Source organism: Rhinoraja longicauda, chromosome 13 (assembly GCF_053455715.1).
Source record: "Rhinoraja longicauda isolate Sanriku21f chromosome 13, sRhiLon1.1, whole genome shotgun sequence".
Taxonomy (NCBI): domain Eukaryota; kingdom Metazoa; phylum Chordata; class Chondrichthyes; order Rajiformes; family Arhynchobatidae; genus Rhinoraja; species Rhinoraja longicauda.
The window spans coordinates 46,810,337-46,913,883 of NC_135965.1; the positions used below are offsets into that span (position 1 = coordinate 46,810,337).

General features: G+C 46.5%; 2 protein-coding genes across 5 annotated transcripts in view; both read right to left on the reverse strand.

Annotated features, from left to right (window-relative positions):
- The window catches only part of LOC144599093 (uncharacterized), a 29,011-nt gene extending 3,058 nt beyond the window's left edge, over positions 1-25,953 (reverse strand). Inside the window, exons 1-4 of the mRNA XM_078409813.1 lie at positions 25,244-25,953; positions 23,564-23,624; positions 20,003-23,063; positions 40-211 (exon numbers count right to left, since the gene is read on the reverse strand). Coding sequence (XP_078265939.1) covers positions 40-211; positions 20,003-23,063; positions 23,564-23,624; positions 25,244-25,286 — 3,337 coding nt within the window. The 5' untranslated portion in view covers positions 25,287-25,953. The remainder of the gene's footprint in view (positions 1-39; positions 212-20,002; positions 23,064-23,563; positions 23,625-25,243) is intronic.
- Positions 25,954-37,407: 11,454 nt separating this feature from the next.
- Positions 37,408-97,901, reverse strand: LOC144599692 (polyamine-transporting ATPase 13A3-like). Of its 4 annotated transcripts, none has more exons than XM_078410903.1 (33): positions 97,823-97,901; positions 91,583-91,668; positions 87,098-87,271; positions 86,312-86,503; positions 84,697-84,767; positions 84,113-84,193; positions 81,639-81,708; positions 78,493-78,627; positions 77,278-77,350; positions 74,870-75,001; positions 73,890-74,072; positions 71,336-71,493; positions 70,656-70,844; positions 68,957-69,018; positions 68,290-68,440; positions 64,788-64,904; positions 61,771-61,788; positions 61,530-61,683; positions 60,218-60,338; positions 57,487-57,611; positions 56,046-56,221; positions 52,822-52,950; positions 52,652-52,731; positions 51,523-51,565; positions 51,327-51,436; positions 49,981-50,077; positions 49,805-49,877; positions 47,972-48,149; positions 43,581-43,762; positions 42,432-42,520; positions 40,820-40,900; positions 39,216-39,302; positions 37,408-37,909 (listed from the first exon to the last, which is right to left on the reverse strand). In XM_078410903.1, the coding sequence occupies exons 2-33, from the start codon at positions 91,631-91,633 to the stop codon at positions 37,706-37,708; spliced, it is 3,786 nt and encodes a 1,261-aa protein (XP_078267029.1). In that variant the 5' UTR covers positions 91,634-91,668; positions 97,823-97,901; the 3' UTR covers positions 37,408-37,705. The 4 variants fall into 4 exon arrangements, with proteins under 4 accessions (XP_078267029.1, XP_078267030.1, XP_078267031.1 ...); XM_078410904.1 differs by having other exon boundaries at positions 91,583-91,671; positions 97,823-97,898; XM_078410905.1 differs by lacking the exon at positions 97,823-97,901 and adding an exon at positions 92,252-92,314.
- Positions 97,902-103,547: the final 5,646 nt, after the last annotated feature.

The following is a 103,547-nucleotide window of genomic DNA, read 5'->3' on the forward strand; positions in this document are numbered from 1 at the left end:
GATTTGTCAATGCATCCAAGGCTCCAACTTCTATCGTACTTAACAGATTGTTATCGAAGTCCATCCTGTTAAGTGACATTGGATAATCCTTCAATACGCCAGCCCCCAGTGTGGAAACGTTGGTTTTTAGGATATGCATTTCAGTTGTGTTAAACGGGATGTGTGCTGGCATCTCTGTCATGGATTCTCCGCTGCACACGAAGGCCTTAGACTTGAACACACAATCCCGAGAGCAAATTGCGCAAACACAGAGCTGTGTTAAAACAACACACAGGGACATAGTTTGGAAGACATTATCCTGTAAAGTTAAATAAAACAACAAAACTTTAAAAATCATAAATACTTCACATTTATACACTGGACAGCTAATAGAATAAAAATTCACAATTTAATTTTTAATCAGATTTTAAAAATCCAGATAAAGATTAAATATATTAGCCTCGCATGTAGGGAATGGATGCAGAAGTGTGATAACATAGAACTAGTGTGAATGGGTGATCGATGGTTGGCATGGACTCGATGGGCCGAAAGGCCTGTTTCCATGATGTAACTCTCAAACTAAAGCTTAAAGCTAAAACAAAAAAAGCTGCACACAATACAGTAAACGTGGCCTCGCCAAAGATTTATAAAGCTACAAACATGATTCTTATACTCAATGCCCCGACTTGATGAAAGCCCGGCTGCCGTTTGCCTTGTTAGACCACTCTATCTACTTGTGTTGCCAGTTTTCACAGAGTTATAGACTTGGTCCCTGAGATCCCACTGTACATCAATGGCTGTTCAAGATCTTGCTGTTAACACACCTTGGACTTCTTGTCCTCTCTGTCTGACAGCTCTTATCAAAGCCCGCACAGGTAGCTCCCCCTGTATGAAGTATACATAAGGATAAGTCGTTTTAACTTCATACAGAGTTCTTTATTAGCCATAAGAATCGGAGACTGCGAACATAGCCTCTCTCACACCTTCCAGCATCCTTATCCATACTGTCCCAACCACGTACGCGCTAGAATACAAGCGCTAGATCACATTCCATAGGTCAGTACAAAAACCTGACAGTGGATCAGGAATATAGTGAGTGATCTACACCCCCTCCCAAGTCCCTGCACATGTCCTCTTGGCTCTTACGCTGCACTCATTCCCCGGGCAAATGTTCTTTCAACCCAACGGCTTTGTGCTTCATCAGATGCAGAATAGAAGAAAGAGAGAGATCTCCATGATCAATCGGACACAGGGGAGCCATTAGTGCACCATTGGCATCTTCCCCAGTGTCATTTCAAAGTGTTCCAACTGGTAGATTTGTAAAGGTTGTCAGTGTGGGCAAGTGTAGACTGGGATGAGGAAGTGTGAGTACTTTCAGGCACATTACTGGACGTACCCATTCACCCATCACTTTCCACACTAACAACATCTAAAAGGGCAATTTGTCATTTTCTTGGTAACAATAACTATGCATAAAATAAATGCTGAAGTTACAAACCACGGGAATTAATATTCATGTAGCCTACATTTATAAATAGTATTAAATGTACAATTCAATGAGATTTAAAGTTAACACCTTAGGATCCTTTTCAATTCAAAACCCACATTTATCCTACATTCAAGCTGAAGCTCAAAAGTCGGCGATTTATAATTGTTTTAAACAACAATTGGTACATTATAGACAATAGGTGCAGGAGTAGGCTCAGTCGGCCCTTCGAGCCAGCACCGCCATTCAATGTGATCATGGCTGATCATTCACAATCAGTAGCCCGTTACCGCCTTCTCCCCATACCCCCTGACTCCGCTATCCTTCAGAGCTCTATCTAGTCTCTCCTCTTGAATGCATTCAGAGAATTGGCCTCCACTGCCTTCTGAAGCAGAGAATTCCATTGAATTTCAACTCTCTGACTGAAAAGGTTTTTCCTCATCTCCGTTCTAAAATGGCCTACCCCTTATTCTTAAACTGTGGCCCCTTGTTCTGGACTCCCCCAACATTGGGAACATGTTTCCTCCCTCTAACGTGTCCAACCCCTTAATAATCATATTGTTTCGATAACATCCCCTCTCATCCTTCTAAATTTCAGTGTATTACAAGCCTGGTCGCTCCAGTCTTTCAACATATGACAGTCCCGCCATTCCGGGAATTAACCTAGTAAACCTACGCTACACGCCCTCAATAGCAAGAATATCCTTCCTCAAATTTGGAGACCAAAACTGCACACAGTACTCCAGGTGCTGGGTCTCACTAGGGCCCTGTACAACTGCAGAAGGACCTCTTTGCTCCTATACTCAACTCCTCCTTGTTATGAAGTCCAACATTCCATTGGCTTTCTTCACTGCCTGCTGTACCTGCATGCTTCCTTTCAGTGACTGATGCACTAGGACACCCAGATCTCGTTGTACGTCCCCTGTTCATAAAATGACACCATTCAGATAATAATCTGCCTTCCTATTCTTACCACCAAAGCTGGATAACCTCACACTTATCCACATTAAAGTGCATCTGCCATGCATCCGCCCACTCACACAAACCTGTCCAAGTCACCCTGCAACCTCATAGCATCTTCCTCACAGTTCACACTGCCATCCAGCTTTGTATCATCTGCAAATTTGCTAATGGTACTTTTAATCCCTTCATCCAAGTCATTAATGTATATTGTAAATAGCTGCGGTCCCAGCACCGAGCCTTGCGGTACCCCACTAGTCACTGCTTGCCATTCTGAAAAGGGACCCATTTATCCCCCACTCTTTGCTTTCTGATGTCAACCAATTTTCTATCCATGTCAGTACCCTACCCCCAATACCATGTGCTCTAATTTTGCCCACTAATCTCCTATGTGGGACCTTGTCGAAGGCTTTCCACCGGCTCTCCCCTGTCAATTTTCCTAGTTACATCCTCAAAAAAATTACAGAAGATAAGTCAAGCATGATTTCCCCCTTGTAAATCCATGCTGACTCGGACGATCCCTATTACTGCTATCCAAATGCTCCGCAATTTCGTCTTTTATAATTGACTCCAACATCTTCCCCACCACTGATGTCAGACTGACTGGTCTATAATTTCCCGTTTTCTCTCTTCCCTCCTTTCTTAAAAAGTGGGATAATACATTGACTGTACTTGCCTTGTTGGTGAAGTGTGTACAGCAGGGAGATTGAAAGTGACCATGTCACATTGAGCTTCCACATGACTGTGAAAGGAGAGACAGTGCCTCTGAACACTCCTGATAATGGTGTTTACCCCAGCACCGTACGTGCTGCCACTCTGCACTGGATAAGCACCATGACAACTGAAGATCTTGTCTCGCCGTGTTAATCACAGAGGGGCCAGAATATGGGCGTCTCTCGTCCTGAGACGTTGATGTTTCTCAGTTGAGAGTAGAGTTTAGTACTTGTACCAAGGTAGTGGGGGGGGGGGGAGAGTAGAGAGTTGGGGTAGAGAGAGAGTGGGAAGAGAGTGGGGGAGAGAGAATGGGGGAGTAGAGAGTCGGGGTAGAGAGAGAGGGGGGAAGAGAGAGAGTGGAGGGTGAGAGAGAGAGAGTGGGGGGGGGGAGAGTGGGGGGGAGAGAGTGAGGGGGGAGAGAGAGTGAGTGGGGGGAGAGAGTGAGTGGGGGGAGAGAGTGAATGGGCGGGGAGAGAGTGAGTGGGGGGAGAGAGTGAGTGGGGGGAGAGAGTGAGTGGAGGGGGGGAGAGTGAGTGGGGGGAGAGAGTGAGTGGGGGGAGAGAGTGTGAATGGGCGGGGAGAGAGTGAGTGGGGGGGAGAGAGTGAGTGGGGGGAGAGTGTGAATGGGCGGGGAGAGAGTGAGTGTGGGGGGAGAGGAGTGAGTGGGGGGGAGAGAGTGAGTGGGGGGAGAGTGAGTGGGGGGAGAGAGTGTGGGGGGGAGAGAGTGAGTGGGGGAGAGTGACGTGGGGGGGGAGAGGTGAGAGTGAGTGGGGGGGGAGAGTGAGTGGGGGGGGAGAGTGAGTGGGGGGGAGAGAGAGAGTGAGTGGGGGGGAGAGTGACGAGTGAGTGGGGGGGGAGAGAGTGAGAGAGTGGGGGGGAGAGTGAGAGAGTGGGGGGGAGAGTGAGTGGGAGTAAGAGTGAGTGGGGGGGGAGAGTGAGAGTGAGTGGGGGGGAGAGAGAGAGTGAGTGGGGGGGTAGGGCGTCAGAGGGTCCGGTGAAGGAGCGCCGGAACCGCGGCTTGATCTGTGGCGGCATCTGCTGGGCTTTTTATTTGGGTGATTATATTAAAGCACGAATATTATCTCGAGTTGAGGTAACTGAGAGCCGTGCAATGACATTGTGACTGATCATCGAATCCACGCCCCCTCTCCCCCCCCCCCTCTATTTTTTTTCCCTTTCTAGAATTTTCTATCGGGGCCTGAAGGGGGATTTTTGGCGCGCGAGCGCCGCCACTTCTCCTGCGACTGGTCTTATGCGTTTTCTTCACAAACCCGTCAGCTCCGGCCAAATACCAGCATGGCCTCGCGTGTTTGTTTCTCTCTCTCCGCTGCGTGTGCGGACGGTACAACATTGACTGTACCCCAGAACCATCCCTGCTTGGAATCCTTGGAATATAAAATCTCATGCTGATAGTAAATCTATTAAACTGTTGCTTGCAAACACAACATTTTAAATCTGCAACTGCATGCATGAGGAACTGCACGTTTATAACCCAACGGCGGTGGTTGGTGCAGCATCGACAAGACTAGGTTGAGCCAGGGGCCATGTTTGGGCTCCATGTATGTGGCTTCGCTGATGGCGGCGGCCTGGACTGCAGCGGCCGGAGGGAGGGACAGATACCACTCCCCACCTCCTCTCTCTGCCATTGAATCCTCACCACTGAAAATAAATAACTTGCAGCCACGGCTCCTCTGCTTCAAACTGCACATGTTTGAAATTTTAGGTGGATTGCATTGCATGCAGTCTCGCAAACATTTTCTTCCCAGTGAGTGTAGGTTTGATAACGATGTACTTTGCGACCGTTTGGTGGCAGGATACACGAATCAATAGAATTTTTTCCCCACATTAACAACGTAACTTTTTCTAAAACGCGTTTGCTCAGATGTTTGTAACCTTTATGGCTTCGTGCGAGGTTGGTAAAACCTGCATTGCAGCGAGCCCAAGGTGGTGGTTTTCGTGTAAACCGAACTTGTCGTGCGGTCCTGCGATTGACGGGCCAATGGATCATCCAGTGGCTTGGTCGGAGCTTCGGTGTCGCCATTCAGCTCCTGGGAGGCAGGAATTCAATTAGTAAGTTAGGCTGAGGGAAAAGGTGAGTATAGGAGCAAAGATGTCCTTCTACAGTTGTACAGGGCCCTCATGAGACCGCACCTGGAGTACTGTGCAGTTTTGGTCTCCAAATTTGAGGAAGGATATTCTTGTTATTGAGGGCATGCAGCGTAGGTTTACTAGGTTAATTCCCGGAATGGCGGGACTATCATATGTTTTGACCCAGAAGCGGTTGGAGGCAGTTGGAGCAGCGTCCGGGCAGTAGGTTTAAAAACCCAGCGCGGGGCTTTGTTCACCCAGAGGCCCAGAAGCGGTTGGAGGCGGTTGGAGCTGCGTCCGGGCGGTAGGTTTAAAAACCCAGCGCGGGGCTTGTTCACACAGAGGCCCAGGAGCGGTTGGAGCGTTGGTGTAAAAACATTCCCACACACTTTAAAAGAAGTGTTCTGGAGGAAGCCGCTGATTGGTGGAAGCGGACTAGAGGAAGCAGCTGATTGGGCGTAACCCCGGGGTTGTATTTCTGCTTTTTGTTCGTACTTTTAGTTAAGGGTTCGGTGAGTTCAGGGTTCAGTGAGTTCAGGGTTCAGTGAGTTAAAGGTTCAGTGAGTTAAGGGTTCGGTGAGTTCAGGGTTCAGTGAGTTCAGGGTTCGGTGAGTTCAGGGTTCGGTGAGTTAAGGGTTCGGTGAGTTCAGGGTTCAGTGAGTTCAGGGTTCAGTGAGTTAAGGGTTCAGTGCTTCTTAGTAAAGGTACAGCTTAAAGGATTAAGAAGGATTTGATTTAATTTGGGGGTAAGACATGTCAGATGAGATCGGCCCCGTGGAATGCTCATCCTGCAACATGTGGGAGATCAGGGATATTGTCGGTGTCCCTGATGACTACGTGTGCAGGAAGTGTGTCCAGCTGCAGCTCCTGGCAAACCGCATTGAACGGTTGGAGCTGCGGTTGGACTCATTCTGGAGCATCCACGATGCTGAGAAGGTCGTGGATAGCACGTATAGTGAGTTGGCCACACCACAGGTAAAAGATAAGCGGACAGAAAGGAAACGGGTGGCCACTAGCCAGTGTAGCAGTAGGCAGGTAGTGCAGGAGTCCCCTGCGGTCATCTCCCTCCTAAACAGATATGCCATTTTGGAAGGCAGCAGCAGCCAAGTTCATGGCACCGTGGGTGGCTCTGCGGCAAAAGAGGGGAGGAAAGAGAGTGGAAGGGTTATAGTGATAGGGGATTCAATTGTAAGGGGAATAGATAGGCGTTTCTGCGGCCGCAAACGAGACTCCAGGATGGTATGTTGCCTCCCTTGTGCAAGGGTCAGGGATATCTCTGAGCGGCTGCAGGACATTCTGAAGGGGGAGGGTGAGCAGCCAGTTGTCGTGGTGCACGTTGGCACCAACGATTTAGGTAAAAAACGGGATGAGGTCCTACAAGGTGAATTTAGAGAGCTAGGAGATAAACTAAAAAGTAGGACCTCAAAGGTAATAATCTCTGGATTACTACCAGTGCCACGTGCTAGTCAGAGTAGGAATAGGAGGATATTTCAGATGAATACATGGCTTGAAAAATGGTGCAAGGGGGAGGGATTCAAATTTTTAGGACATTGGAACCAGTTCTGGGAGAGGTGGGACCAGTACAAACAGGACGGTCTGCACCTGAGCTGGAATGGAACCAATGTCCTAGGGGGAGTGTTTGCTAGTGCTGTCGGGGAGAATTTAAACTAATGTGGCAGGGGGATGGGAGCAGGAGCAGAGAGACAGAGGGGTGTAAAATGAGGGTAGAAGCAACAGGTTGCAAGGTGAAAAGTAAAAGTGGCAGGCAGACAAATCCAGGGCAAAAATCAAAAAGGGCCACTTTTCAACATAATCGTATAAGGGGTAAGAGAGTTGTAAAAACAAGCCTGAAGGCTTTGTGTCTCAATGCAAGTCAAGTCAAGTCAATTTTATTTGTATAGCACATTTAAAAACAACCCACGTTGACCAAAGTGCTGTACATTTAATTAGGTTCCAATAGAAAAAAAATGAAAACATACAGTAGCACGCAAACAGTTCACAGCGCCTCCTCAATGAGCCTCAAACGCTAGGGAGTAGAAATATGTTTTGAGCCTGGACTTAAAGGAGTCGATGGAGGGGACAGTTCTGATGGGGAGAGGGATGCTGTTCCACAGTCTAGGAGCTGCAACCACAAAAGCGCGGTCACCCCTGAGTTTAAGCCTAGACCGCGGGATAGTGAATAGCCCCAAGTCGGCCGATCTGAGGGACCTGGAGTTAGAGAGGGGGGTTAGAAGATTTTTGATGTAGGGGGGGGAGTGTCCATTTAGGGCTTTATACGTGAATAGGAGGAGCTTGAAGTTGATTCTGTACCGTACAGGGAGCCAGTGGAGAGAGGCCAGAATCGGGGTGATGTGGTCCCTTTTACGGGTACCCGTCAGGAGTCTTGCTGCGGCGTTTTGGACCAGTTGCAGGCGGGACAGGGAAGATTGGCTGATCCCAGTGTATAGGGAGTTGCAGTAGTTTAGGCGGGAGGAAATGAAAGCGTGAATGATTTTTTCTGTGTCGTCGAATTGGAGGAAAGGTTTGATTTTAGCTATGGTTCGAAGTTGGAAGAAGCTGGCTTTTACCACAGCGTTGACTTGCTTATCAAATTTTAATGCAGAGTCAAATATCATGCCGAGGTTTTTGACATGCGGTTTGACTAGGCAGGATAGGCTTCCAAGACTGCCTATTATCAATTTGATGGAGTCGGGGGGGCCGAATAGGATGACCTCAGACTTGCTCTCATTTAATTGGAGGAAGTTCTGTGCCATCCAACATTTTATGTCCTCAAGGCAGTGTGAGAGGCTGTTTAAATTTGACTGGTTGTTGGGTTTCAGGGGGAGGTAAAGCTGAGTGTCATCGGCATAGCAGTGGAAAGAAATGCCGTGCCTTTGAATGATTTGGCCAAGGGGGAGCATGTATAGAGAGAAGAGAATGGGGCCTAGGATGGAGCCTTGTGGAACTCCGCAGGAGAGGCTAGCTGGAGCAGAGGAATAACTGCCTATGTTGATGGCGAAACTCCTATCTTTGAGGTACGAAGCGAACCAGCTCAGGGCAGTGCCATCAATGCCAACCGCGTACCGGAGACGGTCAATAAGGATGGTGTGGTCCACTGTATCGAACGCTGCGCTGAGGTCGAGAAGGAGCAGGATTGCACAGTCGCCGGTGTCGATGGCGAGAAGCAGGTCGTTGTGTACCTTCAACAAGGCAGACTCTGTGCTGTGGTGGGCTCTGAAACCTGACTGGAAACTTTCCAGGATGGTGTTTTGGTGCAGGTAGGGCACTAATTGGTTTAGGATTGCCTTTTCAAGGACTTTTGACAGGAATGGCAGTTTGGAAATGGGTCTGTAGTTGCTAGGCAAGGTGGGGTCTAGGTTAGGTTTTTTCAGTAGGGGCTGGACCACCGCGTGCTTGAAACTGGTTGGAACAGTGCCAGTGGCCAGAGAACTGTTGATAATAGAGAGGATGCTGGGACCGGCTATTGCAATGACATCCTTCAGAAGGGCAGTGGGGGCAGGATCAAGGGGGCAGGTTGCAGGTTTCATAGCGGAGACAAGCTTTGCAAGGGAGGATAGAGTGACGGGTTGGAAGCAGTCCAATTTAGATGAACAGACTAGTGAGACAGCTAGGTCACGGGTGGGAGGGGAAATGTTCATTCTAATATTCTCAACTTTGTTGGTGAAAAATTTAGCGAATTCTTCGCACTTAGCAGGGGACCCAACTAAGCTGGTACTGGGGGCGGGACATATGACAGAGGTAATTGTTCTAAATAGGACCTTGGAGTTATGAGAGTTTTTGGAAATAAGGTCGGAGAAGTATTGTGCTCTAGCAGACTTTACTGCTTCCTGGTATTTGAGAAGATTGTTTCTCAGAATTTCGAAGGAAATTTGAAGCTTGTCACATTTCCACCTCCTTTCTGATTTTCTGCACTCCCTTCTTAGGGCTTTGGTGGTGTCATTGAGCCACGGCCGACCTTTGGGCTTAGGCTTTTTCATTTTAAGGGGAGCGATGGAATCCAGGATGGAAGAGCAAGTGATATTAAATAAAGAGGTGAGATCCTCAGTGCTGAGATGGGGGGGAGAAGCCTCAATAGTGCAGATGTTGGGGGCAGCTGTGAGAGCCTCGGAGAATTTACTGGCAGTCAATGAATTTATGTCGCGGGAGTAGCGAACAGGGAGATGAGATTTTGCGGGAGATAAAGGCAGAGATGCGTCAAAAATGATAGCGCTGTGGTCCGATAGACAGGCTTCAGTAGTTTCAATGTTGTTGATTGGGAATCCGAACGATAACACTAGGTCGAGAGTATGGCCTAACTTGTGAGTGGGTCTCGTGGTGTGAAGAGTCAGATTGAAGGACTCAACCAGGTGCATACATTCACTCACAAGAGGCTTAGTGGGACAGCAAACATGAATATTAAAGTCACCAAGAATCATGATCCGGTCAAATTTGGGCAAAATGCTAGAAATCAGATCAGCAAATTGGGTGATGAAGTCCTTATGCATTTTTGGTGGGCGATACACAAGAACAATTAAGAGGGGATAGGCTAGGCCTACTTTAATTAGTTGCACCTCGAAACTGGAGAAATGATCAGCGTTCAGGAGGCGGCAGTTGAAATGTTTCTTAAACACAGTGGCTAAGCCCCCACCGCGTCCGGAGAGCCTAGGCGAGGTGAAGAAGTGACAGTTATCAGGACAGAGTTCCACGAGTGGAGCAAGCTCACCAGGGTTAAGCCAGGATTCTGTGAGCAGTAAGAAGTCCAATCCACGGGTGATGAAGAAGTCGTTGAGGATGAAGGTCTTGTTCTGTAGGGATCTTACGTTGATCAGGGCCACTTTAGCAGGGACAGCAGGTGAGCTTCGGTCCGGTAGCGGCTCCCACGCCAGCGGGCGGAGGTTCAGGGAGACCATGCCGCTGCGCTTCACAGATGGCCTTGCTGGGAGCCCAAGGGCCGGCAGTCCAGGGACCGGGATGATCGGTCGAAGAGCGGCATACCTGAGCTCGAGGGAGCGCCGGTGGATGGAGCTGTAAGGTCGACCAGGTCCGACTTCGCAGCGCTGGGCGAGGTAGGCCGCTGTTGGATGAGCGCGGGCGAGGTTTTTTTAATTTTCGAATGTTCCCGTGCGTTTACCCCGCCTCCTAGCGCGGTGCGTGCGGCGGTGGATGTAAGGCTGGGCCCGCACATCTACCGGGAGTTGATCGAGGAGCGATCGCTGGAAGAAACTTTGTCCGGGACCTGGACTGAAGAAGTCGACGACGGAGGGTCAGATCAACAGGAAGGTTCGGCGGTCGTAAACCAAAGTGGCTCGAAGAACACTACGATCTCCAGGTGAGCGACGACAGGCAGCCAAACACAATGGCGCGGCCATCTTGAAGGTGAAGGAGTATCCAATGCAAGGAGTATACGTAATAAGGTGGATGAATTAAATGTGGAGATAGTTATTAATGATTATGATATAGTTGGGATTACGGAGACATGGCTCCAGGGTGACCAAGGCTGGGAGCTCAACATCCAGGGATATTCTATATTCAGGCGGGATAGACAGAAAGGAAAAGGGGGTGGGGTAGCGTTACTGGTTAGAGAGGAGATTAAAGCAGTGGAAAGGAAGGACATTAGCTTGGAGGAAGTGGAATCGATATGGGTAGAGCTACGAAACACTAAGGGGCAGAAAACGCTAGTGGGAGTTGTGTACAGGCCACCTAACAGCAGTAGGGAGGTTGGGGATGGCATCAAGCAGGAAATTAGAAATGCATGCACTAAAGGTGCAGCAGTTATAATGGGTGACTTCAATCTACATATAGATTGGGTGAACCAAACTGGCAGGGGTGCTGAGGAAGAGGATTTCTTGGAATGTTTGAGAGATGGTTTTCTAAACCAACATGTCGAGGAACCAACGAGAAATGGCGGCGCTGCCATAGCAGCTGCGGCTTACCTGCGGTCCATTTGTCTTTGTGTTTTTGTTGTTTTTTTGTCTTAATTGTAGTTGTGATGTGGTGTTTTTGTGTTTGTGTACTATGTGTGTATGTGGAGGGGAGGGGGGAACTGTAAAATTGTAAATAGGTGTCCCTTCCGAACGGAGACCCGACCTTTGTTTTCTGGGTGTTGTCTCCATTCCTGCTGCGGCCTACCATCGGCCCAACTCCTGGAGCTGGCGGCCTCCAGGGCTCTGGTTCGCAGAGCCCGCGGATCGGACTTACCATCACCGGAGCTGGCCGTCCTCGGAGGCTGCGGGAGCGGCTGCGACTCGCCTTAGGCTCGGGCCGCGTGGATGCCGACATCGGGAGCTCCGGCAGCGGCAGCGTGTTCGCCCGCTGGGGCTTGGGTCGCGGACATTTCACCGTCCGGCGCGGCCTAAAATATGCCGCGGGATTTTTCTCTGCTGGGTGGGGGCTTCAATGTCGGGAGCCATGACCGCCCCGACGTGCAGCAACAGCGGCAGCGTGTTCGCCCGCCCGGATCGGACTTATCATCGGCGGAGCCGGCCGTCTTCGGAGGCTGCGGGAGCGGCTGCGACTCGCCTTAGGCTCCGGCTGCTGCGGACCGTCCGGCGCGGCCTGCAACCACAACAACCTGACCGTGGGAGAAGACGGCAGGAGAAGGGAAAGACATTGTGGCCTTCCATCGCAGTGAGGAGAGGACTGGAGGAGACTCACTGTGATGGATGTTTCTTTGATGGATGTTTCTTTTCTTGTGTGTTTTTGGGGTTGTGTAATTTTAATGCCTATTTAATGCTTTTATTGTTGGACTGTGGGTGACTGAATTTCGTCCAATATTGGATGACAAATAAAGCTATCTTGAATCTTGAATCTTGAATCTTGAACAGGCCATTCTAGACTGGGTATTGAGTAATGAGGAAGGGTTAGTTAGCAGTCTTGTTGTGCGAGGCCCCTTGGGCAAGAGTGATCATAATATGGTAGAGTTCTTCATTAGGATGGAGAGTGACAAAGTCGATACAGAAACAAGTGTTCTGAACTTAAAGAAAGGTAACTTTGAGGGTATGAGGCGTGAATTGTCCAAGGTAGACTGGCGATTGATGCTGAAAGGGTTGACGGTGGACATGCAATGGAAGGCATTTAAATGTCGCATGGATGAACTACAACAAGTGTTCATCCCACTTTGGCAAAAGAACAAACCAGGAAAGGTAGTGCATCCGTGGCTAACAAGGGAAATCAAGGATAGTATTAAAACAAAAGATGAAGCATACAGATTAGCCAGAAAAAGTAGCATACCAGAGGACTGGGAGAAATTCAGAGTCCAGCAGAGGAGGACAAAGGGCTTAATTAGGAAAGGGAAAATAGATTATGAGGGAATAAATGAATAAATGAATATTATTATTAACTGGCAAGGAACATAAAAACAGACTGCAAAAGCTTTTATAGATATGTCAAGAGAAAAAGATTAGTTAAGGCAAATGTAGGTCCCTTGCAGTCGGAAACAGGTGAATTGATCATAGGGAACAAGGAGATGGCAGACCGATTGAACAAATACTTTGGTTCTGTCTTCATTAAGGAAGACATAAACCGTCTGCCGGAAATAGCGGGGGACCGGGGGTCTAATGAGATGGAGGAACTGAGGGAAATCCAGGTTAGTCGGGAAATGGTGTTAGGTAAATTAAATGGATTAAAGGCAGATAAATCCCCAGGGCCAGATAGGCTGCATCCCAGAGTGCTTAAGGAAGTAGCCTCAGAAATAGTGGATGCATTAGTGATAATTTTTCAAAACTCTTTAGATTCTGGAGTAGTTCCTGAGGACTGGAGGGTAGCTAATGTAACCCCACTTTTTAAAAAGGTAGGGAAAGAGAAAACGGGGAATTATAGACCAGTTAGCCTAACATCGGTAGTGGGGAAAATGCTAGAGTCAGTTATTAAAGATGTGATAGCAACACATTTGGAAAGTGGTGAAATCATCGGACAAAGTCAGCATGGATTTACCAAAGGCAAATCATGTCTGACGAATCTTATAGAATTTTTCGAGGATGTAACTAGTAGAGTGGATAAGGGAGAACCAGTCGATGTGTTATATCTGGACTTTCAGAAGGCCTTCGACAAGGTCCCACATAGGAGATTGGTGTACAAACTTAAAGCACACGGTATTGAGGTGGATAGATAGGAGGTTGGCGGACAGGAAGCAAAGAGTAGGAATAAACAGATCCTTTTCGGAATGGCAGGCAGTGATTAGTGGGGTACCGCAAGGCTCAGTGCTGGGACCCCAGTTATTTACAGTGTATATTAATGATTTGGACGAGGGAATTGAATGCAACATCTCTAAGTTTGCGGATGACACGAAGCTGGGTGGCAGTGTTAGCTGCGAGGAGGATGCTAGGAGGCTGCAGAGTGACTTGGATAGATTAGGCGAGTGGGCAAATGCATGGCAGATGCAATATAATGTGGATAAATGTGAGGTTATCCACTTTGGCGGCAAGAACAGGAAAGCAGAGTATTACCTGAATGGTGACCGATTGGGAGAAGGGGAGATGCAACGTGACCTGGGTGTCATGGTGCACCAGTCATTGAAAGCAAGCATGCAGGTGCAGCAGGCAGTGAAGAAAGCGAATGGTATGTTGGCATTCATAGCAAGAGGATTCGAGTTTAGGAGCAGGGAGGTTCTGCTGCAGTTGTACAGGGCCTTGGTGAGACCGCACCTGGAGTATTGTGTGCAGTTTTGGTCTCCTAACCTGAGGAAAGTCGTTCTTGCCTTAGAGGGAGTACAGAGAAGGTTCACCAGATTGATCCCTGGGATGGCGGGACTTACATATGAGGAAAGACTGGATAGACTGGGCTTGTACTCGCTGGAATTTAGAAGACTGAGGGGGGATCTTATAGAAACATATAAAATTCTTAAGGGGTTGGAGAGGCTAGATGCGGGAAGATTGTTCCCGATGTTGGGGGAGTCCAGAACCAGGGGCCACAGCTTAAGGATAAGGGGGAAGTCTTTTAGGACCGAGATGAGAAAACATTTCTTCACACAGAGAGTGGTGAGTCTGTGGAATTCTCTGCCACAGAAGGTAGTTGAGGCCAGTTCATTGGCTATATTTAAGAGGGAGTTAGATGTGGCCCTTTTTGCTAAAGGGATCAGGGGGTATGGAGAGAAGGCAGGTACAGGCTACTGAGCTGGATGATCAGCCATGATCATATTGAATGGCGGTGCAGGCTCGAAGGGCCGAATGGCCTACTCCTGCACCTATTTTCTATGTTTCTATGTTGAAAGACTGGAGCGACTAGGCTTGTATACACTGGAATTTAGAAGGGTGAGAGGGGATCTTATCGAAACGTATAAGATTATTAAGGGGTTGGACACGTTAGAGGCAGGAAACATGTTTCCAATGTTGGGGGAGTCCAAAACCAGGGGCCACAGTTTAAGAATAAGGGGTAGGCCATTTAGAACTGAGATGAGGAAATGCTTTTTCAGTCAGAGAGTTGTAAATCTGTGGAATTCTCTGCCTCAGAAGGCAGTGGAGGCCAATTCTCTGAATGCATTCAAGAGAGAGCTAGATAGAGCTCTTAAGGATAGCGGAGTCAGGGGGTATGGGGAGAAGGCAGGAACGGGGTACTGATTGAGAATGATCAGCCATGATCACATTGAATGGCGGTGCTGGCTCAAAGGGCCGAATGGCCTCCTCCTGCACCTATTGTCTATTGAATTACATAACGCGGTCAATTAATTACGGAATGCGCTTTGTATTATGCAGGTTGCATCGGTTGTAAAGGATGCTGCTTGTGAACTGTGCTGCAAAGATGATAAGAATGTGTAGGAAGCGATGTACTAAAGATGCTGATAGAAAAAGAAAGGCCTTACTCTTAATCAAAAACTAGAACTGATCAAATGCTATGAAAGAAACTAAAATGTGCAGAAACATTTCTTCTGTTCAAACTATCCAGTCCCTTATTTTGAGATAGGACATACAGCCAGGGAAAGTATGTACATCTTCCCTATCAAGCCTTGAGAATTTTGTAACATATTTGGTCCTTCCCATTAGCAGGACAACATAGCATTCAGTCTATTTTGTCTTGGCATGCATCTTTTTGAAGGCTCGTCTCGGGTAAAGGCACCACTGGGAGGATTTCCAGTACATGTGAATAATGGTGTTGCTTGTGTCAAATGATTAATGTTGTGTTGTCCTGAGGCCTCTGGTTTGTTGAAGAGCACTGGATTTCTAATCTTTACAATGGATTCAGAGGTTTTAGTTACCACTAATGTTTGCGCATTAACACTATTCATATTGTCTCGGAAAGGATAGATCTTTAGTTTTTGGTTTATTGGATTTTGTTAAGAGTTTGGTTTAGTTTAGGGCCACTGAGGCATAATTAGTACAAGTGCAGTTGGTTGCAACTTTTTTGTCAGTACAAGTTTTCTTCTCAAAGCAGCACGGTCGCAAACAACCAAATCCCTGAAGTGAAAAAGACTATGACTACTACTATTACTCCAACTGTTGCAGATAAACAGAAGGATCTGGCCCTTAACTCCATATTGTGTGAAATGCCCTTTTCACCTGAAATGTTTGTTCTCACAATTTTGTTCTGTACAGGTCCTCCCCACCTTACAAGCGCCTCTACTTGTGTAAAGTCTGTACATATAATTGCGTGCTTAGGAGACTTTTAGGGAATATCAATCATCCAAAGTGGGTTTCTCAGTCATAAAATGGTTACGATACAGAAACATTTCACATGGTCCATAGTATCTGTGCTGCCTTGCTACCAGATCGGTCGTTTACCTGTTGCTTGCAATTTTTCTTCTACACAGTATATTTATTTAGTTCCTTTCTGAAGGTTGCAACTGAACCTATCTCCACAATGCTTGCTGGACATGTGCTTCAGATTCCAGCCACACTGCAATTTTTGAAAAAGATTTTGTGTCATGACCCAATTAATTCTCTTCCCCTTTTATTTTATATCTCTGGTTCTTGATCTCCTCCAGTTGGCACTGTGGCTAATTATTCACTTTATCCAGATCTCTCACCAATTTACTTGGCTCTACAGAAACTTCTCTTGGCCTTCTCCGAAGAAAACATTTCCAGCATCTCCAATTTATCCTTGTAACTGTGGGCTCTCAACTGAGGAACCATTCTTATAAATCTCTTGTGGCCCTCTCAACCGCATCCACATCATAAGATGACTAGAATTGAACACAATATTCAAACTGAGTCCAGAGCTTTACAAAGGTTTAGTTTAGTTTAGAGATACACCACGGAAACAGTTCCTTCAGCCCACCGAGTCCGTGCCGACGAGCGATCCCCGCACATTAACACTATTCTACACACACTAGGGACAATTTACACTTATACCAAGTATACAAACCCAAGTCAATTAACCTACAAACCTGTACGTCTTTGGAGTGTGGGAGGAAACCGAAGATCTCGGAGAAAACCCACACGGTCACGGGGAGAACGTACAAACTCCGTACAGACGGCGCCCGTAGTCAGGATGGAACCCGTGTCTCTTTCAGAAGGAGAAAATGAAAAAGTGTCCAAGGTGGAAAAAGCTAGACAGCTGAGAGAACAAGTAAATGACCTGTTCAGCAAGAAATTTGGTGATGTTTTGATATAAATGCTTAAACGTTAGTACCGTTGCTCACACCATAATTGAATTAGATGCTGTTTTTTTTCAGAAGACATGAAAGCAGATAGTTAGAAGTGATCTTTTTTGCAGGTGAAGATCTCACTAGCGCTTGGAGAGAGAGAGAGAGGAGCAGCCCCCACAAGGGGCGGCACTCCTTCACTGGACCCTCTTAACACCCTCCCCCTCCCCGTGCTCTCGCTCTCACCCGCTGCTCCCTCTACCCCAACTCTCTCCCCCCTCTCTCTCTCCCCCCTCTTTCTCTCTCCCCAGTCTCCCGCCTCACTCTCTCCCTCTCCCTCTCTCTACCCATCCCTCTCTCTACCCCTCCCTCTCTCTACCCCTCCCTCTCTCTACCCCTCCCTCTCTCTACCCCTCCCTCTCTCTACCCCTCCCTCTCTCTACCCCTCCCTCTCTCTCCCCCCTCTTTCTCTCTCCCCCCTCTTTCTCTCTCCCCCCTCTTTCTCTCTCCCCCCTCTCTCTCCCCCCTCTTTCTCTCTCCCCAGTCTCCCGCCTCACTATCTCCCCCTCTCTCTACCCCTCCCTCTCTCTACCCCTCCCTCTCTCTCTCTCTCTCTCTCCCCTCTCTCTCTCTCCCCTCTCTCTCTCTCCCAGCGCCAGTGCGATCTGCGTCGCTCCATTCTCTTCCCCGGCCCCATCTCCCTCTAGCGCAGCAAAATAAGAACAAACACAAGTGTTGTGGTTGTTGTTCAGAAGCCCAGCATCCCCGGGGTGAGCTGCGGCAGCGAGGAGGGAACTTTCCTTGGGTTTGTTGTTTGCGAGGGGACGCTGTGATCTCTCGCCTTGTCCCGGCTCTGGTTTGGTGGCGATCCGCTCTCCGGTGAACCTTCGCCAGCAGCTTCTGGCTCCAGTCACCGCCGCTGCTGCCGCGGTTCCATGTCTCCGGGACAAGTTAAGGGGTTGGACACGTTAGAGGCAGGAAACATGTTCCCAATGTTGGGGGAGTCCAGAACAAGGGGCCACAGTTTAAGAATAAGGGGTAGGCCATTTAGAACTGAGATGAGGAAAAACTTTTTTAGTCAGAGAGTTGTGAATCTGTGGAATTCTCTGCCTCAGAGGGCAGTGGAGGCCAATTCTCTGAATACATTCAAGAGAGAGCTGTATAGAGCTCTTAAGGATAGCGGAGTCAGGGGGTATGGGGAGAAGGCAGGAACGGGGTACTGATTGGGAATGATCAGCCATGATCATATTGAATGGCGGTGCTGGCTCGAAGGGCCTAATGGCCTCCTCCTGCACCTATTGTCTATTGTTAAAGAGTCGGGGAGAGTTGAGGGTGAACTTGCCGCATAAAGCACAAAAAACTACAAAATCATCGTAGTTTTTACTAATTAACCATATATACACCAAATTAACAGTTTTGACAACAGTATTTTCTTACCTATAGAGAAAAACTGAAAAAAGAAACATCAATGTTTGCTGGATTTTGGTCCTTGAAATAGGATTTTTGGACCTTGCAAGTCATTGATTTTTTTTGCTGTTCCATGTGTACGAACCCTGCAAAAAGCTGGAGTAACTCAGCGGGACAAGCAGCATCTCTGGAGAGAAGGAATGGGTAGCGTTTTGGGTCAAGACCCTTCTTCAGACCGGTTAGGGATAAGGCAAACGAGAGATATAGATGGTGATGTGGAGAGATATCGAACAATGAATGAAAGATGTGCAAAAAAGTAACAATGATAAAGTGGTACAGAAAACAATTAAGGTACAGTGAAACTCGATTTACCATACAGTCATACTTGAAAAAGCAACAAGACGCACAACTACATAAAAGTCAACATAAACATCCACCACAGTGGATTCCCCACATTCCTCACTGTGATGGAAGGCAATAAAGACAAATCTTCACTCTTTATTCTCCCGCAGTCGGGGCAGTTGAACCATCCACAGACGGGGCGATCGAAGCCCCCACATCAGGGCGATCGAAGCTCCTGCGATTGGGCGGTCAAAGCTCCAGCGGCTTGGAGCTCCCGAAGTCGATGCCCGACAGGGACCGCCAGCTCCACGATGTTAAGTCCGCAGGCCCCCGCGGTGGGAGCTCGCAAGGTTGATCCCCAGCAAGACACCGCCAGCTCCACAATGTTCGGCCGCAGTGCAGACGGACACACGACACAGAAAAAAATCGCATCTCCGTCGAGGTAGGAGATGCTAAAGAGTTTCCCCCACCCCCCACATAATACAAAGCTAAAGAACACTAAAACATACATTTAACAACAAACTAAAAAAAACACCAGAAGAAAAAGGATGAGACAGTCTGTTGGCAAGGCTGCCATTGTAGCACCACCCGGTGACTGCAATGATATCTGTACACTGTGAATGGCTCGATTGTAATCATGTATTGCCTTTCCGCTAACTTATTAGCACGCAACAAAAGCTTTTCACTGAACCTCGGTACACGTGACAATAAAAGAAACTCAAATAAACTAACGTGGCAACGTTTCCAGGATTTCTGTATCCTCTTCTGTAGCTTCCTCTGGCAGCTCATTTCAGATACTGACTACCCTCTGAGTAAAGAGGTTGCCCAGGTTGCCCCTGATCTCCCTCTTAAACCTCTTCCCTCTCACCTTAATCCTGTGCCCTCTAGTTTTAGAATCCTCTATCCTGGGGAAAAGACTGTGAGTGTTCACTTTATCCATGCTCCTCATGATCTTGTACACCTCAATAAGGTCACCCCTCAGCCTCCTACACTCCAAAGATAAATGTCCCAGCCTGCCCACCCTCTCCCTGCAACTCGAGCCCACAAGCCCAGGTAACATCCTGGTGAATCTCTTCTGCATCCTTTTCAACTTAACAACATCCTTCCTGTAATTGGGCGACCTGATCTGCCCGTGGTGCTCCAGGTGTGGTCTCACTCATCTCCTCCAACTGATTCTGATCATGTTTTAAACCATGTAGTATGTGATGTTACTCCCTAAGATAGTATTAAAATTACTTGTTAATTCCTGCATTTCTTTCCCCCTCCCCTCTCCACATCCTAGTCGTTCTACTGGTTCCACTGTTCGCATCCTTGTATCCCTCTCATTAGCACATCTTCCCCAGCCAACATTGGAGCATTGTGGGCTCCACCCTTCTGGGGGTCATCTGTTTGCCAGCCCTGTTTTGTTCTAAACATCCCTGTCTCTCAGTCTGAAGGTCTCTCAGACCCGAGACGTCGCCCATTGTTTCTCTCCAGAGATGCTGCCTGTCCCGCTGAGTTACTCCAGCATTTTGTGTCTATCTTCAAAATGATTTGTTATTTTCTTGAAAACTGATCAGTTTAATCGAAACCTGCTTTTTCTTTCCATAAAAGAGTGATTTGTAAAGTCTCCATTCATGCCACAGTAGAGTGGATGTAAAGATTATTTGAAATAGTAGAATTATTAGATAAAATATAGCAAAGAACTTGCAGGGTTCCTTGCGATGGAAAGCCATGGATTCTGTTTGAGAAAGTGGTGGGATGACATTGTCTACACTTGATGTCTGGACAGAGGTGGAGATGAATTCTGGATTAGGGGTCTGTCCACATGCTGTTTTAGAGGCGTATTGAGTAAGATTCACTGAAGCAAAGGCCAGGCAGAGATTCTGCGTTGTGCTAGTAAGGGGCTTCACTCCCTGGGTTGTGGTCAGAGACGTGGACCAAGCCGCTGTGGACCAAGCTGCAGGGTTCCCAGTTGTCACATTGGCAGTTGTAAAGATCCTTGTTGTGGCTGCACCTGTAGAGCCTCTGGTTGGTGAAACTTCAGGTGTGCTCGTTGGTTCAGGAGTAGTTGGGGTGGTTAGTACAGTGGTCACAGGTGTGGTGGTGGGTTGTGTGGTAGTTAGTACAGTGGTCACAGGTGTGGTGGTGGGTTGTGTGGTGGTTAGTACAGTGGTCACAGGTGTGGTGGTGGGTTGTGTGGTGGTTAGTACAGTGGTCACTGCAGGTGTGGTGGGTTGTGTGGTAGTTAGTACAGTGGTCACAGGTGTGGTGGTGGGTTGTGTGGTAGTTAGTACAGTGGTCACAGGTGTGGTGGGTTGTGTGGTAGTTAGTACAGAGATCACAGGTGTGGTGGTGGGTTCTGTGGTAGTTAGTACAGTGGTCACAGGTGTGGTGGTGGGTTCTGTGGTAGTTAGTACAGTGGTCACAGGTGTGGTGGTGGGTTCTGTGGTAGTTAGTACAGTCGTCACTACAGGTGTGGTGGTGGGTTGTGTGGTGGTTAGTACAGTAGTCACAGGTGTGGTGGTGGGTTCTGTGGTAGTTAGTACAGTGGTCACAGGTGTGGTGGTGGGTTGTGTGGTAGTTAGTACAGTGGTCACAGGTGTGGTGGTGGGTTCTGTGGTAGTTAGTACAGTGGTCACAGGTATGGCGGTGGGTTGTGTGGTAGTTAGTTCAGTGGTCACAGGTGTGGTGGTGGGTTCTGTGGTAGTTAGTACAGTGGTCACAGGTGTGGTGGTGGGTTCTGTGGTAGTTAGTACAGTGGTCACAGGTGTGGTGGTGGGATCTGTGTTAGTTAGTACAGTCGTCACAGGTGTGGTGGTGGGTTCTGTGGTAGTTAGTACAGTGGTCACAGGTGTGGTGGTGGGTTCTGTGGTAGTTAGTACAGTCGTCACTACAGGTGTGGTGGTGGGTTCTGTGGTAGTTAGTACAGTGGTCACAGGTGTGGTGGTGGGTTCTGTGGTAGTTAGTACAGTCGTCACTACAGGTGTGGTGGTTGGTTCTGTGGTAGTTAGTACAGTGGTCACAGGTATTGTGGTGGGTTGTGTGGTAGTTAGTACAGTGGTCACAGGTGTGGTGGTGGGTTCTGTGGTAGTTAGTACAGTGATCACTACAGGTGTGGTGGTGGATGGTGTGCTGGTGCTGGTAGTTAGTACAGTGGTCACTACAGGCGTTGAGACGTGTGTGATGGTGGGTTGTCGCAGTGGTTCTGTTGACAGTTTTGTTGTGTGTGTGGGAACGTGTGGAGCGGTGGTTGGGGCTGTTGTGCTCACACAGATCAGGTCATCATCGCTTGCTTCAATAATAGTCGTGTGGACATTAGCAGCACTGAGACACGGCAACTCGCTGGCTGACCTCACTTTGCGAGTGTTCCGTTTGATCCAATCTCTGAGATATTTCAGCTGACAGTCACAAACAAAATGATTATACCACAGATTGAGTCCAGAGGAAGATAGCGAGGTCAAATTGTCAAAGGCTCCATTAGGTATATTAGACAAAAGGTTATTAGCAAGATTCAGCTTCCTCAATTGAGATAAATCTTTAAAAGCATCCTTGTGCAGTACACTGATATTGTTTTCTTGGAGATGAAGTTCCCTCAACTGTGAGAGGCCACTGAAAGTTTTTTTTCCAATAAACGTGATCTGGTTCTTGTTCAGGAGCAGCTTCAACAGGCCGGACGCTTTACTGAAGATGTCATCAGGAAGAGCAAGGAATTGGTTTTCAGCCAAAGAAAGTTCTTTGAGGGCTGGCATTGATGCAAATAAATTGCCAGGAAGATGTGAGAGCATGTTGGAGTCTAGTTTCAGGCGAGTTAACTTTGTCAAATTGATCAACAGCTCCTCAGGAACTTCTGCGATCAAGTTCTTTCCCACGTACAACTTTTCCAACTTATTAAGTTTTGAAAAAATGTCAAATGGGAGCTGTGAAATTTTATTATTTGCCAAAGACAGCTCAGTTAATTCTGGGAGATTGTCAAAAATACCAACTGGGAGATGAGTGATCTGATTTTCGTAAAGTTTGAGACTTTTGAGTTGAGCGAGCTTGTGAAATGTTTGTGGTGATAGATGGTGTATCTTGTTTGTCGCCATGTGCAGTTTCTGCAGCCGTGAAAGCTGGTCAAAGATTCCATCTGGCAACTCCCTGATTCTGTTTCCAAACAACCGTAATTCCTCTAAATTGAAAAGTTTATCAAATAACCCCTTTTCTAGTTTCTTGATCTTGTTTGTCGAGAGGTAAAGATACATCAGCTGTGGAAGGTGGTCAAAGACCCCAACATCCAGTGTTTCCAGTGGGCTGCTTGCAATGTCAAGGGTTGTCAGATTTGTCAATGCATCCAAGGCTCCAACTTCTATCGTACTTAACAGATTGTTATCGAAGTCCATCCTGTTAAGTGACATTGGATAATCCTTCAATACGCCAGCCCCCAGTGTGGAAACGTTGGTTTTTATGATGTGCATTTCAGTTGTGTTAAACGGGATGTGTGCTGGCATCTCTGTCATGGATTCTCCGCTGCACACGAAGGCCTTAGACTTGAACACACAATCCCGAGAGCAAATTGCGCAAACACAGAGCTGTGTTAAAACAACACACAGGACATAGTTGGAAGACATTATCCTGTAAAGTTAAATAAAACAACAAAACTTTAAAAATCATAAATACTTCACATTTATACACTGGACAGCTAATAGAATAAAAATTCACAATTTAATTTTTAATCAGATTTTAAAAATCCAGATAAAGATTAAATATATTAGCCTCGCATGTAGGGAATGGATGCAGAAGTGTGATAACATAGAACTAGTGTGAATGGGTGATCGATGGTTGGCATGGACTCGATGGGCCGAAAGGCCTGTTTCCATGATGTAACTCTCAAACTAAAGCTTAAAGCTAAAACAAAAAAAGCTGCACACAATACAGTAAACGTGGCCTCGCCAAAGATTTATAAAGCTACAACATGATTCTTATACTCAATGCCCCGACTGATGAAAGCCCGGCTGCCGTTTGCCTTGTTGACCACTCTATCTACTTGTGTTGCCAGTTTCACAGAGTTATAGACTTGGTCCCTGAGATCCCACTGTACATCAATGGTGTTCAAGATCTTGCTGTTAACCCACCTTGGACTTCTTGTCCTCTCTGTCTGACAGTTCTTATCAAAGCCCGCACAGGTAGCTCCCCCTGTATGAAGTATAATAAGGATAAGTCGTTTAACTTCATACAGAGTTCTTTATTAGCCATAAGAATCGGAGACTGCGAACATAGCCTCTCTCACACCTTCCAGCATCCTTATCATACTGTCCCAACCACGTACGCGCTAGAATACAAGCGCTAGAACACATTCCATAGGTCAGTACAAAAACCTGACGTGGATCAGGAATATAGTGAGTGATCTACACCCCCTCCCAAGTCCCTGCACATGTCCTCTTGGCTCTTACGCTGCACTCATTCCCCGGGCAAATGTCTTTCAACCCAACGGCTTTGTGCTTCATCAGATGCAGAATAGAAGAAAGAGAGAGATCTCCATGATCAATGGGACACAGGGCACCAATGGCATCTTCCCCAGTGTCGTTTCAAAGTGTTCCAACTGGTAGATTTGTAAAGGTTGTCAGTTCTGAGGCAGAGAATTCCACAGATTTACAACTCTGACTGAAAACGTTTTTCCTCATCTCCGTTCGAAATGGACTCCCCCAACATTGAGAACATGTTTCCTGCCTCTAACGTGTCCAACTCCTTAATAATCTTATGTTTCGATAAGATCCCCTCTCATCCTTCTAAATTACAGTGTAGACAAGCATAGTCGCTCCAGTCTTTCAACATATGACAGTCCCGCCATTCCGGGCATTAACCTAGTAAACCTACGCTGCACGCCCTCAATAGCAAGAATATCCCTCCTCAAATTTGGAGACCAAAACTGCACACAGTACTCCAGGTGCGGTCTCACTAGGGCCCTGTACAACTGCAGAAGGACCTCTTTGCTCCTATACTCAACTTCTCTTGTTATGAAAGCCAACATTTCATTGGCTTTCTTTATGGCCTGCTGTACCTGCATGCTTCCTTTCAGTGACTGATGCACTGGGACACCCAGATCTCGTTGTACGTCCCCTTTTCCTAACTTGATACCATTCAGATAATAATCTGCCTTCCTATTCTTACCACCAAAGTGGATAACCTCACATTTATCCACATTAAACTGCATCTGCCATGCATCCGCCCACTGCAAGTCACCCTGCAGCCTCATAGCATCTTCCTCACAGTTCACACTACCACCCAGCTTTGTATCATCTGCAAATTTGCTAATGGTACTTTTAATCCCTTCATCCAAGTCATTAATGTATATTGTAAATAGCTGCGGTCCCAGCACCGAGCCTTGCGGTACCCCACTAGTCACTGCTTGCCATTCTGAAAGGGACCCATTTATCCCCACTCTTTGCTTTCTGATGTCAACCAATTTTCTATCCATGTCAGTACCCTACCCCCAATACCATGTGCTCTAATTTTGCCCACTAATCTCCTATGTGGGACCTTGTCGAAGGCTTTCCACCGGCTCTCCCCTGTCAATTTTCCTAGTTACATCCTCAAAAAATTACAGAAGATTAGTCAAGCATGATTTCCCCTTGTAAATCCATGCTGACTCGGACCGATCCTATTGCTGCTATCCAAATGCTCCGCAATTTCGTCTTTTATAATTGACTCCAACATCTTCCCCACCACTGATGTCAGACTGACTGGTCTATAATTTCCCGTTTTCTCTCTCCCTCCTTTCTTAAAAAGTGGGATAATACATTGACTGTACTTGCCTTGTTGGTGAAGTGTGTACAGCAGGGAGATTGAAGTGACCATGTCACATTGAGCTTCCACATGACTGTGAAGGAGAGACAGTGCCTCTGAACACTCCTGATAATGGTGTTTACCCCAGCACCGTACGTGCTGCCACTCTGCACTGGATAAGCACCATGACAACTGAAGATCTTGTCTCGCCGTGTTAATCACAGAGGGGCCAGAATATGGGCGTCTCTCGTCCTGAGACGTTGATGTTTCTCAGTTGAGAGTCGAGATTAGCGCAAGATCACATTCCGTAGGTCAGTACAAAAACCTGACGTGGATCAGGAATATAGTGACTGATCTACACCCCCTCCCAAGTTCCTGCACATGTTCTCTTGGCTCTTACGCTGCACTCCATCGGCCATGTGCTTCATCAGAAGCAGAATAGAAGAGAGAGAGAGATCTCCATGATCAATAGGACACAGGGGAGCCATTAGTGCACCAATGGCATCTTCCCCAGTGTCATTTCAAAGTGTTCCAACTGGTAGATTTGTAAAGGTTGTCAGTGTGGGCAAGTGTAGACTGGGATGAGGAAGTGTGAGTACTTTCAGGCACATTACTGGACGTACCCATTCACCCATCACTTTCCACACTAACAACATCTAAAAGGGCAATTTGTCGTTTTCTTGGTAACAATAACTATGCATAAAATAAATGCTGAAGTTACAAACCACGGGAATTAATATTCATGTAGCCTACATTTATAAATAGTATTAAATGTACAATTAATGAGATTTAAAGTTAACACCTTAGGATCCTTTTCAATTCAAAACCCACATTTATCCTACATTCAAGCTGAAGCTCAAAAGTCGGCGATTTATAATTGTTTTAAACAACAATTGGTACATTATAGACAATAGGTGCAGGAGTAGGCCAGTCGGCCCTTCGAGCCAGCACCGCCATTCAATGTGATCATGGCTGATCATTCACAATCAGTAGCCCGTTACTGCCTTCTCCCCATACCCCCTGACTCCGCTATCCTTCAGAGCTCCATCTAGCTCTCTCTTGAATGCATTCAGAGAATTGGCCTCCACTGCCTTCTGAAGCAGAGAATTCCATAGAATTTCAACTCTCTGACTGAAAAGGTTTTTCCTCATCTCCGTTCTAAATGGCCTACCCCTTATTCTTAAACTGTCGCCCCTTGTTCTGGACTCCCCCAACATTGGGAACATGTTTCCTCCCTCTAACGTGTCCAACCCCTTAATAATCATATGTTTCGATAACATCCCCTCTCATCCTTCTAAATTTCAGTGTATACAAGCCTGGTCGCTCCAGTCTTTCAACATATGACAGTCCCGCCATTCCGGGAATTAACCTAGTAAACCTACGCTACACGCCCTCAATAGCAAGAATATCCTTCCTCAAATTTGGAGACCAAAACTGCACACAGTACTCCAGGTGCGGTCTCACTAGGGCCCTGTACAACTGCAGAAGGACCTCTTTGCTCCTATACTCAACTCCTCTTGTTATGAAGTCCAACATTCCATTGGCTTTCTTCACTGCCTGCTGTACCTGCATGCTTCTTTTCAGTGACTGATGCACTAGGACACCCAGATCTCGTTGTACGTCCCCTGTTCATAAAATGACACCATTCAGATAATAATCTGCCTTCCTATTCTTACCACCAAAGTGGATAACCTCACACTTATCCACATTAAAGTGCATCTGCCATGCATCCGCCCACTCACACAACCTGTCCAAGTCACCCTGCAACCTCATAGCATCTTCCTCACAGTTCACACTGCCATCCAGCTTTGTATCAACTGCAAATTTGCTAATGGTACTTTTAATCCCTTCACCCAAGTCATTAATATATATTGTAAATAGCTGCGGTCCCAGTACCGAGCCTTGCGGTACCCCACTAGTCACTGCTTGCCATTCTGAAAGGGACCCATTTATCCCCACTCTTTGCTTTCTGTCTGTCAACCAATTTTCTATCCATGTCAGTATCCTACCCCCAATACCATGTGCTCTAATTTTGCCCACTAGTCTCCTATGTGGGACCTTGTCGAAGGCTTTCCACCGGCTCTCCCCTGTCAATTTTCCTAGTTACATCCTCAAAAAATTACAGATTAATCAAGCATGATTTCCCCTTGTAAATCCATGCTGACTCGGAACGATCCTGTTACTGCGATCCAAATGCTCCGCAATTTCGTCTTTTATAATTGACTCCAACATCTTCCCCACCACTGATGTCAGACTAACTGGTCTATAATTTCCCGTTTTCTCTCTCCCTCCTTTCTTAAAAAGTGGGATAATACATTGACTGTACTTGCCTTGTTGGTGAAGTGTGTTCAGCAGGGAGATTGAAGTGACCATGTCACATTGAGCTTCCACATGACTGTGAAGGAGAGACAGTGCCTCTGAACACTCCTGATAATGGTGTTTACCCCAGCACCGTACGTGCTGCCACTCTGCACTGGATAAGCACCATGACAACTGAAGATCTTGTCTCACCGTGTTAATCACAGAGGGGCCAGAATATGGGCGTCTCTCGTCCTGAGACGTTGATGTTTCTCAGTTGAGAGTCGAGTTTAGCGCAAGATCACATTCCGTAGGTCAGTACAAAAACCTGACGTGGATCAGGAATATAGTGACTGATCTACACCCCCTCCCAAGTTCCTGCACATGTTCTCTTGGCTCTTACGCTGCACTCATTCCCCGGGCAAATGTCTTTCAACCCATCGGCTTTGTGCTTCATCAGATGCAGAATAGAAGAGAGAGATCTCCATGATCAATAGGACTCCGGGGAGCCATTAGTGCACCAATGGCATCTTCCCCAGTGTCATTTCAAAGTGTTCCAACTGGTAGATTTGTAAAGGTTGTCAGTGTGGGCAAGTGTAGACTGGGATGAGGATGTGTGAGTACTTTCAGGCACATTACTGGACGTACCCATTCACCCATCACTTTCCACACTAACAACATCTAAAAGGGCAGTTTGTCGTTTTCTTGGTAACAATAACTTATGCATAAAATAAATGCTGAAGTTACAAACCACGGGAATTAATATTCATGTAGCCTACATTTATAAAAAGTATTAAATGTACAATTAATGAAATTTAAATTTAACACCTTAGGACACTTTTCAATTCAAAACCCACATTTATCCTACATTCAAGCTGAAGTTCAAAAGTCGGCGATTTATAATTGTTTTAAGCAACAATTGGTACATTATAGACAATAGGTGCAGGAGGAGGCCAGTCGGCCCTTCGAGCCAGCACCACCATTCAATGTGATCATGGCTGATCATTCACAATCAGTACCCCGTTCCTGCCTTCTCCCCATACCCCCTGACTCCGCTATCCTTCAGAGCTCTATCTAGCTCTCTCTTGAATGCATTCAGAGAATTGGCCTACACTGCCTTCTGAAGCAGAGAATTCCATAGATTTACAACTCTCTGACTGAAAAGGTTTTTCCTCATCTCCGTTCTAAATGGCCTACCCCTTATTCTTAAACTGTGGCCCCTTGTTCTGGACTCCCCCAACATTGGGAACATGTTTCCTCCCTCTAACGTGTCCAACCCCGTTAATAATCTTATACGTATCGATAACATCCCCTCTCATCCTTCTAAATTCCAGTGTATACAAGCCTGGTCGCTCCAGTCTTTCAACATGTGACAGTGCCGCCATTCCGGGAATTAACCTAGTAAACCTACGCTACACGCCCTCAATAGCAAGAATATCCTTCCTCAAATTTGGAGACCAAAACTGCACACATTACTCCAGGTGCGGTCTCACTAGGGCCCTGTACAACTGCAGAAGGACCTCTTTGCTCCTATACTCAACTCCTCTTGTTATGAAGGCCAACATTCCATTGGCTTTCTTCACTGCCTGCTGTACCTGCATGCTTCCATTCAGTGACTGATGCACTAGGACACCCAGATCTCGTTGTACGTCCCCTGTTCCTAAAATGACACCATTCAGATAATAATCTGCCTTCCTATTCTTACCACCAAAGTGGATAACCTCACACTTATCCACATTAAAGTGCATCTGCCACGCATCCGCCCACTCACACAACCTGTCCAAGTCACCCTGCAACCTCATAGCATCTTCCTCACAGTTCACACTGCCATCCAGCTTTGCAAATTTGCTAATGGTACTTTTAATCCCTTCATCCAAGTCATTAATGTATATTGTAAATAGCTGCGGTCCCAGCACCGAGCCTTGCGGTACCCCACTAGTCACTGCCTGCCATTCTGAAAGGGACCCATTTATCCCCACTCTTTGCTTTCTGTCTGTCAACCAATTTTCTATCCATGTCAGTACCCTACCCCCAATTTCGTCTTTTATAATTGACTCCAACATCTTCCCCACCACTGATGTCAGACTAACTGGTCTATAATTTCCCGTTTTCTCTCTCCCTCCTTTCTTAAAAAGTGGGATAACAGATTGACTGTACTTGCCTTGTTGGTGAAGTGTGTACAGCAGGGAGATTGAAGTGACCGTGTCACATTGAGCTTCCACATGACTGTGAAGGAGAGACAGTGCCTCTGAACACTCCTGATAATGGTGTTTACCCCAGCACCGTACGTGCTGCCACTCTGCACTGGATAAGCACCATGACAACTGAAGATCTTGTCTCGCCGTGTTAATCAGAGGGGCCAGAATATGGGCGTCTCTCGTCCTGAGATGTTGATGTTTCTCAGTTGAGAGTTGAGTTTAGTTTAGTGTCCCTGTACCAAGGTAGTGAGGGGGGGGGGGGGGGGGAGAGAGTGGGGGGATGAAAGAGTGGCGGGGGAGTAGAGAGTCGGGTATAGAGACGGGGTGAGGGAGAGTGTGGGGGGGAATAGAGAGTCGGGGTAGAGAGAGAGGGGAAGAGAGTGGGGGAGAGAGAATGGGGGGAAGTAGAGAGTCGGGGTAGAGAGAGAGGGGGAAGAGAGAGAGAGTGGAGGGTGAGAGAGAGTGAGTGGGGGGAAGAGAGAGTGGGGGGGAAGAGAGAGTGGGGGGAAGAGAGAGTGGGGGGAAGAGAGAGTGGGGGGAGAGAGAGTGGGGGGAGAGAGAGTGGGGGGAGAGAGAGTGGGGGGAGAGAGAGTGGGGGGAGAGAGAGTGGGGGAAGAGCGAGAGTGGGGGAAGAGCGAGAGTGGGGGAAGAGCGAGAGTGGGGGAAAGAGAGTGGGGGAAAGAGAGTGGGGGGGAAAGAGAGTGGGGGGAAAGAGAGTGGGGGGAGAGAGAGAGAGTGGGGGAAGAGAGAGAGTGGGGGAAGAGAGAGAGTGGGGGAAGAGAGAGAGTGGGGGAAGAGAGAGAGTGGGGGAAGAGAGAGTGGGGGAAGAGAGAGTGGGGGAAGAGAGAGTGGGGGAAGAGAGAGTGGGGGGAAGAGAGAGTGGGGGGGAGAGAGAGAGAGTGGGGGGGAGAGAGAGAGAGTGGGGGGGAGAGAGAGAGTGGGGGGAGAGAGAGAGAGTGGGGGAGAGAGAGAGTGGGGGGAAGAGAGAGAGTGGGGGGAAGAGAGAGAGTGGGGGGAAGAGAGAGAGTGGGGGGGAGAGAGTGGGGGGGAGAGAGAGAGTGGGGGAAGAGAGAGAGTGGGGGAGGGGAGAGAGAGAGAGAGAGTGGGGGAAGAGAGTGGGGGGTGAGAGAGAGAGGGGGGTGAGAGAGAGTGGGGGGTGAGAGAGTGGGGGGAAGAGAGAGAGTGGGGGGTGAGAGAGAGTGGGGGGTGAGAGAGAGTGGGGGGTGAGAGAGAGTGGGGGGTGAGAGAGAGTGGGGGGTGAGAGAGAGTGGGGGGTGAGAGAGAGTGGGGGGTGAGAGAGAGTGGGGGGTGAGAGAGAGTGGGGGGTGATAGAGAGAGTGGGGGGGGTGATAGAGAGAGTGGGGGGAAGAGAGAGAGTGGGGGGGGAAGAGAGAGAGAGTGGGGGGAAGAGTGGGGGGGGTGAGAGAGAGTGGGGGGGGTGAGAGAGAGTGGGGGGAAGAGTGGGGGGGGTGAGAGAGTGGGGGGGGAAGAGAGAGAGAGTGGGGGGAAGAGTGGGGGGGGTGAGAGAGAGAGTGGGGGAGGTGAGAGGGAGACGGGGCCGTGGAAGATAGTGGGGGGGAAGACATCCTTGTACAAAAATTTTGGTAAGATTGAGGGACCCCTGCCTCCCCAGTAACGGACTGTTCCAGATGCTACGGTCAGGCAAACGCCTCCGCTGTCACGCTGTGAAAACAGAGAGGATGAGACGGAGTTTCTTCCCACAGGCCATCAGGACTGTCAACTTTTATAACTCCAGAGACTAAATTTTTGTCTACACTATAGTAACTTATTAACTTTATTTATATGCTGTAACTGTAATTCTTTTTTGTGCATAATCCGCAGGCATTGTCACTTTCATTTCATTGCACATCGTGTATGTGACAAATAGACTTGACTTGGCCTAAGAGCTTGCCGCGGGCCAGATGAAATCTCGTGGCGGGCCAGACGTGGCCCGCGGGCCATAGTTTGGAGATCTCTGGTTTAGAGGGATCCCTGGTTTAGAGGGCCAAACGTAAGCAGGTGGGACTAGTGTAGATGGAACATGCTGGTTGGCACAGGCAAGTTGGGCCAAAGGGCCTGTTTCAGTGCTGTGATCAAGTAGAGTTGCTGCCTTACAGCACATAGTGCCAGGGACCCGGGTTTGATCCTGACTACGGGTGCTGTCTGTGCGGGGTTAGTACGTTCTCCCCGTGACATGCATGTTTTCTCCGAGATCTTCAGTTTCCTCCCACACTCCAGACGTACAGGTTTGTAGGTTAATTGGCTTGGTAAAATTGTAAATTGTCCCTCGTGTATAGGGTAGTGTTAAGTATGTGGGGATCGCTGGTCAGTGCGGACTCGGTGGGCCGAAGGGCCTGTTTCCGCACTGTATCTCTAAAACAAACAAAAAAGTCCTAACCTGTCGAGCTCAGACCCTCGAGTCCTGATGACATCCTTGTACATCTTGTCTGCACCCTTTCCAGCTGAATAGTACCTGCCCGAAAGCAAGGTGATCAAGACAATACTCCAAGTGCAGCCTCACCAACATCTTGTACAACTGTAACACAATGTCCTCAACACCCTATATACCTATGACACGACTTTCAGGGAATTATGGACCAGTACTCCTGGAGCCCCCTGATCTACAACACCCCACAACCTTTGCATTCACTGTGAAGCTTGTGTCTCGGTTTGACTTCCCAAAATGTAACACTTAACCATTTGCCATTCCTCTGCCCACTTGCTCAGCTGATCAAGATCTTGGTGTAATTCTTGATAACCCTCTTCACTGTCTACAATACCACCTATTTTAGTGTCACCTGTAAACTGACTAATCATGCCTTGTAGATTCTCATCCAAATCATTGATACAGACGACAAACAGCAATGTTTGAATTGTTTAAATTTAAAGAAATTCACAGATAATACTTGGTCATTCATTGGCATCTGGATAGGGGCTATATCCCATCCTTGAAAGGTCATTTAAGTTAATCATTTTTCAAAATGTTATGATCAGACCATGTGCATGGGATGATCAGTATGTACAGAAGTAAAAAGGCAACTCTTTATCTGAACAAATCCAATGCTGGTAAAGGATTTATAATTTGGAAATGTGGTCATAAAAGTTTGATTTTCAATGAAGTAGAATTTTTCACCAAATTTTCTGCTGACAATGCGAGTTCTCCCATTCCACGCACTCCCCACAATTCATAGACTGGCCAACAAATACATTTTAGATTTGTTAAAAAAAAATTTCTTACAATAAATGATAAATAGCAGAATTTACAGGCCTAATATCACAACAATGGAATTCTTAAGAGCATTCTTTTAAGTAAATTAACACTCGTTAATTAAATTACTATCAAATATCTGCATACATTCAGACATAGCTACATCCAATATTTTATACATCAACTTTTCAAGTAAATCAAAATAAGTAGTATAAATTAGATAGAAAATTTCAAGTGTATGTACAAAAATTTAGAAAAGATCACAATGTTCAAGATGTGAAGCATGTTGGAAGGGTAGAATTGTTATTATTTGACTAAGTGATTTGGGCATTATTTGTAATTTAGTTTTGAGCATGGTGGCATCCAAATTATTACCATTTTTTTTAGAAACCAAACATCTAAAATTTAAAAATCCCTGAGGGACAGGGTTTGCTTAAATATATATTACCAAAAATGTATTCTCAAAAATGTGGTAATTGATCATTTATTTATAAAATTGTTTCTTCTGTAAATTTGTGTATTATTGAATTTCTTTGCTCCAATTATCCTCCAAATAAGCCCAATAATTAATTGCCCAGGAGACACAGTATTCAATATATTCTTGTTTATCAAAAAATACCATTTTCCAAAATTCTAGTATAAAGTGAAAGAACAATTTCTTGAACAGAGCAGCTGGCATTGAACAGGTTTGTAAAAGAAAAATACGTCACTTAAAACTGAAAAACTATGTTGGAGTGTGGCACTAACATTTAATGCAAAAGGTCAAAAACATAACAAGGGGGAATAGGTTTGAATTTTAAATAACATTTCAGGAATGCTTCTGTACTATGTACAGATATCCAGTTGCATGAACAATTACATTTAAGATGCAAGCCTAAAATACACCGATCAACCAAAACATTCTGACCACTGACAGGTGAAGTGAATAACATTGGTTATCTTGTTACAATGGCACCTGCCAAGGAGTGGGATATATTAGGCAGCAAGTGAAGTCAGTTCTTGAAGTTGATGTGTTGGATGCAGTTGAAATGGGCAGGAGTTTGACAAGGGCCAAATTATTATGGCCACACGACTGGGTCAGAGCATCTCTGAAACGGCAAACCTTGTGGGGTGCTGCTGGTCAGCAGCGGTGAGTACCTACCGACAGTGGTCCGAGGAGGGACAAACCACAAACCGGGGACAGGGTGTTGGGCACCCAAGGACAACGAAGGCTATCCCGTCTGGTCTGAACCACAAAAGGTCGACTGTGGCACAAGTCACAGAAAATTTTAATGGTGGTCACGGGAGGAATGTGTCATAATGCACAGTGCATCGCACCCTGCTGCATATGGGGCTGCACACGGAGGACTAACAGCATATTCGCCAGGTGGTCATAATGTTTTGGCTCACCAGGTTATAATGTTTTGGCTCATCGGTGTATATGATCTTTCACAACAGTGCTGAAGTTATTCCATTTGCTGAGATCAAGTCTTGACGTTTATTGATGTGGGGTGGAAAAGCGAAAAAATAACCTGTTCTCATCTGCGGGTGTACTTACTTTCTCTTCCATCACCAGGTGATGAGTAATATCAGAACAATTCAACCAGCATGGGTTTCTCTGAAGCTTTACTCAATGCCACTCTTTTAATTAGTGATAACATTTCAGCAAAGAATTGTGAGTTATTCCAATTACTTAACTTCTGAACACTTAGACCTCTTCATTAAGTCCTAGCATCAAAATATCGTTTCAACAGTTTCACACGAGACGAGCAATCTCCACTAACAAAAACAGCAAACCTATCTCACCAATTTACACCATTTCTTGAACATAGGAGCCTCAGGGAAACAAAAACAATTGAACAGCAAGCCACAAGAGGTAGCAAGTCAGATCAATGAGGGCTGGCTCACAAAGTCAGTGTTAAGGAACGTCTCATGGGAGATGCACAAAATGGTATGTGGGAGAGTGCAGGCAGTTGAAGGCACAGTCGTCATTGGGGCAAGAAAAGATTCAACATAGGAGGGCAAAGTGAGATGGACAGTGTAGATTGTGCATGCTAGTTCACCTTCAATACTATGCAGTGAATGTGATGCTATATATATATATTGAAGGTGAACTAGCATGCACAATCTACAGACAGGAAATCAGTGCTGCATTTTAAGCACACAACTTACTGGCACAATGTTCCATATCAGTCATTCAGCTTGGGCGATTTAGCAGTCAGACAGCAGATGTTTGGATGTGGTTTAAATTCACACTGAAATAAAGATGGAAGTTTGGCCAGACATCAGAATAGCTAAATATGAAGGTATTCATGGTTTAGATGATAACCAGTAGAAGATGAGCTGAGGCAAAGGTGGGATATTACAGAAATGGATCTCGAGTCAAGAGTGTTTTATTGTCATGTGTCCCAGATAGAACAATGTGATTCTTACTTGCAGCAGCACAACAGAATATGTAAACTCACTGTTCCCTCTCACTGCTGGAAGGGTGTGGGTCAGTTGTTGCAGAGCCACTGGTGGTCAGCAAAGGGCAGAATGAGTGGGAGGGAACAGAACGTGTCGTGTCCCCATACACAATGGTACCAGTCTTCATTGGAGCAAGTTCACATCCTCACGCCACCACTGAAAACTTGCCATTTGGTCTGAACTCACCAACTAAATCAATTCACATTCAACCTATTAAACCACTTTAAACTTAACACTTCTCTCGTTCCTCTGGGATATGGGGAGAAGGCAGGAACGGGGTACTAATTCTGGATGATCAGCCATGATCATATTGAATGGTGGTGCTGGCTCGAAGGGCCGAATGGCCTCCTCCTACACCGATTTTCAGATAAATGCCAAAACAACAAATATTTTTGCATCTGTTAACACTGTCACAAATACTTGTGCATTTTGCTCACTTACCGTGAGCATGTCCACACACGCTGAGCCTGCCATGCCCACTGCAGGCGGCAGGGGGAATACTTTACTTTGCTGTACTAATTACCCAATCTGTCCATTTCAACACAAGACTCACTCACAGGAAGCACATTGGAAAACTGATTCTGCCCACCTTCATTTTGCACCAATTCAGGCTGATAGATGACAAAGTATGTCCGCACTGTGAAAGTTGCGTAATAGTTATCACCATTCACCGTGTGCCACTGCAACATGACAGCACAGTGCTGATGGACTGGCTCTACCTAGCTGTGGTAAAGATAATCCGGTAAACTGTGGTAAAGATTCCGGTAACTAAAAATTAGTCTCTCCTTTCTATTTGTAGAAATTGAACTGGTATTCGGAGTTTGGCCGACAGCCTGCCGCCCTGGAACTTTCAGGACTCTCGGTTACTTTTAAAGTATTCGAATCTGCTATCATTTTTCAGACTGAACACAACTGAATGGGGAAAAAAAAAAGACACAAAGTGCTGGAGTAACTTGGGCAGTATCTCTGTAGATCACGGATAGGTGAAGCTTCGGGTCAAGACACTTTTTCAGGCTGGGGAAGGGTCCTGACCCGAAATGTTACTTCTCCAAGTTCTCCAGAGATGGTGCCTCACCCGCTGCCTTACTCCAGCACTTTGTGTCTTTTTTTTGTTAACCAGCATCTGCAGTTCCATGTGTCTCCACATTAATGGAGAAATCTTGTTATGGATGTTATTCCAAACTACAGCTTATGCCTTGATTAATTTACCGCCCTCCCTAAGATATTACGCAGAGCTGTAGTATAACTATTTTGTCAGCAAATTTAGTAAGTCAAGAGAATGCAGAAAATGGCAACAGTAAGGCAGTTGCTGGATTACCGAGTGGGAGAGCAGTTTGTGTCTGTATTGTTAGCCCCCCCCCCCACCCACCCACAACCTCTTACTAGGAATCAAGCAACCCTCCATCAAGGGGAGCAATAGAAGCAGAGTCCTAAACATTTATGACCTCCAGAAAAATATTATAGATGACAGCTACAGTGTATACCCATAACCTCGCCACACTGACACCTGCTCTGGCTGCACACTACCACGCCGGGTACTTGTCTGAACCTTGCATTCCCCACTGACACCCCCCTCCCTTCCCCACTCACCCACTGACGCACTCCCAGGACACACTCCCCATTCCCACTGACACACTCCCCATTCCCCAGACACACTCCCCATTCCCCACTGACACACTCCCCATTCCCCACTGACACACTCCCCAGACACACTGACACACTCCCCAGTCCCCACTGACACACTCCCCATTCCCCACTGACACACTCCCCATTCCCCACTGACACACTCCCCATTCCCCACTGACACACTCCCCATTCCCCACTGACACTCCCCATTCCCCACTGACACACTCCCCATTCCCCACTGACACACTCCCCATTCCCCACTGACACACTCCCCATTCCCCACTGACACACTCCCCATTCCCCACTGACACACTCCCCATTCCCCACTGACACACTCCCCATTCCCCACTGACACACTCCCCATTCCCCACTGACACACTCCCCATTCCCCACTGACACACTCCCCATTCCCCACTGACACACTCCCCACTGACACAGTCCCTGTCCCCACTGCCAGTATCTCTGTCCCATTCCCCCCACTGCCACAATGCTGTGTGTGGAGAGGGTGGGCATCTCTGGTCCCATGTTGTGCGATACACACACAGAGATGGAAACACATCGTCCGTCACCCGTAGACTTTAACTGATAGATGATGATTTCTGATATATGCACTAGTGTTATCTGCACAATCCTCTTCTCACTACAACCCCTCCCCCCCCCCGAATTAATTCCAATAGCGAGTGTTGGCGGTATGAAGCGCAGGTGATTGGAAGCACTTAGTGCCAGGTTATTGTGAGGATTTGACGTGTGCTGTTGTCAGTGGAGGGCTTATTTGCTTCTGTGGTGGTCTTGGGTTTGGGAGGCCAGTTGGGGTCGACGAGCAGCTCCCGCGCCAGGCACCGATATCTGGCCTTTGGCTTTCGCCTCCCACCGCCGAGGACAGATGAGAAGCAGCTCTTGTTCCCTTGCTCCAGCCTCTCCTGCAAAACACACACAATAGGTAAACATTACGATGCTGATCTTTAGTAAAAGAGTCACATTTCAGCGAAAAGTAGACACAAGGAATTGCAGATGCTGGTTTGCAAAAGAGACAGAGTGCTGGAGTAACTCATCGGGTCAGGCAGCATCTGTGGAGAACATGGATTGGTGACATTTCAGAGTGCTGGAGTAACTCAGCGGGTCAGGCAGCATCTGTGGAGAACATGGATAGATGACGTTTCACAGAGTGCTGGAGTAACTCAGCCGGTCAGGCAGCATCTGTGGAGAACATGGATTGGTGACATTTTCAGAGAGGGCCTTATGGCAGCAGGTTTAAACTAATTTTCTGTAAGGTGATAAAATAGGTTAAAATATATTTGTAACTTAAATTAAAAGGATTAAGATTAGCAATTAAATGCAGCTGGTATAACTGTAAAGCCAATTCCTTTTGAATATGAAAAAGATTTGGTTTGATAAACCAAGTTTCCCTACATATCCATATGCCTATCTAAATACTATCGTATCCGCCTCCACCACTGCCCCTGGCAGCGCGTTCCAGGCACCCACCACCCGTGTAAAGAAAAACCTGCCCACATATTTATTTCCTTTACACTTTGCCCCTCTCACTTTAAAGCTATGCCCTCTGGTCTTTAACATTTCCACCCTGTGACTTGGTTCTGCCTGCCTGTCCCATCCATGCCTGCATTTACTCTATCCATGCCTAGTCTAGTCTGTCTACATCCAAGCTGCATTATCTTTTTCCACCAACTTCACTTCCAGGGCAAAACGGAAACCTGCCCTTTTGCACTCAGTGCCAACATACAGTATTAAACACAGATATACTGAGCTTCAGTAGATGCACACATGGAAACGATGGTAATGCTGAAGTACAGCCTGGAAAAGGTGAAAGCTGGTCATTTCCTTGCTTTAGCCTCGCACCTGGCAACCACGATCAAACAGAACTCACATTCCCATGGAGTGAAAATTGCAGACGCTGGCATAAATTGAAGGTAGACACGAAATGCTGGAGTAACTCAGCTGGTCAGGAAGCATCGCTGGAGAGAAGGAATGGTTGACGTTTCGGGTCGAAACCCTTGGTCTCAACCCGAAACGTCACCCATTCCTTCCCTCCAGAGATGCTGCCTGGCCGGCTGAGTTACTCCAGCATTTTGCGTCTACCTTCACATTCCGTGGGGCTGTTTAATGAGGGGGCCATCACCAATGCACAGTAGGGGAAATAATCTTTTGTTTGCACAACGACAATTTAACAAATGAAAGCAAACCATGAGGAAAAAGGAGGAGAGCAACCTGCTGGTTATTGGCCGCGTGCTGATTCACTCCCAGCTTGTTTCTCTTGAACAGAGGCTTCCATGGGGCCAGATCCAGCACGATAACCTGAGTGGTGCAAACGGGAAACAGAACGGAGAATAAAAACATGAACTCATGTCAGTAGTCCAACAGCTTATTACAGTAAGTGCGGCACATTTGGCAAATGCCTGCAGTCATTTTATGGTGAAATTCTGCATTTTGATCCACACAAGTGGATCTCCCTGTTCCATCATTTTGTACGGTTGGTAGAGTTTTACAGAGAATTCCATTTACTGAGTCAAAGATCAACCAGAAAAAGATATGCATGAGTAAAAACGCATGGGTGAATTTGCATGGCTAAACTGGATTAGCAGCATGGTGCTCTATGAGTTCACCATGGCCCTTATTCTGCCACAAACCATGTCCAATGTCACTTATTTAGATAATAATAAGTCATTATTATCCCTAGACTGACTTTCCACACAGAGTAAAGTTGAGTCACGGTACGGCACGGTAGCGCAGCGGTAGAGTTGCTGCTTTACAGCGAATGCAGCGCCGGAGACTCAGGTTCGATCCTGACTACGGGTGCTGCACTGTAAGGAGTTTGTACGTTCTCCCCGTGACCTGCGTGGGTTTTCTCCGAGATCTTCGGTTTCCTCCCACACTCCAAAGACGTACAGGTATGTAGGTTAATTGGCTGGGTAAATGTAAACATTGTCCCTAGTGGGTGTAGGATAGTGTTAATGTACGGGGATCACTGGGCGGCACGGACTTGGAGGGCCAAAAAAGGCCTGTTTCCGGCTGTATATATATGATATGATATGATATGATATGAGTAGAAAAAGTTGAGTAGAGAAATAATAATAATACCATTTTGAATCTTGCAAAATTCTTACACATTTTGTGGTACAGTATTAAAGCAAATAAAAACATAATTCATGCAAAAATGGAATGGAGGTTATAGGAAATGGCCAAAGGTATCTCAGTTTTATATGGATTTCTACTTTGTACTAACTAAAAAAGAAGATAATTTAATCTCACATTATTTTAAAAAGATGACAGCACCGTAATTTAATAAACTATTTAGAAACATAGAAAATAGGTGCACGAGGAGGCCATTCGGCCCTTCGGACCAGCACCGCCATTCATTGTGATCATGGCTGATCATCCACAATCAGTAATCTGTGCCTGCCTTCTCCCCATATCCCTTGATTCCGCTGACCTCTAGAGCTCTATCTAACTCTCTTTTAAATTCATCCAGTGAATTGGCCTCCACTGCCCTCTGTGGCAGAGAATTCCACAACTTCACAACTCTTTGGGTGAAAAAGTTTTTTCTCATCTCAGTTTTAAATGGCCTCCCCATTATTCTTAGATTGTATGGCCCCTGGTTCTGGACTCCCCCAACATTGGGAACATTGTTCCTGCATCTAGCTTATCCAGTCCTTTTATAATTTTATATGTAAATTCCAGTGAATACAAGCCCAGTCTTTTCAATCTTTCCTCGTATGACAGTCCCGCCATCTCGGGGATTAACCTCGTGAATCTACGCTGCACTGCCTCAATAGCAAGGATATCCTTCCTCAAATTAGGAGACCAAAACTTACCTCAGTTACAAATGACACAAGTGCATTTATTACGATTATAATGAGCATTATAATTCGCCACTTGTACGGAACACACACCAGCTGAAAGATAATTTGATTCATTTTAGTTTTACTTTCCATAAACCTTTGCAATTTACTCTCAATTAATTACTAATTCATCAAATACCTTTGTTTATTGACTCGAATTTGTAGCTCAAGAGTTCAGTAAAAATATTACCAATCACATATATTTACATATATTGCATAAAAATTAAAGATGAGAAAAGTATTGTGATCTGCATTCTGTTCTCCCTCTGCTCAATATATTGTTGATATAACTTTGGAAATGGGATGAACTAATTTAGAATTGTGTTGGTATCATTGTGTAAATACCCTGCTGTTGCAGTAGGGATATGAATGGGGTGCTTAACAAGGGATTAAGACAGTCACTCTTGTTACAATTTCAATGGCCAAGACCCTCTTGAAATAATCACCTTTGTCCATTTTAATAGTTTTACCTTTGATTGCCCTTCATCCTTTTCCAAAACTACAGAATATCTAAAACTCTCCAAGTGTCTCCCCACCCTCCTCCAAAGCTAGACTAATTACTGCCTTATAGAAAACATAGAGAATATGTGCAGGAGGAGGCCATTTGCCCTTCGAGCCAGCATCGCCATTCATTGTGATCATGGCTGATCATCCTTTCCTTATTTAGTTGGAAACGCTGTTAACTGAACTTTCTGGTTTGCCAGATCTAACAAAGCAAATGTTTTAGAGATTCCCCCAGGAAACCATTGATCTGAGACGTTATAGAATATGGTTACGGCTAATGTGGAGAGACTTGCTGACACAACAAAGTGCAGAGGTTAAATCTGCTTGACGTTCATTCTGATATTGACAAACAAGTTCTGTGCATGTGTGAGCTTTGTATAAACAATGTCACTGTGCAGATGGAGAGCCATTAAACCAATGAAGGTCTAAAGCTTCCACATGCACAATACTGTTCACTACCGGGCGGGCACACCATAAACCACTTTTGATTGTGTCAGTCCCCTCTGGAAATGTAAATGTACTTGGTGTAGCACCCCCTGCAATGTGCAGGCAGTGAGATCGCCCTCTACTCTGAGCAGACTATCAGGAGTACAAGGATGACACAGGGCAGGTCATATTCCCAGAGCAATCAGAACTCAAAGTAATTACATTTCTTAGAAAACACAAGGAAAAATAGGTAGCGTAGGTCATTCGGCCCTTCAAGCCAGCACCGCCATTCAATATGATCCATGGCTGATCATCTAAAATTAGTAACCCGTTCCTGCTTTTTCTCTATATCCCTTGATTCCGTTAGCCCTAAGAGGTAAATCTAACTCTCACTTGAAAACATCCAGTGAATTGGCCTCCACTGCCTTCTGTGGCAGAGAATTCCACAGATTCACAACTCTCTGGGAAGGAAACAATTTTCAGTTGCTTAATGATGAGGGGAAAAAAACCATACAAGCGAGTTGTGAGGCCAATAGTCTTATTAAAGCAATTGAGAAAATACTATTATTTCATGGGAGGAATTGCATGCTAATAATTTCAGACTGGTTTGTCAGCTGTATTCTCTCATAAAACTAAATCCAGCTTTCATCCTTACCTCAAGGATCTGATCAATGACTTCAACGGGATACAGCATTATGAAAAGCATAAAGACATGAAGAACCATCACTGTGACCACAAAAGGATCTGTTACAACAAAGAAAAGCTGCATGGAGTTCAGCCGCCAACTACAACTTTAAAAAGTGAAGTCAATCAAAGAAAATAACACCAAGTGAGTGAAACCATACTCTTCAAAAAAAAGAGTGGTGAAAGGGTGGAGCGGCTGGGGGAAGGAACTCAAGAGTGGTGGAAGGGTGGAGTGGCTGGGGGAAGGAACTCAGAGTGGTGGAAGGGTGGAGTGGCTGGGGGAAGGAACTCAAGAGAGTGGGGTGCAGGCGCTTCCATCGTGTCGCGAAAGAGGTGTTGGACAGAGGTTAAAGAGATGTGTTAGGCAGAGGTTAAAGAGATGTATTAGACAGAGGTAAGAGGAAATAGATGTGTTACAGAGGTGGGAGGAAAGAGGTGTGTTAGACAGAAGTGAGAGGTAATAGATGTGTTAGACAGAGGTTCAAGAGATGTATTAAGACGGTGGGAGGAAAGCGCTCCAAAGTGCAAAATGGCTAGAAGTGATGGCATACAAAGGTTGTGGTGAAGCTTTCACTTAAAAGCTAAGAGTAGTTACAAGAGTACTCTGAAGTAATGTCAGACCATCAGACTTGGTGTAATTGCTACACCAAACAAAGGCATCAATGCTTCGGTTTTGGGTGGGTTGTCAATATCGTAGCCAACAGTTTTTAATCACGTAATCCCATCTACTAATAGATCTGGAGGAACAAAACTGGCAAAGGTTTTGAAAACAAGTGTGATGATTTTAAAATCTAGGAGCTGCTTGAGCATGTGACAAGGCAGAGCAGTTCAGTTGACTTTAGTTTAGTGTACTGAGGTAGTGAAAAGCTTTGTGAAAGGCAGGTCAGTCAGCTCGGGGGCATTGGGTGAAGAGAACTTGGTCAGGGTTAGGACACGGTGGGTAAGAGTTTGCATCAGTGTTATTAATGTTGTGCATTTCTTCATTTACCAACATCAACAAATGCTTCACTTTATCCATCAACAGAAAACAGACATTATTTTGGTGAATTTAACCAGGAGAAACATACCACTACAAAAGATCTATAGCTTAATTAAGAGCTAAATCAATAATGGTACTTACAGTTTTCATAAGAAGGCTGCCGAAATGGTTTTCCTTTAGAAAACACAATGGCCACTATGAGGTACTGAAAACAGGAAATGAAAAACACGGTGGTGTTTTCATAGTTCTTAACATTCTTTTCATCTTCAATATCTGTGCTATTGTACGTTAGCGTGACATTCAACTTTGATGAACTGCAGGTACTGTAATAAAACAAAATACACTTCAATGTTAACACCATGAGGTTGAAAAAGATACGACAGAATGAGAGAATCTAACTGTGTGATCACCAACAAACCTTTTTGGCTTCACATAAAGCAAAGGAAATTATTTGCAAGATCCTATTCGGAATCACTTCATCTTGTATTAACCATGAGATATTAAAGAATGTGGAGGAAGGAACTGCGGACCCTGGGTTAAATCAAAGATAGACACAATGCTGTGTTGTATGACTCTATGACATGCTAGAGTAACTCAGCGGGACAGGCAGCATCTGTGGAGAGAAGGAATGGGTGACGTTTCGGGTCGAGACTCTCCGGAGATGCTGCCTGTCCCGCTGAGTTACTCTCGCACTTTGTGTCTATGATATTAAAGAAGTGTTCGTGTCTGATGGTACTTTAATTTGCACCTGTCTGTGAAGAGTGGCAGTGGGATGAATGGAACCATAGTACGGGTGATTCTGTTCACTGTGAGTGACTAAGTACCTCCAGCATGTCAGTGTGCAGCCGGGAGATGAGCAATGACCAAGTGAAGTACCCTGGCACGGGGGCAGACAGGTAGGCAGTGGTATAACCGAGGGAATAGGTTTAAGGTCCCATGCAAGAGATCTAGCGAGGATACAAGAAAGAGTGGTCTGAAGAAGGGTCTCGACCCGAAACTTCACCCATTCCTTCTCTTCAGAGATGCTGCCTGACCCGCTGAGTTACTCCAGCATTTTGTGCCTACCTTCAATTTAAACCAGCATCTGCTGTTCTTTCCTACACAAAGTGGGGGTGGGTTTGGAGTGGGTGAAGGCAGAGACTCGACATTTACACAGTCTCTAATCTGTGCTTGAATGGCCATGACAGAGAAGGCTACTGCGCAAGTGCTGGTAAATGGAATATGGATGTATACTTGATGGTCAGCGTGGACCAAAGGGCCTGTTGCTGTGTTGTATGACTCTACAACAGCGCTCAGTGCCCAAACCGTCTCTTCCCATTAGAGATATTCAGATTCCCTTTTTCCCAACAATTTACCGTCACCTCCTCTTTACTGAAAAATGATTTGCTTTTTTTATCGTCCACAATTCTAACAAAGGGTTCCACAAGTGAAATATTAACCATTTCTCTTTCCACATATGCTGCCTGACCCACTGAGTGTTTCCAGCATTTTATGCTTTTTTTCCTAGTCTTGATTTTATTGGAATATTAGCTTCCAATGTCCTATCACCAACTAAAGAGCGGTCCTGACCTCCCACCTACCTCATTGGAGACCTTCAAAAACTATCTTTAATCAGACTTTACCTTGCACTCAATCTTCTACAGTATCTGGACAGAATGATTGTAATCATGTATAATCTTTTCGCTGACTGGGACGCACGTAGCATAAAAGCTTTTCATGGTATCCAGTAGTATAAGAAAATAACTGCAGATGCTGGTACAAATCGATTTATTCACAAAATGCTGGAGTAACTCAGCAGGTCAGGCAGCATCTCGGGAGAGAAGGAATGGGTGACGTTTCGGGTCGAGACCCTTCTTCAGACTGATGTCGGGGGTGGGACAAAGGAAGGATATAGGTGGAGACAGGAAGATAGAGGGAGATCTGGGACGGAGGAGGGGAAGGGAGGGACAGAGGAGCTATCTGAAGTTGGAGAAGTCGACGTTCATACCACCGGGCTGCAAACTGCCCAGGCGAAATATGAGGTGCTGCTCCTCCAATTTCCGGCGGGCCTCACTCTGGCACTGGAGGAGGCCCATGACAGAGAGGTCAGACTGGGAATGGGAGGTAGAGTTAAAGTGCTGGGCTACCGGGAGATCAGTTGCGTTAATGCGGACCGAGCGCAGGTGTTCAGCGAAGCGATCGCCGAGCCTGCGCTTGGTTTCGCCGATATAAATAAGTTGACATCTAGAGCAGCGGATGCAATAGATGAGGTTGGAGGAGGTGCAGGTGAACCTCTGTCTCACCTGGAAAGACTGTTTGGGTCCTTTGATGGAGTTGAGGGGGGAGGTAAAGGGACAGGTGTTGCATCTCGTGCGGTTGCAAGGGAAAGTGCCCGGGGTTGGGGTGGTTTGGGTAGGAAGGGACGAGTGGACCAGGGAGTTACGGAGGGAACGGTCTCTGCGGAACGCAGAGAGGGGAGGGGATGGGAAGATATGGCCAGTGGTGGGGTCTCGTTGTAGGTGACGGAAATGTTGGTGGATGATATGTTGGATCCGCTGGCTGGTGGGGTGGAAGGTGACAATAGTAAACTAAACAGAATCACAGGACAAGTGATTTTACTTTCAGATAGCGTGTGGGATTGCTGCTAACCCAATAACTGGGACTGGCCAACACTTTACTGCCCTGATTTGAAGTTGTCCGGCTCAGGATAATTGGCCCCTTGCATCTGTACAAGGACAGTACAGATGCTCCTCAGCTTCCGATGGAGTTATGTTCTGAGAAACCCATCGCAAACCGAAAATATTGTAAGTCAAAATGCATTGTAATACACGCAATCACGTGGCCGCAAGCGAGCGGCGGCTCGTTACGGGTCGCTGCCGTTTGCACCGTCGCAAAGTCGAAATATGGCAAATCGAAGCATCGTAAGCCGGGGAGCACCTGTATTGGCGCAGTGGGATGTCAACAAGTACATCTGCCCAGCACATCAATACGCCACAATACGGCCATTAATCGTCCACACAATCAATACCCACGGGTCAGTCAGTATCAAAGCTCACACACAGTGGCGTTTGGAAATGCAATACCGCACAATCTGACGAAGGGTCTCGACCCAAAACTTCACCCATTCTTATCCCGAAATGCTGCCTGACCCGCTGAGTTACTCCAGCATTTTGTGTCTATCTTCACTTTAAACCAGCATCTGCGCCCTCCTTCCTCGCAACATGGACCCACTACAGTTCGCATACCGTCCGAACAGGTCCACGGATGATGCGGTCTCCCAGGTTCTACACACCGCTCTCTCTCATCTGGACAGCCAGGGGGGCTATGTGAGGATGCTGTTCATTGACTTTAGTTCAGCATTCAACACAATAGTCCCCAGCAGACTGGTTGAGAAGCTGCTGGAACTGGGGCTTAGCACCCCTCTGTGTGCCTGGGTCCTGGACTTTCTCACTGCCAGGCCCCAAGTGGTCAGGATGGGGGAACACACATCTAGCTCCCTCACCCTGAACATAGGATCCCCCCAGGGCTGCGTCCTTAGCCCCCTACTGTACTCCCTGTACACACATGACTGTAGGGCCAGGTTCAGCTCAAACTCCATCATCAAGTTTGCTGATGACACTGTGGTGGTGGGCCGGATCTCCAACAACGATGAGAAGGCCTACCGGGAGGAGGTGGCTGATCTGGCACTCTGGTGTCAGGACAATAGCCTCCTCTTGAATGTCACTAAAACAAAGGAGCTGATTGTGGACTTCAGAAGGGCTAAACATCCAAGGACGTACACGCCACTGGAGATAAATGAGTCTATTGTGGATAGGGTGAGCAGTTTCAAATACTTGGGAGTCCGCATCGCAGAGGATCTGACGTGGGCAACGCACATTGCCGCACTGGTGGGTAAGGCTAAGCAGCGACTTTACCACCTTAGACAACTGAGGAAATTCAGAGTGTCGCTGAGGATCCTTCATTGCTTCTACTCTGGGGCTGTAGAGAGCATCCTGTCCGGCAACATTACAGTCTGGTTTGGGAACAGCTCTGCCCAGGACAGGATGGCCCAGCAGAGAGTAGTGCGTTCGGCAGAACGCACCATGGGAACTACACTCGTCCCCCTGCAGGACCTATACATCAGGAGGTGCAGATCCAGAGCAAGCAAGATCATGAGGGACCCCTGCCACCCCAGTAACGGACTGTTCCAGATGCTACGGTCAGGCAAACGCCTCCGCTGTCACGCTGTGAAAACGGAGAGGATGAGACGGAGCTTCTTCCCACAGGCCATCAGGACTGTCAACTTTGATAACCCCAGAGACTAAATTTTTGTCTACACTTTTTGTGCTATGTTTAGTAACTTATTAACTTTATTTATATGCTGTAACTGTAATTCTTTTTGTGCACAACCCGCAGGCATTGCCACTTTCATTTCACTGCACATCGAGTATGTGTATGTGACAAATAAATTTGACTTGACTTGACTTGACTTGCAGTTCCTTTCTACACACCAGCAAAATGAACCTCATTTCACAAATACAGATCTCCTCCAAATGTAATAATTTTGGACTTACTCTGAATTTGGTGTCCAGACTTCATACCAGGCTTGCTGCTTCACTGTAAGAAACGCTGTTATCTGGAACACTGCACTGATAAGAATTTGGGACATTACTGAAAATAACAGTGACGCAGAGATAAGGCCAGACGGAAGCTTCTGTGGAACCAGCTCTTTCCAGGCAGCATTCAAACTCACTACATCAAAAGGGAAGATTACAATTATTTTTCTCCACTGCTTAAAACATTGCATTTAACAACAAGATATCAAACATTTTTTAGCAGTCCAGAGTTCCTTCCCTGATTTTCTACAAAAAGTGGATAGTCTTCAAACAGTAAATTCTAAAAATATTTTATAGAAGGTTGAATTTAAGTTTTCCAATGGAGAAAGAAGAAACTGCAGGTGCTATTTTTACAAAACAAAAACACAAACTGCTGGAGGAATTCAGCAGGTCAGGCTGATCCACTGAGTTCCTCCAGCACTTTGTGTCTTTGTAAGTTTTCCAATGGTTATTTCATTGAAAAGAAGCACTATTTAACGTGATAAATCCCAGACAGGGAATGATCCCAGGAATGAGTGGGTTAACATATGATGAGCGTTTTTGTCCACATTGGGCCTGTACTCATTGCCACAGAAGGCTGTGGAGACCGTCAGTGGATATATTTAAGGCAAAGATAGATTCTTGATTAGTACAGGTGTCAGCGGTTATGGGGAGAAGGCAAGGAATCGGGTTAGGTGGAAAGATACATCAGTCATGATTGAATGGCGGAGTAGACGATGGGCCAAATGGCTTAAATTCTGCTCCTATCACATATGATCTTATGATAATCTGTGATTATCTGTGACACGGGGCCTGGTGTCATTGGCAAGTCAGTAGTTATTAGTCTAACTGGCCAGTGGTGCCGGCCATCATCTGGAGATGCCATTTCCACAGCCCTATTGAGAATCGAGCACGTGAATCAACCACAATGCAGAAATAACCAAGTGTTTGCACGCTGAGATGACGTGTGACTGAGGGGCCGTACGAGCGGTGGTATTCACATGAACACCATGCCCTTGCTCTTCCAAGTATCTTTGTTGGGGAGCGTCCCCCATTATTGTTTTTACAGAGTCATAGAGTGATACAGCGCAGAAACAGGCCCTTCAGCCCAACTTACCCACACTGGCCAACATGTCCTAGCTACACTAGTCCCACCTGACTGCTTTTGGACCATATCCCTCCAAACCTGTCCTATCCATGTACCTGTCTAACGGTTTCTGGTCGCAGCCACTATAGAGTATGAGACTATTAGGTCATTGCAGCCACTGGAATGACACGCACGGTATCCTGAACATTGGCAGCTTCTGGTGGCCGCACCGTACACACTCTACACAATGCTCCGGGATATCAGCCTCCTCTCCCTGTGCCATAGTACCCGGAGTGGGCTCTACCATTCACAACCTTTGGAAAGATCCTACACTGAGCCACGATAGTATGAACTGTTGGCAGATATCTAATTTCACGCTCTCATTTTATCAAGACACAATTTATTTGTCACGAGATCATAAGTGACAGGAGTGGAATTAGGCCACTCGGCCCATCAAGTCTACCCCGCCATTCAATCATGGCTGGTCTATCTCTCCCTCTCAACCCCATTCTCCTGCCTTCTCCCCACAATCCCTGACACCCGTACTAATATTTGTACTTGCTTTATCACTCAATAAAAACAAAGCTGGGGGATAATATATCCATCAAAATAATTAATAAACCTCCAAGTACTGACAAAATCATTTACTATGTCATCTATTGAAAGAATCATTAAGCACTGTAATTTGATAAATCTAGCATGTTCAGCAGTTTGATCATACTCACTGGTAAACACAATGACCAGAATGATGGCCAGGTCAATGAAAAGGAACTGCAAATCTCCAAGATTACTCAGCTCCTGTTTGAGGTAGAGAGGGCAGATAAGCAATCTGAGGTGAAAATTAACTCCAGACAAACTGTTACATTTAACAATGTCAGCTTAATCTAAAATCAATACTTACGGAATAGAGTAAGGTTACGCTGAGATATTGAATTATACTGTACAAGGCCATAAACTTAAACACACAGAAAGATGTCATCAAAGCTGCACGGCCTTCCCTGGTCGACATAAAATAAAGTGTTATGTTCATCTAAATACAGCCAGCAGAAAAAGCAAATTGTCAACATTAAATACTGTATATGTTGCAAATACTTGGCTAGTCAGGCAGCAAATTTGCACAGAAAACCAGTGTTAACATTTCAAGGTCTCTGGCCTTTCCCCAGCACGCGTGATATGCATGTTTAGTGGCAGACAACACAAGGAGGTGTTGCGACAGGAAGCATAAATGAAGGGACAAAAATTAAGGTTTGTCGTAGGGTGGTGAGATTAAATGTCAAGGATAGCGGAGCAAACTAAAATAAATGATGCGCTCAAGAAAGAAACAAAACACAAGCTAATGGAGGTGTAAATGGGAACAGCGGCACCTAAAAGTGCTCCCTGAAACAGAAATAGCACAATAGTCATACTCCAAAATTACTGAATGCAGTAGAGCTGTTAAGTCTGTAAAGTCGTAGCCAAATGTTTACATATTGCTTATGTTCTGAGGCAAGCAAGCTGGAAGCTTGAACTTAAATCCTATCCTGGAAACTGGGGATTTAAAATAAATCTATAATAAAAACATATTCCCATTCACCATGACCGTGAAACTACTAGATTACACAAGATAACTCGTTCACTGATAGTCCTTCATGAAAACAGGCCTGCTGGCCAAACCAGCAATGGTCTGTAGGCAAACATAAGAAAAGGGAGCGAGAATAGACTATTTGTTTTTTCAATAACATTGAATTGACGACCTTAAATGCCATTTTCCTAACTTATTACGAGATGGCTTGATTTATTTCATATCTAAAGATCAGGGGTGATGGTGGGGACACAGAACGGTACAGCACAGGAGCAGGCCCTTCGGCCCACAATGCCCATGCTAAACATAATGCCAAGATAAACTAATCTCTGCCTGCACGTGATCCATATCGCTCCATTCCCTGCATATCCATGTGCTTATCTAGAAAAACGCCCCGCACATCTCCTTTAAACTCCTAAAAGGTGGAGTAGAAAGTAGAAGTAGAAAACCTACTTGACTTTAGCAGTCATAAGTGATGGTAGAATTTGGACATTTTGCCCATCAAGTCTAGTCCGCCATTCAATCATGCCTGATTGATCTCTCCCTCCAAACCCCATTCTCCTGCCTTCTCCCCAGAAACCTTGACACGTGTAGTGCAGTGAGCAAACAAAACTCAACTCAACCAAAAAGACCAACATTGCAGTCTAGGAGGAAATCCAGGGAACTCTTTTGACCACAGAAATTACCTGATGAGATTTGGGACACAGGTAATATTTGAAAACTTTGATGTGAATGGAGATGCTGCAGAAGCTTCCAGTTCTGACAGTGAGATTCCAGCGTGGGCTTGTTTGAGGGCCTGGAGATCATACATAAGCATTGTAAGACATTGCCGCAAACGCAGGTAGAAATAGTGATAATGCCAAGCCTGTTGAAGACACTTACCCCACAGTCATTGGCACCATCTCCACACATGCCCACATAGTAGCTGTTGGCATCAAGTCAGACAAGAAAGGTCAACACTCCGTGTTTAAAAAATATGCATTTTGCTTATGAAGCATTGAAAATATATGGATCACACAAAACAAATGGGGCGGCACGGTGGCGCAGAAGTAGAGTTGCTGCCTTACAGTGAATGCAGCGCCGGAGACCCGGGTTCGATCCCAACTACAGGTGCTGTCTGTACGGAGTTTGTACGTTCTCCCCGTGACCTGCGTGAGTTCTCTCTGAGATCTTCGGTTTCCTCCCACACTCCAAAGACGTGCAGGTTTGTAGGTTAATTGGTTTGATAAATGTAAAAATTGTCCCTGGTGGGTATAGGATGGTGTTAATGTGCGGGGATCGCTGGTCGGCGCTGGGGATCGCTGGTCGGCGGGACCCAGGTGGGCCAAAAGGGCCTGTTTCCGCACTGTATCTCTAAACAAATACTTTAAAGTAGTTAATAACCTTTTCCAATTGGGTAATGGACTATTGATGGGATTTACATTATTTTAATAGGTAAAGAAGACAAGATGTCTAAAACTGATGGTTCATCGAGGAAATCCTAGTTAAGTTTTACATTTGTATACATAACCAGGGAGAAATAAATAGATATACAGAAGACTTTAGATTGAAAAATAATTTAATTCCAAAGGATCTACAGACAATAATGCTATAGGCTTAATGTATTTATGGTAAAGGAATAGTGATCTAGTAAAACATGATCCCTGTATGTTGAGTTTTAGTTTAGTTTAGAGATGCAGTGTGGAAACAAGCCCTTTGTCCCACCGAGTCCGCGCCGACCAGCGATCCCCGCACAATGACACTATCCTATACCCACCAAGGACAATTTTTACATTTACCCTAGGGATAATTTACATCTACACCAAGCCACGTACCCTACAAACCTGTATGCCTATGGAGTGTGGGTGGAAACTCACGCAGTCACAGGGAGAACGTACAAACTCCGTACAGACAAGAACCTGTAGTTGGGATTGAACCCGGGTCTCTGGAGCTGTAAGCTTTGTAAGACAGCAACTCTACTACTGCGTCACCACGCCGCCCTTTGCAATGTGAAAATGAGTGCGTTACTTACTCTATGTTCTGAAACGCTTCCACCAGCTGTGTCTTTTGATTAGGAGCCATGCGAGCAAATACTGTGCCACGTAGTAATAACTGCAATTAACAATACTTTATTTAGGTGCATAAGGCTAATGTTATCCCCAGTTACATTTACCCTGAAGACATCTTTTCTCAAAGACTTACTTTTGAAAGTAGATCCTGAAAATGCTCAATGACAACAGAGAAAGATTTGCCGTCCATAGCAAAATGGTAATGGTTCTTCTGATGAGGCCCGTCTCCTGAACCCTTATCTTCCATTTTAATATCGATGATCTGGAAAGCAAAGGTATTTTAAATGAACATGGATTTATAACCTATTTTAGTATATTCTATTTAATACATTAATACAACACCTTTCCAAGGTATTAATTAGGAGGCAGTTAACTTGACCAGTTAATTTTTTGGTTGATGAAACATTTATTCTACAACACACCCATTTTCCCATCATCTTTTACATTTTCCCTTTGTCATTAATGTGGCTGCTCATTAGGGACATAGGGAAATTGCAACTACATGCAGCAGCCTGGTGTAAGAAGATAACTGCAGATGCCGGTACAAATCGAAGGTATTTATTCACAAAATGTTGGAGTAACTCAGCAGGTCAGGCAGCATCTCAGGAGAGAATGGGTGACATTTCGGGTCAAAACCCTTCTTCAGACTGATGTCAGGGGGGCTGGACAAAGGAAGGATATAGGTGGAGACAGGAAGATAGAGGGAGAACTGGGAAGGGGGGGGGGGGGGGGGGAGAAAGAGAGGGACAGAGGAACTATCTAAAGTTGAAGAAGTCAATGTTCGTACCGTTGGGCTGCAAGCTGCCCAAGTGAAATATGAGGTGCTGTTGCTCTAATTTCCGGTGGGCCTCACTATGGCATTGGAGGAGGCCCATGACAGAAAGGTCAGACTGGGAGTGAGAGAGGGAGTTGAAGTGCTCAGCCGCCAGGAGATCAGGTTGGTTAAGGCGGACTGAGCGAAGGTGTTGAGCGAAACGATCGCCGAGCCTGTGTTTGGTTTCGCCGATGTAAAGAAGTTGACATCTAGAGCAGCGGATATAATAGATGAGATTGGAGGCGGTGTAGGTGAACCTCTGTCTCATCTGGAAAGACTGTTTGGGTCCTTGGATGAAGTTGAGGGGGGAGGTAAAGGAACAGGTGTTGCATCTCCTGCGGTTGCAGCGGAAAGTGCCCGAGGATGGGGTGGTTTGGGTAGGAAGGGACGAGTGAACCAGGGAGTTACGGAGGGAACGGTCTCTGCGGAACGCAGAAAGGGGAGGAGATGGGAAGATATGGCCAGTGGTGGGGTCCCGTTGGAGGTGACCGAAATGTTGGAGGATGATTTGTTGGATACGCTGGCTGATGGGGTGGAAGGTGAGAACGAGGGGGATTCTGTCCTTGTTACGAATGGGGGGAGGGGGAGCAAAAGCTGAGCTGCGGGATATAGAAGAGGTCCTAGTGAGTGCCTCATCTACAATGGAAGAGGGGAAGCCCCGTTTCCTGAAGAATGAGGACATCTCTGATGCCCTAGTGTGAAACACCTCATCCCGGGGGCAGATGCAGTGTAAATGGAGGAATTGGTGTATAGTTTTATAGTTGTAGATTAGTGAATGCAGGAAGGGGAGGGGATGGGACGGGGCACATGGACAGCATGCTGCCTACAGCGGTCGAGGACACCACGGCCAGCCTTGGCCAGGCCAGGACTGTGAACTTCATGAAATGGCACCAGCGTTGTACACAAAATGAATTTCACTGTGCCATGTTGAATTGCATGTGTGACAATAAATATACATTGAGCCATGCAAGGTTTTTCTGCCCTTTTCATCCATTCAATAATAATTTTGTTCCCATATTTTCTTGCTTTCATTTCCCACATTGGTAGAAACCTTGTAAACATCATGCTAATAATCTACTAGGTTACCTCTCAAGATCTCAGTTTCGGCTAGCTTTTTCTTAATAACTATGATCTTTTCCAGTATTACCAATCAACTCCACATTGTCTGGATGTCACAGTAATCCACTATCCTGCGTTTCCCCGTTTTAACCAGATTTGAGGAAAATTAAATAAAATATTATTACACAAAAAAAAACAAGTTTTCTGATTGTTTTGGCTGAATAAATAGATTAATCCTGGTGGCGATAGAAAGGATGACAATGGGTGTGGTAAAGGTATTAAAACTGATGTTCATATCTTTGCCTACCATATCGTTAAATTTGAGAAAGCATTCACTAATCTACAACTATAAAACTATATACACCAATTCCTCCATTTACACTGCATCTGCCCCCGGGATGAGGTGTTTCACACTAGGGCATCAGAGATGTCCTCATTCTTCAGGAAACGGGGCTTCCCCTCTTCCATTATAGATGAGGCTCTCACTAGGGCCTCTTCTACATCCCGCAGCTCCGCTCTTGCTCCCCCTCCCCCCATTCGTAACAAGGGCAGAATCCCCCTCGTTCTCACCTTCCACCCCAACAGCCAGCGTATCCAACAAATCATCCTCCAACATTTCGGTCACCTCCAACGGGACCTCACCACTGGCCACATCTTCCCATCCCCTCCCCTTTCTGCGTTCCGCAGAGACCGTTCCCTCCGTAACTCCCTGGTCCATTCGTCCTTTCCTACCCAAACCACTCCATCCCTGGGCACGTTCCCCTGCAACCGCAGGAGATGCAACACCTGTTCCTTTACCTCCCCCCTCAACTCCATCCAAGGACCCAAACAGTCTTTCCAGGTGAGACAGAGGTTCACCTGCACCTCCTCCAACCTCATCTATTGTATCCGCTGCTCTAGATGTCAACTTCTTTACATCGGCAAAACCAAAAGCAGGCTTGGCGATCGCTCCGCTCAACACCTTCGCTCAGTCCGCCTTAACCAACCTGATCTCCCGGTGGCTGAGCACTTCAACTCCCTCTCCCATTCCCAATCTGACCTTTCTGTCATGGGCCTCCTCCAGTGCCACAGTGAGGCCCACCGGAAATTGGAGGAACAGCACCTCATATTTTGCTTGGGCAGCTTGCAGCCCAGCGGTATGAACATTGACTTCTCCAACTTTAGATAGGTCCCCTGTCGCTCTCTTCCCCCCCCCTTCCCAGTTCTCCCTCTATCTTCCTGTCTCCACCTATGTCCCGCCCACCTGACATCAGTCTGAAGAAGGGTCTCGATCTGAAACGTCACCCATTCCTTCTCTCCTGAGATGCTGCCTGACCTGCTGAGTTACTCCAGCATTTTGTGAATAAATACCTTCAATTTGTATCAGCATCTGCAGTTATTTCCCCACAACTATAAAGAGTTTAGTTCCTTGCTTTAAATTAATGTACACATTTATTTTGCAGGTTAGTATTTTGCTGCAACTCCTAGTCGAGCAGTTGTCACACCTCTGAAGCTGCACAAGCCGAGTCGTGGTGTTTAGAAGCATCATCCGTGTACAGCCAATGGATTTGTGCAACTTGCCCGTCTTTGGGAGGTAGAGCCTCTGCAATGATCACTTCATCCTGTGGCAAAATCATCCCGCAGTTCCTGGCCACAGACACAGCTGTTAACATGTTGTCCCCTGGCAAAATAAACAGCTCCGTTAGATCAAGTGCACGCACTGCATACTCAGACAGTACAACGCAATACAGGTGTTCCTCAGCTTACGGTGGGGTTCCATTCTGAGAAACCCATCGCAAACCGAAAATATCGTAAGTCGAAATGCATTTAATGCACGTGATCACGTGGCCAGAAGCAAGCGGCAGCTCAACATGGGTCGCTGCCGTTTGCACCATTGCTAAGTCAAAATGTCGCAAGTCGAAACATCGTAAGCCGGGGAGCACCTGTAGAGTCCTTCATTTTAAAATGTTTAAATCCACCTCATTTTTAATTTGTTTCACATTTAAAATGTATTTTTGGTGCTGCTGAACCCTCCTGAGTTGAGGCCCTAATATAATGGCAGGAGAGAGCCGAATAGTCCCATGGATATCGACATGTCATAAACGCAGGAGAGAGCCGAATAGTCCCATGGACTATCGACATGTCTCCTCAAGGCTTTTGCATAAAACATCAAGGTGTTTACTGCCTGGCCATCTGGCTTCCTCTCACATTTTGTGTGTTTTTAGTCATTATTATCTTTGAGTTTGGTCTTCATTCGCCTTCAGTGGTCTTCACCCGTCAGCTCCCACCTTCTAGTTGTCGTTAGGATGAAGCAGGTCTGGCCATTTATTCCACTAAATGCACCTTGTTTGACACCGTAAGAGACCATGCAGCCGAGAAAACCCACAGCCACTGCCAAGGAGCAATCTCATTAGTCCCATTACACTTGCTTTATTTACTTGCAGTCTTGCAACAACTTCTCTTTCCAATGCCCATCTACTCCCCTTGAATTACCTTTGCCATTAACCTACGCAAGGGGGCAATTCTTACAGCGGCCAGTTAACCTGCCAGCATATAGTTGGAGGAAGGAGGGAGGGAGGAGACAGTGTGTCTGACAGAAACCCACGCTGACACAGGAACGTGCAAACTCCAGATAGACAGTGCCCAAGGTCAGCATCAGACCCGGGTCCCTTGAGTTATAAGGCAGCTGTTGTAGCTGTGTACCACCAGCTTACACTGTAGCGTGTCATTGATATATAACAACGTTGCTCACTCGCCACTGTGAGGTACACGGTCAGTGTCAAGGTTCTGTACCTGAGGGGAGAAGGCAGGAGAATGGGTTTATGGGGGAGAGATAGATCAGCCATGATTGAATGGCGGAGTAGACTTGATGGGTCGAATGACCTAATTCTGCTCCTATCACTTATGTTGATCTTATGATCATATAATAAAGCATGAGTATATTACCTGTCACCATAACAGTACGAATGTTAGCTCTTCTGAGTTCCTCCAGCACTCTCGGTGAATCAGGCTTGAGTTTATTTTGCATAATAATAAGGCCCATGAACTCCATGTTGCTTTCAATGGCATCCCTGTTGAGAACACAGCCTTGAGTCTGAGATATCCATGTAAGTTACTGGAGAGTATTCCGAGGGATAGGTTATACAGGCATTTGGACGGGCAAGGCCTGATTAGGGATAGTCAGCATGGTTTTGTACGTGGGAGGTCGAGTCTCACAAATCTGATAGATTTTTTTGAAGACCTGACCAAAAAGGTTGATGAGGGCAGAGCTGTAGATGTTGTGTACATGGACTTCAGTAAAGCGGTCGACAAGGTTCCGCATGGTAGGCTGCTCTGGAAGGTTAGATCGCATGGGATCCAAGAAGAAATAGCTGAATGGATAGCAAATTGGCTCCATGGAAGGAAGCAGAGGGTGATGGTGGAAGGTTGCTTCTCGGACTGGAGGCCTGAGACTAGTGGTGTGCATCAGGGTTTTGGTGCTAGGCCCGTTACTGTTCGTCATCTACATCAATGATTTGGATGAGAACATACAGGGCAAGATTAGCAAGTTTGCTGATACAAAAGTTAGTGGTTTTGCAGATAGTGAAGATGGTCGTGAATGATTGCAGCAGGATCTGGATCGATTGGCCAGCTAGGCGGAGGAATGGTTGATGGAATTTAATACAGAGAAGCGCGAGGCATTGTACTTTGGGATGTCGAGCAAGAGCTGGACCTACACAGTAAATGGTAGACCTCTGGGCAGTGTTGTAGAGCAGCGGGATCTAGGAGTACAGGTGCATGGGTCCTTGAAGCTCGATTTGCAGGTAGATAAGGTGGTCAACAAGGCTTTTGGAACTTTGGTCTTGATCAGTCAGAGTATTGAGTATAGAAGTTGGGAGTTACAGTTGTATAATTACAGTTGTATACAGTTGTATAGTTACAGTTGTATAAGACATTGGTGAGACCGCATTTAGAATATTGTGTTCAGTTCTGGGCACCATGTTATCGGAAAGATATTGTCAAGCTTGAAAGGCTTCAGAAAAGATTTACGAGGATGTTGCCAGGACTAGAGGGTGTGAGCTATAGGGAGAGGTTGAGTCAGCTGGGTATCTATTCCATGAAGCGCAGGAGGATGAAGGGAGATCTTATAGAGATCATGAGAGGAATAGATCAGGTAGATGTACAGAGTCTTTTGTCCAGTGTAGGGGAATCGAGGACCAGATTACATAGGTTCAAGGTGAAGGGGAAAAGATTTAATAGGAATCCGAGGGGTAACTTTTTCATACAAAGGGTGGTGGGTGTATGGAACAAGCTGCCAGAGGAGGTAGTTGAGGCTGGGACTATCCCATCATTTAAGAAACAGTTAGACAGGTACATGGATTGGACAGGTTTGGAGAGATATGGACCAAACGCAGACAAGTGGGACTAGTGTAGCTGGGACATGTTGGTCAGTGTGCGAAAGTTGGAAGGGCGTGTTTCCACACTGTATCACTCTATGACTAGTGTAGCTGGGACATATTGGCCGGTGTGGGAGAGTTGGAAGGGCCTGTTTCCGTGCTGTATCAATCTATGACTCTATTATTGATATGCAAATACTGCTTACAATTCTGCAAATATAAAACCAGCAGCAGGCCATGTATAGTTTACGCACTGTACATTAGATTTGTGGCTCAGATCATTTAAAATCACAAACATCAACAGCTCATGATAATTTTGTTTAGTTCACTTTAGCAATTCAGCATGGAAACGGGTTCATGCTATCAATCACCCGTTCACACTAGTTCTATGTTATCCCACTTTCTCATCCACGCCAGACACACTAGGGGTAATTTAGTAGCCAATTAATCTACAAACCCGCATGTCTTTAGGATTATGGGAGAAAACCGGGGCACCCGGAGAAAGCACACGCGGTCACAGGAAAAGCATGCAAACTCCACACAAACAGCATCCAAGGTCAGAATCAAACCCGGGTCCCTGGTGCTGTGAGGAAGCAACTCTACCACAAAAAGACCCAAAGTACTGGTGTAACGCAGCAGGTCAGGCAGCTTCTCTGGAGAATATGTACATAATCAACTCGACCCGAAACTTTGCCTATGCATGCTCTCCTGAGATGCTGCCTGACCTGCTGCGTTACTACCAGCACTCTGTGTCCTTGTGTTATCCTTGGATCGCCAGTTCCACTGACCCTCCCTCACCTACCAGTGCAAGCAGCTCCTCACAGTCTCATTGACCTGCTGTTGACATTATTCCAAAATACTCCAGGAAACTCCAGTTGTCTGATTCAGAAAGTTAAGACGTGATTACGAGGTGTGGGAACACACTGGACAACGTTTCTTTGAAACCTAGTTTCTGGTTTATTGGCAAATTTCTGCTCTATTTGTTAATACCCAAAAAAGGAGTACCTGGTACGTAATTATCCAGATAATGCCTGTAGTCAACATATAGTGCAGCCAAGTTGGAACATTGAGTGTTTTGATCCAAGGATGCATAGACTGACTGCATGCCTCAACATCTAACACTGGGATTCCACCCCCAAGCAATAATCTCTCTCTGGAGCAGAAACGACCAGTGGGAGCTGAAGGCTCAGTGAGTCTGAGGATTTCAGTTTCCCAGTCGCCCTGGCTGCACCAACACTGATCCTGATCCTGCCCCCAAACTGATTTTGATCTGCTGTAGGAGCCAGAAAAATCAACATTACCTGCTGACATTCTGTACTTTATGCCACGTTAGTTTTGATCCTAATTTCTTGTGGGCAAGTGCTATGACTCTAAATCCTTGTTTGGTATAAATCTTCAGCACCTCAGTAAAACATTCAGGAACTGAAAAAATAAACAAAGCCACCATCAGATTATTAATAATCAATCTATTTGCAAGCACAATAGAAACACAAGTCTACGTGTGACCAAAAATATGAAAAATTGTGGAGTACATCTCTTCTAATTCTGAAAGCATTACAGGTGTATTGTTTTGTACTGTATATATGACTTATATATGCCTAAGTTTATCAAGTGAAATTTTTATATGTTATGCTGACAATGTTGGTTTAGGGTCAGAGGTCAACTATGACTGGCCACGTGTGTGACCTCACACGGAAGCATTTTTATCATAACTCAGCTTTGTCTTACAAACGCTGAATTTAAAAAAAGACATGCATTATAGTTCTGTGGGTAGGAAATTAGCAATGAATAAGATTAATCTCTTACAATAGTTTTTTTTATGTGTTACTTAATGTGATGACTTCTGGTCACGTGTGTGACACCTTGGTTCACTTTCCAAAGAATGTAGGAGGAATTAACCGATTTGAAACAAAATAGATCAACATCTTCATTATGGTGGAGTCAAAAGGAGCACATTAAGAATATGTAAAGTAACTTTTATTCTGGTAAACAGTGCGTTTTTTGTGACACTACGTTTAGTTTATTGTCAAGTGTACCGAGGTATAGTGAAAAATGTTTTCTTGCGTGCTATCCAGTGAGCAGAAAGACCATACATGTTTAGTTTGATTACAATCGAGCTGATAAGAGTGTACAGATACAGGATAAGGGAAATAATGTATAGTGCAAGTTAAAGTCCAGTAAAGTCCGATTAAAGATAGTCCGAGGGCCTCCAATGAGATAGTATGTGGCTCAGTATCACTCAGCACCATGTTGGCACAGCGTACTAATGGCTCCAAAAAATTACAAATGGATTTTCAATTTTTTACCATTTTCAATGTTACAAAAAGATTAAAGTTCAAGAAATAAAATGTATTACATTCGGCGGTCAAGCCCTCAAGCACCTAACAGCTTAATATTCCATTTGGAACATTTTGGAGGACCAAGAACCAAGAACAGGATGACAATCCACACAGGTAGCAGCAGCAAAGGAATGTTATGCTTACCATCTACAAAACAAGCACTGCTTGGAACGAGCAGCAAAATGAAATACCAATACATTTGTTTAAATTGAGTATCATTTACAGTGCTTAGCAACAGTTGAAAGGAGTTGGCAATTAGGAGTTTCAACTTTACCCGTCTCTGCTTTGCATAAGTTAGCAATGACTTCGGGTGCCCCTTTTACGTAGGCGTCCATATGTTTTCCACCCAGTGCCCTGGCTACAACACTCATTCGTTGTAGAGAGGAGGAGAATGGAAACTGCCTCACTATACCTATTTCATACGTTGCCTGAAACAAAAACGGTTCAAATATTCAACATCATTACTGCTTAGAAATAAAAATAACATCTGAGAATTCTTTCAGTGTTATACTTACTGGGAGATCAAACATTTCCTGGAAAAACAAAGAACTTTGGTAAATATATTGCATTTCCAATTTCCATTTAACACACCTTTGAAGAAATGGTAGTTAAATTTATTGTTGAGTTTAGTTTATTGTCACGTTCACCGAGGTACAGTGAAAAGCGTTTGCTGCGTGCTAACCAGTCAGCGGAAAGACCATATATGATTACAATAGATTTATATTCTGAATGTGGAACTGAAGAAACATATTCAGAGTACGGGCTATAATGGTAAAATCTTTAAGGCTGCTCTGTGCAGTCTACACTTTATGTTTAATCAGGTAGATTAATAGTTAAAATATTAACAAGATCAAAAAGAACAAAAAGACATTTTGCAGAGATACACAAGAAGCTGTAGATGCTGGAATCTTACCCAAAAATAAACGGCTGAAGTAACTTGGCAGGTCAGGCAGCATCAGTGGAGGGACTGGACAGATGTCAGGCAGCATCAGTGGAGGCACTGGACAGATGTTTCTGGTCTGAACCCTTCCTCAGAATGTTTTTTTTAAACGTTAAATCAATGTTTAAAATATTTTAAGCATGTAGATGAAGTTAATCATCAAACAATGCTAAATCATTAAAGATAAAATGCCCAGTATTCAGAATATATGTATTTCCCAAACTAAATTACTGTGGCATTAGAGGGAAGATGCTCGATGTGGACAGTGGAGCAATGTAACATCACTGCTCTACACAGATCACATTAGTGGCCTAGAAAGTGAATAGAACTCAAAACAAAAGGAGGTGCAAGGAGCACATGCTAAACATAGCCGGGATGCAGCATTCATAGAAAAATTAATTGAAGGCACAAAGAAAATGAGTGGACACAATCCAGTCGCCATTACAGAGACATACATGTCTGCAAGTGACAAAGGCTGGGAACTACATAGCCCAGTGAACTTCTAGCTTGGAACATAATGTATGCTGACATGACAAGAGACAAGCGATAAACAGAAAAATAGATGAGGTATGAAAAACCAAACAGATTAGTCACGTGGGGCCCGTACAAAATGAAACTAGGTACATTACTATCCTGGGGAATGGTGGAGCAATGGAAAAAATAATTTGTCAGTGCAACACAGAAGATGACATAGAAAAAGGCCCAGAAATACATCAATGGGACTAACACAAATGAGTGTTCATAGAAATTAGCAATTGGCAAAGATTGGTGTGGGAGGAATTAATGGAATTGAAAAGCGAGAAGTGGCCAGGACCCGATGACTACGGAGGTGGACTGGAATTGTCATGAGAAATTCCAGAGATTCTGCTATGGTTCCAGAGGAAAGGGAGCCAGCTACTGTACAACCACTACTTAAGAATGGAGAGATCGGAACAGGAAGCTATGGACATCAGTGCAGGTTGTGGTAACAAAGCGCTAAGTTTTTATGGGCAGCAAGGTGGCTCAGAGGTAGAGTTGCTGTTTTACAGCATTTACAGTGCCAGAGACCTGGGTTCAATCCCAGCTACGGGTGCTGTCTGTACGGAGATTGTACGTTCTCCCCGTGACCTGCGTGGTTTTCTCCAAGAACTTCGATTTCCTCCCACAATCCAAAGACGCACAGGTTTATAGCATAATTGGCTTGGTATATGTTTAAAAAAGTGCCCCTATTGTAGGATGGTGTTAGTGTGCGGGTGTAAGGGCTAACATTACGAATGCAGCTATGTGGGTTTTATTGCAAGAGTGTAAAAGCTCCAGCTTGGATTATTCCTGGGGCATCCTGTTGTCAGCATGGAAGTGCGGTTTATGGCTGATCGTATCCTCTGATATCAGCAACTGGCCTCTAAGCTTTGAAGTGTTAAGAAGAACATCTTGCCATATGGACTGCCCTTTGTTCCCAAGAAAGAAGAGGTCATGATGGACACGACGGACACGGAGGTCCCGAAAGACACATAAAGATTTATAGGACATTGTAAACTTGCCATATAAGGCAGTGATGGAAAAATACTGGCACATGTATTTAGGGTATAAAAGGTGTGTAAATGTAAGCTTTCGGGGAGAGAGACTACACTAGCTTCCTGAGTGTTTTTGAACACTCCGGTATCTAGGCTCTCTCCCACCTAGGTGAGTAGAATAAAGAGGTTAAACGAATTCGGTTGTCTGCCTGTTTCTTCTAATAGGCCACAGACTACAACACGGGGATCGCTGGTTGGTGCGGACTCGGTGGGCTGAAGGGCCTGTTTCCGCGCTGTATCTCTAAACTAAACAAAATCACTTAGCACACGGTATGACTATTCCCCTCAACTCTTCTTGTCTGTTAAATCTTTCCATTCACGTTGATGACCCTCATGCTACCATGGAACAAACATCTCCTGCAACTTCCTGGTGAATCTGGCGATGCAGCCAGCGAGACAGGGAATGCCATGCACATGAAAACACATCATGATTTGCAAGTGGACATTAGGTAATCAAAGGAGTTAGAAAGATCTTCACAGCACCTCAGGATTTACATTGTCAAATGACTGCCCTTTGCTTAATTCCAGGTTACAAATGCGACATAGCTCTTGCATATTATGCGAGTTGACAGATGCAGGAATCCATTATCAGGGAAGAGTTTGCAAAGTCCAGGCACCATGATTTATATGTGTTTGATTTATGTGCATTTGGAATGAGGCGTTCAAATATACTGCTGCCAGCGTGGTCGTGAATATGTTTGATTACCGTGTTTTTGAATGATGCAGTTTTTCAAGCATGTAACCCCTGCATAAAACGCAAAGTGCCTGCACTTGGCAAAAAAAAAAGCAGCACTGGGCAGTTAGAGGCAACATGGATCTCTGAAAGGAAACTTTTTGGAAACAAAATAGTGTGAATTTGTAACTAACAGAGTTAATAAGCAGTTAACGAAAGAATTCAAAAACGGTGTTAATTATTCTGGCATTATAAAAAACATTATATACTTTAAAAAAAATTCTAATACCATGGAACAAACATGATCATAAACACACTGTAACCAATTGGCTATTCAAGACTATTAAAGCTCCATTAAAAACGTACCATTTCACGATCCATGCCTGCCTCAGCTGCAGGGAGAGGTTGTTTCGAGGGTCGAACCACTGTGGGCATGATCTGATTGTGTAAAGCAGTCTCTTCTTCAGTAGCTTCCTCAAGAATCTTCAATGGAAAATGTAAGAGACAATATTAACATTGGGCTCACATACATAAATAGCTGGGTTTTACAGCCAATGCCAACAGCGTTGCCACATCTTGGAGCTGGGCTCCTGTACCTGATGGGTGGCAAAACCGTCTCTCTCCCACCCTCCCAACAGACCAGGGGCTGTGTGAGCTCAGCGAGCAGCCGTGTGCATCAACCACTGTGGAAACTGCGCACACACAGACACACACGGACACAAACACACACGGATACACGGGGACACACACGGATACACACACAGACACATACGGATACGCAGACACACACACGGATACACACAGACGGATACACACAGACACATACGGATACACAGACACACACACACGGATACACACAGACGGATACACAGACACACGGATACAGACACATACACGGACACACAGATGCACAGACACACACACACAGGAATACACACAGACACACACACAGACAGTAACACACACACGGGGACACACGCAGACACATGGATACAGACACAGACGGACACACACACAGATGGACACACAAACACGGACATAGACACACGGATGCAAGGACACAGACACAAGGAGACAGACACTGTGCATGCGACTTACCATGCATGTTAGAATATTTACATGAGTGAGAAAAAGATGGAATTAAGCGAGAGAAGTAAAAAAGACAAAAAAGAGAAATAAAAATTAGATTCTGGGAGGGTACATTTTCTAGCCAGAGGATTTTAGCCAGTAATTTAGTCTTGCCGATCTATTTAAAATTAAGTTTGACTTGGGAGGAAAGGTCCCGGTGTTTTGAACACATTCAGTAGGTAGCGAGTGTCAGCCTTTTGTGAGACAAGGAGTACTATGTACACGGCAATCATGGTGGGGTGCTGGTCAGCTCAGAATTGTTGGTCTTCAGGGAAGATTACATTCACGGGTCACCATAATGGAGTCTGAGCTACTCCTGGATTGTCCAGGGCGGGAAGTGTCTGTCATGCAACCACACTACAGATGGGTCGTCCAAAATAGTGCGAGCCAGGGAGTCAGAAATCTCCAGGGTACAAGCCCCGATCAGACCAGCACTCAGCTTTGGAGTCATTGAGTCACACAGCCGAGGAACAGATCCTTAGAGCCACCCACCTGGTAACTGTCTGTACTCAGTCTGCAGCCTTCCCTGCCTTGAAATGTAAACTGCTCATCCCACCACTTATTAAATGTTGGCAGTATTTGCCTCACCACCTTCTCTGGCAGTGCATTCCAGATTGCAACCATCCTCTGTGTGAAGACAAATCTTCCTCGGGTCAGAATGTGTCTGGGGACTAAGTTGTGAGCTTGAACTCACCGAGACATCAACAGCGTGGAAACAGAATCAATCAGGGCTTGTGGAGGGAAACTAGACAGGCACAGGGGAAGGTAATTTGCAGGGTTCCCGAGCAAAGACAGAGGATGCCTGGCTTCCTCTGCCAGGGGCAGACTTGGACACACTGGCTGATCACCCACCTTCAGTCCTGGCTCCCTCTGTCAGGGGCAGACTTGGACACACTGGCTGATCACCCACCTTCAGTCCTGGCTCCCTCTGTCAGGGGCAGACTTGGACACACTGGCTGATCACCCACCTTCAGTCCTGGCTCCCCCTGTCAGGAGCAGACTTGGACACAGGCTGATCACCTACCTTCAGTGCTTCAGTCATTCTATGATTCTTTCACATTTAGACTTGACTTTAGACATACAGTGCGGAAACAGGCCCTTCGGCCCACTGAGTCCGCACTGGCTAGCGATCACCCCATACAACAGCACTACCCTACACACTAGGGACAATTTACAATTTTTTCCCCCCCAAAGCCAATTAACCTACAAACCTGTACGTCCAACTGGATCACCTGGAGAAAACCCACGCAGGTCACAGGGAGAGCGTACAAACTCCATACAGACAGCACCCCTTGTCAGGAAGGAGCTGGGTCTCTGGCGCAGGGAGGCAGCAACTCTATCGCCCTGCCGCCCTCTGGTGTCAGATGTTATGAAATACAACTGCAGTGAAAGGACAACTCAATAGACTTGGTATTAACTGGGCAGATCTAACATTAGTCTGAAGAAGGGTCTGGAAACGTCACCCATTCCTGCTCTCATGAGATGCTGCTTGACTCGCTGAGTTACTCCAGCATTTTGTGACACCCATTATTATCAATTCGTTCTTCAATAATAGTGAGTGCAGAGAGTCTTCTGATAATTATAAAGCAAAATCTAAAATAAAGTGGCAAAAGGAACTCATTTAAAAAAATTAACATCAATATAATGCATTCAAAATCTAAAACATAAACTGTGAATAAAGAAGAGCTTTGTTGACAATTCCTTCTGGAGAACAAGATACCAAATGTTTCTTTAACTTGAGGAAACAAGAAACTACAGATGCTGGTTTTACAAAAGAAACTCACAAAGTGCTGGAGTAACTCAGTGGGTCAGGCAGCATCTGTGGAGAACATGAATAGGTGACGTTTCACAGAATGCTGGAGTAACTCAGCGGGTCAGGCAGCATCTCTGGAGAACATGGATAGGTGACGTTTCACAGAGTGCTGGAGTAACTCAGCGGGTCAGGCAGCATCTTTGAAGAACATAGATCAGTGACGTTTCGGGTTGGGAACCTTCATCAGACTGATTGTGATTGGAGGATGGGGGAGAAAGATGGAAGAGAGAAGGGCATGACGAATGTAATAACAAGGAAGGGCAGATGCTGGTTTATACCATAGACACAACATGCTGGAGCAACTCAGCGGATTAGGCAGATAATTGCGTTCGATCATAGATGCTGAGGTTATAACTCGTCTCCCCATTCCCACAATGACCTTTCTGTCCTGGATCTCCTCCATTGCCAGTGAGGCCACCGGGAAACTGCAGGAAGTACACCTCCTACACCTTAGGTAACTTACACCCCAACATTATGACCATTGAGTTCAAGTTTAAGGTAACTACAACCCGCCCCCCCCTTCTCTCCCCTGTACCCCACCTGGACTCACGCCTATTTCCCCCCTACCCGTCCTCTTCCACCTACATTCCTTGCTCAATAGCTTCAGCATTTGCAGCCATTCAATCTTTGTCTCACACCTTCTGTCTTTTCACCTCTGACCTTTGTCTAAACATCTGCCTTTCCTAACTTCCCCTCACCTGTACCGATTATTACTTGCCAGACTTTGTGTTGTGCCCTTCCCCTCTTCCAGCTTTCCCAAAAAGGTCCCAAAATGTCACATATCCAGGTTCTGACCCGCTGAGTTACTCCAGCACTTTGCATCTTTCCTTCTTTAACTTAATCAGCAAATATGTATTACCCGTTCCAAATACAGTAAACACTCTCCATACAGGTTAGTTATTTCTGGTTAATAAATGCAAGACTCACCCAACCAGTTTCTTCAAATATCTTTAAATCCAAAGGGTCACCAGATAACTTGCCCTCGATTTTGGTCAGTGTGTGGCAGACTGCCATGCAAGCCACAAACTGCGACTTCACCAAGCTCTCCCTACAAATGTTATGCTCTGATGGCAAGAAACTGAACACAAAATGAAAACCTGTTCAGACTTCCTTCTTCTGCTTTTAAATGCATTCAAATGGACAGATTTCAAAAGTCAAATTCCAAAATAAATTTGCAAAATGCTAACAAATCGATGAGCATTGAATGCTGATAAATTCAAATCTCTAAATCCCACTTTTCCCTCAACGACACTCTCAGCTACTGAGAGGGGTCAGAGCAAGCCCACATCAAACATCGAGTGATTCCAGCATTAAGAATAGTGAGGGATCACGGCTCAATGTTCGGTTTCCTCTCATCATGAATGAGAAGGTAAGCCGTGAAAAGCAAAACATCACGCACCAATGCTCAACTCCACAAAGGAAAACAACTACCAGGTGGTTGGTCCAACAAACAACGTCCCGGGTTCCATTCCCATGCAGCAGACATGTTTACACCACCCAACCTTCATCTGAAACTCACAAACTCTGACAACTGCATGGAATTAATGATGTTTTTGTGATTGGAGTCTAGACATCAATGCTTTATGTTTCAGACCTATTATCTTCCACTCTTTGAATTCCCCAGATGTTCAGACCTTCTTCGGTAAGCGTTCCAGTCTAGAGCCAAAGAAAGGACAATTTACTTTACAGCCAAATACTGCAGGTGCTCCAAACCCAAAATTAAAAAAGGAAACGCTGGAATTGGCCAGTCCGTCTAGCTTTCCACAAATGCTGCCTGACCTAATATGTCCAGTGTAGGAAGGAACTGCAGATGATGGTTTAAACCGAAGATAGACACAAAGCGCTGGAGTAACTCAGTAGCACAAGCAGCATCTGTGGAGAACATGGATGGGTGACGTTTCACAGAGTGCTGGAGTAACTCAGCGGGACAGGCAGCATCTCTGGAGAACATGGATAGGTGACGTTTCACAGAGTGCTGGAGTAACTCAGCAGGACAGGCAGCGTCTGTGCAGAGAAGGAATGGGTGACGTTTCAGGTCGAGACCCTTCTTCAGACTGAAGTCTTACACTTGTAAGCAGACTGAAGTCTGAAGAAGGGTCTCAACTCGAAACGTCACCCATTCCTAATATTTCCTGTTGATATTGAAAAATTTCAGAATCTGAACTTTCTGAACAAACTTGTAAAGCAATTAGCATTTTGCTGCCAAGGATATCTGAGTCCATGTTGAGATGTCACAAGCTTCAAAATTAATTTAATTTGGTTTCAACGCTTAATGTGGGTTGTTTATAAACAGTGAAAAGACGAGCTTCTTTTAGCAAAAATACTCTTAACTAAACACATTCCCAATGAAAGGATAAATGAGTGGAGGGTGATTAACAGATAGAGCAGCAACTCTACACCTACAAAGCACAATTACAGCAGCAACAAAAGGTAGCCCGACACAGACAGTATCCAGAGATCCCACACTCAGTCAGTGTCAGACGAGTTACAGGCAAGGAGCTGAAACGACTGGGTGCTAGAAATAAGAGGCAGAAATGCCCACGTTAGAGCAGCTGGCCAAAGGCAGAGAGGCTGAGCTGGAGACTGTGCAGCATCCGCAGTCCAAGGAGGCCACAAAGATGAGCAGAGACAAATGAATTTCAATTTTTAAGAATCATGGAATCAAAGAGTTGTTACAGCATAAAGATCACAGCAGCTCTTAAGAGCAGTCTAATCAGTCCCAAAACTCAGCTCTTCCCGCCCCCGTCGTTCTATATCCATCGTGTAAGAAAGAACTGCAGATGCTGGTTTAAATCGAAGAGACACACAAAATGCTGGAGTAACTCAGCGGGACGGGTAGCATCTCTGGAGAGAAGGAATGGGTGACGTTTCGGGTCGAGACCCTTCTTCAGACTGAACCCATTCCTTCTCTCCAGAGATGCTGCCTGTCCCACTGAGTTACCCCAGCATTTTGTGTCCCAGCCAGGTGGTTCCTGCTCGCCCTTCGCAAAACCTCATTTCACTCTTTCTTTTTTATTATCTTAGACATTTGACTTGAATGCCAATCATTTCTCTTGTTCGAAATGAGATACTAGATTGGAAGTAGATCATCTGTTTAGAGCTAGAGTTTCATTTGGTTCCTCAATAATAACCATCAGTAAAAGATAACTGGAAAATGTTGCAGATGTATTCATTTATATTGGCTGAACCAGGTGTGGTGCCTGCATGTTTTACCCATACTAAATCCACTGTTGAAACCTGATGCGTTCTCCATCAGCATTTCAATCGTTTAATAGAGTGCATGAAATTCTAACCTTGTCAAAACAAATCAGATTAAGTTGCCCGCAGATATTTATTCTTTGAGGGCTGATGCAGGAAATGCCCAGTTTCTTCAGTCGTCTTTGAGCAAAGACGATGCCAGCAGTCAGGGCTGCAGGAAGAGCAGGGGGAACTGTGATGGTGATGATATCCAGTGATTTAATAATGATCGTGCCAACTATGACCTGCAGAATAAACACAACAACATGAACAAGTCATTTATTATGAGTTTAGAAGGAATGTAGCAACAGACAAAGACAAACAGCAACCTGCTGACAGACAAAGACAAAAATAACAGACAAAGACAAGCAGCAACGTGCTAAAGTGCAGGTTGAGCAACATTTTTAAGTTATTTCTAGTCACTGAGGTTATAATTAGGTTATAATAAAACCGTGACAACCAGGTTCAAGAGTCTTCCCAGCAACAACCAGGCTCTCGAACATTGCACAACACCAACCTCAGCAATGGACTATGGACTTCAGTTCTGGCACTATTACAGATACCAAGTATTGCAGTTATTCATTTATTGCACTATTGATCATTTATACACAATCTGTTATTGAGATCAGGGGCTTGGGGAGATACAGTAAATAGGAATGTCATTGTTCCCCTGTTGGTACAAGTGACAATTAAAATCTCTTGAACTTGAAATTAGTTAAAAAGAACAAAGGCATACCTCATTCAAAATACTGTGGATAATAGTGTATATAAAGCCTATTGCTGCCACACCCACTAGGCAGAGTAGAAAGAGGTAGGCATCTCTGTACAGTTTAAAATCAGTCGGCTTTGGATACAGGATTGAACGGACGAGTCTCCCCTTAGTCGTGCTGAAACCTTTGTTTAAAACAAACATGGTCATTGCATCCCCTCCCCCATGCATTACACTACTTAGCACCAACACGTGCAAGCATTCTCTTATAAACATATACTTTCTGAAAGCACGTGTAAACATGCTGGTACAAGTACTAAAGTAGAATGTGATATATGCAACAGACATTAAATGTAAACAGTGGAACTGCATGGTCTTCCACAGGTTTAGGTGCAATCACACTGGAGTTCCGTGAGGATTAATAATAATAATAATAATGCATTACATTTATATAGCGCTTTTCAAACACTCAAAGACGCTTTACAGGGATTACTAGAACATAGAGAAGAAAATAAATAGATAAATAAGTAAACGAACAGAAAAAGGAGACAGAAGGTGAGGTGACGGTCAGTGGTTGAAGGCAGTGCTGAACAGGTGAGACTTCAGTGATGTTTTGAATGTGGTGAGTGAGGAGGAGTCTCTGACGGTTTGGGGTAGTGAGTTCCAGAGGGTGGGAGCAGCGATGGAGAAAGCCCTGTCCCCCCAGGATCTGAGTTTGGTCCGGATGGGGGGGGGACACAGGAGGTTGGCAGCAGCAGAGTGGAGGGTGCAGGTGGGAGTGTGCCTGTGGAGGAGGTCAGTCAGGTAGGATGGGGCCAGGTTATGGAGGGCTTTGTAGGTCATGAGGAGGATTTTGTACTGGATTCTCTGGGGGATGGGGAGCAAGTGGAGCTTGTAAAGGACGGGGGTGATATGGTCACGGATCGGGGTGTGGGTGAGTAGACGGGCAGCGGAGTTTTGAATGTATTGAAGTTTACTGATGATTTTTGAGGGTGAGCCATAGAGGAGGCTGTTGCAGTAGTCCAGACGGGAGGTGATGAAGGCGTGGATGAGGGTTTCTGCAGCTGTGGAGGAGAGGGATGGACGGAGACGGGCGATGTTTTTGAGGTGGAAGAAGGCTGTCTTTGTGATGTGTTTGATGTGTTTGTCGAAGGAGAGGGTTTGATCAAAGATGATTCCAAGATTCCGGATGTGAGGGGAGGTGGATACTGGGAGACCATCAATATTGAGGATGAAGTTTTGGGTGGATTTGGTGAGCGTTTTTGGACCAATGATGATGATTTCAGATTTGTTGCAGTTGAGTTTGAGGAAATTTGATTGAAGCCAAGATTTTATTTCAGTGATGCAGTTTGTCAGTGTAGAGTATGTGATGGTGGAGATTGACTTGGTGGAGATGAGGAGCTGGATATCATCGGCGAAGCAGTGGATGTTGAGACCATGACGGCGGATTAATTGACCAAGGGGGAACAGGTAGAGGATGAAGAGGAGGGGGCCAAGGACTGAGCCTTGGGGGACACCTTGGGGGAGGGGAGCGGTGGGGGATTTACAGTTGTTAATGGAGATGAACTGGTGCCTGTCAGAGAGGTAAGATTTGATCCAGGATAGGGCTGTGCCGGTGATGTTAAAGGAGGTTTCAGAATGAGGAGAATGGAGTGATTTATGGTGTCAAAGGCGGCGCTGAGGTCAAGTAGGATGAGGATGTTGAGGTTGCCAGCGTCATAGGAGAGGAAAAGGTCGTTTGTGATTTTGAGGAGCGCAGTTTCAGTACTGTGGTTGGAGCGGAATCCGGATTGGAAAGTTTCATACAGGTTATTGGTAGAGAGGTGGTATTTGAGTTGAGAAGCTACAGCACGATCCAAAACTTTGGACAGAAAGGGTAGGTTGGAGATTGGTCTGAAGTTGTTTGGGGTGTCAGGGTTGAGACCAGGTTTTTTCAGAATGGGGGTGACAGCAGCAATTTTGAGGGATGGCGGGACGATGCCAGTGGACAGGGAGGAGTTTATTGTTGCAGTGATAAGTGGAGAGAGAGCAGGAAGGATTATACCTCAGCCATCAACATCCTTGCCCAGAATCCCACTGTGCTAAACTTGCTTCAGTATTGCTATTCAGATCTCACAGTAACATTGATCTCCAATTCTGTAATGTGAGCAATAGTCAGTGAGTGGTGAGTTAGCACATTGAGCTTGGATAGCGTCACAATGTAAATGTGCAATCACCGATGGTTTGTCAACAGCCTGCTGTCTACGCCTATGTGGTGCTCACATGGATCGGCCATTGAAAGCACACCTGCAGCCACAAGGATTCAAGGTAAAGGGGCAGGGTGTAGGTGAAAGTAGTGTGTGTCATGTTTGTGAAGAGGAAAGAAGGACTGGGCAAAGAGCCCACTTCACCCGTGTTTAGCCCACCACTTGAGGAAGCTGCACATCCAGCCGTGAATAATTCTGCCTCTTATTTCTATTTTTGAACAAATTATGTGTAAATCACAGAGTCATTCTGGAAAGTTTCAACTCTGAACGTATGCATGGTCACCATACACACTAAAGCAGGTTTGTAACAAATCTAGTTTGGAGACGCACTCTACCTGTTCTAACTACAAGAGCTTTGACACGTTCTCCGGAATAAAACCGTGTCTGGATGACTGTGGTGCCACAGAAGAGCGTGTGGCGTTTGTGATTTTCCGGGCAGTAGATTTCATCATCTTCTAGACCCTTCGAAGTCTTAATAGGATTTGGCAAACTGATTTTTGTTTGAGGAACACTTTCACCTTAATTAAAAACAAAAGCAGAGTCAGCGATGTGGCACATTTCAAGCCACCTCCAAATGGAATTATTAATGTAACGAGAGATGAGCTTTTCACTGACAATAAGCTAAACTCAAATACCTACGTGATAAAGGAAAGATAGAGCATGGAGTTATGGAGTGGTACAGTGTAGAAACAAGCCCTTCGGCCCAACTTGCTGACACCTGCAAACATGTCCTAGCTATACTAGCCCCACCTGCCTGCGTTTGGCCTGTACATTAATTAATAAATTACGTTAAAGAAAGATTAACGTAGGCTAATTGGCTTGGTATCATTGTAAATTATCCCTAGTTGGCGTAGGATAATGTTAGTGATCGCTGTTAGGGGATCGCTGGTCGGCACAGACTCGGTGGGCTGAAGGGCCTGTTTCCACGCTGTATCTCTAAACTAAACTTATACAGCAAGATCCAGTGAGTTACTGAACTCCAACACAGCTTGGATCAACGTAGCAACCAGCAAGATCACAACATGCAGGAGTTTCACTTGTGTTTAGCTACATGCCCGGAATACCACGGGAAATGCCACACCAACAAAATGCTCGGCATTTACCTCAACTGTGTTTTGGTTCAAGTATACCGAATGAATGAATATGATTTTCCTCGGGTGTTTATTTTCACCAGGGAATTTTACTGAATGAGCGTTTGGAGAAGGATGAATGCGAATACACTAAATGATACTGTTTTCTTTCATCCGCTATATTTAATTACCTCTAGAGGAGCCAAGGGCTTAAGAAGAAGATAAGAAGAAGAAGATTTAGTTACCTGTTAACATGCTTTCGTTAACAATGCAAGTGCCGCTCAGCAGTACGGAATCACACGGCATTACAGTCCCATTCGATGGAATGACTAATATATCACCAGGCACCAGATCTGTAGACAAAGCTTCTTCTATTTCTGAAAGGGGAGAGGAGATACAAAATAGATTATTTGTTTGACAAGTGGCCAACATTGTCCATTAAAATCTGAAAAGCAAAACAAATGACAGCAGATAAAACACCAGATGTGGTCTAGGCATTCTCCACTCTGCGTAAAAGACTTGCCCTGCACACATTTCCTGTAAACTTCACCCCCTCACCTTAAAGCACCCCCCCTGCTAGTGTTGAACACTTCCACCCTGGGAAGAAAGGTTCTGACTATCTATCCTATCTGTACCTCTTGTGATTGCATGTTCTTCAATCAGATCTCTCCTCAGCTTTACATATTCCAGAGGAAAGATTCTAAGGGGAGTAAGAGGCGACCATGGCTGACAAGTGAAGTCAAGGACAGTATAAAAATAAAAGAGAAGTATAACATAGCAAAGATGAGCGGGAAGCCAGAGGATTGGAAAATTTTAAAGATCAACAGAAGGTAACTAAAAAGGCAATACGGGGAGAAAAGATGAAGTATGAAGGTAAGTTAACAAGAATATAAAGGACGATAGTAAAAGCTTCTTTAGGTATGTGAAGAGAAAGAAAATTAGTTAAGACAAAAATCAGTTAAAGACAGAAACAGGAGAATTTATTATGGGGAACAAGGAAATGACAGACGAGTTGAACAGGTACTTTGGATCTGTCTTCACTAAGGAAGACACAAACAATCTCCCAGATGTTCTAGTGGCCAGAGATCCTAGGGTGACGGAGGAACTGAAAGAAATTCACATTAGTCAGGAAATGGTGTTGGGTAGACTGATGGGACTGAAGGCTGATAAATCCCCAGGGCCTGATGGTCTGCATCCCAGGGTACTTAAGGAAGTGGCTCTAGAAATTGTGGATGCATTGGTGATCATTTTTCAATGTTCTATAGATTCTGGATCAGTTCCTGTGGATTGAAGGGTAGCTAATGTTATCCCACTTTTCAAGAAAAGAGGGAGAGAGAAAGCAGGGAATTATTGACCAGTTAGCCTGACATAATTGGCGGGGAAGATGCTAGAGTCAATTATCAAGGATGTAATTTGGATAGCAGTAACAGGATCGGTCCAAGTCAGCATGGATTTACGAAGGGGAAATCATGCTTGACAAATCATCTGGAATTTTTTGAGGATGTAACAAGTAAAATGGACATGGGAGAGCCAATGGATGTAGTGTACCTGGACTTTCAGAAAACCTTTGATAAGGTTCCACACAGGAGATTAGTGGGCAAAAATTAATTCATCTGCCATGCATCTGCCCACTCACACAACCTGTCCAAGTCACCTTGCATCCTCATAGCATCCTCTTCACAGTTCACAGTTCACACTGCCACCCAGCTTTGTGTCATCTGCAAATTTGCTAATGTTACTTTTAATCCCTTCATCTAAATCATTAATGTATATTGTAAATAGCTGCGGTCCCAGCACTGAGCCTTGCGGTACCCCACTAGTCACTGCCTGCCATTCTGAGAGGGACCTGTTAATCCCAACTCTTCGTTTCCTGTCTGCCAACCAATTTTCTATCATGTCAATACCCTACCCCCAATACCATGTACTCTAAAATGGTTGCGCTATCATGTACCATTTTGGCTGAAGTTCAGGAACAAACAAACAAGAGTTTTAGTATATAGATAGATATAAAATTATTAAGGGATTGGGCATAGTTTCCGATGTTGGGGGAGTCCAGAATCAGGGGCCACAGTTTAAGAATAAGGGGTAGGCCATTTAGAACTGAGATAAGGAAAAACTTTTTCAGAGTAGTGAATTTGTGGAATTCTCTGCCTCCAGAAGGCAGTGGAGGCCGACTCACCAAATGCATTCAAAAGAGAGTTAGATAGAGCTCTTTGGGCTAGCAGAATCAAGGGATATGGGGAGAAGGCAGGTACAGATTACTGACTGTAAATGATCAGCCATGATCACAGTGAATGGCGGTGCTGGCTCGAAGGGCTGAATGGCCTTCTCTAACTAACATATTGTCTATGTTTCTGTTTCTATGTGAGTTTGGCCAACCTCCCCTGAAAGCTGACCGCCGCTGGCATTCTAGTAAACACCCCTCTGCAAAGGATGGAGGGAGATTTATTACCAAAGCACTTAATTTCCTTAAACTGGAAATAGACATGTTCTGACACGATCCAAAGGATTAGTTAAATTATCGAGTTTAAAAGATGAAAGTTAAAAAGTATAAATCCTGAGTACCGTCTCAAATTAATCATCAACAAATGTTGTTCAAGTTTCAGGGTTACTACAGAATCCTCATGCCTCAATAACTGAAACATTCACTTACCATTGTCCGCTCTGCAAATGGAAACTCTGACGGTACTGTGGGCCGCTACCATGTCATGTAACATAATGTATTGCTGCAAAACCAAGCAAATCAATTCACTAAAACACACCATATCATACATTTATAAATATATTACAAGCACACGGAAACATCACACATTATCTGGCAAGAATATAGATGATTTAGTTTAGTTTAGAGATACGACGCGGAAACAGGCCCTTCGGCCCACCGGGTCCGCACCGACCAGCACATTAACACTATCCTACACGCACTAGGGACAATGTATATATTTATGGAAAGCCAATTAACCTACAAACCTGCACGTCTTTGGAGTGTGGGAGGAAACCGAAGATCTTGGAGAAAAGCCACGCAGGTCACGGGGAGAACGTACAAACTCCGCACAGACAGCACCCGTAGTTGGGATCGAACACGGGTTTCTGGCGCTGTGAGGCAGTAGCTCTACCGCTACACCACCGTGTGTATATTAAGTTGGAAAGGGTGCAAAAGAGATTAATCGGGGTATTAGCTGAGCCTCTGGGCTGATGTTACCGGGAGAGGCCGCTGAGGGAGAGAGTTTATCTTTAGAGTGTAGTTGACTGAGGGGTGACCTTATTGAGGTGTGCAAGATCATGTGGGGCATGGATAAAGTGAACGCTCAGTCTCAAACAAACTCAGCTACAACTCTCCCTGCCAAGGCTCAACAATTACTTGGAGATGCCAAACGCATGTCAGAACCTTGGACATTCAGGAAGTTTAAATATAAACCAGACTGCTACAAATGATTCGGATGACAATTTTATATCATGTAACTTGCAATGCATTGCTCTGCTCCTCTATTAGAATGATGTTTTATGTAATTCAACATGTCAACGCCCACTTGTAAAGTAAATCACGCCGGTTGAGAAGGCTTTGCTAATCTGGACATGTCCTGACTACAAACAAATTCATTTACGATGATAGACACAGACTGCTGGAGTAACTCAGCGGGCAGGCAGCATCTCTGGAGAACATGGATAGGTGATGTTTCACAGAGTGCTGGAGTAACTCAGTGGGTCAGGCAGCATCTCTGGAGAACATGGATAGGTGACGTTTCAGAGTGCTGGAGTAACTCAGCGGGTCAGGCAGCATCTCTGGGGATCATGGATAGGTGACATTTTGGGCTGGGACCACAGATAATGCCGCTGACAGACGCTTACCAATGTGTTAATCTCTTACCTTTCTAACAGTATGTAGCGTGGTCACAATCGATATAATTGACATTATGATAATTGCCACACCATAATAATAATAGCCATTAAAACTCCAAACAGTTACACTAAATATTTGAAATATGTAGAAAGGATTGAGCACCTAAAAATGAAACAAAATGTGTATGTAAATTACACGCAGTCCACAACACACCTCTGGATTAACAGTCTTAAATTAACAAAACCTCAGATTTACATCTATAAGACTACATCATTTACACATATCCGATTGTGATAAATTCAGTTTAAGATGGACACAAAAAGCTGGAGTAACTCAGCGGGACAAGCTGCATCCCTGGAGAGAAGGAATGGGTGAAGAAGGGTCTCCTTCCCTCCAGAGATGCTGCCTGTCCCGCTGAGTTACTCTAGCTTTTTGTGTCTATCTTCGGTTTAAACCAGCATCTGCAGTTGCTTCTTACCAATTTAGTTTAGTTTAGAGATGCAGCGTGGAAACAGGCCCTTCGGCCCACCGAGTCCGCACCGACCAGTGATCCCCACACAATAACACTATCCTACACACACGAGGGACAATTTACACTTACACCAAGCCAATTAACCTACAAACCTGTACGTCTTTGGAGTGTGAGAGGAAACCGAAGATCTTGGAGTAAACCCAGGCAGTCAAATTCCGTGCAGACAGCACCTGTAGTCGGGATGGAACCTGGGTCTCTGGCGCTGTGAGGCAGCAACTCTACCGCTGCGCCACCGTGCCACCCGTGACAAAGTTAAAGGAGAATCTTGACCTGTGAAGTATGCAAAACCTCCAAAATGATGGAACGTTGAAAAGTGTTCAATTGTTCCCCCCCCCCCCCCCCCCCAGTAATCAGTCACCAGAGGCAGGGTATTACCTCACTGGAACACAAGGCAGGGTATTACCTCACTAGAACACAAGCCCCCCCCCCAGTAATCAGTCACCAGAGGCAGGTATTACCCCACGGGGACACAAGGCAGGGTATTACCTCACTGGAACACAAGGCAGGGTATTACCTCACTGGAACACAAGGGCCCCCCAGTAATCAGTCACCAGAGGCAGGTATTACCTCACTGGAACACAAGGCAGGGTATTACCTCACTGGAACACAAGGCAGGGTATTACCTCACTGGAACACAAGCCCCCCCCCCCCCCCCAGTAATCAGTCACCAGAGGCAGGTATTACCCCACTGGAACACAAGGCAGGGTATTACCTCACTGGAACACAAGGCAGGGTATTACCTCACTGGAACACAAGGGCCCCCCAGTAATCAGTCACCAGAGGCAGGTATTACCTCACTGGAACACAAGGCAGGGTATTACCTCACTGGAACACAAGGCAGGGTATTACCTCACTGGAACACAAGGGCCCCCCAGTAATCAGTCACCAGAGGCAGGTATTACCTCACTGGAACACAAGGCAGGGTATTACCTCACTGGAACACAAGGCAGGGTATTACCTCACTGGAACACAAGGGCCCCCCAGTAATCAGTCACCAGAGGCAGGTATTACCTCACTGGAACACAAGGGTTTTGGCTTGTGAACCACAATCTGTTCTCGTTCATTGCCACAAATGGGGCAATAAGTTACATTAGAAATGTACATATGACTAATATTGAATACTTTTGCAATTTTTATCCACTTGGTGTAATGCAATCTTGTCTATTGTATGCAAAACAAAGAATTTCACTGTACCAAGCACATGTGACCATAATGTGACCAATGTTGGGTAGCGAGGCAGGAAATTCCCCAGAGAGATGGAACAGTGACTGAGATTCAGATGATAATTGTCGTGGGGGAGCATTCAGACAGGCTGTTGGATGAACGTTAAGATGCTGTGTGCGGCCAAACAGAATGCAAGTGGTAAAGGGTAGTCTAGTTCCAACCACTAACAGATGTCAGTGCAAGTGCATCAAGGGGAAACTAGTTGGGGGAGAGGTTTTTGCTTCCAGGGAGCTACAGAGGCCACCCATGTACTCCAAACCACAGTGGTCTCAGCCACGTCCACTGACAGCTCTGCTTGATGTCACGGAGAATGCTACTGTCTCAATTCATAAGTGATAGGAACAGAATTAGGCCATTCGGCCCATCAAGTCTACGCCAACATTCAATCATGGCTGATCTATCTTTCCCTTTAAACACCATTCTCCCACCCTCGCCTCATAACCCCCAACACCCTTAAACGAGAGCAAAGAGTGTTTAAACTAAACAAAATGATGCAATTTGTCCTTGCAGCAGCCCAACAGTTACTGGATTCAGACTGTTGAGGAATGAGACCACAGGTCTCCAGCCTCTGGTGACAGGTCCCTCCCCAAACAGGATGTCCAGAACGTGGAGAAACTTTAATAAAGAACTAGACCAAGTGGAACCGTTGGGCCCAACCTCTCCTGCATTGGTGCACACCCTCTCCTCCCCCCTCCCTCTCCTCCACCTCCTCCTCTCCTCCCTCCCCTCTCCTCTCCTCTCCTCTCCTCCCTCCCCCCTCCTCCCCTCCCCCCTCCTTCCCCCAAGGAGATAGATTCAAACTTTAAATGTGAATAACTTTACAAATATAACACCGATTTCAATGAAACCTTCCATTAGCACCAAAGGGACGATGGTGAGTAAGGTGGGCCTAGAATTGTCACGCTATCGTGTACCGTTTTGGCTGTAGTTCAGGAACAAACAAATGAGAGTTTTAGTATACAGATAGTCAGCAAGAACCAAAGGCAATGGGACTGAGTTTTTAAAGGTTGGTTAAACTTCACTAAATAGCGTGCAGTGGTAAAGGGCATTAAAAATAACCGAGGAATTTAGAATAATGGGACGTCACTGAACATGAACTAAATAAATGACCATCCAAAAAAAACCCCAGCTTCACATGGAGAGGCATGAACACAGATTGCATTGCCCTGAGCAACTCAAATATAGTCTTCCAGGTGTCAGAAGAGAGGATGGTAATTTAATAAAAAAGATAATGAAGAAAGGCAGGGATAAATGGTGCAGCGGGTTAGTGAGCAGATTGACCTGATCTTGATACCGCAACTGAAACATCAGCTAAGTCTAACCTCTGCACCTTGACATAACAGGCAGTGAGTCGGGAGAGGGAAGAAACTGATCAATAGATATCAGCATTACGCTACCATTTTCTCAGAGTACTCACCTCATTAATTAATAGCTTAAATACAGAAGGGACTTTGACTTCAACTTCATTTGATCCGAAAAAGAGCTTGCTACACAGAAAAAATCAACAATATATTTAGTACAGGGAATGTCGAAAATAATAACTTAAAACAATTATCCATAAATACTCCAACCTTACAGTGACAATAGTCTATGTGGTCATGATGTATTCCATTTTATATTCACAATTATCTTGGATATTAAATGGATTTTTAAAAATATTGAATTGTACTTAATGAAGACTAGCTACTGTGCCACTCCGTGAGTTACTAAGTCACACATGTAAACTGGACAGCATGAATCAATCTCTGGGAACTGCCAAAGTGTTAGCAGTGGCACCTCCCAATCCTCATACAACATCTGTTAATCCAGAACAGGTAGATTACAATATGGGGAAATGTCACTGAGAACAAAAGCATGGTGTTTAAGATATCAGATAGTGACACATCACATCGCAAAGCACTCCAAGTGATTATTGGCCAGGATAGTGTGCTGGCCTGGGAGGAACACTCCGATCTTTCAATGTGATCAGAAATCAATTGAACAAAGCTCGTCGCAACATAGCCACACTGAGAACTCCACCTTCAGAAATGGTTCTGTTCTTCCAGCATGACCTGCTTATGACGCAATAAATGCTATTCCCTTGTTATGTAACATCTGTACACTGTAAATGGATCGATTGTAATCATGTATTGTCTTTCTGCTGACTGGTTAGCACACAAAATCTTTTCACTGTACACGTGACAATAAATAAACTAGACTGAACGGAAGCAGCAGGGAAGCATTGTTGCTTTCTGTTTTCCCCTTCATTCCTCAACTATTGCAGTTCCCTGTTGTGTGGAGGACGTGATATCATTGCAGTCGGTTTCTGCGTGAGAACCAGAAGCTCCTCGGCAAGTCAGTGGCTGGTCAGTGCAAGACAGGAATCACTCGGGAAAGTACACAGTTTCAGTTCCTACACTCACACATCAGATGGCTTCTAAATAATACATCGATCATTGTGAAACAGACTTTGCTAAATAAATATAAAACCATGTGGAATGTGAAGAAAAACAAAAAGCCATCCCAAGATAAGAATCTGAAGCGAGCACTGTTCCTGCAAAGCCAGGCAATTGTGGCAAATGCAGAAATGTAACTCAGCCAATGTGCACAAATCTGCAGGCATAGAATACTTCCTCCATTTACCATCGTAAATCAAATAACTTTAAAGGTGAAAGGAGATGTACGGGACAAGTTTTAATGCAGAAGGTGGTGGGTGCCTGGGGTGGTGGTGGAGGCACATATGCTAGTGACATTTAAGAGGCTTTTCGACAGGCTCATGGATATGCAGCGAATGGAGGGATATGGATTATGTTCAAGCAGAGCAAATTAGTGATTTAATTTGAAATCATGTTTGGCACAGACACTATGGGCCAAAGGGCCTGATCCTATGCTGTGATGTTGCAGGCTCAATATTCTCAATGTACTTCAGATCACACTTCAGTGTAAAGTTATCTTGTACATCGGTATGTGTACAGCTGCCCTCAGTGTCTTCCTGCATCCTCCAGGGGCTAGTGATGCATGGATCAGAGAGCCCTGCAGTCTTTTACAAATCTCACACTCGTGTTTGGAAGAGAAAATAAAATGTAATTTTATCAAATGGAATAAATATGTTTCAAAGTAGTTCATGAAAGTAACTGAAGAAGGGTCTCAACCCGAAATGGCACCCGCTCTTCTCTCCAGAGCTGCTGCCTGACCCGCTGAGTTACTCTAACACTCTGTGAAACGTCACCTATCCATGTTCTCCACAGATGCTGCCTGACCTGCTGAGTTACTCCAGCACTTTGTGTCTGCCTTCATGAAAGTAACGATCAGACTGTAACTTTTCATGGATTTCAGAGCATTAACCTGAAAGGTTAACTGATTCTCTCTCCACATGCTGGAGGGAATGTGGAGTGTTTGCAGCACGTTCTATTCCCAAGATCGGCAGAACCTTTGTACTCTGGGTTAACAAATAACACACTAAATGATGGACCTGTGAAATAATTAAAGGAAGTCAAATAAATTCCAAATAAATTCAGGTTGTTCATGAGAAAGATGAACCATTCAGAAGGGCAAATGAATTAACCAATTGATCAACACTTTACCAATAAGACACAGAGTGCTGGAGTAACTCAGAGGGTCAGGCAGCATCTGTGGAGAACATGGACAGGTGACGTTTCACAGAGTGCTGGAGTAACTCAGTGGGTCAGGCAGCATCTCTGGAGAACATCAATAATAGGCGACGTTTTGGGTCGGGACTCCTCAAGATATGCCTACTTTGAAGAAGTTCAACTCCTTTCTCTGGGTCTGAAGAAGGGTCCCGACCCAAAACTTCACCTATCTCTTTCTGCAGAGATGCTGCCTGTCCCGCTGAGTTATTCCAGCACTTTGTGTCTATCTTCGTTATAAACCAGCATCTGCACAATACTTTACCGATACTCCTGCAGATCTTTACTCAGCCCGTTACTGTAAAGCGTGTGTATGGCTGACCATGAAATGCCTTCGGTCAGACCCCTGAGAAATCAAAAGAGACAATCTCAGTTTTCAATAACAACAAAATCACATGCAATTTTGATATCGCAGGGAGTTAATATTTATGCAGTTATTCCAAAACTATTCAATTTGATCAAAAATTATAATTTACCCAAACAATTGAGATTCTTGTAATCTATGTAAATTATGTTGCCCATTTCTTTAGCCAGATGGTGGTGAATATGTGGAATTCAGTGCCACAGATGGTGGTGGAGGCCAAGTCATTGGGTATTTTTAAGGTACAGATTGATTGTAAGGGCTTCAAAGTTTACAGAGAGTCTGGCCGGTGTGGGCAAATAAGACCGACGGGCCTGTTTCCACACTGTATCACTCTATAACTTTATGAGAGAAGGCAGGAGAATGGGGGTGAGAAGGAATGATAGATCAGTCATGATTGAATGGCGGAGTAGACTCGATAGGTCAAATGGCCTAAATCTGCCATTTGTCTACGGCTTATGATCTTATCATTTAAAAGGTAAACTTACTTTAAATCTTTAAAGTTTTGTAAGTAGTTGTTCCAAAAGTACTTTACACTATGGTGTTCAAAGTAACGAACCTAAAAACAAAACAAGAATATTGCAATACATTGTGTATGCAAGCAAAGAATTCCACTTGTCACATGAAAATAAAGTATTCCTATCCCCAATTAAATTTAACCAAGTATCAAAGTGAATGACGCCATTATTGGCTGGTATGAATCTTCCCCCCATCGACGAACTGCATACTCCAACCTTCCCCCAACTACGAACTGCACACTGCAAGGGCCAGGAAGCGAGCGGGCAAGGTCATCTCAGGACCTCTCACCCTGGCCACAAACTCTTTGAAGCACTTCCCTCTGGAAGGCGACTCCAGACTGTCAAAGCAGCCACAGCCAGACATAAACACAGCTTTTTTCCACGAGCAGTAGCTCTACTCAACAGTCAAAAGTCTATCGCCTCCTTTTGCTCTGGTATTTTATTTAATTCTTCACTTGTTAACTTATAATGTTATATTTTTAATTGTCTACTGTATGTCGTGTTGTTACTTGCGAGCAAAGCACCAAGGCAAATTCCTTCTATGTGTACATACTTGGCTAATAAGTATAAGAAAGTAACTGCAGATGCTGGTACAAATCGATGGTATTTATTCACAAAATGCTGGAGTAACTCAGCAGGTCAGGCAGCATCTCGGGAGAGAAGGAATGGGTGACGTTTTGGGTCGAGACCCTTCTTCAGACTGAAGAAGGGTCTCGACCCGAAACGTCACCCATTCCTTCTCGGGAGGAATGGGTGACGTTTTGGGTCGAGACCCTTCTTCAGACTGAAGAAGGGTCTCGACCCGAAACGTCACCCATTCCTTCTCTCCCGAGATGCTGCCTGACCTGCTGAGTTACTCCAGCATTTTGTGAATAAATACTTGGCTAATAAAATTTATTCAATTCAATTCAATTCAAACGGTCAAGGTATGAAAGAAAGAAAATCAAGTTTTCTCATTGGACACACAAGGATAAAATTCATAAAGAAGGAATAAATGTCCAAAAACTCTTTGCTACTGGCTGACAAATCAAGAGGGCAGACTCAGGAGTTCCACGTAAATAAAAACGAGGATGAATAGTAGATTGTCCCCAATCCCCCAGCACCCAAAAGGATTATTACAATACCAACTATAATATTAACCAGCATCTGCACTTCCTTGCTTCAACTATTACAATACGACTGAAGCAGATAGTATACCATGATGTAACGTAGAACTAGGCAAGCAGAAGAATAAGAGGGTGGTGAATCTGTGGAACTCATTGCCACAGAGGGCAGTGGAGGCCAAGTCAGTGGATATTTTTAAGGCAGAGATAGACAAATTCTTGATTAGGACGGGTGTCAAGGGTTATGGGGAGATGGCAGGAAAATGGGATGAGGAGGCAGAGATCAGCCATGATTGAATGGCGGAGTAGAATCGGTGGGCCGAATGGCCAAATCCTAATCTGATAGCTTGTGAACTTGTGAATACAGGAAAAGGGGATTTATGATGAGAGCAGATAACATTAGTTAGAAAGCTAACAGCAGCATGTTCCCTGGGGAAACTGGCTCTTTTAAGTTTGAAGAAGGCAGTTCTACAATTTCTTACCATCAATGCTTCTTTTGCTGATATTTTCCTGAGAAGCTTCTTCTTGCTGTGTTCAACATGATGCTGACCTGTGCACATTTCTTCATCGTTTTTCACTGACTTACTGATTTGGGATTCGGAATTTTCCATGGGGTCAGTACCGGTGGCTAATAACGTGTAAACTTTTGCACGGAACCAAGTCCTAAATTCATCCTGAAACAAAGGAAATTAATATTCCCCAAATAGCTGTGCTAAACTCTCAACCGTGGGCAAACATCAACGTTAGCAATCTTCAATGTTTAAAAAAAATGCATCTGAAAAAAACATCATATTTTATATGGTGGTGCAGTGGTAGAGTTGCTGCCTGACAACGCCAGAGACCCCGGCTCCATCCTGACTACGGGTGCCGTCCGTACAGAGTTTGTACGTTCTCCCTGTGACCTGCGTGGGTTTTTTCTTGGGAGTGCTTTGGTTTCCTCCCGTACAGGTTTGAAGGTTAATTGGCTTGGTATAATTGTAAATTGTCCCTAGTATGTGTAGTGTGTGGGGATCGCTGGTCGGCGCGGACATGGTGGGCAGAAGGGCCTGTTTCTCTGCTGGTTTTGTAAACTAATTTCAAGCACAACAGACCAGGAACTTGAAGAGGAAGAGACGACCGACGCATGAATCACGATGTTGCTGGCAGCTTCTGGCCAAATGGCACCACTTCATGATTAGCTTCATGGATAAATCAATTTAGTTTTGTGATGCTACTGCGAATATATATATGAAAGTGATGGAAGAATGTTTTATCATGTCAATACTTACCGTGGTTCTCAGCAGCACTATCTGAGCCTCTTTGAGGGATGTCTGGGTGCAGGTTGCTTTTATACTCCACTCAGGCATCCAGTAAAGCAGGAGGAGAAGGGAACCACCAGAGCAGACAACCCCAACAACAATCAGAACCAACTTCCACAGACATCGTTTATAACCGTAGATCTCCTGCAACAAACAGGCAGCATCATTAGTTGGGAATGAGACTCTTTGTTGCCCAGACAGTGCAATGTATTTAAACAAAAAAAAAAAAATGCTGGAAGAACTCAGCAGGTCAGGCAACATCTGTGGAGGAGATTGGAGGTAAGCAGATCTTTTTTTAGAGAAAGTGGTTCATGTCACTCGGTGTGAAATTCCCAGCTTCACTCTGAAGACATTTTGTTTTCTCCTCGAATGCTTTCACTTTAACCTTTATTACACAGAATGCTCCTTCCAACGTTTCTAAATTAGGGGCATAAGGAATTGCTGAGTAGCCAAAGCAAAAGGCCCATCAGTTTCCATGGCACTGCTTTGTAAACAGGTTCTTTCCAGGATCCTGAACAATACTATCCTTCAGCCAGATTCCAGACTGCTATGTCACTGTTATAATACAGCTACTTACAGGAGCTTGTTGTGTAGAGTCACTGCTGTGTGTTCATTACAGGAACTCCATTAAGCTACAACACACTTTGAGCTGGCATCAGGTCATGCAAGAGTTTATATAAGCACATAAGCTGCGGCTTGCCTGCAGTCCGTCTGTCTTTTGTGTTTTTTGTTGTTTTTGTCTGAATTGTAGTTTAATATGATGTAGTGTTGTATGTTATGTTTTGGGTGGGGTGGGGGGGTGGGAGGGAACGGGAACTGTAACATTCTCTCTCCAGAACGGAGACGTGACCTTTGTTCTGTGTCGTGTCTCCGTTCCCGTTGCGGCCTACCACCGGCCATTCACCTGGGAACACCTGGGGCTCTGGTTCGCAGAGCCCGCGGCGCGGACTCACCACCTGCGGCGCTGGCTGCCTGCGGATGTTGCGGGCGCGGCTGCGACTCGTCTCCGGAGGCTCCGGCGCGGGCCGCGTGGACGTCGGAAGCCCGCAGACCCCTGGGTGGGGGCCGACATCGGGAGCTCCGGCAACGGCAGAGGCAGCGTGTTCGCCCGCCCCGAATCGCGGGGCTTGGGTCGGCCCGCCACGGACCTTTCACCGTCCGGCGCGGCCTGAAATAGGCCGTTGACCTTTCACCGCCCAGCGGCGGCTTCAATATCGGGAGCCCCGACCGCCCCGACGTGGCAATCCAACAGCCTGACCGCGGGACAAGACGGCAGGGAAGAGAAAAATACATTTTGGCCTTCCATCACAGTGAGGAGGGACTGGAGGAGACTCACTGTGATGGATGTTTCTTTTTGTTTGGTGTTAGTTGTGATTGTATGTGTTATTGCATTTTTATTGATTAATCTTATTGGTCTTATTGTTCAACTGCGGGTAATGTTTCATTTTACTACACATTTATGTGTATGTAACAAATAAACGACTATTGACTATTGACTATTGACATCACACCTAAAAGCCTGAACAACTTTGGTGCAAGGAAATGAATTGCTTCAGTAAATGAACAGATGGACACGATGTCATCTTCCCGACAGTGGAGCTGCGGCTGTGGACTGGGAACGCGGCTGGAGGCCTTTATTGACGCGCCGCGGTCTCAATGCCTTCCGGATCGCCGTGTAGAAGCCCAGGTTGGGGCCCCGTGGGTCAGAGTCCGGGTCGGGGGAGCGGCCGACGGAGCCCAAGGCTGGGTCCCGGGTTGGCACCACAGAGGCGTGAAGTGGGGTATCGACAGCCGTGAGGCCTCAGCGGCGGTGAAGAGGCAACAGTGGTGAAGTCTCGTGACGATTGGGCCTCGGCAGCGGTGAAGCCTCGCGACGATGAAGCCTCGTGACGATTGGGCCTCGGCGGTGAAGCCTCGTGACGATTGGGCCTCGACGGTGAAGCCTCGTGACGATTGGGCCTCGGCAGCGGTGAAGCCTCGTGATGATTGGGCCTCAGCGGTGAAGCCTCGTGACGATTGGGCCTCGGCAGCGGTGTAGCCTCGTGACAATTGGGCCTCGGCAGCGGCGAAGCCTCGTGACGATTGGGCCTCGGCGGTGAAGCCTCGTGGCGATTGGGCCTCGGCGGTGAAGCCTCATGACGATTGGGCCTCGGCAGTGAAGCCTCGTGACGATTGGGCCTTGGTGGTGAAGTCGCATGACGATTGGGCCTCGGCAGTGAAGCCTCGTGACGATTGGGCCTCGGCAGTGAAGCCTCGTGATGATTGGGCCTCGGCGGTGAAGCCTCGTGACGATTGGGCCTCGGCGGCGGTGAAGCGGCGACAGCGGTGAAGCCTCGTGACGATTGGGCCGCGGCAGTGAAGCTTCGCGACGATTGGGCCTCGGCCGTGGTGAAACCTCGTGGCAACGTCGATGCTTCGCGGGTCGACCCGCAGTCGGCAGTCAATGACAGTGTGGAGGACCACCGTGAGGGGGGGGAGAGGGGAAGAACAATGGGGGACCTGGCATGGGGGGACCGCCGTGAGGGGGGAGGGGGAAGAACAAAAGGAGGAGCTGGCCTGCTTTGTAACTTTGTCAGCACGTAGGTGGCTGCTATTTGTATACATTGGGTATGCAGCAAAGAATCTCAGTGCCAGGTCACATGTGACAATAAAGTATTCCATTCCAAATGCAACATATCGTTACAATAATGCAAGTGTAGATTTAATTCAATTTCCTTCAAATACAGTGCATTTCCTGGATGTCGTGAATTGAAATTCTCATTTTGCCTCAGAGACTAACTCAGATTTTAACACTGCATTTCCAATCATAGCTGAACAGCTAAACTGAAGCAGCGTGATTCTGACTTATGGCTCAGCTATACCCCAGCTGATGACACTCAAGTCCAATGTCAGCTACTTCAAGCAAACATTTGATCTGATCTATCTCTGAAGCAGAGGCTAATACAGACAGACAGGTAAAACAGAATGTCTAGTTTAGCTATTTCAAGTTCCTTAACTACAGTACATTCCGAAAGTATTCAGACCCCTTCACCTTTTCCACATGTTGTAACTTTACAGCCTTATTTTAAAATGGATTAAATTCATTTTTGTTATCATCAATCTACACAATACCCCATAATAAGAAGGGAAAACAGGTGTCTAGAAATTTTTGCAAAGTAATTAAAAAGAAATAACTGAAATATCACATTTACTTAAGTATTCAGACCCTTTACTCAGTACTTTGTTGAGGCACCTTTGGCAGCGATTACAGCTTCAGGTTTTCTTGGGTATGACGCTACAAGCTTGGCATACTTGTATTTGTGTAACTTCTCCCATTCTTCTCTGCAGATCCTCTCAAGCTGTCAGGTTGGATGGGGAGCGTCGATGCACAGCTGTTTTCAGGTCCCTCCAGAGATGTTCGATCGGGTTCAAGTCCGGGCTCTGGCTGGGCCACTCAAGGATATTCACAGACTTGGCACGAAGCCACTCCTGCATTGTCTTGGCTGTGTGCTTAGGGTCTTTGTCCTGTTGGAAGGTGAACCTCCACCCCGGTCTGAGGTCCAGAACACTCTGGAGCAGGTTTTCATCAAGGATCTCTCTGGACTTTGCTCCGTTCATCTTTCCCTCGATCCTGGCTAGTCTCCCAGTTCCTGCCGCTAAAAAACATCCCCACAGCATGATGCTGCCACCACCAAGCTTCACCGTAGGTATGGTATTGGCCAGGTGATGAGCGGTGCCGCTTGGCATTCAGGCCAAAGAGTTCAATATTGGTTTCATCAGACCAGGAAATCTTGTTTCTCACAGTCCCAGAGTTCTTTAGGTGCCTTTTGGCAAACTCCAAGCGGGCTGTCATGTGCCTTTTACTGAGGAGTGGCTTCCGTCTGGCCACTCTACCATAAAGGCCTGACTGGTGGAGTGCTGCAGATATAGTTTCCTTCTGGAAGGTTCTCCCATTTTCACAGAGGAATTCTGGAGCTCTGTCAGTGACCATTGGGTTCTTGGTCACCTCCTTGACCAAGGCCCTTCTCCCCCAATTGTTCTGTTTGGCCAGGCGGCCAGCTCTATGAAGAGTCCTGGTGGTTCCAAAGTTCTTCCATTTAAGAATGACAGAGGCCACTGTGCTCTTCGGGATCTGCAATGCTGCAGAAATTGTTTTATACCCTTCCCCAGATCTGTGACTCGACACAATCCTGTCTCGGAGGTCTACGGACAATTCCTTCGTCTTCATGGCTTAGTTTTTGCTCTGACGTGCACTGTCAACTGTGGAACCTTATATAGACAGGTGTGTGCTTTCCAAATCATGTCCAATCAATTTAATTTACCACTGGTGGACAATCAAGTTATACATACATTTTAAATATTTTACAGCAAAAATGCAATGTATCGTCCATTTTTATATAAAAGGTGGTGAAAGGGAGATGGGTTAAAGGAAAAAAAGCAGAATCAGAAAGGTGGCAATCTGGCAGGTTATTTTACCATCTCATCTTCACTTTCCTTGTTGACATAATGCTTCTCTTCTTTCTCCATTTTGCCCCACAAATCCAGCTTCTCTCATTTGATAACTGCTGGAAGAACAAAAAATATTTAGCAAATTAACAATGCAGGTTTAGCATGACACATTATAATGTACAACCGTAATAGCTCTGTCTATGATAATTTTATATTTCACACCAGTTTTAAGAACTATCGTATTATCACTTAAACTGTAGTTTAATCTTTTATAATCAAATCAATTCACTGCAGACTATAATACCACCAAACAGGTTGCAATTATGCAAATAATCATATATTTCTCCAGTCATTTTTTGAGACGCATCTAGACAGTGAAATATAAAATGAAATGTTTTTTTTTCAATTTGGTAAAATATCTTTAAATGCAATCGAGCCATAGAATTCTCAGGTTACAGCATGAGATTCAGCCATTCGGCCCATTGTGCCCATGCTTACTGTCTACAAGCACAACTCTCTAGTTCTACTCATTGGGCCAATCTTCAAGTCCGTACAATACATCTACTAATTTCTTCTTGATGCCCACAATTAGATCTGCCTCCATGCATCTCCAGGTGGTGTACTCCAGATTCTAACCAAACTGTTGTCCTCATCATTCTTAATGCTCTTCCCTTGACCTTCCACGTGAGGCCTCACCTGGGGAATAGCCTCTGCTGATCCATCCTGTGCAGGTCCATTAGTGTTTCATATACTTCAATCAAATCCCCCTCAACCTCGCAGGGGAGCCGGGTTCAGCAGCATCTCTTCCAACCTATTGCACTCAGCACGTTGGAATGGTTAGCAACCGGGAGATCAGCAACAACAACCGTCGGCACAGCAAATGTTTCACCAAACACTCGCGCTCTGTCCGTCCGCCAAGATCTGCTGGATCTCCCGGTTGCTAACCATTTCAACTCCCGTTGAGTTACTCCAGCAATCTGTGTCTTTGAATTGCTGCCGTGTTCCTGATGCTGCCAGATACCACAACAAATATCATACGTAGCCATGAGGACTGCCTTTTTGATCACTCTCTGTCCCCTGCCAGAAAGCCCTTCTCCAGGTCCAAGTACAGCCACCTTTTCCCAAACTTCCTTTCACAAGTCGATCGCCCATTGGGCTGTAATTGGCTCCTACCTCATTTCAATGCGACAAAGTTCATCTCTACTTCTGTAGACATGATTTGTAACCCTATAGTTTCACATCTGCCCTGTTTCTTATACATACACACGGGTCAAAAGATTTTACCAAACAGATTGTGAATATAAAGACATCATTCCTCTGTACGTAAATACACAAAATGATGGAGTAACTCAGCGGGAACAGGCAGCATCTCTGGAGGAAAGTAATGCAGACAATTTGGGTTGAGACCTTTCTTCAGATTCGGAGTCGGGGAGAGGGAGACACAGAGATAAGTGTTAGGTGTGAAAACAAGACATCAAAGATCAAGGAAAATGCAGAATGGATCATTGTTCGCTGGGAGAAGCTGACAATGAAGAGTACAGAGATATAATTAAATCGGAGGGGCAGTCAGACTGGTCAGAGAACTGGGAAGGGAGAGGGGATGGACAGAGAGGGAAAGCAAGGGTTACTTGAAGCTAGAGAAGTCAATGTTCATACTGCTGGGGTGTAAGCTACCCAAGCAAAATATGAGGTGCTGTTCCTCCAATTTCTGCTGGACCTCACTGTGACGATAGAGGAGGCCCAGGACAGAAAGGTTAGTGTGGGAATGGGATGGGAAGTTAAAGTGTTGAGCAACCAGGAGATCAGGTAGGTTTAGGTGGACTGAGCCGAGGTATTCAGCGAAACGATCGCCGAGCCTGCCCTTGGTCTCGCCGATGGTCTGCTTTATCATGAACTTCTAAGAAGGGTCTCGACCAGAAACGTCACCCATTCCCTCTCTCTTGCCTGACCTGCTGAGTTGCTCCAGCATTGTGTAATACCTTCCAAGTACTCTAAACTCATCCTTTATAATGGTTAAGCTTAATTTGGAGTATTGCGTGCAGTTCTGGTCACCTCATTACAGGAAGGAGGTGTAGGCTTTGAAAAGGGTGCAGAGGATGCCTGGATCATGGGGCATCAGCTACAAAGAGGGGTCGAACAGACTTGGATTGTTTTCTCTGGAACGCTGGAGGGTGAGGGGAGAATTATTTTTTAGTTCACCCTATCACTCTGATCTGCTTGCACATTCTAATATTCTGCCAGCGAGTGCTTCCACCAATGGAACACAATGGTGGCTGTACAACCGTGCATTGCTTCTTGGAAACCATTTATATCTTACTTCAACGAAACAGAAATTAGCTTTGGCTTTTATTGTTACCAGGCTTAATGGTCATATAATTAGTAGGTGGGTCCGCTACCTTTGACTTGCTGTCATACTACTTAAATTTACTTAACACCTTCCGTGCCCCCAGTACCACATGCTTTAAAAATCAATTATTCTCGGTTGCAGTAGCTAATTCACAGCCTGGATAAGTGGTGAGGCCAGGCACACTCAAAACATTGAATTCATCCCATGCATCGCCCATACGTGGAAGCCTATAGACCTTGGTGCTGGTAAATGGATTAGCATCTATCCAAACGATGGATGGCATGAAGGGGGTGGGCTGAAGGGCCATGGATCTGTCCTGTGTAAGTTCATAACTGATAGGAGCAGAATTAGGCCAATCGGCCCATCAAGTCTACTCCTCCATTCAATCATGGTTGATCAATCTCTCCCACCCAACCCCATTCTCCTGTCTTCTCCCCATAACCCCTGACACCCATATTAATCAAGAATCTTTCTATCTCTGTCTTAAAAATACCCATTGACTTGGCCTCCACAGCCGTCTGTGGCAATAATTCCAGATTCACCACCCCCTGACTAAAGACATTCCACCTCATCTTCTTCCCAAAGGAACGCCCTTTAATTCTGAGGCTGGTGCTTCTGGTCCTAGACTCTCCCACTAGTGGAACAAGACTTTCACTATTCAGTAGTATCACTCACACAACTTCTTCCCGGCTACCAATACAACTTTCCACAACACTAACCTCAGCAAATACGTTCCTCTATGGACTGTGTCGTTAGGTTGCACTGAAGATAGACACAAAATGATGGAGTAACTCAGCGGGACAGGCAGCATCTCTGGAGAGGAATGGGTGATGTTTCGGGTCAAGACTCTTCTTCAGACTCAGACTTCGATTTTGCATTATTATAGTTACCTAGTCTCACGGTGATTAACTGATTGTATTTTTGATTGGTGTATAATTCTCTCTGCATTATTGTGCTTACTGCCCTGCCAGGCTGCAGCAAGTTAGAGTCTCATCGTTTTGTTTTGGGCACACATGACAGACCAAGAGCAACTAATCATTTGCAACCTACCAATGATTAGCCACAGTGAAAGCATGCTGACATAAACAGGCTGCTGTGATCACCATTAACACAGCTGAAGCGCTGATGTTCAAGAAAAGACACAAAGTGCTGGAGTAACTCGGGGGAACATAGATAAGCGACGTTTCGGGTCGGGACCCTTCCTCACACAGGGTCCTGACAGGAGCGATGATTCCCTGTTTTACCCTGAATCCCAAATACCAGCTGCCAGTGGTCACTGGACTGCTGTAAACATCAGGGGCTGCAGGGGGAGAAGAGAGTGGGGCAGGGGGAATATTGTGGGCGTGCGGGTGGAGGTGGGAGTGAAGAGTGGGGGGTGGCGGGGGGGGGGTGAGTGTGGTGGGGTGAGTGTGGGCGTGAGGGTGGCGGGAGTGGGGAGGAATGTGAGGGGGTGGGGAGCAGGGGAGGCGAGTGTAGGGATGGGGCGAGTGTGTGGGGGTAGTGTGGGGGGGGAATGTGGTGGTGGGGCGAGTGTGGGGATGGGGCGAGTGTGTGGGGTGAGAGGGGGAGTGTGGGGGGGGAGTGTGGGGATGGGCCGAGTGTGTGGGGGTGGGGGAGTATGGGGATGGGGCGTATGGGGATGGGGCGAGTGTGTGGGGGTGAGTGTGGGGATGGGGTGAGTGTGTGGGGGTGAGAGGGGGAAGTGTGGGGATGGGGCGAGTGTGAGGGGGTGGGAATGGGGCGAGTGGGGGGAAGGGTGAGTGAGGGGGGAGGGTGAGTGAGGGGGATGGGTGTGGGGGGGAAGGGGTGAGTGTGAGGGGGTGAGTGTGAGGGGGTGAGTGTGAGGGGGTGAGTGTGAGGGGGTGATTGTGAGTGTAAGGGGGGAGGGAGTGTAAGGGGGAGGGAGTGTAAGGGGGTGAGTGTAAGGAGGGGGTGAGGGGGGAGTGTGAGTGGATGAGGGGGGAGTGTAAGGGGGTGAGTGTAAGGAGGGGGTAAGGGGGGAGGGAGTGTAAGGAGGGGGTAAGGGGGGAGGGAGTGTAAGGAGGGGGTGAGGGGGGAGGGAGTGTAAGGCGGGGGTGAGGGGGGAGAGTAAGGGGGTGAGGGGGGAGTGTAAGGGGGGAGTGTAAGGAGGGGGTGAGGGGGAGTGTAAGGAGGGGGTGAGGGGGAGTGTGAGGGGGGAGTGTGAGGAGGGGGTGAGGGGGTGTGAGGGGGGAGTGTGAGGAGGGGGTGAGGGGGGAGGGAGAGTAAGAGTGTAAGGGGGGAGTGTAAGGAGGGGATGAGGGGGAGTGTGAGGGGGGAGTGTGAGGAGGGGAGTGTGAGGAGGGGGTGAGGGGGAGTGTGAGGGGGGAGTGTGAGGAGGGGGTGAGGGGGGGGTGTAAGGGGGTGAGGGGGGAGTGTGAGGAGGGGGTGAGGGGGGAGTGTAAGGGGGTGAGGGGGGAGTGTGAGGAGGGGGTGAGGGGGGAGTGTAAGGGGGTGAGGGGGGAGTGTGAGGAGGGGGTGAGGGGGGAGTGTGAGGAGGGGGTGAGGGGGGAGTGTGAGGAGGGGGTGAGGGGGGAGTGTGAGGAGGGGGTGAGGGGGGAGTGTGAGGAGGGGGTGAGGGGGGAGTGTGAGGAGGGGGTGAGGGGGGAGTGTGAGGAGGGGGTGAGGGGGGAGTGTAAGGGGGTGAGGGGGAGTGTAAGGGGGGAGTGTGAGGAGGGGGTGAGGGGGGAGTGTAAGAGGGTGAGGGGGGAGTGTAAGGGGGGAGTGTGAAGAGGGGGTGAGGGGGGAGTGTGAGGAGGGGGTGAGGGGGGAGTGTGAGGAGGGGGTGAGGGGGGAGTGTAAGGGGGTGAGGGGGAGTGTAAGGGGGGAGTGTGAGGAGGGGGTGAGGGGGGAGTGTGAGGAGGGGGTGAGGGGGGAGTGTAAGGGGGGAGTGTGAGGAGGGGGTGAGGGGGGAGTGTGAGGAGGGGGTGAGGGGGGAGTGTGAGGAGGGGGTGAGGGGGGAGTGTGAGGAGGGGGTGAGGGGGGAGTGTAAGGGGGTGAGGGGGGAGTGTGAGGAGGGGGTGAGGGGGGAGTGTAAGGAGGGGGTGAGGGGGGAGTGTGAGGAGGGGGTGAGGGGGGAGTGTAAGGGGGGAGTGTGAGGAGGGGGTGAGGGGGGAGTGTGAGGAGGGGGTGAGGGGGGAGTGTGAGGAGGGGGTGAGGGGGGAGTGTGAGGAGGGGGTGAGGGGGGAGTGTGAGGAGGGGGTGAGGGGGGAGTGTGAGGAGGGGGTGAGGGGGGAGTGTGAGGAGGGGGTGAGAGGAGAGTGTGAGGAGGGGGTGAGGGGGGAGTGTGAGGAGGGGGTGAGAGGAGAGTGTGAGGAGGGGGTGAGGGGGGAGTGTGAGGAGGGGGTGAGGGGGGAGTGTGAGGGGGGAGTGTGAGGAGGGGGTGAGGGGGGAGTGTGAGGAGGGGGTGAGGGGGGAGTGTAAGGGGGTGAGGGGGGAGTGTGAGGAGGGGGTGAGGGGGGAGTGTGAGGAGGGGGTGAGGGGGGAGTGTGAGGAGGGGGTGAGGGGGGAGTGTGAGGAGGGGGTGAGGGGGTGAGGGGGGAGTGTGAGGAGGGGGTGAGGGGGGAGTGTGAGGAGGGGGTGAGGGGTGCAGCCACACACACACAGTGCGGGGAGCGGACTCGCTGCCATGAGCTGTGTGAGCGGCGGCTCTGACATGGCGGATCTGTCTCCCCTCCGAGCCCCACAACCCTCCCTGGCCCCGCACTGATGCACAGTCTGTCCGTCCCTGCAGTGATGTGTGCGGCCGCACCGCCGCCATAAGGCACAGATTCACCCCACCCCACCCCCCGGCCCGGCCCGGCCCGGCCCGGCCCCGCGCTGCCTGTGTGGCCGCCCCGGGTTCGGGTTCGGGTTCGGCCCCTGCCCCCGCTCCGCGTGCCCGGCCTCACTCACTCACTCACCGTGGGCCCTGCCGTCCTCACGCCGCCGTTACCCGCTGCCCGTTATGTCCATGTGCGCGCCCCGCCGCTCTGCGTGTGCGCAACCGACGCCCTCACGTCGTCGTCCTGCGTGTGCGCACCCGACACCCGGCGCCCTCACGCCGTCGTCCTGCGTGCGCGCCCCCGGCACCCGGCGCCCTCGCGTCGTCGTCCTGCGTGCGCGCCCCCGACACCCGACACCCTCACGTCGTCGTGCTGCGTGCGCGCACCCGCCACCCGACGCGCTCACGTCAGGATCCGGGCTACGTGTTCAAGCAGCGTGGGGAAGGTTCATCACCTGTCCATGTCCCCCTGTCCCAGTCACTCTGTCGTCCCCCCCCCCTGTCTTCCTGTCCCCCCCGTCCCCCGTCCCCCGTCCCCATCCCTGGCTCTGGCTAATCACTGCGCAAACACCTCATAAGTGGTTATCTGGCGCAGGACGGAGTGAGCAGTGTTGATTACATTTTGAAGTGGGCCTTTGTGACCAAGTTGAGGAGATCTAGTTACTCATTCCCCTTTTTAAATGACAACATAGGGAGTAGCGCGTGTGTTGGGCGGTGACATATTCCATTCCCTCAGTCTGAAGAAGGGTCTCGACCCGAAACATCACCCATCCCTTCTCTCCAGAGATGCTGCCTGACCCGCTGAGTTACTCCAGCATTTTGTGATACCTATTCCATTCCCTTATCGTCCTTGTGTAAAGGGAATATTGCGAGGAAAGTTTATTGAAACTCAGCGAGTTGATGATGTAGGGACCGCTATTCTGTCTTGTTTCATGGCAGGTGGTGCTCTGGAATGACGGAAGATTTGATGGCGTGATTTTGTGAATCTCCTTATAAATTGTAACGTTTTAGCCTGATTCTGTGGAGCTCTAGGGTATCCCATCCAAGAGAAGTCAGCGTATTATTCACGCTTGATTTGCGCTTGTAGTCATTACGTACAAAGCGGGCTTCTCGGCATTGTACTTTCTCCAGGGTGATCTTGTTGTTGAAAGGATCCCATACAGCTCCACAATACTCCAATTTGGGCCTGACCAAGAATTTGTAGGCGTTCTCTTTGATGGATGTTCTACATGCGTGGAAATTTATTTTAAGAAGGCCGAGAGTTCTATTTGCTTTGTTAGACACTTGACTAATATGCATCGCCCAACTGAAATCTTTGCTTAGTTCAACTTCTAGATATGGGTGATGGTCGACAGCAAGCAATGTATGGCTACCCATGTTGTATTCCAATAAAAGTGGTTTGGTCTTGTGTGAGACATGCATGGTATGTCATTTGGTTGTATTGAATGACATCTGCCAGGTTTTTCCCCACTCACAGAGAGCATCCAGATCCTTTTGTAAGGACAAGCTGTCTTCTGATGTTTTAATCTCTCTATAAATTATGGCATCATCTGCGAAGAGTCGAACTCTGGATGAAACACATTTGGAATGTCTTTGGTATACAGTAGGAAGAGCAATGGACCCATGACAGTCCCCTGTGACACACCTGATGTCACAGGAGTTTCAATAGACGTTTATCCCTCCAAGAGAACTTGCTGGTGTCTCCACGTTTCCTCCCCACACACCTGTCCCCATCCCCATCCCCCCCTGAGCCGCGCATCTGCCCCGTCCCCCACACACCTGTCCCCATCCCCATCCCCCCCTGAGCCGCGCATCTGCCCCGTCCCCCACACACCTGTCCCCATCCCCATCTCCCCCCCTGAGCCGCGCATCTGCCCCGTCCCCCACACACCTGTCCCCATCCCCATCTCCCCCCCTGAGCCGCGCATCTGCCCCGTCCCCCACACACCTGTCCCCATCCCCATCCCCCCCTGAGCCGCGCATCTGCCCCGTCCCCCACACACCTGTCCCCATCCCCCCCTGAGCCGCGCATCTGCCCCGTCCCCCACACACCTGTCCTCATCCCCATCCCCCCCTGAGCCGCGCATCTGCCCCGTCCCCCACACACCTGTCCCCATCCCCATCCCCCCCTGAGCCGCGCATCTGCCCCGTCCCCCACACACCTGTCCCTATCCCCATCCCCCCCTGAGCCGCGCATCTGCCCCGTCCCCCACACACCTGTCCCCATCCCCCCCTGAGCCGCGCATCTGCCCCGTCCCCCACATACCTGTCCCCATCCCCATCTCCCCCCCTGAGCCGCGCATCTGCCCCGTCCCCCACACACCTGCCCCGTCAGCTCTGTGTCAGGAGGTGGAGGTGTTGATGGGCTTTCTTCACGATTGCATTGATGGGCTGGGCAAGGACAGATCTTCAGAGATGTCCACTCCCTCCACTGTCAACCAATCAATGAAGGCAGGTTGATGGGTCCTTGTCTTTCCCTTGCTGCTCTGCAATCAGCTCCTTGGTCTTGCCAATGTTGAGAGCTAGATTGTTGTTGTGGCACCACACAGTCTGGTTTCCAATCCCCCTCCTGCACTCATCATTACTGGTCAGCAGTCCAGTGGATGAACAAATCACAGTCAGTGTGTTAGGAGGCTGCTAACGCACAATAAATTTCCACCGTCACTTGATTTCAGCAAGTTTCCATTGTTTATGTAAAAACAAGTGTTATTTTCATTCAGGATGGAAAATATTTTGATTCCTCAATGTACATTTGAAGCAAGTTTCACTGAGGAATGATAAGATCAACATTTTGTTTTTTGGATTCAAATCTTACCCATGATAACTGTGAAAGCCCGATATGAATTTATATAACGCGTGTGACTCAACTCTTTGACTGCTTGGCCAAGTCTAGCTGGACGTTTACATCAGATGGTAGCAGGGCTGGCCAGATCGGCAGCAATGCGGAGACGGGGTGGGGAAATATGTGGGAGCCGTGTGTCAGCGCGTCACCCTCACCTCGACACCAGCACGATGAGAGACTTGCTTTCCCTGCACCATCACAGTTTGTTATTGTTATTGCCCACTTGCCCTGGATCCCAAGGCTCCAATTCCTGGAGCAGCTTCATGTGGGATCACATCATTGGGCCAGATGGGCCATCATCTGGTCTACGTGATGTCCATGTAGACCACTACAGCTCCACCGTCCACTTCAAGATATTTTGTTTCCTCTTGAAAAAAAAACTCAGACAGGATCTCCCATCCACTCAGAGTTCATAAGATCATGAGTGATAGGAGTAGAATTAGGCCATTCGGCCCATCGAGTCTACTCCGCCATTCAATCATGGCTGATCTATCCCTCCCTCCTAACCCCATTCTCCTGCCTTCTCCCCATAACCCCCAACACCTAGTCTTCTGTTCTCCACTTGAACCACTCCCCACCTCTGGCACCATCTCCACCCTTCCCTCCCCCAACCGATTTATCTGCCAATCCACCCCTCCCCATCTAGCCCCACCTGTCACTTGCTAGCTCTTGCCCCACCCCTCCCCTCCTGCACTCTATACTGGCAACTTCCTCTCTACTACTTCAGTCTCGGTGAAGGGTCTCGACCCGAAACATCCATTATCCATTTCCTCCTCCTTCTGCTGCACCACTGCCACCACTGGTGCGCACTGACAATAATACAGCCATGTTGGCTATCTCTGATCAAGCCGTCAGTCCACGTGCACAGAAATCCTGATTTAGTTCCAATACCGTCCCTCGTGCTGGCCTTCAATAACTCGCAAATCCCTGCTGCTGTTGGGACTACACGAGATCCTCCTTTCATCTGGTACCGCTGCAACTCTGCCTCAGTAATCTATGGCACATCTCACCAGGACCTACGCAGTGAATGACAAAGCCTTAGTAAGTCATAGTCAGAGTGTGGAAACAGGCCCCTGGGCCCAACTTGCCCACACCGGTCAACATGTCCCATCTACACTAGTCCCACCTGCTCGCATTTGCCCCATATCCCTCTAAACCCTTCCTATCCAATCCAACCCTTCCTATTCCTATCCAAACTGTCTAAATGTTTCTTAAACGTTGCGATAGTACCTGCTTAAATATTGCCATGGTATCTGTGTTGTACAGCAGGGAGATCTAGGAGTGCAGATACATAGTTCCTTGAAAGTAGCATCACAGGTGGATAGGGTGGTCAAGAAGGCTTTCGACACATTGTCCTGAGTACTGAGGTTGGGAGTATAGAGGGTACGAGTATAGAGGTTGGGAGGTCATGTTACAGTGGTACTGGACATTGGTCAGGGACAACTTTTATTTACGCAAAGGGTGGTAGATATTTGTAATGAGCTTCCAGTGTAAGTAGTTGAGGCAGGTATTATCAGAACATGTCACAGACATTTGGACAAGCACATGGATACGACAGGCTTAGAGGGACATGGACCAAATGCAGGCAGGTGGGACTAGTGTAGATGGAGCATGTTGGTCGGCATGGGCAAGTTGGGCCGAAGGGCCTGGTTCCACACTATGACTCTGACTATGACCTGGTCGGCTCAGTGTGAGATTCCCTCAGACACAAACTTTCCTATCCCTGTTACTGTGTAATCCTGACAAATATCACATTCAACTTCTCTGACTGCTGGGTTTATCAGCGCAATCGCTCAACATGTCTTTGAAGATATTTTTCTCTCAATATTTTTACAGTAATTACAAAGTCCAAAATTTCAGATTGATCACAAGAGCATGAAATGTTCAGTGACATCTGCCTTTAAATCATTCATTTCATTGAATGCAGCCCTCAGAAGTCTAGGCATGCACTGACCACTACTGACCACTACTGCACTGACTGCCGCACTGCTGCTCTGACCACTCCTCTGCCCACTGCAGGCAGCTGCTGCCCACTGCACTGACCATTGCTGACTAATGGCCACCACAGGCAGCTGCTGACTACTGCACCGACCACTGCTGCTCTGCCCACTGCACTGACCACTGCTGACCACTGCACTGACCACTGCTGACCACTGCACTGAACACTGCTGCTCTGCCCACTGCACTGACCACTGCTGCCCACTGCTGCCCACTGCACTGACCATTGCTGACTAATGGCCACCACAGGCAGCTGCTGACTACTGCACTGCCCACTGCTGCTCTGCCCACTGCAGGCTGCTGCTGACCACTGCACTGACCACTGCTGACTACTGCACTGACCACTACTGCACTGACCACTACTGCACTGACCACTGCACTGACCACTGCACTGACCACTGCACTGACCACTGCTGCTCTGCCCACTGCACTGACCATTGCTGACCTCTGCACTGACCACTGCTGCTCTGCCCACTGCAGGCTGCTGCTGACCACTGGCCACTGGCGCTCTGCCCACTGCAAGGTTACTCCAGTGAGACCGGGAACCCAACTCTCCTGCAGCCACACCGGAAAGATCATTCTTTCACTTTCTTTACCGTTTTCAGAATTATAAACAAAAACAAGAGAACTAATTTCCAAAACATTTCTGTGACTATTTTTGGGCAGCTGAGCGTCCATAGAATGAACATCAACAGCCAAAGGCATCAAAGTGCTCAGAGTGCAGGAAACATTCCAAAGTTAATTGGAGTGAAATTATTTGTTCACTACAGATCAGTAACCAAAATGTGAGTCTATTTATAGCATGCAAACGCTTCCTGCAAAACATTATCACTGAGGGTTCAGAGGTCTTACTGTCGACCTGCTGGTGTTTTGGTTAAAATCTGGTACAAAAATAGAAAAATAAACACACAAAAGACAGGAGGAAATTGAAAATAAAATGGAGGATTTAAGATTTATTTACTTCCCTTGTCAGGAATTAGACACAAAAGAAATATAAAGAGATACCCAAATATATTAAGTGTAG

What these genes read in the sequence shown, in the direction of transcription:
- LOC144599692 (XM_078410903.1), bottom strand. Translation starts at nt 91,633, where the DNA reads ATGGAGAAAGAAGAGAAGCATTATGTCAACAAGGAAAGTGAAGATGAG. An exon ending in GCGTAACCTTACTCTATTCC is followed by an intron (nt 49,878 to 49,980) that starts GTAAGTATTGAT and finishes TACCTCAAACAG; the next exon opens with GAGCTGAGTAATCTTGGAGA. An exon ending in TTGTGTCATTTGTAACTGAG is followed by an intron (nt 39,303 to 40,819) that starts GTAAGTTTTGGT and finishes TGCACCACTCAG; the next exon opens with GTTATCGTGCTGGATCTGGC.